This window comes from Pagrus pagrus (assembly GCF_965226575.1).
Source record: "Pagrus pagrus genome assembly, chromosome: 8".
NCBI classification, from domain to species: domain Eukaryota; kingdom Metazoa; phylum Chordata; class Actinopteri; order Spariformes; family Sparidae; genus Pagrus; species Pagrus pagrus.
This window is the reverse complement of record NC_140192.1, coordinates 12,458,264-12,602,442: the sequence shown is the minus strand read 5'-3', so window position 1 is coordinate 12,602,442 and position 144,179 is coordinate 12,458,264. Positions and strand designations below refer to the sequence as shown.

The following is a 144,179-nucleotide window of genomic DNA, read 5'->3' as shown; positions in this document are numbered from 1 at the left end:
AGCAAAATTTTTGAGTTTTACTCCAAAATCTGCATGACTGTAAAAGAATTATTGCAAACATGAAGGGTTAAGTGACATTTAAGAATGGGCAACAGGAAGACAGAAAGACAGACTGAGGAAACAAAACAGCTTTTTACTCCTCACCTTGACGCACGCTGAGATCTAGTCAGACTTCAGCCATGAGCAGAAACCCATCACAAGTTTAAGAACCCCTCTCTCCCATCACTGTCAGTCTGCTGCTGCGCTGTGCCGACCCTGAGGTCACGGTGGTCATCTCTGCACCCGTCTCAGCTTCTCTCCCGATGGCTTCTCAGTTCTGAGATGACCTTTGCACCGCAAGTCACTCCAATCTCCTGTCGCAGGCTGAAAACTCATCTTTGAAAGAAAATACTTCATGTCACTCGTGACCACATGTATAGCGATATACATTTCTCCTTTATGCTTCAAATTGAGGAGCATTTTTTCCAAAATTATCTTTTCATTTCTTTTTCCTAAATAATTGTCAAAAGTTGTATAAAAGTCAAAATGTTAATTTTTGACAACAGAAGGAGTCAAATCCAGATGTGTTATGGATGTTACTTTATGGGGGCCCTGAGCAGAGCTGGTCCTGACCTCCCTGGGGCCTGAAGCAAAATTCTGCTCAAGGGCCCCCCTGACCCACACAGTCACACCTGACACCCCAGTGGTACCAGTAAAACCCTTTGAAACTGTTTGCTGGGGCAGTCGAATAAGTAGACCTATACAGTGTATGGTGTTTTTCTGCTCTCTCTGTCTGAGTGACCAGAAGATAGTTTTGGAGTTGAAAACATTGACACCAGCTCTGTGTAAGTGATTGTAGAGGGCAGCCTGGTTTAGCCAGAAAACATGACAACCGTTTCTACAAACAGTGATGGAATGTAACTAAGAACATTTACTAAAGAACTGTACTTAAGTACAGTTTTGAAGTACTTGTACTGTACTTGTACTACTTTATTACCTTCCACTCCACTACATTGTGGAGGCAAGTATTGTCCTTTTAACTCCACTATGCCTACGGCAGGCTATTTGATAACTTTAGCTACTAAAGCAGATTGCATGCTGCATTGGAACCAAAGTAAAATATTTTAAATTAATGTATTTTAACAGCAATTGGAAGTAAAAAAAACACTGATTTCAATGCTCAGATACAGGCTGGATACCAGATCCAATAATCCACCAGGTCAATAATCAGGCTACCCATAGTGTAGTAAATACAGCATACTTGTAAAGTACATTTAATGCCAGAAATATATTTCAATAGGTACATTAAAGATTTCTACTCAAGTAATATTTGTATGGGTGATTTTCACTTTCGAATTGAAGTCTTTACTTCTACTCAAGTATGACTTCTGGGTACCTCTACAGAAGCACAAGTCTCCAGATCAGTGGCTCACAAACCTTTCGCCACCCAAATTTGGTAAAACTGTCTGCTTTCTTCTTTCGATTCTTTTTTCAAACCCTATACTGTACATTCTTCCAAGATCCTCCACGCCCAGTCAAACTTACTAATAATCTTACTCATATCCTTTAGCTTAGTGTCCCGCCAGCAGCAGGCCTGCAAAGTTTAGAGTGAAAGGTCCAGCTGAATAAGTATCACATTTTCAATTTCACGGTATTGTTGAACAAAGGGCATGGCCACATGAAGTTTCTACCGTCTAATTACTAAACTAAAATCATTTTAGATATAAAATGTTATCTTAGCAGTCACAGACCAACGACAGACTCATTTCTTTCCACGATAACACCCTAGTCGTGAGGTTCCATCACTAAATATTTAGTTTCCCTAAGATAACAATATTGGCGTGCAGTGGAAGAAATGTGGTTTATTGTAATGTATAAAGGCTCTAGTGGATTTCTGCAGAATCTATTTAAGAAGAGATCATTAAAGGATGTTCACATAGGCTTACAAGCTGTCTCCTTATGCTGTTAATTAGTGAAGACATTTGAGTTTTTCTTAAGTTCTAAGAAAAGAAATCGATGTTAATAACAGAGATGCATATGGGATGCAAACAGAAACTTAAGGAATTCAGGCAAACCCAATTGGCCCTACATATAGAGCTCAACCTTTGGGCTTGTATTTTTTTCACTCTTTCGCTTTCAATTTGATCGTCAGGAAAGGAGTGCTGCCGTCTCAAACAAGACACATTTATTCTCCCGGGTTTCAGTGGCACTAACACCAGGCGGTGTCTCAGCATGTGGACAGGAACATGACCCTTCAGCTCACTGAGAACTGGACAAGAAGTTGTAAATAAATTAGAATTAGAAATGCTTTTTTTATCACTTGAAAATCATTGCACTGGATCATTAAGATGACCGACAATGCACAGGACTGCTATGTGCTGCCGAGTGGACAGTTCCACAGTGCTGAAAACAAAAAGGTTGCTCATACCGCTTTTGTCCGCAGGGGCCGCCAGAATCAACAGAAACCAAAAGATCATTGTGGCTGCTCTAAGTAACCGATATATAAGGGATCCTTATCATAAATGTTTGTTTATGTTCTGTTTAAAAAATAGTGGTTGATGTATCATCGTTTTAAGGCAGTTGGTTCGCCTGCTTTTTTGAAGTAAGGTTAACTAATTAGAATTTACTGTGAGGCCGTAAACAAACAATGTGTGAATGTGAAGACGGATGTCCCAAATGTGCATTTACAGCAGATACATGTTGAATGTGTATAGAATAAACAGGAACCTACTGCACAAGTGGCTGCTAATCTGGCATGTATTCAGCAAAAAAACACTGAATAGACAGGTTTTTTTCAGCCCGTGTTGTTCCTACAGCTTTGCAAGAACACTTTTACTGTAAGCCATTTGGTTTCCATATGTTGTTCATATATAATGTACATGTACGGAAGGGTAACTTTGGATTGTAGTATCCACCATTTGACAAGTTTGCCTAAATCTTTACAGCAGTATATTATTAAATTGGATGTGACCTGATGGGAACTGAAAATGTAAATGTGATGCTCTGTGACTCTCTGCCATAGTTAGCAGTGCATTTATGGACCACTCCACCAGAGTGTATATACAGTACACTCATTAATAAGCAGTCGGGAAGGCAAGGAGAAGTGGGGAGACTGAAAGGAGAGACTCGTATAGTGATCCTTAGATACCGATCTTGGGTCAAAATGTTGTTTGTGTGCGAGCGCATGAGAGAAAGTGGTTTGTTTGCCGCAGCAGATACGGCTCTCATCGTCTCTCTCTCTGTAGCTCTCAGCACTTGAATATGAGGATGAAAGAGAGGAGAGCCATACAGATAGCTCTCCTCTCACTCGGGTCAAATAGCACTTGTAGAAATTCTGTCGACAAGTTGTTCAGACGATACCCTCCACTCTGAGGCTGGAGGAAGATGACCGCCACTGACTAACCTCCCTATTTATTCCCTCTTTCTCTCTCTCTAGTCAGAAAGCCATAGCCATCTCTTTGCTCAGTGGAGCAAACTGAATACATTTGAATCCAATTAAGGCTGGTGAAGAGAGCTGCTCAGAGTGTGCAGTCGTGTGTGTGTGGGGTGTGTGTGTTGATCACATATGATAGCTTATACCCAACCACTGTGTGAGGAACGGTGTCTGTATGGTTTTTTTTCGGCTTTTTTAGCCTCTACGCATGCGCATCTTTGTGCATGTGTGTGTTCATGTTTGTGCATGTGCGTTGCTGTTACAAGTCTTGTCACAGTGCATCGAGTCAGTCAGTGGAGGACGCCTCGCCGTCTCACTCCACCTGGTTTCTGTTGCCGTTGTAACACACAGCAAGACCACCATCAGGCGAGGTAAATCAGAGATGCGGTGTGTGTGTGTGTGTGTGTGTGTGTGTGTGTGTGTGTGTGTGTGTCTATGTCTGTGCGTAAGAGAATCAATAACTCTGTGTTGCATTACACACTGCCCTTGTTCAATTTGAAATTGGGGACAGACACAGACCTGCTCTCTTACACACACACACATACACTAGAGTATACACACACATATGCACACACACACATGCACACACACACTGCAATATGCTTTAGAAACTGAAACACACAGACAGAAATTGACCACTTCTGAAGATACCACAGATGAATACACACAGATGAAGGAGGAGCACTTTACTAAACACACACACACACTTTGCACAGTCTACATATAAGCATGAATTGTGCTATAGTGCCATCCATAAACGCATGCGCATACTGTGTTAAATATAGTCCATGTTTAGCGGCACTGTGAGTTCAGGCTGCACATACGTGAACACATCCAGATATATTCTCTATTTTCTACTTTCATATATTCTTCTCTGTCCGTCCCTCTTCCCCCTCTTCCTTTCATCTCGCTTCCACTTCACCTGCCTTCACCTTCCCCCTCTCATCGTTCTTTCAGCCAGTAATAGTCCTTTAACCTGCCTCTTTACTGGGCTTTATGGGGAGCTCTGGATGGGAAGGAATTTTACACGATTCGAACTTAGAAAAAACCCTCACGTAGTTCCTTTGAAGTAAAGTCATCTTTAAAACAATCCATTATTTGCGAAAGTGTAAAGTTTTTAAGGGCTTCGGTACCGTTCTTAATATGTAGACAAAGTACTCAAAGCTGACAGCAGGATTCACAAGAGCAAAAACACTTGAAGGTAATTACATTGAGTATCTCGGTACAATGCAATGTGCTACTGGAAATCCTTGGGTCCTGACATTCATGTGGATGATACGTAACATGCAACTGGAGAATCTGGAGGCCAGGTCAACACCTTGTGCTCTCTGTCAGTCCATTTAATGTTGTGGTTGACTGGTGTATACAGTAGGAAAACATTGTGGCTTTGGTTAAATTCACTCCGTTACTTTTGTAACTTTCCTTACCTTACTTATGTTACGTAAGGAACTTATGGTACGATATGTAATTGACATTACTGCACTACGTTAGTAAGTTAAAAGAACTCACAGTTGACGTCTGGTTTCGCACTAGACTGTCCATCCCCGACCTCCTCCCTAAACAGACTTTTCACTTTTTATACTAATTCTCCTCACTTCCTTCTTTGCAGCCTAACAACCAACGTAAATATGGGTCCTGATAAACTGCTTTCCTTTTTCATATTAATTAGGTTAGACGCAATCACATGAATGTGCAGTGCAATAGTTTCCTGAATGGCTACTGAGGAAATTGCAGTGCATTGAAATAATTGCTGCACCTCAGCAATCACTGCGGAGGGAGACAAGATAATTTCGTATTCAAACAAAGTGATAATTTGGTAAAAAAAAAAAAAAACTAAAGAAACACAATACTAGATTTACCTCTAACCTCCTGGCTATCACTACCTCTTCGTATATGCAGTGTTAGTGCCGGTCATAGTCATCATCTATAAGCAAGAGGTAATGGTTTGACAGAATTGCAGTTTCTATAAATCTGAACTGTCTTGTTCATGTGCACAGAATATTCAGAATACATGAAAGCCACATCTCAAACCTTAAACATCTCTCTTTTGTCCGAGCTTCTTCCTCGATTGGAATCAGTTTTAAAAGACTAATATTGACTTTAATGCATTCAGACGTCCCCTGAACCTCCTGCTGCTCAACCACATGTACCATATAGCCATTTGAGCGAAAGGTTAGATGTAAATGTTGCAGCCATGATGACAGCGTGGTCATCTTGTCTCTCCTGTATAGCTCCTGTCACCGCGAACACACACCAACAGCAGCCTGAGATCAATTACAGAGAAACCTCGAGCCCCTCCCCACTTCTCCTCTCCCTGTACAGATGCAATTTACTCGCCCACCGTAAATCAATGGAGACAAGTGGGGCTAATTTAGACCATTTGATGTCAATTTGGCCTTGACCCCTCCCCATCACACACACAAACCCACCCACACACACACTCTCGCACTCCACTTAATGACTAGCTGCTCTAGAGTTTATTACGCAGAACCGAGAGCCACCTCTCAGTCTCAAACACACACACACACACACACACACACACACACACACACACACACACACTTAGACTCATGAACATGCATGCGCATAAGCCCTCTTCTTCCTGTTTCATGCACGCGCTACACCACACACACACGCATACATACCATGATTCAAGCCATAACTCGTAGCCACACTGCCTGAGATTTCCATATTGGTTCTGTCAAAGACGATTTTGTTTACAGGGCCCTTTGGATGAAATAACAGCGATGGGCACTATCAATTACTGTGAGAGAGAGGGGAGGGCAGGGGACGGAGGGAGGAAAAGAGGAGGACAGGGGAGGGAGGAAAGTGGGAGAGGGTGTCGAAGATCAAGAAATGATGGGTGGAAGGCAAGGGAGGAGAAAGATTGAGAGGTGGGATGGAGAGGAGGTGGAGGGAGGTGATGGGTGGAGGGAGACGGAAGAACAGTGCCAGAATGAGAGATGGATTTATTTTCTGCTCATAAGTGGCCAAAACGGAGTCCAAGTTATCTCTGCCCTGACCAAGGACTGTGAACCAAGGTCTGGAAACTATTCAGTTGTGCACAAAAGTCACCAAAACAATCATTCAGCCTCACACACATACACATGAGCACACATCTGTGCACTCTAAGCTAGGGATGGGGCCAAATAAAACAGACAGCAAGGCATCAGTAACGTCAAAAGTTACAATCACTACATTGCCGCTCGCCACCAAAAAGCAAAAATAAACAAAAGACTGAATATGCAACCCAAATGCAGACAACACCAGGGAGCAAGGAAATCAGTTTAAGTTATTTTATTGTGGGAATCTCAAGGAGATGGAACAGACAGGAGCAGGTCCAGGGTAGGGCGTTCTGGGCGGTTCCTGATGGTTGGTTTGGGTCCAAAGAGGTTGTGGCAGGCAGATGGATTATGAGCAGGCTTGAGTGGCGAGGAGGGTTGGCAGGGCCGGAGTCAGAAGAGCAGGACTGCGAGCAGATGGAAAACACAGTTAATTCAGGCAAAATTCAACGGGCACAAGAGAACTCACAAGTTTACGAGGCTGGTATGTGGTAGCACTGACTGGAGAGCAACAACGCACTGGCAGGGTGGAGATCACTGGGCAGAGTATTTGAAGAGGACTTCATTATGAAGATGAACTGCAGCTGGTGGCTCCTCCCTGACTCCGGCACACCTGCAGACAGCCAACATAACAACACAGCAGCCGATGTAACACTCAATGCATGAGATGGGGTATAAATTGGGGGTTTGATGAGGTAAGATAAGTACGAAGGGGTGAGCCCATTTACAATTTTGTAAATCATCAGAAGCACCAGTCTGATCTGGTTTGGATAGGGAGCCAATGAAGGGAAGATAAAATGGGTGTAATATCATCAGAATTTCTAGTTTTAAAAATTCTAGCTACAGCGTTCTGAAATATTTGATACTTTCAGCATCAGTATGTGGCAGGCTTGACAACAAAACGTTAGATTATTCAAGGCTGGCTGAAAGAAAGGTGTGATTTAGGCTCTCTGCGTCAGCCAAAAACAGAAATGACCTGTTGTACGGTAGGAAAAAAAATCTGCGTTGGGGATTTCTTAAATGTTTATCAACAGAGAGAATAGAATCAAACTTTACACCAAAATTATTGGCTGTCAAACTTAACTTGAAGCTTTGGTCACACTTCATTTTTTACAGAAGTCCTGAGAGGCAAGAGACATCTGTTCAGTCTGATCTAAATTGTTTTTTCCCGTGTGTTTATGACTTAATGGGAAAAAAAAGTTTTGCAGGGAAAATGTCTGTTAAGTTTCTGTTTTTCACCTGTGAAAGAAAAGTTTTTCCAGGTAAAGAAAAGTTTGTCATGTTTTCTTCCAAATGAAAATACATTTCTAGCAACACACACTACTCGTGTTTAGAGTGCATGAAACTCACCCTGAGGAAAACATGAATGCTTTTGGTCCTATAACGTCAAGTAACGGTGTACCTCAGCCTCTCATGGCTGAAATGAGTATTACAACAACAAACATGTCTGTTTCACAGATAAAAAATTAATAACTACAACATTAACTACACCTGCAATCAGGCTTAGAAGATGGATCACCAGAATTTGTTTGTCTTATCCTCACTCTCAGGGCTTCCGTAGATTTTCCTCCGAATGAAGTATGAACCTCAGCAAGTTTTGCCAGGCAAAAGGAGGCCTATACCCAACTTCAGAATGAATTGTTGTGAAAATGACATAACATAACAGTAAAGATAATAGTGAGGGAGATGTCAGTAAATCTTGTGCTGCATTCCAGACAACTCAGAACTCGGAAATCCTGACCTCTCACTAGAAAATGTTCAATTGAACGCCACTCGAAGTTGGAATTTCTACTTGTAAACTTAGGACACATCTACTCTGACTTCACAAGTAAGCAGTTGTCTGACGGCACACATCGAAGGCCGCAGCTATTGCTGCTGATGGTTCAGTTGTGTGTACACTTACCAAAGAAGCATCACTTTGTTACGGTCAGCCAAGTTTTATGTGTACTGTTGGCCTCTTGCACCTGCAACAAAATTCCGACCTTCAACGTTTTGAACGCAGCATCAGTCTGTACACTCCCACATAGTACTGAGAAGAGGCCTAAATAGGCTAAGATAAATAACAGCACCTGTGGGAGTTTAATATCAGTGTGGAGCATTTTAAGTATCTAATGAGGGTCTGTACTGAGGCGACCCGTCACACTATTTGACTGGACACCAAAGCCTTGACCTTTTCCATGGAGGTCTCAAACCACCAGGCTGCCCCTCTGACTTGAATGCCAGCGAAGTTCAGATGCACCGAGCTTTACTCTCTGCATTTCGGTTGTTTCAGATTTTGACACCAGATTTTGACGGTGCCACGGAGAGGCAGAGCGGTGTGCCACTATGAGAAGCTTTTCACCACTTCAATGAACAATCCCTCCAGATTCAGGATATCGTTTTACAGATATTTCTGTGCTTAAAGTCTCAGAAAACGCTCAGGGGCCCTGCTGTCTGCAAATGTTGATATTCACCATGAACCCTGTGGGTGTTTGATTTCAATCTGTGTCTGCCTGTCTTTATTCTAGTCTGTCTGTCTGCCCAGCCGTGTGGATATGTTTGTGTGTGTGTGCATGTTAGACCCAAGAAAGTGCGATTGTTGGACAAAAGATTCAGTGCAGATTGTGGATGAGGTTCCTGATGGTTACTCAGATTCTTCCACCCTCCAAACACACACACACTTTTCCTCCCTATGTCTGTTTTCATTATATCATGTTATTATATACAGTAATGACATATGATATATTCCAAGTGTGTGTGTCTTCCTCAATCATGTTTATGTCGGAATGAATGAAAACCCCAAACACGAGTTTCCAGAATCAGTCTTTTTAATGTTGCCGTCCTCATCTGTAAATATGCAAGTCAAAAACATTCACCACTTAAGTTCTGTCATTGTTTGATTCAAAAAGGACTTACTCACTTAAAATATATATTCAATATATCTCCTTCATTTGCCTGTAATTCCAACAAAAAAGAAAAAAAGTATGTTTTGCTTATTATTACGTTGTTCACTTAACAAAAATAAACTGCAGTAAACACAAATCTTGAGTTATGCGTTGTAATAAAGTTGAGTGGTGCATCTCTATGGAGGACAAAAATAAAGAAATAGCTCAATACACAAATAAATATGAAATTGAATACACCTAAAATAGCGCTAAAAAAATTAGGCATTAATTTATTTATAAAATGACACAGAAATTGATATTTCTGTTATAATTTGCTATATTAATATTTATTCCCCAATTTATTTACTTTCCTCTTTTGTTTTAAAAATAAATAAATAGGAGAATTAAGACTACGTCTAAAGAAAAACACAAGCAAATTAAAACAGAAATATTAATTTATGCCACATTTTATAAATCAATCAGTGGCTACCTTTACTTTTAACATATAATGCATTTATTGAGCAAGGGTTTTTTTTATTTTCATATTTATTTTTGATTTTGGAAGCTTCAATCCTCCACACATCACTTGCTCTCAGCACAATAATATTAATAGCATCCTCTGGTGTGTGATCCACTATTATAAGGGTTCGATTTGACAAATTTCCATTTTTTTCATGTTGGTGTCATGTTTCGTTTTTAAAGACTTTAAGACAGCTGAAGTCATTTTTTGCTTCACCAGTTTGCGTTGGTCTTCACACTACGAATGACTCAGTTTTAAACACGTCATTTCACGTAGATAGTACAATAGATTGACAGTTGTCTCTTTCCATGAGACATCTACACAAACTCTTCCTACATGTGACTGGAAGAAGACGTTGTGGGTGTTTGCTGATGATTTTTCGACTGAGAAAACGTGGCAGAAATAAGCCAGTTGCACGTTGTCATGCGTCATTGTATGTCCAATGTCAGTTTTGAATCCTTTTTGACAAGCTTCAGGCGTTTGGAGGTAGTGAATCGTGATCGCCTGAGTGTTGCTGATCACTGTGTGTCTGAAGGAGCTCAAATTAATGCTCAGGTGGTTGTTTCAAAACTGAAAATTTATGTTGAAACCTTAACTTGAATTCTGGCTGTGCAACGATACTGAAGACAACAACAAAAAACTGCAGTTTAAGCTTGTTCTGTATGAATAAAGGTGGAGTTTCTACCTGCTAAAGTAAAATTACTGTTATAATGATAGTTTCCTCTGAGTGTTAATAGATTGTTCATAAACACACACGGTTACCAAAAAAAACAAAACGTATCAACGAATCGAATCACACATTTGAAAAGGGACTCAGGGACAAACCCAGAAATGAGTCTGAGAGAGACATATCACACATTTCAACATATCACAGACGTACACATTCAGCTAGACAGCTTTCACTTATCCAAACACGCACACACACACACGCAAGCACACACACACACACACACACACACACGCAAGCACACACACACACACACACACACACACACACACACACACACACACACACACACACACACACACACAGAGTGTCCTGTGCTGGATAGCGATTCAAACAAACATCCAATTTACTGGGAAGATTACCCAGGGGGCCTCGCTGTTTGCCACCTGAGAGGGGATGGGAGGTGACTCATCAGGAAGATGCTAATATCAATTTTTTACACACACACACACACACATGGCCAGTAAATATTAATTCTCAACAGAAACCCACTGCGACTGGCAACTTAATTACACTCATTTCACTGTGATTGTCCCCCACAGGAGCATAAACACACACACACACACACACACACACACACATACACACACACACACACGCTCAGCTGAGACAATTTGGCCCTAACCCTCCGAATTAAGGATATTGTCATATTGGATCATTTCCCCTGTGTGTGTGTGTGTGTGTGTGTGTGTGTGTGTGTGTGAGAGAGATGGGAACCAAACGCTGCAATTAGTAGCTGCAGCAACACAATGTTACCCTAACATTTATTTTTGTTTCTGTTTGCATTAATTCATGTCATATTTTACAAATGTAAGTTATGTTTTCCTCTACAATGATGTACATTGACTCACTGCTACACTGACAATAGATGTATTAAACTGCTGCAGCTCTCACAGAATGATAATGTACCGTATAACTGAGAAACCCTGAAAAAAATACTAAAAAGGTGAGCAAACTTAGAAAAGCTTAATTTAAAGTCAGTAGAGAATAATGGCGAGGACCATTGCAGGGAAATTACTACCAACTTGTATTAAGTTCCAACTTCAATTATTTAAATCGTTAATGACTAGTTTGGCTGAAAATCCCCTTAAAGTTCCTCTTAAGGGATAACCAGATTCTCTTTAAAAGGTATTTTCTGAGCTTCACTTATATGAAGTGTTGAAATTTACAATAATCTTCTACTTTTACCTCATTTGTATCCACAGTTTGGCATAACTCTGAATCACAACAACTATCTCAAAGGGCTTCACAGGCCCACATTCAAAAGGGAAAACAAACAAAACACACACAAAAAAAAAACATCTGAAAAAAGTTGCAAGTGGGCAAATAAAAAACAGAAATGACAACGAAGCATAACACTCAATGCTGAGGTGATTTGGTTGTTGGTAGACGGTATAGCACCAAGACTTAGTTTTAATTCCTTTTGGGGTAACAACATCATTACTCCTGTACTACCTGTGCTGTGAACGTATATAAAACAAGTGGTTAAGGTTAGGAAATGATCATAGTTGCATTAATGTCTTCATGACAGTAGCTACTCACCCATCCACCACTCCAGTGTCCACACACCAATTTCTGGACATTGGCAGTGGATGTAAATTCTGCACTTCCTGTATGAATGTAATTTCTAGATTACCAAAGCCGTTCTTCGTAAGGCTGCGAACAGACCAAAAAAAGTGGAGATTGCACCAATAATGCTGTTTTGCAGCCATGGTAAATATGTCTTCTAGGAGAAAAGAAGAAAGATTATATAAAACAATGTGTCAGAAAAGAAGCGATTCATACACTCCTGCCATGCGCAATCTGCAAGTATAAAGGACATTATACATAGTCCTAAGGGTGATTTAGAAATATGTAAGAGCTCTGCCGATTGTATTGTGTTAAACATGTAATGATTTTGTCATGATTGCAATGAAGTAATGAAGTCAAAACATAATAAAAATAAGAAAGACTTAAGATCAAAAGGAATAAATTAATCAGTTAACAATGACAGTGCAAAGATATCAGCAGACCATTAGTCATTGAGTGGAGGGACGCACTAAGATGACCTTATAAGGACATAAACGAAGTCCCTGTCTGGAGCACTGTGCACATACATTACTGAAGTATGATGTGCTCAGAGTCTAAGAGATGTGAAGGGGGGGCAGTCAAAATAGTATAGAACCACGGAGAGATTGTAACCATGACAATGAAGGTCCTGCAACCTTAATGAAGTCATTACCCAAACCACAATGTTTTCCTAAACCTAACCAAACCTAAAGAGACAAATGATGTCGTCCTGCTCTTAGGGGCATCAGATCTGAAACTTGCTAGTCACCAGAATGTAATATTGACAGTTAAACCATCTATATGTTCAGATTTGTAGGTGTCATAGGCTACGTATTCTTACTGACATTTCTAAAATATGTGTCATATCACCTTCAAATACATTTTTTATGAGCTGATATTAATAGTAATAGTAAAATTTCTGATTGAAAGTCAGGAAATCTCTAACCGACCAAGGCAGGTATTTCAAACCAAAGCGTGATCTTTTCCAAACCCCAACCAAGTGTTTTTTATGCCTAAACCTAACCAGAGCATAGGCACAGCCTTGTCAAAACATACAATTTAAAATTGAACCTAAAGAAACGTGAAGTTGTAACATAACAAAATGTTACGTTTCAACATATCACTTGAAGCTATGGACAAATGACACATGTTGTTGTTAAACCTGGAGGTTTGACTTGTTTTGATGTAAGTGAAGCACACCAGTGTCCAGGACAGCAATATCAGCACCGATAACAGTCTAGAGGAAAGTAAAGTTGTGATGATTGCCATTGGCAGGAAGCAAAGTTTGAGAGTGCCTCTTATTCAAAATGAATGCCATTTTTGGTCTCCTATTTATACACGATGCAATAGATTGCTACCGATTCTGTGAAATTGTTGAAAAGTGGTGCAAAACGGTGACGGTTTAAAAACAAGCCTGTGCTGTTTGATGCAGAGGGCTGGTATGTTTTTCAGTTTACTTCTGTGCTAGAAGTTTCACTGTGTTATTGTTCATTATACACTGGGTGTAAGGTTATTGAGATTTTTTGGAGGTTTCGGTTTGATGTTTTGTATAAAGTATTTCTGGACTATTTGGATCCAAAGATGGAAAATAAGAAAAGGGAATAAGACAGACGGATGAAGTTACAAAGTAATCAAACAGCATAAAGGCAGAGGGACAAGGAGACAGAGAGAGATGGAGGTATATAGAAAGAGAAAGCGGCAGACAGGCAGATGGAGAGAAGAGCGAGCAAATAAGAGAGAGTTAGCGATGGATGGGTGCTGTGATAGCAGTGAAAGTGAGCAGGACAGCAGTTGTTCTGAGCTGCTTGTTTGGACAGATGGCTGTCTGTGTGCTAATTACAGACTGAGTGCTTGACACTGTGAACACAATCAAAGAGGAAACTAGCTTTATTTGTTCAGCTTCACCCACACATAGCCGCACACACAGAAAAGAGACAGTCACACACACGCCAAACACCAATGAAAACAGTTTGCCAATGCCACAAAGAGGCATGGGCAAACAGACACAGAAACACACAATTATACACACAGCGGGGCACAAAGAGAGACCTGCAAAGAGGCAACGCTCCGTATATGCATCCAGAAATGCACAATGCAAATGAGTAGTGATGCTGGAGGACAACCAGATCACACAGACCTTCTCTTGTGTAATTTCTGCTTTGAATTGTTATCTGAAGCATCTGAACTGTTAAAATCATGTTCACCCTCTTCTATTTACCTCCTTTTACCTTCTGTTAATGCAGCGTCTGCTCTTCATTTCATCTGCATGCTGCGAAAAAACAGCTTGGCAACACTGGCTGACTCACAGGAAGCATCTGCTTTTTACTTAACTATATTTCAGCACAGGTTAAATACACTATAAGAAGCCTGAAGTTTCATCAGCTGTCCAAAGAGAATCAGACATTTAAATTACCAATCTCTGAAGGACGCTGCATCTCCTACACAGCAACTTCAAAATAAAAGTACACAACAAAGTGTCACATACACAGCATACTATACACACTGAACACACATTAACATGCTGATGGTTGACTCAATCAATGTCTGCCTTATACATCCCTATCCATTCTGTTGATCATTGTTTGCAGCCAACAGATTTTGCAGACGTCATTGGAAGACGTCAGTATATTTTAAAAAGCGCGATGGATATGTGAATGCATTAAACATGAACTGGGACCAGCATTCATTGGCTGGTCCCAGCTCTGTTTAATTTTCTAGAAAAGGATCTATCGAGGTTTTTAGAAACAAGATGATAGTGACACGGAGATGATGCCCCTGTCTCCGTACAGCTGTCCTTTCTGAAGCATGTGTAATCAGTGGACAGGTCCTGAAAGAGGACATCTGTTCAGTTTGGCCCATTTAGATGAGCTGCTGGGATCAATCACCGGCACATTATATCCGATTGACATGAATGTTTAATTTTGTTTGACTTGATTTTTTCTCTATAAAGCTGCTGCAAGTGTTGTAGCCGTTTCAGCTAACTTCCTGGCCGTTTAGCACTTAGCAGTCTTCTCCCTCCTCCGGTGAACCGGTGGAATTGATTTGGATTTATCTGTTCACTCTATATACCAGTGATTACTGTTGGGATATAGAGCTATTCAACACTTATTTCAAAAAGGAAATAACGCTTAAAGCAGCTTTAATATAGCACAGCAACAATCAATCGCAACAACAGACCGACCAGTGGACACTTCTACCTGGAAATACAGACTTGACGCACAGGCATTAATAATGGCTCCTTTCATTAAAATAATCTTCCGGCAGGTTTTTTTCAGGGAAAAAGGCACTAAAAATAACCACAGCCAGACAGCAGCAGTACGATTGGGAAATCTTATAAAGAAGCACTTTACACCCCATAAGACCCACAACCGATTGTATTATAAGTATATTCCCATTTGGCCTATTAAACGAAACTGATATCCTTGATCCACGCCAGCAGGACTTCAACAACCGTAACGTAAATTGGCAAGAGAGCAGAAAGATAAGATCACGCTCTCCCACTTGAATGTTCCACCGCAGACTGTGAGCACTAAGATGACGATGAAGAACCGTAGCCGTCTCAAGAGGCTGTGAAAATGATTGGCAGCTCTAACTGTCAAGAGAAGTATTGATTATTAATCATGGAACCATCTCTTCTCATTGAAAAACAGGGTCGTTCCAGGTTTATTTGATAAGCTGTCAATAAGCCACCCACCCCTGGTTCACTCACACAGGTGTTTTTAGTTATGGTTAATTTAACTTCTGCTCAGGTTAAAGCTGAGCTGAGGATTTGAAGAGGAGGGCAAATAGATTTTTTTTTGGTACAGACACTTGATATTGTTGTTTGAGGTTTAAAAGGACCCTAAAACATGCATATAGTATGTTCTTCCTTGCATCTTTCCTCTCACTCTTCCCTCTGCCTCTATCGCAATCTCACTTCCTCTCTCCTTTTCCCCCGGGCTCCCCCATTTCTTACTCCTCCCCCCTCTCCTTCCAAGGCCAAGCTTGTTGCATTTGCAAAGCACAACACACATTCCCACATCCCTCCACGGCTCAGTCACCTCCAAGCAGCCTCATTAGCAGGAAACATAACGAGCGGGACGTTAACAAGCTTAACGAGGGCCTAACGAGGTGTTGGTGTCTGTCGTTACCGCGGCGCCTGGTCACACCTCGTCAGGCAGCAACAGAAAACAAGGTGCCAGGCGCCAGATGTTCTGTTAGTTTTTTATTTTTGTTTGCTTATTCGTTTCTCACCTGGAATTTAGATAATTGAAATGAGAGTGATTTGAAAAGTTGGTTGAAATGCGAATTCGTTTTTGAGCGGTTGTTCTTTAATTTTTCTGTGCACTCGCACATTTCGAGCCTATTCGATTTAAGTGTGAGAATCAAAATGGCACTGTCAGACTGATTTTGACTGGTTTGGTTTTATTGGAAGAGAAAAATTGTTTATGCTTCCAAGTGAGCTATTACAATTCCAAAAGGAAAGTAATCACAGGATATTAAATTATCAACAGGAACTAGATAGTCATTGCCAGATGTTAAGCACATTATTATCTAAATATATAAACGCAAAACAAGGATTCAACAAAAGTCAAATAGTAAAGGTGCACTATGTAAGAAATGGCCACATGTACACACACAAACCATTATTACGATTAACACTTATTTATTATGCACCTATTAAACCTATTACAATGACCTTCATATAGAGCGACACCAAATGTGTATAATATTTTTACATAAGCTAAATATATTTGGGAAAGTATCAACTTATTTCAAGTCAAAAGTCACAAATCATTACAGTTTCTTTTAAAGTCAAGATGTGAGTTTTTTATGAGTTTGCTGAGTCCAGTCATCATCATATACAGGAACAGAAGTCAACAAGGACTGACTGACTTGTCTGCACTGCTTTGAAAATGAGAGCTTTTTCCACCTGTTCTATATTTAAGTGTTTGTGTTGTGTGTGTTTGTGTTTGTGTGTGTTTAATGTATAGTGGTGTCTGGGCCCCAGCTTTCTCTGCCATCTGCCATCCTGCCTTGGCGACAAAGCAGGGTCGCTACCAATACATTCCTCTGCTGTCTCGCTCTCTCTCTGAGACAAATCTGGATTTGGGGATAGAGGCAAAAAGTCATCGTCAACTTTTGCCCTTTTCGGTGTATTGTAATAAAAGGACACACATAAATGAATATTTATTATCAATTATGTAACCAGGAATTACATCATTGATTCCATATGTTCAGTACTGATAGATACAGGCACCTATTGAAAAATATTCCACCCCCTCACTCGTCTTATACCATCGTCATTGATTGTATAACAGTTTGTCTTGTTGGGGTTACTTTGGCTCATCTAGATATTCAGCGTCTTGGCTATATTTTCCGTGTGACACATGCGGTCCTCAGCAAAAATAGACCATGAAAATGATCTGTCGATAGTCATATTGACATTCCACCAGCAACCGTACACCTTTCATTTCAGTTTCCTCTATCAGGTACAGTAGCACTTTACAATGAGTGTAGATATAATACAACTTTTCAACTTTCTCCCCTCTGAGTGTTTCCCTGTGCTATTACTGTTGGCAACATAGCCTGGCAACTGTCCAAAGCAAAAAACAACCAAAAGAATCCCAATCTTACCTAGAAACCCTGATCTCAGTGCTCTGAAAAGGCAGAGTAAAACACCTGGTTGTTTTAATAAGATATTTTGTTACCTACTGATCTAGAAGAAAGAAAGTCTCAATGGCAAGAGGAAACACATATCAATAGGGGAACAAACCTTGACACTACACCAGTGCTCTCCATCAATTGAATGCCTGCCCGTTCACTGTGCGGAGTGGCTGAGACAGAGACACCATTCACCATATTACAAGACAATGTACCATCAATGGTCTGGAAACAGATATTTTAAGGTAAAAAAAATGTTGCCTTGAATTAAAATATTAAAAGAAACCGTGCATGTATTAAATAGTTTCTTTCTAGTGTAGCCGCATTAGAGATATGTTAGCATATCATGTTTGCTGCTGTGCTTCTGCGTCCATCATTTAAGCAACATATTTCAGAAGGGCTTCATTTCTGTTTCCTTGATTGCTTTTTCAAAGAAGTTGGGTATGATAAAACTTTTCTGCCAATACATACAGGAACTTCTTCGTCTTTATTATTTGCTTTTGTTTTTTAGTGTGTGTTTACTGAAGTAAGACAGACCGTTCTGTCATCTGCCTGACTTCGCGACACGCTCGCCGCTGACAAGGCCGCTAGCCTGGCTCAGACTGAGACGTTAATCCTTCAGTAAGAGCCGTTAAACCGCCACTGCTGCATCAGGCAAGCTGCCACCTGAAGCCAACTGGACCGTCTCATGTCACACACATGCACACACACACACACACACACACACACACACACACACACACACACACACACACACACACACACACACACACACGCACACGCACACACACACACACAATCAGAGATATGCATCATATAGAAAGACAAACGAACATACTGCCATTTCTTTATCATCTTGTCTCCTTTGCCTCTTAGTGTTTGGGTTTATCTGTCTCCTGTTGATGCATACACACAGAATCAGCCACATGAAATGTATTTATGTGTGTGTGTGTGTGTGTGTGTGTGTGTGTGAGAGAGAGAGAGAGAGAGCGAGAGAGAGAGAGAGAGAGAAAGAGAGAGAGAGAAATAGAGCAGAACAGAGTTCACGGTATGCTGTTTTACTTTTTCCTCGTTTTTTGTGCGATAAAAACACCCATGAGGGAACGCACTCTCCATCCTAATTGTGTGTGAGTGTGAGTGTGTGCATGTGCGTGCGTGTGCATGAGGGCACTTTAAAGAGACACAGAGAGAGAACGACAAACAAATAGAGGGGTATAGGGGTGAGATTAGGGGAATAAGGGCTTACCTGTTTGTATTTATTCATTTAGGCACACACACACACAAACACACGCACACAGATAAACTCACACGGACTTGACCCAGACAAGGATTGCACCAGCTTGCTATGAATAATCAGTAAGTGATGTCTGTGCACGTGTGTGTTTGAGAGAGAGGGAGAGATTCATATGGAGGGATGGTTACTGCCTCGTGTAATCCCACTCAACAGGAAACATACACTCCTGGGACAGGACATTTTGTCTGGTGTGTGTGTGTTGGTGTGTGTTAGTGTGTCTGTGCACTCCTTCCCAGTGAAGTACCTCGGGGACACAGAGGGCACTTGTGTTTCTGAGTTAGAAAGGAAATCAGTACTGTGAAACAAAAAAAGGTTAAGTTCAACATAACACACACACACACACACACACACATAACCTCTGCTCTTGGCTCCTGTCATTTTGCATTTAAGCATTGTGTGTCTTTTTATTGTAATTTTGAACACCATTGGGCGCTTTGCCACAAGCCAGTTCTACTATTGGGAACAACACATACGTGTTTTGAGTCTTGAATGTGAACTGGCCAGATCTCTAAGCACACAGCGAGTCAAAGACCGACAAAACACTGACTCAGTTTTGAACTGCTCATCAAATCTGTTGCACTATTCACAGGGGATAGAAGCAGCTTATCATGTTCTATGTTCATCATCTAGAGCTTTAATTACTTATTCTTATTATACTTCTTTATTTAGTATATTACTACACACTACTGTATGTGTACAAATTGTCCAACTTGGTCGTATTTGTACATGAAAAGTGAATATGTATATATGTATATAGTCTTTATTTTATTTTTATCTTCTCCTCAGTAGTATTTCATTCTATATTTCTATTATTCTTTTGTGTATTCGATCTTTGCTCTGCTTTTATCTTGTTTCAGTGTTCTTATCTTTCACTGTATCTGTAAGCTGCTATAACAAGTGAATTTCCCTGGTGATGGATCAATAAAGTCTTATCTTATATCAACTAGGGGTGTCGTGATAACATAATATTCATGATCACTGTGATATTAAAAAATGAAATATTGAATTCATGTTTAAAATACCTATATGATAATATTGTGTAAATAATCCAGTCAAGATCTTCAGCCTTCTGCGTCTTTTGTTTGACTTTATCCGGTTGCCTTTTCATAAGTAGCAGATATTGATTGCTCTTTTTGTACAGTTTTTTTTTTGCAGTTATAGTTACAGACTCTCTCCACCACTATATAGCCCAAAATCACAATCACATTGCCTCAGTGGGCTATACAATCTGTACACTGAACGACATCCTCTGTCCTTAGACCCTCAATTCAAGCGAGGAAAAACTTGCCATAAAAAAAAACCCTCTAACAGGGAAAAAAAGAGGGAAGAAACCTCTGGAGGAGGGATCCCTCCCCCACGATGGACAGATATGTGGTAGATGCTGCAAGCACAGAACAGAACAATAAAATCACAGTTTACAAATAGAGTTGACAGAATATCCGATACAAATTGTATAATATATTTAAAGTGTGTGGATCCAGGAGATGACTGAGCAGGCCGAGGCATCGCCAAGTGGTGCCCGAGTCACATGACCTCCACTCCACCGGTGACCTGCAAGAAGACAGGCCACACAAGATAATTAGCCATAAAAAGAAAACATCAACATCCAATTTTACAGAAGTACACATATAGGAAATAGTAAAACAGAAGGGAGCAATGATCCATCGGAGCCCAGGGTATGACAATCAAGATCTGTCAATATGTGAGGCAGCGGGAGCCAGGAGAGAGAGAGATGTTTCCAGTTTTGAGTTAAGATTTTAAGGCGTCAATAGAGCCAGATTGTCTGATGTTAGCAGGGAGGTTATTCCAGAGAGGAGGAGGCCTTGATAGGAGGAAGCCCTGCAGCCAGCTGACTTCTTTTTAACTCTGGGAACTGTCAGGAGCCCTGAATCCTGAGAGTGTAATGCTCGAGGTGGAATATATGGTTTAATGAGATCAGAGCGGTATGACAGGGCAAGGCCGTTTACAGTTTTGTATGTCATCAGCAGCACCTCAAAGTCTGATCTGACATGAATTGGGAGCCAATGCAGGGAGGCTACGATTGGTGTAATATGTTAACATTTTCCTGTACATGTTAAGAGTCCAGTAATCCAGTCCAGTTGAAACAAAGGCATGAATTAGGATCTCTGCGTCCGCCGTGGACAGGAAAGGCCTCATTTTAGCTATGTTGCACAGGGGGTAAAATGCAATCTTGGTGATTTCTTTGATGTGCTGATCGAAAGAGAGGGTAGAATCAAGATTCTGGACAGTTGAACTTTGAGAAATAACTCAGTTTTCTCTGAATTTAGGAGCAGGACGTTTCCTGACATCCATTTCTTCGCTGCATACAAGCAGGTCTCAAATTTTGAGATGTATCTTCAGCTTTTATGGGCACATACAGCTGAGTATCGTCTGCATAGCAATGGAAAGTATTCCATAACTCAGAGCAATTTGGCCAAGAGGTGAAATATATAAAGAGAAAAGCAAAGGGCCAAGCACAGAGCCCTAGGGAACTCCATACTTCAAATGAGTAAATACTGAAGTAGTATTATTATAAGAGCCAGGCCAGACATGCCACATTGACTTTCAAGTCGGTCTGACAGTATGCCATGAGCTATGGTATCAAAAGCAGCACTGAGATCCAGTAACAGAGGCAATGAGGTACAGTCCATAGTAAGTAGAATTTAAGACTTTCGTGAGTGCAGTTTCAGAGGAATGACAAATGATGAAAAGCTGAAAAGGTTAAGGAAGATTACTGTTAAGTTGGTAGCCTGAGACACAACTCTTTCCAAGGCTTTAGAGAAGAAGGGAAGGTTGGATAATCGTCTACAATTATTTGGAGACCCTGGGTCAAGATGTGGTTTCTTAAGAAGAAGCTTAACCACAGCAGACTTAAAACTAGTAGGGATAGCACCGGTCATGAATGATACATTTAAAGTATTTAACATTGTAGGTCCCAGTGATGGCCATAGAGCCTTAAACAGTTTGCCGGTAGGGGGTCCAGGAGGCAGGTAGTTGTTTTTGAGGTTGAGACCAGTTCAGACAATATCTCAAGAGGGATACTTTTTGATTGTTTTATTAAGAGCTGAGACTAACTGGGAATCAGCATGAGGATGTAAAAAAGGGTGCACTGTTCACAGACTGTGGTTTCTGAGTAAGATTAGCCACAGTGTCAAAGAGAAATCTAGGATTGTGTTTATTATTGCTCATAAGGCCAGAGAAATATGCTGTTTTAGCAGCATTAAGAGCACGCTTAATCAAGTACACTATCACACCTTGCAAGATAGAAAACTTCCAATTTTGATTTTCGCCATGCATGTTCCATTTTCCTGCAGGCAATTTTTCACAGATTGTCACCAAGATTGCCGGGCTGATGTGACGTGAAGTAAAAACACTTGTGTCACTAGTAAAATGACAAGCTAATGACTAATGTAAAAAGAAAGTGGTCCGACGCTGCAGAAGAGACAGAAGCGACACTCAGGGCTGACACATCTAACCCATGGGAGAGGATCAAGTCCAGAGTGTTACCGCTGGAGTGAGTAGGTTCATGATCAAGCTGAATGAAGCCAGAAATATCAAGAAATGACTGAAAAGCTTTACTTAGGGGGTCAGAAGGCTTATTATAAGTGGATATTGAAATCCAAAAGAAATAAGAGCCCAATAACCAATGGATCAATAATCAAATCATTTATCAGTAAGGCTTCAGTGGACAATGATCTAATATTAATGAAGCCAAATTTGAGGGTTTCAAGCTCATTGGAGCTGCAGTTTCCAGAGATCGGCCGTCCAGTGGAGCTTATGGCAGATAATTAACTAACCTGAACAAGGTGCCTTTTAGTAATAATATGTTTTGGTGGCAATGCAGGTAGGGATAACGAGATGAAGTAGTAACTAACTTTGGTATTTTTTTCGTGTAAGACAGTGTAAGGTGCTTGCTGAGACATTTCCCCACTGTCAGAGGTGGAGATCAAAATTTTATTATTGCGATTTACACATTCAGTGGATGATTCAGTGAAAGAGTGGGGAGGAAGGAGACAGTCTGAGCTATCAGTCAGGTATTCTGCACTATTTCCCTGACTAGCCATATTAGCTAGGCTAGTAGACTCCACACCAGCACTAACTGTATCACTAGCAGGCTCTCTGATTACCTGTGACCTGCTGAGTGCTACATCCCTCCTGTCAAACCTGCTTCAAACACCTGTCTATATTGCTAGATGAAATAGCAGCGCCGACTTCCAGTAGGATGAAGGCTGTCTGCTCTCAGCAGGTGGGGCGGGCCAGTTATCCACAAACCTGTATCCCTGCTCCCCACAGTGACGCGCCAGCCAGCAGTTCATAGCCATAAACCTACTGTATGTCTCATCATTATCCTGCATGGGTAAGGGACCAGAAGCAGTTAATTGATGCCGACACATTTTGATCGGCCTGAAAAGTCCTGGCTAGGCTATCTTTTGTGATTTCAGACTGCTTCAGATGCGTATTATTGGTGCCAGCATGAATTACGATGTTGCTGTAGCTAGTGGAGCTGTGTGTCTGGGTTCCCTGTTTCGCCCTGCATGGTGCCAGCACCCTCAGATTAGCCTCTATGTCAGAAGCTCTAGCCCCAGGTAAACAGCAAACAGTGGCTGGCAACGCTATCTTAACATTGCGGGTAATGGAGTTCCCTATCACTAGCGTGCGGTGTTTAGCTCTGTTAGCGGGGGCGGGGGAAGCACACGAGCTAATTGGGCTAGCAAGGAAACAAAAAAAGGGGAATGCTGAACCCTCTGTAAAAACCTTCAGACTACAGATAGGAATCCAACTAAATAGTTTGGTGTGTAATAGCTACTGAAGTGGAGATTTCTGGGATTCCATTTTGAGAAGACCGACTTTAAAAATATAGACGATTTTAAAATTAAAATAATCAAATATATGCTAATTGCATTACTAAGAAATCTTAACTAATATCAACCTAAATATGGATTCTGGACATTTAGTTCCCACTGATCTATAAAAAGACATTTTAAGGAAGCAAAATAGCTCAAAATCTCCAAATTAACCAATACATGAAAAATTGTGTTTTCCCCTGTAGTGTCTCCCCTTTCATCTCTCAAATCCGCCGTGTTTTTGACTGTCAGTCTAAGCAACAGAGAGATCCAGGCAGACGTACTGAGAGACTGTATGCATGCAAGCGTGCACTATGAGACGAGGTGTTCATCAGTCTTTGTTAGGATACTTCAGGTAGCATTTGTGTCTCTAATTAGATGTGCGTCATTTCAGAGCTTGTTTGGAGCAGAGAGCAAATCGGTTGATTAATGAGCTGATGTGACGTGATTAGATAAATTGACAGCAGGATCATGTGTGATCATTTTATCAGCCAACTACTTAATCAGTCGGCCTCTTATTCAGTCCAAAATCCTGTTCGCTCATTGATGAAACAGCCAGCCAACTAGCTAGTCAGTCCCAATTTAGTCTGTCCTCCACAGAGATAAGTGGTTCAGATGTATGTGGAGATGAAGCATAACTAACCTGGAATATCGCGTGTTCCTACAATACCATGTAGTCCGAAGCTATTGGCAAAACAAAACCCATGTAAATCCAAACTTAATAACTGAATCTGACGATCAAGGTTAAAGAAACACCTATGTTTTCTAATTGCTCCTTATTATTTTGAGAATCAATAATGAAAAAGTGCATAACAAGGCCATGACTGGATTGGCCCTAAAGACATATATAGTTTTGTATGTATGTTGTATGATGGATTTTGTGACCTTTGGTTAATAATATACAGTATATTAGTAATGCACATCAACATCCCTGGTACTAATAACACACATAATTCATGACACTGGAGGGGCAAACCAGACAGACAGGTCCCACTCCCTCCCTCAGGCATGGAAACATCAGTGTTAAACATTAAAATCCTGGAAAAACCTTAAACCCTCCCTTCATGCTTCCCCAAGCCGCCCCACCTTCCCCCCTTGCCCCTCTAGAGCCAGCCTAGTCTCCTTGGCTATTTCTGGGCCAATTAAAGCTGTTGCTCTGCCCGGTATTCGGATGGCCGAACTGAGTGGATGGCCTTCAGTATAATCCTTGAGAGAGGAGGCTGAGGATAAATTCACAGCAGGTCATCGAGGAAAAGAGTGTGTGTGTGTGGGGGGGGGGGGGGGGGGGGGGTGGAGTTGTGAGGCAGATTGTGTGAGAAAGCCAGGTAGAGACAGAAAAAATAGACACAGGGAAAGCACTCTGCAGACAGCATATACGTCTTCGACCAAGGCTGGACGCATCTTGACTTGTTATTTTGAAAGCAGAAACTGTTTTAGCAGTTTTGAATCGACATCTGCATTCAGTCAATATCACTGTAGACGTATATTGTAAGCGTGCTGATTTTTTTACATCCAGTCTGGTAATATTAGTGCTTCGTACAAAAGTGAGCTTTGCAAAATCTCAAGTGAGTCAGTTCAATTCCTACCAAATTATTTAAATGTTAAATCATGCTTCTGGAGCACCACTTAAAGACTTGAGTTTTTAAGAGATCTGAGGGAATACTCTTGAAATTTAGTATTTTACAGGTGATTGCTCTTGTGCTCTGGTGTCACTTATTATATTCCAATAATGCAAAAATGTGTTGATTCTGGCGGCCCCTTAGCATCATTGCCTCATGTCCTAAACATCTGGCTAGCTTGTGAATGTATTTAATGTATTTTTCTTACTTATTTTATATTCAAACAGCTGTTTGCAGGATGCATGGTGATGAGGTAGTGCGGCAATATAGGTTTGATAACTGTAATAATATGACAATGGTGAAACAGCCAAATTTGTTATAGTGCTATTCATAACCTAGTTAATCTGAATGTGGCCTTGGTTGCTCAGTAAATTTTGTTGAGAACGCTAACGTTATCAACATTCACCAGTATTGTTATGATTTCTGGAGGAATTAAAGAATAGCTACTTTGAATTAGCTTCTCGCTGATGGTCTTGTTTACTGATGTAGGTATATTTTGATCCTTATAAAAAAGAATTAGTTCAATGTAAAGGTCACACTTAAAGGTCATATTGTAGAAAAAATAGTCTTTTGAGTCTCACTCCCAACTCATCAAAAACTGACACTTTGGGATGGTGGCCAGCCCATCCTACAATCCCATTTGGGAATGAGACTCAAAAATTGATTTTTCTTACGAATAGGTCCTTTAATGCAAGGCTTTTCTATCATGATGCGTCAGTGTAGATACATGGTAGCTGATCCAAGGTAAAATAATGGAACATAACATAGAAGTAACCAACTTTCCCCATGTCCATCAAAACGGTGGCGGAAGGTGCTATGATGTGTGGCGTGCAGTCAATCACATTGTCGAACGTGGAGTCTACAGGACATGCAACCACATTTTACTTTTCTTGATTTTAACCTGAACCTCCATCCCTTTTCTGTTCTTTCCACACAGAGGGTTATGGCATCAAACGGGTGCCTGCAGATCTGACTGTGAGGGAATATTACCAAAATAGCTGTTTCGCTCAGCATGCACGATATTGTGCCAGCTTTTGTTTTTCATCTTATTTTCAGAGAGAAAGTTTGTAGGCCACTCTAAGAACCTGTTCAGAAGAATTACTTTCAATAAACTTCGAATTTCCTCAAACCTGTCCTCAGACTCGTCTTCGGAGCGGAGTTTGGTCTGCAAAACTGAGATCCTACAGCGGAGTATAAAATTTATCGGTGACAATGGTGCCATCTCACAAAAATCAATCTGAATTGATACCAGAGCTGTCATTAGCCGTCTACTTGCTGAGCCTTTAATAAGTTTCCGTCAGCTGCACACTTATTAGCGTCGGCCAAGATATTAGAGGTCCGTACAGATTTCCAGGTTCACAGGAGAGACTGACTGAGACGGGGAAAACACTCCCAGGTGATGATTCTTTAGCCCTCTTTAATATCTTAGATGAAAATGCAATCGATCCACAATCCCGCCCGGAGTGCTGAGGTGAGGATCTTCCCACAGTGAGGCTAGATGTGTTATATAAAGCAGATTAATATCGCTGCCTTATGTAGACTTCCAATAATGATTCCTCAACCTAGTTTAAAAAACCCTCAATGCAGCACTAAATGTGTTTGGTGGCTACAGTTGCATAAAGTTTGTATGTGTGTGTCTTTCTCAGGGATGCCTGTGTGTGTTTGTAGGGGACGGTGAGGGCAAAGTGTCTGTGGTGTGTGTGTGAGACATTAAGGAACACAGAATAAGTGTAATAAAGCAAGTACACTGTGCATGTGTGTCTATGTGCACAAAGCCCATGTGCAATTCTGTGAGAAACTATCTTTAGTTCAGTGTCAAATATGTTGTATAAATGTATGGTAAAATAAGTCATGTGAAGATGGAAAACAGAAAAGGACATATAGTAAGTTAAAAATACCTTCACCCCATATTCATTTTCATTAAAAACACAAAATGCATGCTAATATGAATTTCATGCCTCAGTGGGTAATATGTTTTTGCCATATCTGCATTTTGCATGCAGACGCAAGCTTGTGAAAAATCATGTTTCTCATTCCTGCTGTTCCCTCCCCTTCAATTTCATGCGAATATGCACATCCTGCTCAGCGCAGTATGTGACCAAATGTGGATGCACCTCCCACGCGATGCTAACCCCCATACAGAAAAGAGAATATACAATGATTTGAATGAATGCAGATACATAACTTGATGTTACGGCAGTTATTTTTGTTTTGTGGAAACGACCTGTTTTACTTGCGGAGGCTGTCTGAAATGAGAAAAATGAATAAGGGTGTGTTTACTAGCTGATAGAGGGACGTAAAAGATATGTGTGACGCCAATTTGCCTCAAGACAGCAAAGTCTTACAGCTAATGCCAAAGCTTAATGAATTAAGCAGTAGAAAGTGAACATGATCAAAGTGCGGAGTTTGAAGTTTGAGTGTCAAAGGTGCAGTATGTAAGAATCGGCAGCTTGTCAACAACAAATATGGTGCAGCATATCACCAGGGTGAACGCTTCTTACTGTAGTGCTGTTCGCCAGTTAGCTCAGTTAGCCATGCAGCTAGCGGTTCAGACTGGGAGCTAGCTGGTTAGCAGATATCTTTGGAGCAGAATACATAGGCATCACAATGTCAAAACTGTTATTTATTGATATTTTGATGATAATTTCAGTTACCTTTTTGAAGGTTTCAACTAAAATTCTTACATATAGCCCCTTTAAGTAATAGTAAGCCTTTAGATTATTTAAAAAGAGCTGCTGTAAATAGCCTATGATGACTTAAAGATTGACTGTAGCCGAGAATCAGAATCTGGAGAGTCAAAGACAGTACAGGACAGAGAAGATGAGGCCAGACCAGAATAGAATAAAACAGAACTTGCCTGTATGTCTACAGTGAAAGTATAAATCTGCCTGGCTTGTGGAATGTACACACTCAGTTCTATATGTGGGTATGTGTTTGTGTATGTACACAGTGTGAGCAAATGTAAAGTGTGTGTGTGTGTGTGTGTGTGTTTAGTCAGTGGGTCAATATCAGGAGTCGAGCCTTATCCCTGTGTAATCCAGCTACCCTGATAAAGGTGTTTTCTTGTGTGTGTGCATGTGAAAGTGCGTATACACACAAGGACACACACTTTATCCCTGTGTAATCCACTGACCCTGATAAACTGAAATGGAAAGCGATATCTCAAATATGTGTGTGTGCGTTATGAATTCTTCTCCCTGCGTTTCTTCTGTCTTCCCACTCACATCTCTTATGAATTTGATCGCACAATCAAGGACACAGATCAATGCAGATGGGGGCTAATGGACTAAACCGTGGGAAATATCAACCTGATTCTCTCCATGCACCTCACTCTTTATAATTAACACATTCATAGACTTCTGTTGACTCCTGAATAAGACTTTCAGGAAGTGAAAGTCATTTTTACTTTCTGTCTTCAGGGCCCTCTATTTTATAATTAAAAGTTATTGCTAATTTTGTCACCCTGTATGTCTGTGTTTTCAGCTTGTTAGCATCACAAACATGCAAGATACACTCACACATCTTTACAGGTCTGTAGTTGAGATCAAACTGAAGGCCGAGCACAGAGGTGGTGGTGGTCTTAGCAAAGGCCTGGAAGTAGAAAAAGTTAGAAAAAGTTGGAAGTTGGGAAAAGATCCTCATCCATGGTACCTCAGCTGTCATGTAATTGTTATTTTTGGATTATACAACCTTTCCAATTTTCAGTTCAGTTATTTAAAAAATGACTGTGAACTACTTTTTCTGGGTAACTTTTGTTAGCAAAACTATATTTCTCTCAAGGGAACTGTGGCTTTGCTGTGCTTGAGCGTCTTCCATCACCACGTAACTGGCACCTTAGAAAGCTTTACTTACAAAGTTTCTCCTTTAACACGGCCTTCTCTCCTTCCTCACCACGTCTTCTCCCATGCCATTCATCCATCCATCCATCCATCTGTCTATCTGTTTCCATCTGCCCCACTTGGATGCATCCAGCTGTATCTGTCTGTCAATCAAATGTAAAATCTCCGAAGCCACTGATCTGATTTTGACAGAACTCGAAGGGCACCAGACTCCTGTGCTTAAATTCCAGGTGTAAAATGTGCTCAGAACAGCTGGTGGGATGGATACAGACACAGTTGGTCACATCAACAACATGTATACATTGATTGTATGGTAGTCTGCATATAACAGCTTTGTCAAATTAACTTCAGCACATGGATCACTGGAAATAACTGCCTGTCAAAGTCGTGGAAGTCAGCTCAAACATATATACACAGTATGTCAAAACTACATTGAAAAGATTCCAGATGAAATAGATCTGTCCTACACAGCAGAGCATGGTGGACAGTATGTCCACCCATTTCCTGCATATGCTATTCACATAGCGGGAACTACCACAGAAGCTATTTTGAGTATTTTGCCATGTGTTTATACAGTATGTCTGTCTGTGGACACATTTTTGTCAAAAACAGGTGTGAAGTTGAGCTCAAAATAAAGGCTGAGTTTGAAGATTGGTTTCATTCGAGTAAAGGGTTGTGAACTAGGGAGGAAGGAAGTAGGAAAAAGGCTCCATCAAACTCAGCACAAACAAAATGTAACTCACCAAAACCATTTTGGTTTGTCTTTCCACAATCCTCACTCACAGAGTAGGATGTGAAAATATTCAAGCTCTTCGTGCCATTTTCACCCTCTGTTGATGCCCAGCTCTCTCTCGCTTCGCTCCCTCCTCACCTCTCTCTTGAACATTCACCTCTAATAATGAGCTGAGCCCAAATGGATTCCAGCAGAAGAATCTGCAGAATTTGGAGCGAGTGGTTTTCAGTTAGCTTGCTTGATAACACATGACAGCATTAATTTTGTTTGGTGGTAATACTGAATTGAATACAACATTCAAAAGACACCAAACACAAACTGACTGAGCAAAGCATTATTGTACTGTACCATCGCAACACGTTCAGCCTAATTTGAAGAGAGTGAAGGTGATATTGTTATTCTGGCCAGTGAAACTGCCAGAATGCATCCCACTTAACAACTAGACTACCTTCTCCAACAAATTTGAACCAATCAGTCTCTCGCTTTACACTCACACACAGATTCTGCTGTCACACAGGAGAGCCAGGACTTTTTTTTTCTTTTTTTAGGGAGTTAAACTGATGCACGCAGAAAGTCAATGATGTCTGCGGGAGCTGGAGAGTAGACTTGCTTCAAATACGTATGTACACACACACACACAGAGTACACTCATATAGAACACAAATCAAGCTGTGACAGTGAGAGAGCGAGAGCATCGGTTGTCTCGACAAAGCAGGGAGCCACCTACAGCTGAACAATCCCACAGAAAAAAGACAAGATTGACAGGCGGAATTGGAGAAAAATCAAAATGTTCATGGCGCTCAGCCCGTCTGGCTTATATTTGTGACTTCAAGTATGATTAATCTCCTTCTCTTTCATTTCCCTCCCTTTCCTTTACCTTTTCCCCATTTGGTTCGTCTTCTTGTATCTCAACTGCGCCATCTTGCCACACCCGTCTCCAACTGTTTATTAGTCTTGCTTTCTTTCTCTCTCGCACTACTTTTCGCCCTTTTCTCTTGTTTTTCGTCTCTTTTCCTTCTGTGAAGTTTGATGAAAGCAGACTGAGACGTGGAGAAGGAGAATTTACATCAGATGGTGCGGTTTTCTTTTTTCAGCTTGTTTTTGAGCTGCAAAAGGTGCACCGTCTTCTCTCTGAGAGCACAGGATTGTGTCAGTCACACTAAAGCAAAAAATTTTTTTTTTTTAAATAAAAGCAGAAGGCAATTTAAATCTAGTCATTGGGGATTTATTTGAGAACACGACACCTGCAGAAGAAATAAAGATCTTGAGCAGATGCAACAGTCAGGATTGGATTTTTCTTGACATTGTGCGCTTCAGTATTTACACTTGGTATTTACAGAACACTACGTTTAGGTTAATCAAGGGAACAATATTGCAACAAATTACCGAATGCTGTTTCAATTTGGAAAGTAGGTCAGACTGACTCCTTCCTAATGTTTTTCTTTTTCAGTTCTCAGAGAGGTTTTCATTCAGGCAAGCAAGTTGAAACATGACTTATTCTACATCAGAGCAGTCTGTATTGGTAATTTGCACAAAACACGACACTAAGTGTGGATGTGGGTGGTAGCAAAAGTGACAGAGGAGAACTGCAAAGACACCAGAATCATAACACCGTTCCACAGGCAACTAAAATAACTAAAAGATATGCAGGCTTCCTCCGCTCACAGCATCTTAAGAGAGCTGAAACTCTTGAAAACTGTAGCGAAACATCAGGAAGTCTGATTCCTCTGACAGTGTTCGCTTGAGAGCCCTTATGGGGATACATTGATGTTTTGTACTTATATCGAGTACCTTTTTCTGCAGGCAATTGTCAGGTGACAGTAAGAAAAAGTTGTTATTCAGACAGCCTAAAAATAGCTGCATAAATTTCTATAATAGCCAAAAGGACACTGCTGGACTCAAGATGTTGCTTAATTTTTCAGGTTCAGGCAGAAAGAAATTGTGCGGTGTAACTTGTCATGGCTCCGTAGAACAGTTAGAGGACTCAAATGCACGAGTCAAGATGCAGAGAAGTCGGGAAAATGCTACACTTGCTGTGATGATTATTATCAGAACTGAGGTTCTGTAGGCAGGCGGTCGGTCGGTCAGAACAGGTGACCTGAACAAAAGGGGAGGGCAGCGAGGCAAGACAAAAAGTCCAAAAAGGCATATAAAAGGTCATAACAAGGCAGGCAGGCAAGCAGGAGGCCTGCAGTGCTGAAGCAAAAGACAACCGGACAGGTAGCTGAAGGAGAACGAGGCAGGTTGAATACTGATTAAAAGCCGGCGTACAGGTGGATGTGGATGTTAGGCGGAAATGAGAGGCAGAAAAGCATCTGATAAAGGAAAGAGGTTCTTGGAAACTTTCAGAAATGAATGTGCATATGTTTGAATGTAACCTGTGACTAATCCTAAAATGGAATTTCTCCATTAAATAAAAGATACATCTCACGTTAATTAGAAGACTTATGCAACGATTTCTAAGAAGCAAAATGCAGCAGTGATGTGGGAAGTTGCACTTTGTCTTCTTATTCTATTTGTATCTAAGTTCTTATACTTAGACAGCAGATGTAGGAAATTAATTATCACATAAGAATCATTAACGTTTTGCCCTCACCAACACAATCAACATGTTCATGACAGAGTTATTGTTCTGCATCAGGGGGAAAAAATGGGTTACCCTTATGTTTATGAATTTTTCGCATTCTTGTATGCAGTTTTGTGTTTTTTATCACTTGGACTAAAATCACAAATACATGAATCTACAAAATAGCATCAGAAAGACACATATTGATGTACACAATCCTGTGTGTGTCTTGTGAATCACCACCAACTGTTTCTCATCCCCTCTGCTGTCATGTAAAGCGTTTAGTTATTGATTCGTTGTATGTCTCAGGGATGTTCCATTCGTCTGATCCATCATGACGGCCAGACGCAGCAGGCATCGCTCCATCAGTATTTGACATTTTATTGCCTGCCTTTTGATCTGCAGCTTCCTCCACTCTTGTCTTTTTAACCTTTTTCTGCACTCTTTATATTTCACATTGATATTTAGGACAAATCAATGGCAACTGTGATATCCCTTCATTGTAGCTTGATGTACAACTCTGTCTTTCACTTTACACCACACACCCTGTTATATACACTCATGTCTGGGAGCTCCCTGGTACAAAATAAATCTTGTCTGGCTTTTGAACAGTTTGGGGTCAGAGATTTTTTATTAAAGCCTCACATAGGCTGACCTTAGAGATAAAGAAATGCCAACACACGATCCCAAGTTTACTGTAAATGTGCAATTAATAAGCCTTAAAAACAAGGGAGTTTTTTTATTCACACTGCAAAAATGTCTATCTAGCTCTGCACAAAATTTTACTTTTTGTCAAAATATTTACTGCAGTGAAAGTTTGTCTGCTGTTTTAAAGAAACATAATGTAGAAATTGGCATTTTGTGCAGTTTGGCGCAACCCACAGTTTCTGAGTGCAACACCATTGTCGTAAATACAAATCCCAGCTCTGTTACAATTTGTCAGACGTAATGAAGGTGCTAACTACACACTAAACTCATTACGTCATAACAATGTATGAAACGCTGTGATCCTGCCCTCTCACTGAAGTTACATAGTGCAGAAACAAGTGATGGGGGGGCAAAAAATATTTTGATGAGAGGGAGATTTAGCAGTGTAATCCGAAAACAGATTTTATTTCACAATAGATTGGTCATCAGGCGTACAATAGCTTGGCTTAGTTTAGTTTTTTTTATTGCACACAAACAAATGCATGTAATTAGATAACAGAAAAAAGGAGGCCATTACAACAGACCTCCTCTCCACTAAATTAAAAAAGGAAAACATTGTAAACTTATAATAGCAATAATACACTAACGAAATGAACAGCAGAGATTACCAGACACACGGTAATCATGTAAAATTACAATACAAATATAAAAATGAGAAAAAGAAACCCAACACACACATTGGTGTTGGTTGGCTGTCCAACGCAGAAGACTGCAGCTGCATCGAGCAGCTCTCTGGTTTGCTTCTTTGGATTAACACTATTTTTCTTTAAACCTATAACTCTGCATAAAGTTCCCCAGCTAATAACTAATCTATACAGCACAACTTTAATGTTTTATAAAGTCACAAAGGCCATTCCAGAGGACACAAAAACATTGTTTGTACGGGAGCAATTTGCACATCTGCTCCACTCAATTTGGGCCACCCTGCACAGGCACCAGTCTCAGTAGAGATTCTTTTCCATTTAGCTGCTCCTCGTGTCAAACTCAATCGAATGGCCACATAAAACAAATAGATATCCATTTGGGTGAGGGGCATATAAAAGAATTACTATCAGAGATACACGACTGGAGGAAGGAGTTATCTCAAACAAATTGTTGACAGTGAATATGAGATAAAAACCGCTGTCACGGCGTGTTCTGCGAGGAACAAATTGATAAGGAAACACACGTCAGATTGGCTGCTGAAGACACTGTTTTGATCACTGAATATCTACTGAACAGCAATATTTATGTTCATCACTCTCGTCTTCTTCACTCCAATTTATTGACTTTATAGCCTAATTACTATTACTATTACTATTTGTCCTCTTAATGTGGTATACTACTAGAACAATGCTGTAGCTTACCACATTAAGAACAAACACCCTGCTGCCATGCCTGACGATGGCTCGCAGCCAAAGATCACTGTTAGCCGGTGGGAGAAAGTGTGGGTGCCGATTGGACGAGATATACGCTGCGAATCAGTGTGAAAGAGGGCGAGGGATTCAAAGAGTTTGTTCTGTAACGTAAATGGTACCTCAAGCCTGAGTACATTATGACGTCAGGGGCTAGACACATGGCAAAGCACCCGCAGATGATGAATGATGACGAGCTAGACGTCCTCTATGGCTTCTCTCCATCCTGGAGATTTAAATATGGAAGCATGTGGGGGTCGAAGTGCTTCATTTTCACTTCAAGATTAACATATCAGTGCTACATTTCCTGCCAGAATGACATCCTAGCAGAAGCAAAGCACATGGAAGCTCTTTACTGCATTGTGATCAGCTTTTCAGGAGAAAATTCCTGGGAACCAATTTAGATGTCTCTAATGGGGGTGAGAGGGAGAAGGTAGGCTTCAGTGAACGCACCGTCACCTGAAAGTAATTGGGGACATGGAAGTTTGACACAGTAGGAGGGAGCAACACATCAACACTTCGAAGATGTAGGAAAGTTTCCAACTTCCAACATAGGAAATCAAATGAGCACTGAATCCATCACAGTTGGAAGTGAGGCATGGTAATTTTCACATCTTCTACTCTCAAAAGCAGACGTGTGAATCAAGTAATTTGGTCCAAGTGTCAAGTCAGTCTTTCTTGAAGTCAAGTCCTGTCCTTAGTTAAGGCAAGTCAAGCTCCAAGTCAAGTCAAGAGTCTTTGGCTTCCAAGTCCAAGTTGAATCTCTAGTCATTTATATTCTGTCACGTCAAGTTGCAGGTCATTAAAACAATGAATGGAGTCGACTCGGGTCCAAGCCACAATGCCTCAAATCCATGTCTCTGGATTCAAGTGATGCTTTCTGGGATCTTCATCGTATGATCATCGAGGAAGCTCAGTGGTTTTTTTAGAGCAATTTAGTGAAATTACTTTGAACCAATCCCAGTTTCTCTATGAGCGAAGGCCAGGGTACACCCCTGGACGAGTCGCCAGCTCATCACAGGGCCCTTTCTGATGGCAGAGTGAGAACCTAAAACTCAATGTAGCCAAAAACCACAGGTTGATGTTGAAGCCAGTGCAAAGGTGTCTTCAGCTGCAGATCCTCTAAAGGCATCTTGAGGCCAGTATTAAACATCCAAACTGCTGAAGTGAAGTCATTAAGAAAACCCTAACTTCTAACATGTATTTTGCTCGAGGGAGAGAGAGAGAGAGAGAGAGAGACAATGATCACATTAACTGAATTTAGTGGTGTGTTTGAACATTATTGTTAGAAATTATTAAGATTCTCATGTCAATTCCTGACAAATTTGATTAATTTTAGGTCAGACCAAAGTTTGGTTAATGGACATCCATTTACATCCGATGCTCCGACGCCAGTTATCACACAACCAAAATGTCACTGTAACAAGACTGAGAGCTCCAGCTAATTCCCAGAGAGACAGAGTTGTTTTGTCAAACTGGACACATTCACTATTACATCATCTTGGACTCTGGGGAATTATGATGGGCATTTTCCCTGTTTCTAACAGATAAGGGCTAAGTGATTCATTTAAGTGGGCATGCCTCGTTTGACAGGATAACACATCCTGGCTGCCATCTGCTCGGCATTTTTGCTACATCCAGGTACTAATTTTTCTGTCTATATTGACAATAATGGTAAAAAGGTTATACCGAGGCTTCAAACCCTTCAGAGAAGTATGGAGGACGAAACAGGCGCTGCGTACTGGCACTGCAATGAAGTCGCTAATGGTTCTTTAGTCTGACTAGTCACACAATACACTGAACTGTGGGGAGTCGCATTTTAATCCACTCCACATTTAATTTTCCTCAGTGTGGAAGGAAAACTTTGAAGTAAGCACCACAGGTCAGTTCATAATAGAATAACTCAAAATAAACAAACTCATTAGTCTGTGTAGTTTCAATTTACATTTTACACCGATTGCGCCAATAATTAATTAACTGCCAACCCCTGTAAGTACAGAGTGTACAATAAAGCCATTAACAAAGTGTGTGGTTTGTGATGTGCTCTGTTAGGAGACCATGGGATTGATCACAGTAACAGACAGCCTCCCTGGGGGACTGCGTGGCGCTCATCATTCATGCTCATCAGATGGTTATTATTTTGGAATTTGGTAAACACTTCAGCTTTTCATTTGTCGACATTCCTCCATATCCAACCCTCTCTTCTACAAACTGACAGGATGCCAACAAAACATTTTCTCATGTTTGAAGGACTGAAGGTTGGAATAAATAAAATGCCAGAACACTTGATTGGTGAGACTTTCTACACTGAGGAGCTGGACTCTCACCAAGTCTCACTTTTTCTATTTTTACATTTTCCTCTCTGTTATGTTTTGAAGTTTGGCTGACTGGCAGGTCTGAGCGTTCACACTAATAAAGGTTACAGGGAGTTTTAAAACCGCCAAGTTTATTTCTGAAGTCGACGCCTGTCAAAATGACTGGCTTCTACACACTCGCTAAAATACACACACACACACACACACACACACACACACACTCTGTTATTCCAGCAGTCTGACAGTCGTTTATTCTTCCTAAAGCAGGGTTAGTTTGCATCCTGAGTGGGTCAAAACATCACAGGATGCTAACTGAAGCACCAATGCTAATCTAGTGAGGATATGTTTTGTGGTTGCTGATGGTGTTGAAACCCAAAGGTGAAGCTCTATGTTGCAGACAAACATGCAAGGTTTCGATATCAGTCAACCTTCTTGTTTTTCCTAGAACGATGCGCTGTGTCCACTCAGCAAGCTTGAAGGGTCTCCGAGTTTATCTTAGGAAAGCAATGTGGTTGTGTAAATCTGTAACAGGTATAAAAGGCTGTAGTTTGGGAATACAAAATAGTTTGTTTGAGCTTTTTCCTCAGACTGGCTTTACTTTTTTTGGGTAGCTGACAGTTGTCAACTAGGAAATGCACCCAAGCTTGCAACAAAATCTCCCTTGGTATTCGACTTAAGTGGTTTCTAATTCAAATACTCCCCTGAAAAACTCTGACTGAACACTGTCAAGTTGTAAAAATAGGAAGAGTTCACCATCCATATTCATGGCCATGTCGACCGTAAATATAAACAAGACCTAGACAACGACCACCATCATCATTGTGGTGTGTGAAAGAGAAAATTATCTGCTGTAGAAAGACAAAGACAAAAGACAATTGTTATATCTGATTCAATAAACTTTCTCGCAACACTGAAGTAAGTTAAAATTACATTATTAGATTCACTAAAGGCGGACATGGAAGAACCAAATACAATCCATTTACACGTGACAAACCCAGACTTATGTTGGCAAACTCTGGGCCTATTGGAAGAAATGTTTGGTGCAGAAGAAAATCTGCATAACCTGCATGCATAATGGAATAGTAGATCAGCCATGTTTCACCAGAGTTCACCTCAAACAAAGTCGCACATACAGTCCTAAAGTGCAAAGTGTACAGTTTCCAATTATGATCCCCGTCTGGATAAGAGAGGACCAATGCATCTGAGAGACTTTGACGCTCACCCTGTGGAGTTTTCTTCTAATAAAATTCAGTTCTGTTTCAGTGCGTTAAAGATGAAGCTTTTACACCCACATAGCTTTCAGTCTTCTTCTTCCCAACATTTTGTTGCTGCTTCCTTTCTCTCGTCATTACTGCCACATGTCAATCAGTGGAATTGTGTGACAACAACATTGCTCAATAGCGCTACTAGTGGGAAAAACTCCACAGGGTACCTTTAAAGTGGATTATTTTTTTTTATTTAAGCAGTGACATTAAAGATAAACTGCGGAGTTTTCAGTTGATTTATTTACATTCTTACATTTAACGTGTTTAAAATCTAGAAATAACCAAGACAGACTGAATCAAAATGGTCAACTTGAAGCTTAAACTTTCTCCAAAACTCGTCTCTCTCACATTCATATCTGGGATTTCTCAACAACTCACATTCTGTTTTCTTTTTTCCCATAGCATGAATGAAACTGATTAGTGTTTTTGTACACCCATGTTGCTCCGTCGTGCTACTGGTGACCAAAACCACTGCAGTTCACCTTTAATAGCAGTAATTAGCCTTTGGGCTTTGCCAAACAGGATGATGACATTTGAATAAATAATTCCCATGTACAAGGTACTAACAGGCGTGTACTGTAGCTATCTGAACAAGCATGGAACATAGGTATCAAACTAAAAAAAAATAGGCTTTTGTGGTGAATTGAATGTTTGCTCTCTTTCAGTAGTGTGATGGAAGAAATTACTTACTTTTCAGGTCGGGTCAAAAGTTCAGTAAGTTCAATTATTTCTGACATCTCATTTATTCAAACTACGACCCTCTATATCTCACACTTTGGTTAACAGGTTTAAGTCACTAACTTTAATTATAATGTTAACGGAATTTCACAGTCCAAAAAATATATATTCATATGTATATACATGTAATAAAGCAATACACACCACATGACAATGATATGGTGACATGAGCCAAAGCTGAGGTGTTCATCCCAGGTGTTTGTGTGCATTTATCTGCACACTTTCGATGGATGTTCAGTCTGGGACCCACTCAGAACCAACACCGGGGGGGGTTAAAGCAGGTGACACAGAGAGAGATACAGCTCTTCACTGGCTGATAGCGATCAGACTGTGAAGCCAAAGCAAAGGACTTGATGCTAAATTTCACCTCTCCTTTGTTGGTAGCTTCAGAGCATTGAGCTTATTCACAAGCGCTGCTGTGCACATCGTATTACATCCAAAGCTGAATCCAGTTCAACATTTACTTGCACAACATGGCAGAGCTGCTTGCTCACTGAAAGCTATGGAGCAGTACACATACAGTTTTCTCGTCTGCCTGATACCATAGACTTATTTACATATTATTTGTGCCCTTTTAGTATTATTTTGATGTACATATTTTTTTTTCTCCTTTTTATACCCTGTACAAAGCTCATGGTGCCTTTGTAAACCATCCCTACAATGCACTTTGCATGTCTCTCTGTACCTGTAAATTTGAATAAAGTTAATTTAAAAACTAAGTTGAACTCTTCTCAGGTGGTTGGTCATCTCTTCAGCTCTGTGAAGCCTCATCTTTAATAGTTTTGCAGTTCAGGAATGTTCTTGTAAAGGTCCAGTGAATCAGGGTTGGAGAAAGCTCCTCTTTGCGCCACCTCCCGGCCGGCAATCACCTGTTTCACAGCCACCTCCACCTTTTTACCGCTGATGGTGTACTGCAGAGGAGTAAAGAAAAGGGCTGTCAGTCAAGCCAGAATGACTTTTACAGCTGTAACTATTGTGATAGGATAATCTGACAGGTTTATTCACATCTGATTGATATTCTTTCTTACAGGAATGTCTCTGGTCTCCAGCAGCAGTGCAGGGACGTGTCGAGCAGACAGAGCTTTCCTAATGGCTCCTTTAATCTTCGCCACCAACTCCGCTGAGAAGGGCTTACCAGGTGCCATCTTTAAGAACAAAATTACCCGCTCTTCACCGTCGGCGTTGTACTGAGGGACGCAGAGGCTGTCTGACACATCCTCAAATGCCTCCACTGCAGAGAGGAGAGGAGAGGAGAGGAGAGGAGAGGAGAGGGCAGAGGAGAGGACAAGGATTCAAAACAAAAAAATGAGGGGAGCAGATGAGAGGCGAGGAGAGGAAGATGAGGAGGTGAGAGGTGCAGAGAGTGGGGCAGGAAAGATGAGAGGAGGAAAAGGGTTTGAGGAAATTGGCAACAAGAGAGAAAATGTTTCACCACTTACAACTTCAAGACTAAGCACAGAAATACTGCTTTCTTGCCGTCAATAGTACCACAAAAACTGTGCTTTTGTGAGATTCTTCTGGCTGAACAAAAAGGCAAGTGTTGCTCACATGAAAAAAAATGGATGAAGGGATGGCAAAATGTGTTTTTGGCCATTATAAATAGGACCGTGAGTCAATTTAAGCTCACAAAAATGGTTTTGCCTCTGTTTTCTTAAAATCACACTCTGCTCCACCTTTCATGTTCAAGACTTACCAATGTTGTAAATCTCTGAGCTGCCAAATCGGACTCCGTTGGGGTTCAATGTACCGTCACTGCAGAACAAACACAAGTTCAAGATTTAAAACTCCTGTGACTGTCATTGGGAAGCTGCCACACATGATACAAGACACTGCAATGGAGAGAACAAAAATATGTACCGGTGAATAGAAGCAAATTCAGTTTCTGTAAGTTAGTGATTTTTTCTGTCTTTATTCATATACAATATGGAAAATATGTTTATTTGTTTCCATATGTGTATATTTATGTACTTTTTGTTTATGAAGAAGAACTAAATCCTCTTTCAGTGTTTTCTGACATAAAGCAATATACTTCTATCGTGCCATAAAGCAGCTCAAGCGCCTTCTGAACAATATAATGTTGTGCTGTGCCAAATCTCATGCAAAAAAAGGCCATTTTAAATTACTTTCATTCTCCTCAAACAGAAGAAATTCAAAGGATTAGCATCTCAGATGTAATATCTGGACTCCGCAAAAACTGTTGAGATCTGCCAACTTGTGAAGTACTGTAAATAAATGAATCAATTAAAGCTACCGTGATAAAACAATTCCATGCAACAGTCAGTGAGTAGAACAGATAATGGCTGACCTTCTGCCCAGCATGACAATGCCTCCCGTCTTCGGGTTGATTTTACAATAGTCTCCGTGGGCCCACACTCCTAAGAAGATGGAACAGTATTAAGTTTAAAAGTTTTTTTTATTTCGCTGACATTTTTGGCAATAGAAAAATACACATAAACAAAGTAAAACAAGAAAAACCAATACACACAATGAAAAAAACAAAAGCAACAGAAAAATGTGTCAAAGATTGAAGTTAATGATGTAAAATATGTTAAAATGATAAAATCAATAATAGGTGTAATTTATTTAATTTGTTCAATTTATTACAGCTATTGGACGGCATTGCATTTGATCATACATGTGTTTATTTTTCCTGGGTTCTTTCTGTATATGAAACTGTATGTATTTACCAGGATATGAGGAAAAGTACGCTTTGTGGTATTTGCTCCCGTTCTCGTCATTCCAGAAGTGCGTTGGCTGGCAGGGGATTGGCTTCAAGCAGACGAGCTCCCCGCTCTCTCCCCATACAGGCTTACCTGTCCCCACACACACACGCACACACACACAGATTTCACAAGAACAAAAAATAAAGTTAGAGGCTTTTGGAAATACTTTTCAGTAACACAGATACATTTGGCCACACACCCTAAAAAACATTTTCAGATAAAAAAAAAAAATCACTTTGTACTGTATCCCACACTCAGAGAACCTGATATACTTTAGTGTGTGGTTTCACACAGGCCTCACATCCTCCCTCAGGACGGTGTTATCAGCTTACAGACCGACTAAAATAATCCCAAACTCTGTCTTTAAATCATCCCTCAATCCACTCTCCTTTGAGGTGGTGGAGACACACCAGTACTGGCTGCAGCAGGGATCGGTAGCTGGGGAACAAGGGACTTAAATCAATGAGATAAACCGAAAGCTTTGAGTCCCATTGTAAATGGAAAGAAATAGTGTCTCCCGTAAGTTTTGACCAGTATTTACCCAGGGACGATTCACTAATTACACCCGCAATGTTTCAGCAATGGCTATCTTCAAATCAAAGCATGCAGGTACTTCCACATATGGAAGCAACCAAGTATAACCACAGTCTGGTTCTGTTAGCTACTAGCTCCAGAAGTAGATGGGAAGTTTGCTCGAGGACATCTCAGCAGATTTTTGATTTTTTTCCCTCTTCGGATTCAACCTAGCATCTTCCTTATAAACTCAACATGATCCCATAGACACTGTTGTTATTTTAGATTGTTCAATAAATCACTTGACAAGAGTTTTCTAACCGATGCAGCCACTCTGAACATGCACACAAACACGCTGACACACACTCTTACCTTCATGGCCCCAGGCCTCCACAGCCATGCCCAGGTTTCTTGTTTGGATCTCGCCGCGATACACTGGAACTGTTGGGTTCTGACCCATGAAACATGACACTATGTCAGTGCCGCCTTGACAGAGAGACAAAAGAAGAACAGACACAGAGGGAGAGATTTAGTGTGTTGACAGTCTGAAATGAAACACCTCACACGAGGAAGGTCCCAGTTTTGTTTACATTAAAAGCTTCTTGCCAACACTGTATTCATCCTTAAAGCTTAACTAATACATATTATTTTATGTTTACAATGAATAAAATGATGGCGTATAATCTGAAAACCTAACAGTGACAAACATATAATCTCGCTCTGTTTGCTAACACATTAGCCATAATGATCCTATATGATTAATGCACTATATTTATCTAATTTGCTGCTCAATCACACATTCACGCAAGGATGTCATGCCTCATCATTGGGTGGACGACCCACCATACAGACATAGGCAAGCATTGACTTCAGCTGAAAAGCGGCAAATCTTCCCATTTAAAAGGCTTTAACCACCAAATGTTTGGCAAATAAGCTTTATTATTGACGTAAATGATTAATTCATCATCAGAATAGGGAATTACTCATTGTTTTCGCAGTAATAAGGTATTAACGTGTCAGAGCTTCATGCCTGTCAGCTTGCTGTGGAGTTCTTCTGCCCCCTAGTGGCAAAAAATAAATAATTGCAGCTTTAAGTTTAATAAAACTGAAGTTATATCAGTCTACTTTAAAAGAAGTCAGTCTCAACTGGGAAACATTTATATATATTGTTTACTAACATGTGGGATAAGGTACCAATAAAAAAGCATCACAGAGATGTTACTAAACTTTAAGATCGTATCAATTTGGTATTTCAACAACACAAACTGGCAGAGTTAGCACCCTGCTCCACCTCCATTGACCTATATAGGAGCTCTACACTGTTGCGCACACACACACACACACTGACACTGGTGCACCATCCATTTGTCTCTTTCTACCTTCCAATCATCTACTATTTCTGACACGTTCTATTCATCTCCCTTCCCATTGTTCTATCTCTACCTCCCTGTGTCGTTCCCTCTCTGTATCATAGACTCCATCCATCGATCTCCTTCGCTTCTTCTCAGCTGCTCTCTGCCCTTGTACCACTTCCTTCTCGCTTGCTTTTACGCTCGTTCCCTCGCTCTCTCTCTTCCTGTCCCTCTCTCTCTCTCTCTCTCTCTCTGCCAGGTTCTTTATTGAGCTTTAATTGGCTCCCTGGAGGAAGCGGAAACTTTGTCTTCTGATTAAACACACACACTTATAGTGGGAAGACACGCAATTATTTTATTATTACAGTCACTTTAATGGGCGGGTACACACACAGGAACGCGCGCGCACACACACACCCACACACAAATATTTTTAAAGTCAAAAGCCGCTGCTGCTTTCTCGGGATGCCTTCCATCATCAGCCATTTAGTGTGTGTGTTGTGTGTGTATACACAAGAGGGTAACTTGTCACACTGATCTGATGTTTCTAACAGAACTGACTATTCTGAACAGTGAAGAAAGAGATTTTTTTGAACCCCCCAGTTTGTGTGAATATATTTGCGTGCGTGTGTGTGTGTACACAAGTTGGCTTTCATTTCTGTAGGTATGAGTGCTTTGAACATCCTCTGGCACAGTGTGGGGTCAGAGCAAAGCCACCGACTGAGACAAAAAGGCAACCAGCTAACCTTCGCAGGCATTCATGTATTCAAAAATGAATTATAAAAGGAATACACATGAGGGAAGTCACAGGAAGACAAACACAAAGTAAACACTTCTGCAGGCACACATGCTGGAAGAGGAAGCAAAAATGGAGCAGAGGAGTGACATATGGGCAGTCAGGCGGAGGTATATTAGGATGGAGGAAATCCAGCAGTGAAAGTGTTAAAACACCCCAATGAGGAGCGACGGGGGTCTGAAATCCCTGCTGACAGGATAACACATGCACACACACGCGCACACACACACGCATCCTGAAATACACAAAAAGTGAAAAAAAAATGTCATAAACTGAAAATAAATTAAGTTAACTCATGCATGTTTGTAGATACACACACACACACACACACACACTTAGTCACACAGGGTGAAATCGGCAAAGGGGCCCCATCACATATGTCACCGTGACCACCAGTCAGTCACATATGCTGTGATAAATCCTAAGAACACACACACAAGCACAAGAGTGTTGACCTCGGGGGTCAAGGTTAGGTCGGTTGGCAGCCAACAGGGTTGGAGCCTGCTGTTGCCCTTGCCGACAAGGAGGAAACTGGCTGGGGCAGGACCTGCTGTTCTGAAGAATATACACACGGACACACACGACTACACAAACGCCGTTTTACACTGAGGACGCACATACAGATCTAGTCCCTTGCTTAAAAAATAAATAAAAATTGTAAAGGATAATTCTATTATGACTTGGGTCTCAATCATTTCTATTGGTTACGGTGTCATTCTCAGGGATGCAACATAAACAGCTAATTTTCACTGTGACAGACAGGAACTGTCGGGTTCCGACCCATGAGACCTGACACTATGTCTGACACTATTAACAAAGTCAAACCTTCGCAGTTTGGTTAGGTTGAGGCACAAAAACTACTTGGTTAGGGTTAGGAAAACATTACACTTTGAGTTAAATAACAACATTTTGTCTCGTAACTTACAGTAACATAACTTCAAAACAAAATCACTCTTTATTCGTAATTCATATTTGAAGCATTGAAAGTGAGAACAGACTGGCTCATCACACTGTTCTCGTTTCTTGCCTCATTTGACTTCCTGTTTATCTTGTCACCGTGTTCCTAAATCTCAGCCCACTTGGTGAATAAAATGCTGTTATAATGATCAAAACCATGAATAAATAAGACCCAGGGTTTCCCTCTCACAACCCCAAACAATGATTGCCAGTATTTAAAAAAAGACACAAAAGTACAAAGGCTGTGCAGAGACTAGTGGAGATATGGATGATTTTTATAAAAAAAAATAACTTGCACAGAAAATGTCATTTTTTGAGACAATCAGCCTGTACTGTCTGTCTCTTTTTCTCCGTCTCAGGCCAGATTTCTGCCTCGTCTGTGACATTTCAGTCACCGCTTGTGTGTCCAATCCTTCAGCCTGCATGTCACTGTATGTATGTATTTATGCATCTATGCATCTGTGGCTATAAGCGACACCCATCTGGGTTGTCATTCACAGTATGTGCCTGGTGCTTGGACGCTGTTAGTCTCTGCATGTGTGACGCTCCAAGCTGCTACTCAATGTGTGTGTGTGTGTGTGTGTGTGTGTGTGTGCCTGTCCGTAATACGTCAGTCACCCAGTCTTTGCTAAATGTTAAACGTTTCAGGACTCACAGAGAGAGACAGACAGCATTCTGTTGCCCTGTCAACATAACAATGGGCTGAAAGGGCTTGTGTTTGTGTGTGTGAGTGTGTGTAGTGAGATTGTGGGTGGTGAGGAAAATCTACAGTCCCATACAATTTATTTTTCTGAATTTCGTAAGTATGTGTCAGTCCTTTTGTGTTTGTGTTACAGATGCTTTGTTGCATTATTGCGGCAGTAGCTGCCAGTGTTAATGTGGCAGACACCAACAACATTTAGAAAAGCTGCTGCTATGTGCACCCTTACGAAAAAAGGGACAAAATGTGTCCCGACATCAGATAGTCACCTGAGATGGAGCCCAGCAGCACGTTGCTCTTGATGCAGCGATAGACGTAGTCGTAGCTCAGAGGTTTGAGAGGAGATCCAGTAGACAGGATGGTGTGGAGAGACTGGAGGTTGTGCGTTTCTCCTGGAAGACAGAGAGATTGAAGAAAACATTACAAAAAAAGGAAAAGGGACAAAAGATGAATAAAAAATTGCAGATGTGCTTCTGGGAAACCTTGGTCCCCGGCATTCATGTGGATTCAGCTTTGACACGCACAACCCACCCAAAGATCATTGCAGATCAAGTACAACCCCTCATTGTAACGCCATATCTTGATGGCAGTGCACCCCCAGCAGGACGATGCGCCCTGCCACACAGCAAAAACTGCTTAGGAATGGCCCAAGAAATGAGACATAAGCCTCAACGCTTCCCCGGATCTGGATCTGATGGGCACATATGGGGCGTGCCAGACTAAGTCCGATCAATGGAGGCCCCACCTCACAACTCACAAGACTCGAAGGATTCACAACCAATGCCCTAATGCCAGACACCACAGGACAACCCTAAAGGTCGCATGTCCATGCCTCAATGGGTCAGAGTCAAGTCAAATTCATAGTGAGGTCTCCATGGATCGGACTTGGGTGGACTTGTCCCACAGATGCTTGATCGGATTGAGATCTGGAGAATTTGTAGGCCAGGTCAATGCCTTGAGCTTTTTGTCACAATCCTCTGGCCATTCCTGTGCAGGTTTTTGGTGTGGAAGGGCACATTGTACTGCTGGGTTGGCCACTGCCATTGGGGAGTGCCTTTGCCATGAGGGGGAGGCCTCAGTCTGCAACGTGTTTGGGTGGGTGGATTGTGTCAAGTGGCCTCTTCACATAGTTCTCTGTCCTTGTTGGATGAAGTGGGCAGGGATACCAGGAAATGTATTTCTCTTTAACTGCATGAGCAGGAGGAGGAGGGACATGAGTTACTGACCAGACACTCTATTATAGCTGGAATAGGGAGCTATTTAATACTTCTTTTAATAAAAAAAGATTTCACTTACAGCAGCTATAAATGGAACATTTTGCAATTTTTGTTTAATAAAAAGGGTTTTGCAGTATTAACAAAGTCACATTCAGCAATGATTTTCAACTAAATTAAGAATCCACACACACAAACATACATTTCAACACAACCGTGCGCCTGTGCGCCACTCCATGCACCCCTACATGTTGTGTTAATGCAGTTTGCCACCCTGATGTGACAGCATACAAGCTTGCATGTACTAACTACCAAACACACACACGCACACACACACACACACACACCTTTCCCCCCAAAGGTCCATGTGTGCACACGCTGTCACACATACCCAATCCACAAGCTAATAACATCCTGCAAACTAATAAGCTTCCAGCAACCGACCCTCACCCCATAAACTCACAAACAAACAGAAACACACACACACACACACACACACACACACACACACACACACACACACACACACACACACACACACACACACACACACACACACACACACACACACACACACACAATGGGAACTCGTGCTACCCCCCACCAGGCCTCCAGGTGTCCGGTCCAAATGTCAGCCGAGGGAAAAGGGCCCCTCCGCTGGGGCAACCAGTGAAGAAGCTCCCCCTACCATCCCCAGCTCACTGGAGGCACGATTGCACACACACACATGCATGCATGCACGCACGCACATGCAAACACACACAGATACACACAACTCCCTCTGCCACACTCTCTTTCTCTAATAAGCATCCAAACAAACAAACAAACAAATAGCCACACACACACACACAATTGCTTAATGGATCAAGTGGCTAGCTGACTGAAGAGGGTGGGGCAGAGACAGACAGACAGACAGATGGAGCAGCTTTTGGACATTTTGTTTTTCATTCCTTGGTGTTGAGCTTATTTGTCATTTGCGGAAAGACACACATAAACACACACAGAGCAGGCGCCATGCATAAAGATTTGTGGTGATTATGTTCTGGGAACAGAGACACATAGCAACTGTTTATGCAATAAACATTGGTTATAAGTGCTAATTTAGCATTAGAAGAGGAGAGGAGCACAACAAAGATGAGAAACAAAAGCAAAAGCTTTGATTATTTGGAAAAAAATTCTATAAAAATCTAAACATCATCAAAAGAAGCACTGCTTGATGGATTGCATTTACACCAAATTAAGGACCGGACAATTTGTAAAACTGCCTTGTGTTTTCTTCTGTTACAGCACAGTGCATGCCTTTATAAAAGAGCCCAGCAAAAAGGCAATAGTTTTAACATCACTTCTTTTTTTGTTCCACAAAAAGCAGTGAGAACGGCATGTATGAAGGTTAGCGGGAAGGCTAATAAGCACTGACACAACTCTGATTATGTGTAGAGACCTGGCTCTGTCTCTAGAGAGCTGTGACACTAAAAGCAATTAGTTGCTCCTATCCATGACTCACATGAATTATCATAACAGCATTTTTATCCATTCGATTCAGTGTCAAACACCAGAGCACAGGGCAAACTGTTGATTCATGCAGTAAATGGCATGAAGGACATTTAGAGTCAAACAGAATCACTATTATAATCATTATCGTGTCCATCTGCTCTTATTGTTCCAGGTTCCATTCTCTCACTGTAGATGTGTGTGTCTGTGTGTGTGTATGTGTGTGTGTGTGTGTGTGTGTGTGTGTGTGTGTGTGTGTGTGTGTGTGTGTGTGTGTGCGGGTGAATGCATCTCTCTCTGAGTTTTATGCTTGTTATTTGTGTGCGTCCATGTGTGTCTCTAGATATCTGTGTGCATGCTCATGTAGGTGTGTACACGTTTGTGATTGGGACCACAACTCACCGGGTTTCAGGTTCCTCTCCTGCAGCACGGACAGCCACTTGGCCCCGGTACCAAAGATAGTAATGCTGGAGAAGAGAAAAAGATGGATGAGAGACATGACGATAAAGACGAACATTATTCTTTTAAGCACAGAAATATAAAGGATCAGTGAAGCATTCTTTCCCAACAATAAAAAAAACACAAACACAACTCCACTTCCCATAAGTGGAAGACGTTGTCCATTATTTTGGGGGAAAAACTGAATTTGCGTCATTGCTGCTAACAATGACAGCCGTTGCAAAAGCCCTCCTACGTAGATGCACTGTATTCTGAATTGTGACAGCAGAAACTTTAAACAACAGAACCAAATTAGCAAACATTATGAATCATCCTCTGGGGCGGTGTGAATACTGTTGCCAACTATCATGGCAGTCTGGATGGTCAATTTCATTTTAGAGATATCTCGCTCAAGACCAAAGTGTTGGACAGATAATTGGATGGACAGACCGGCTGACGAATTGCAACATAATGATTATTTGCCATTGTTAACACTGTGAATTTTAGTCTGTGTCCCTCAAAATAAAACAAATAAATGCATACTTGTCTGTCCCCCTTACAGTAAGTATGTTTTAGAGGCTGTTCGCATTTGGTATCAAAATCCACCCTAAGTGATGCGATCACACCCGGCCTAGAGTGACCACTTGTGATTGGATCTCACTTCCCAGCTCATATGTGTAAATAAAGACGTACATCAATGGAACATGCGGATACAAAGTTTAGAAATATATTCATGTATAACGTCTGCCGAATTTACAAGAAGGCACATAAAGTTGAGAATTTTTTGTAGACAAGGTTTCACAAAGTTTACAAAGTTTGCACATATCACAAAAATAAGCCATTTTTTAAAGGCAGCCTGGGGACTTTCTCCATGGGCGACAAAGAAGTAGATGTTATTTGCTGTATTAGTAAAATTTGACATGTTCACCATTAATGAAATGCTGTCTTCTTTCTAAAAGTAAGAATAAACGATGAAATCAATAAAAACGGTGTGTTTAAACAGCTGTGAAATGTTGAGAGGTGAGACGACAGGCTGGTACAGCGGTGCTGTGACAAACTGACACTTTTTACAAGGAAAGAAACAACTTAATGTATTGCATTTTAATGCCAAATTTAAAAGAGTGTGTGTCGCAGAATTTGTTCAGGAAGGAATAAAGCCGGCTAGGAACAATATAAATTGTCTAGACTAGACTAAAACAAACATAATTCGAGAAATTGACCACTTACGCATAGTAGATTTGCAATTAACAAGTGGGAAACTGACTCTAATATATTTATGATATAGATATACAATATAAACAGTAATAAGAGGAAATAATAATAAATTGGCAGAAAAATAAAGAAAACAAAACAGGTGCTGAAGCGAAAGGACAATTTAGTGTAGTCATGTAGTCAATGAAGATTTATGAAAAGTGATTGCAAACAAAATCAGTGGCAATCTGCTGTTTACAACCCTAAAAAAAATGTCAAAGTTGTACGAAATCCCATCAAATGTTCAAATCCAATGTCTATTCATCAAAACTGACCGATTCGAAATTATAATATAAAATAATAAGACATTTTTTCCATTATGACCAATGATTCCAAAAACATTCAGGATTGTTGGGAGGTGGGGGGAGATCCAACACTAACCAATCTGTATTGGAGGATTAATAGTGAGAAGTAGTCTAATTGTATAGTATCCTTATACACCTGTATTAATATGGTTTGATGTTACTATTCAGCTGGTAGCAAAGCAGCTGATGAATGAGGCACTGACGGTGAAGCATGAATGAATGAGCTGATGCAAGTGCGACTTTAGTGCTCAGCCTGAACTGACGAGCCCCGAATCTATGCATGACGAGGCATAATTTCAACGTCTGTGTGCTGAATGTAAAAATATAAAAAAGGGCAACAGCTAGTGAACAGCCTTTGCCCTTAATCCCATCTGCTCCAGTGGAGCTGCTCAGTAGCTTGGCTGTCCTCAGAAGCTCCCAGGGGAGACGTGTGTGTGACTGGGTAAATGTAAAGCAAGGTGAAGCTGAAACAGAGCTTGTGTGCTCAGTCAACCTTTCATGGATAGATAAGAACACTGCACAGAAAAAAAACTGATTGGAAATTGACTTTCAGCTGAACAAATGAAAACACAATGATGGCCAGTCTAGCATAAGAGGACAAAATGTCTCCTTGTCCACAAGGAAATAGTTCAGAGGAGAAGGTATTGACAGGATGTTTGCACACAACCACCCTGAAATGAAATGTCTTTGAAAGGTGGCTTTCTTCTTTGTGAATGGAAGTCACCGTGACAAGCTGACAACAGTTGGACAACATGTGGAAGGCAAGAAGTGACAAAACGTCACTTCTGTGTTCCCCTGCAGTTTTACTTTTAAAACAAAGGGCCTTTTAAAGTCTGCCTCTCTGAATGGGTGTGTTTGTGGCTCAGTCTGTCTTTTCAACTTATTTTTGTTGACATCAAATCAATCAAATTGCCTCCTATCACTATGGTAACCATGTCTGTCACTCCAAAAAGATAAAAAAAGAATCTGTGTCTGACACTAAATAACTGTCTCAGCGGTTAAAATCGATTAGCAGTAATAGAGGTTGTTGAAAGGGAGAGCGAAGGAGTGGGTTGGGACGGGAGGTAAATTGGGGTGAAGGTGCCAAGAAATATCTCAAATGGAAAGAGTTGAATGATATTGCAGGAGACACTGTGGATTAACCAGACCTGAATGTCTGTTTTTTGGCAAATCCAGCATGTAAGATTTGTGACATCTCATTGCTTCTACCACACTGAAAAAATACAATTGTGCCTTGAAGCCTGCTCATTGATTTGCAACATGCCCTCAACGGCCTTATACATCAAGGAATATTAAAGGGATAAAGACCACATGACAATTGACATATTTCTATCATCTCATTGTTACATTATATCATCCACCCTTTTATCTACGAAGATTCAAACAGTTTGGAGAGAATACTAGACAACAACATACTGCTGTGCTGCTATTCTTTCCTTTCATTTTGTCCTAATTTAATTGATTTCTTTATAAAATATATTTTTTCTGTAATTTATTGCAAATTACATTTCATTCACTCACAGCCACCAGATATGGCAGATGACAGGTATAGATTCAAACACAAAAGCCCCATTTGTCATCTGCGCACACACACACACACACACACACACACACACACACACACACACACACACACAAACACAGTCACTCCCGATTCTATCAATCATCTCCGACCCCCCATTCGCATCTGGATTTGTTCGTTGCTGGCTACCGTGGAAAGGTTCGCCCCATTCTGATTGGAGGCAGGTGGCCAGGTGTTGCTGCTAATTGGGTGTTTAGGATGGAGGGTGGAGGAGAAGCTGTGAGTCTCTGTCTGTGTGCCTGTGTGTTATATGCACCTATGTGTCAGTTTCCAGGGAGACATGTCAGTGAAAGATACTTAGCCAATAAGACACACTCCAAGCCAATCAGACACAAAAGCACCTCGGAGCATTTCTCACGTTAATGTGTCTCTATGCGTGTCATGATGTAGCAACTGAAGTGTCACTTGTCAGTACATGTTTTCTAAACCACTCTCGCACTTGTCCTTCACCCAGGGAAGAACTGACATATAAAAATGGACCACTGTGTTCTTCTCAGGAGCTACAGGAACGATTTCAAACCGCTGTTCAACCAAAAAAAGCAACAAATACCAAATTTATTACGTACCTTGGTGTTATATGATGTAATACAAGGGGAATTGTTCAGCATGACAGACAGCCTCCATATCATGACAACAGTGATTTTAGTTGCTTCCCTTCACAAACATCCTCAGCTCCCCAGAATGCAAAAGTTTTTTTTTCATGCATTACTGAAAACGCAAACACGCTAAAAGCTATTTTTCCAACAGCACTTCACTCTCATTCTGTTATCTAGCATTGTCGAGCAGTCTCTACTTTCTGCTATAGAGCATTCTCCCTTTGTGCTACAGCCTAACCCTGTGGCAGACAATCAAGTAGAGGCCGACGTGGCAAAGTAAATCTACAGTAAATCCATGTGCTGCATTTAACACTTCAAAAACAAGTGTGGGTGTTGTTTAGTTTGTGGATAAATAATCTTTGTAAAGAATTTAATTAAGACTTGAGTCTCCACTTTATAACATTTAGACACAGCTTGAAGACAAGGGGATATTTTAAATTATAAAGCCCACATGTCTAAAACTGTGACTCAGCTGGCAAGATGCAATCTGCTAAACTGTATCCTCTAAAAGAAGATAACTGAGAATGTTGCTTGCAAAAGAGAACATTTCCACAGTTGATACAAAAGTATAGGGGATATAGACTTTTTCTGACAAATTCGCTCAACACATAATGGACAATACATGTAAGAGACAAGAAGATCCTCAGAGAAAACAGAGAAGCCTCCAGAGTCCTGTGGAAAACATGGAACCTGTCACAAGTATAAATGTTGTAACCTTTTCCATGCTTTACCCAGGAATGCTGCAGCTTTTGTTTTCACTACGGCCTCTGTGTGGAGTCTCACTAAATCTCTCTTTCCTACATGACACAGAGAGGAAGAATTGCCAGAGCACTTAGAGGTGAGGTGGCATGCAATAAAAGGTGCAGAAGACATTGACATACATGCTGCCAATGCATGAAACTTCTTCTTGTTTGTGGAAATAAATGACTTTCTGAGGAATGTTTCAGTTCATCACTGACATTGCTTTGGACTAACAGATATCTGCATGCAGAATCTGTAGGCAGAGTATTATTTCCCAATTATGTTTGAGCAGGGTTGCATGCAGGTAAACAGTCCGTGTAGAGAGTAAAAAAAGGTGTAATGACTTGGCTGAAATGTAATCTTGAAACCCATTGGCTATCGTCTGATGAGAATTTAACTTTTTTTTAGGCATTTTTAAACTTGAGACTACTTCTGCAATGGTTCACATTAGTTAGATAGTCTCTAAAGGCAGATTCTCAAGATGCCGTGAAGTACAAAAACCTTCTGGACAGCAAAAAATAAACTAAATATAAATCTTTTGAGACACTCCCATATGCTTCAGTCTCCCCTCATCTTTTTTTCCTTTCTCAAAGTAGCAAAACTTTAATAATCCATTTTGGCAAACAGAAAACTTGTTGTGTAAAATCACCACTCCTTTCCCGTAATTGAAAATGCATCTCTCAAAAAATATCCATACGGACATTTAAACTGTAATTGACAATTGTTAAGTGTGATGAGGCTCAGGAATTTGACAGCAAAGTGGTTATTACAATTCCAAAAATATCCAAATTCAAGGCAGTGGAGGGAGGAAGCCTCAATGTACGTTTAAGACTCTCCAAGCATCTGACAGATTTAGCCCCAATTAAAACATCCAACCTCAATTCAGAAGATGCCGGTGTAAAATATTTCATGTCAGCTTCTCCCAGAGGGTTTTTCCACATAGCGCTGGGATCTGGAAAATGTGTCTGAGGTGGCATCATCAGCACTTAATTGGTTCAGAAATCCTCACACGGTTTAAAAGCTCCCATCTGTCTTTCTGACGTAGTGACAGCCCTCTATTGCATTACTTTATGTGGGTAATGAAAATAATATTCTAGCCTTGTCAACTCTACTTTCCATTCATCATTTTAATTCTTTTTGGGGAAAACCAGCAGTGTGGTTGAAAGATGAGAGCAGCTATCCCAATCAAAAAGCTACTTCAAACCAAACAATACTGTAGTTGTTGACTAAGCATTACATTTAAGAAACGGGAAAAATCTCTACTCTATCAAAGAACCAATCATCGCTTAAAGATCCTGATATATTTAATAGTTCAATTGACTAGGAGCTCATTAGCTTTGGGATCTACTGACACATCTTGCTCTAAGTTTTTGCAGTGGAAGTACTTTTTTTTGACACACTGGCTCAAAAGTTTCCACTACTCCCCATCTGTGTCAAATCTTTCTGCCCATTGCTCCCCTCCTTGCTAAAGGCAATATGCCATCTCTGTTGAACTGAAGACATATCTGTGGTATCAGTGCCTTAAAGGGTCTTCCTTTTTCTGAACACAGTGCATTTTTTTCAACATTTCACCACAGGCTGACTGACTGCGCACACTCACACCCAGGAACTACCTCATATGACACAATCTGCAACTGCTGTCTCTACAGCTGGGTCGTTCAAGGACACATCAGGTTCAGAAAGAATTCAGCATGGACTTCCTCCAACCCTTTACTAAGTAGTATTTGTGAAATGTCAAATTTCTTCGCAGACGACACACATTCCTCTTGTTACAGTGATGTATTTAAAATATTTAGTGTGTAATTGAATAAAAACTTAAGAGCATAACTAAATCTATGTTTGTCGGTAATGAAAAATGGATGATTAAGTCACACTGTCATAGTTTTTGATTCCAAATTTAATGCAATATTGACTACTTAAATGTTTCTTTGTACATCTCCTAGAAAGAGAAACGTATCTTGAAGCAATTGAATTGAAACGAACAAAATGAATGACTGAGTAAATGAATTAAAATGCTCTAGAGAATATAATAATTTGATCTAAGATAAAAAAACAAGAGAATTACTTGACGTCTCAGAGCTGAGCTCACACACTCACATACCTTTTTCGTCCCCAGAAGTAAACAATGGAACATGTGGAAAATATATACGCTCACTGTCTTCTCAATTAAATTTGAACCAATCAGCTGCCTGCCTGCACACATACACTCAAACATCATTGTCCTTGAACATTTCCTCTTTCTTCTTACCGTCTTCACAAGACAATAGAAGATCAATACTGGGTTTAGCATCTGCTGTTTATAATGGTGATAGCGGTGGTGGTGATGGGAGAGAGAGGATGATATCCTCTGTGCTACTTTGAATGTGAACCTACAGTTGGTAAAAATATATATTGAATCATATAAAGGATATATACAGTACAGTAGGTGGGTGTGTGGTTATACACTATGTACAGTACTGCTGCTATTATAAGACTTATCCTCTCGCACCTCATGTTCCTCTTACCTTTTCTCTTCCACCTCATTATTTTATTTTATTGTATATAGTATTTTTTATAGTTTATTGACCTGGTATTTGTGAACTTATAGCTGATAACACACCGGTGGTGCCAAAACTTTTTTCCTTGGAGGGCCAAAACTTTATCGTAATGAAATGTACTATTGTGCAAGATGTTAAATTTTACCAGGATCTCAAGTTTCCTTAACTTTCTGACCTCCTGCATTAAGTGTCACTCTGTCAGTCATGCTTAGATAATGAAAAATGATAAATAATTAAGGATGCAACATATTTAAAGAGCATTTTACCTTACAAAACTTCTGAATTTAAACATCTGGTGGGCTGAAATAAACCTTATTGCAGGCCAACTTTGGCCCACTGGCCCCACATTGGGCAGACCCTGATCTACACATTCCGATACAGTAGGTCATGATACGCACCTAAGTTGGTTTGTAATGCCCCACTGAAAAAGAAGGAGAAGAAGAAGAAGAAGAAGAAGAAGAGTGCAGCACACTGTTGTCTTGCTCGTGAGTGTAAACTGCTGCACCTAAGTAGAGCCAGCCATGCAGTGTGGACTACAGAGCCAAACTTGTCATCACAAGTTTGGGTGGACATCTTAGCCTTTCTTACACTCAGCTATCATGTGCATCCTCACTCGAGGTTTCAGCTGTCCTGGCTGGTTTGAAGTTTGACCTGAGTTCTTGGTTCATCCAGATTTCAAGCATCGCCATCAATCTCAATGACAACAGGCTTAAGGGATGGCTAACCCTGCTGACTTAAAGTATGCCTGTGAGGCCTAATACGACTCAACAGTGCACTTTCGAAATAACAAAGAGGCAACTCGTCTTTTGTGATCAATAAGGAAGTTTGGAGAGCATTTGAGACTGATTTCTTTTAGAGTTATGAGAAATGGTATATTGAATTGTCTCAATACATTCACTACATCCAGCAAAACTCTTGCATTGCTTGCTTCTGGCTGGAGACTTGAAATGGAGTTTTGCCAAGTTCGAAAAAGTCTGTTCCTATTTTCCATTGGGATTTTCTTAAACTATGCACAAAATAATAGCCCTGCTTATCTGTAGTGTATAAAATGAAGCAAAGTTATCTCCATTACCCTCTCTATACTTGATTTCCCCCTTCTGTCTCTTTTCGCTTCCTCTCCAACAAAGCCATCCTTTTGAAATCCTCTTCCCTTCTCCCTTCCCATTTAAATAAGGGGTAATAAATGAGTAAGTAAATAATAAATGTTTATTGTATGATCAGTTGCAGAGGGTCTCCACTCCTGATTCGCATTATAAACAGCAGACATCTTTATTCATAGGGTCTCCTCTTGTATGCGAGTTGTCAATTAAGTAAACACATTATCAATTCTGTTGTTTAAAACTAAATCTCAAAGGAAAACCTTTCCCTTAGCTGACACTCTCTTTCAACTCTGAAGTCTGTATAGCCAGATCTTTCTCCTTTCATTGTCTGGTTTGTTTCTGTGTGCTCTATGTCTGTCTCTTTGTCGCTCACCAAAAGAAATAATAGAAATGGTGACAAATACTTTCATAACAGGAGTATGTTTTCAAAGGGCAATCTAAATTCGGGGCTTAAAAATAAAAATCAATTTAAAGCAGAAAGCATCAAACAGCAAAACAATTCAGTCACTGTCACTCCCTTTTGTCTGCCTCTCCTGTCCCGTTGTGTGTGTGTGCATGAGTGTGTGGCTAACTCACCCCAGCTGGTCTGTCAGGTTCCACAGTACATTGGGCGTGGGCATTAGTGGTGAACCATCATATAAAACCACTGAGGCTCCGACTGCCAGAGCAGACACCAGCCAGTTCCACATCATCCAGCCGGTCTAAGGACAATGTGCACGTACAGTCACACAGACAGATCCAAACACAGCGGTCAGTTTATCTGGTATAAACACTCCTTTCTCATCAACATGGATAAATGGGTAGCAAAATTGAGAACTCCTGCGGACTTTGAGTTCTGTATCTGAGGTTCACATGATTGTTTTTCTCGCTTTTCTGCTTGCTGAGCTTCAGACAATTGACTGCAGAGCAGAATACACTGTGCATGTAGCGTATGACACATGCAGCTTCAATTAGTCAGTTAATCAATTCCCTTGATTGAAAAGCAACAATGCTGATCAACTATTCATAAAGCAAAAAACGTGAAATATTTGCATGGGAGATGTGAGCAGAGAGAATAAGTGGGTGTGTATGTTTGGCCGTGTTTGTTGCCAATAAAAACCTGCAGTGTAATATAATAACAATAACTGCCAAATAACATTTACATTTGAATATTGAAAAAAACAATAAAGGCATTAAGAAACAAATGTTAAATACCAGCAATTGTGCAAACTTGTATTTTTCAGAAAAGAGGCATTTAATTGCAATAACCTTAAAAATAACCACATTATATGATAGCAATGCTTGACAGAATCAATGTCTAAATCAAGAAAATGTGCGCTCGTCTATTTGTTCCCAACCCCAAACGAAAATTTTCATCTAATCATGTGTAAAACACACAAACACACGAAGAAATGGAGCTTTAATGAACATAAAATGGTCTTCCTTAGTGTTTATAATCAAAAGGAGCTTGGGTCTTCTAGGAATAACTAAAAATTATGCACAGCTCTGACCTTCAGCGCTCAGTGCTGCTCATTAGACAAGATCGGTTTGTGTGTATGTGTGTATGTGTGTATGCGTGTGTATGTGTGTATCCGTGTGTGTGTGTCCTTGTGACCAGCCTCATGATTAAAAATACCCCACAAAACCTAGCACTCTACCCCTGCTGGTATCTAAGATGAGACAACTTCAAAATTTGGGAACCAGGAGCATCCTTATTGTGAGAAGGTTTCTGGACCTACCGTGGTGTAGTAAATGATGACATCACTGCTGGTCATATTGCCATGGAGAACGTGTTCTTTCAAGTGTTGGATGAGCGTGCCCTGCAGAGACCGAACGAGAGAAGGAGAGATAAAGAAGTGTTTTTGTTAGTATTTTAATCATGACATTGAAAATAAAAGACTTTCACCTTTGCTGATGAATAACCAGGCTGTAATTTAAATACTCCTACCTTTAAGTCCGAACAAAATCACCTAAACAACTGGAAAAAAATATTTCTAAACCCTCTTCTCAATAGTGCAGAAATAAGCTTCTGATCAAGACTACGACACACAGCACATGCAAGCACTTCTTTTGACGAAAAAGGCAATTTGTGTAAAGTGTGAATTCTCCCACAGTCACCAACCCATCACAGTTGGATAGGTTATTATCGCTGGTGGTGCGTATAAACTGAGTATGTGTGACCGTGTGTGTGTGTGCTTTAGTTTTGAGCCTATGTGTACCTCTCTGTTCGCACAAACAGGTGTGTGCGTGTGTGCATGTAATGTTTGGCAGGACTCAGCTGCCATACCCGTCCTTTGGTGCGTGCCATCTTGCTACTGACAGCATGTTAACAGAGCCGTAACAAAGCAGAAAGCACAACAGTGCCGGGGCTAATTGGTAGAGCCAGAGAGGACTGCCAGCGTCACGATGTGGACTGTTTTCACCATCGCATTACTGTCCAATTATCGGCAGCATGGGGAGAAGGAGGGGGCAAAAAAGAAAGAGAGGGGAAAGGAGAAAGAAAGAAAAATGAGCTATAGACGAGAAGAAGTAAAGCAGGGAAAAAACTTAATGAGAATATTAGAACTAAGTGGGGAAAAAAAGAGAAAATGCATCCAAGTTAGGGATAGAAGAGCTGATGTGAGAGGAGGCAAATAACAAAAAGAGAAAAGAAACAATAGGTGTGTGTGAAAGCGAGAGAGAGAGAGGGAGAGTGACTGATTTGTGAAAAAGGTGTGAATGCATTTGTCTGAGTGTGCTAACCCATTTTGAATGTTGAGTGTTTCAGCCTTCAAAGTGCAGTGGTCCTTTTTAAATCACACATTCATCTGAGGCTCTCACTCACTCAGATGTGGTATGTAGCAGGAAGTTTAAAAAAAATGTCATTCATACACTCTCTTGAGAGCCAATAACCTTTCTAAGATGTGCTGATGGAGGTTTGCTGCCATCTTGTGGTGCAAAGTGTAACATAAACCTAAATGACAGAAGTATACGTAAGAGTCCATATTGTTCACAGAATGAGAATAAAGGCATGGCTGTCAATACATCAACACATTTTGCATGTCTTGAAGGATCACATCATAATCCAGTGGTTTTACTCCTTGTGTGTAGTGTGTGAACCATGACTGGATCTGTGACAGCTGTAATGTTAAAGAAATGGGTGCTTTCATTGGCCTTTAAAAATAGGATCACATATTCATGGTTAAAAGCTCCAGGGAAGCTACTAAATGGACTTTGTAATTAAAGTTTTTCATCTCCACTTTCCAAGAACAAGGATTATATTTTAATGTTAGCTCTCCGGCCAAAAGTGACTAAGAAATCCTTGAAATGCTTGGGGAAAAATAAACATTCGAACATCTATAATTCCATAAAAACTGAGCAAACTCTTATCTGCTGATCAAGATCGTGTGATATGATCAAAAGCTCCAGAACAGCTAAAAATGGACCTTGTGGTGAGTTTGTAGTTGCTTTCTCAGCTGTAGAATTTAGGTTTTACCAAACAATTTCTAACCATTTTCTTCTCTTACTTCTTTTTCTGTCCTTCATCTTGAAAACATGAACCCGGCCTTGGCAACAACATCACCTTCACTTCAAATTGTCCACATGTGTATAAAAATGAATGGTGTGTACTGAATATCAAACTGTACATGTGGCCCCACCCAGGAGAGCTCTGCAAACAGATGGGACCAGTGTGTGTGTGTGTGTGTGTGTGTGTGTGTGTGTGTGTGTGTGTGTGTGTGTGTGTGTGTGACACAGCTGTGGTCTATCTCCAAAAAACAAAAACAGGAACAAAAGGGTCACTTTGTTCTGAATTCTAAGTGTGTTTCTTATTCCTGATTTACATAATGTAATCATTTATAAAATGATCAGTGGTGTGTGCGACAAATTGCGTTTGTGCCAGATCAACAAACGAGGAAAATCCGAGGGATCAATAAATATGGTTTCGGTTTAATGGAGGTCTGTGTGTTTCTTACCCCAGCAGAGTGGACCATGCATTTAGGAGCTCCCGTGGTGCCAGAAGAGTACATGATGAACAGAGGATGACTGAACGGAAGCTGCTCAAACTCCAGCTGAGGAAACTGGTCGCCCTCGCCACGGCCAGACGCCAAGAAATCGTCTATAAATACGCTGAAAAAGAAAAGCAGACAAAAATGAGTCAAAGATTGATACCATATGTGGTAAAGAGAGTTTATCTGATCAGCTTCTCAGTTTTAACACCTCAGCGTGGTTGTATCCGCAGACACGTACCTGTTGGGGATCTTGGAGAGGTCGGTCTCGTGTTTGGAGCGAGCGTAGGGAATCACCACGACTTTCTTCAAGTCAGGCAGACCTACAGAGAGAGAGAGAGAGACAGTGAGTTTTGTTTCTTCACACTTAAGAGAGTTACCAGAGGAATCGCGTTGTCATTTCAAAGAATAGGAAACAACACATTTTCTTTTTCTTGTTCACAGAAGATTTTTTTGTAAGGGACTCAAAGATGCTTAGTAACTCTGTGGACATCCTGTGGTAGCAGATGAAGAGATCCCACTTCATACTTTAAATCTATCCAGCATCTGTTATGTGTTAAATCTTATGACAGTTTCATTTGAAACACTGTTGAAACCCAGGGGAGCAAATATATCCTACTCTGCTGGTCTAAATGCTAATTTCTCTTTCTACTTGTTAGCAGAAATGTTTTTAATTGCTGTAAGGAGGTCAAAACCTTTTTAACAACATGAAAAAATTCAGCAGGCATTACCACTCATTAGTTGAGGAAGCAAAATGTACTTGTCTCTTTAATTAAACAATGGTAATCCTGGAGTGGGTGCAGACATTCAAACCAAACTTTTTTTAAATGTACACTCAGACACATTGTATGGATGCCAACCTTTGACAACACTGATGAGCTTTTCCATGTGGTCGTGCGTTTTGCCGTTGTAAACCACAGCGGCGACAGAGAAGATCAGCTTGGGCTGGATTTGAGAGAACCTGTCAAGAACACCCTGAGACCAAAAAAAAAAAAAAAGAGAGAGAGAGGGTTAAAAGTATGAAAATGAAAAGCAAGAATGAATAACTAGAACCGCAGATAACCCCCAAGTCTGCAAAAACTCTGCAGGAAATTAAAGAAAAATATTTGAATTTATGTTACCCACAAGGCTCAGGAAAATAAATCTGAAATGGTCGTGTCAGACAGAAAGGAATTCTGAGATTAAATAAGAGCTTAGGGGAGAGGAATAAGGAGTTTTAACTAAAAATGAGAGCACTGGAGTAAGAAGACAGGAAAATAAAATTCATAATTTACTGCAGTAAGAGCTTTCCCTCCAATATTTATGCTCTGCTTAGTCTCCGATTCAACATAATTTCTACTTGAGTACAGATAACACCACTGCAAAATAGCAGAATATTAGTGGAAGCTGAGAATGAAGGAGGTGATGGCAGAGTAACAGTGTGATTCACACAGCAGGATGGAGATGAGCTTAGAAGTAAATGTGTGATGAATTTCATGACGAGTCTGCACAACATACATCAGACATCAGTACATTACAACCAAATTAAAGCATAAACTGTGAAAATAGATTCATTTAACTTCCTGCTCAGGGTGGAAACATGGTCAGATTGTGAAGTGTAATTCTCTGACTTGCCAGAGGGGACAGTAGCACACCAGAAACAAGAAGCAGAGCAGGAAATAGGACAGTCTCATGATATTTTGCCTGATGGACCTGATTCCTTATTTAAATCTCAACTCTGCTAACGGAAAGTCGGGTGAAGTGTTGTAGTCCACAAAAAATTTCTGGAGCTCGATGGCAAAACAGCATTTCTCCTTAACAACTGGAGTAGATGGGGATTTGTTTTAAAACAAGAAAAGTGAAACATAAAATGGCTCCATACAGCTCGTGCGGCGTAATCCAAGTCTGGAAACTCCGGAAGCTGCGAGATCCAACATTGATCTGAAAGGATGCTGTACACACCCTCAACACATGGTTGAGCTTGTGCAACCAGTTCAGACGCTTCACCTGACTTTCCATCGGCATCGGGGCGGGTAGATAAGGACTGAAGTGTCATTTTTGGTTTAACTTATCCTTTAAGGCTCTCCATACCTCCCTGCATGTGAAACTATTACAAAATCTAGTTTGAATGACTAAATACAATGAGACGGTAAAGTGTTGATGCCCCATCAGCTGATGTGGAATAAAAACTATAAATCAAATACACGTAAATAAAGAACTACAAGCCCAAAAGCAGTACAGCGCAGTCCTTACGTTGACTCCGAAGTCGACAGACGTGGAGCTCCAAATCGCTCCGATGCTGGCTGCTGCTAACATGGCCTCCAATGCATGGATACCATTGGGTAGGTATCCTGAAGGGGGAGAGAGGGGGGGGAACATTAATAATAAGCAGCAATCCATAAGATTGATTGTTATTAGAAATTACTATAGATCTATGCTGATCTATAAAAGTATAAAATATACATAATAACAAACTGACAACATGGCTACACATGTTGTTGTCCATAAGTGTATCATCAGCTTATTCACACTAGTATGATATCAACAGACAAATACTACTACTGTTATTATCAACACATTTCTAGCAGCACAGAATTTATGTACTTTCAGAAATAAGTTATGTTGCAATGTTGTTGCCCAAACCACACATCATATGTGACAAGAACATCAACTTTTGAGACAATATAGCATAGAAACATATATGTTATAATAAAAAAACAAATAGAATGAATTATACTTGAAGCAAAGACTCAGGAATGATTCTAAAGTTTGTTGGACTTTCAGTCATCTCGGTTATGTGATATCTAGCAGTAGGAAAATGAGAGCAATTGGATCGGTTCCGTCGTCTCAGTCTTATAACTGCAGACTATCACGCAGTAGGTCACCTCACTGAGAGAAGAGTGGAGGAAGACAAAGAGAGAGGGAGAGAGATATTGAGCAAAAAAAACGATCCGGATAAAAGGAGGCGAGAGGAAGAATGAGGATGTAAAAAGCGAGAGAGGGCGGGAGAGATGTGATGAATATCAACCAGGGCGGTGAGAATATTTCATTCCTAACAAGCAGAGCTGAGATCATAACTGCTGTCTTGCTGTGATATATTCCTTGATCAATATAGGAAATGGTGCCCAAGGACACTACAAGTCTTTTCACTAGACAGACTCACACAATCAGTGAGAGTGAGAGATAGAGCGAGAGAGAGAGAGAGAGAGAGCGACACCATGAACCATGGGAACTGAACAATGCCACATAGTAATGCACGGTATTGAAATTCTCACCATGATCTGCCATTCATTCATGTTTATCCTCAGTCAGTACGAATAGAGACACTTCATCTCGCTGCAATGCTATCATATCTCTCGTATTCACCGGATTTACTTATTATGCACTTTATCTGAGCTGCCAGGTGTCAATGCAGCCATTCAGTCGTGGGAAAGAGTAAGTAAGCGTGACTGGCTCCATGGTTAACTGGGTTTGAGCTAATTAGCTAACGGTAACTAGCTAGAGCCAAGGATAGCTAGCAAAGAGCAGCGGTTGTTGGTTACTCCGGTGATATCTTTTAGGTGAATTCTGGCCATATTTTACAAATGACCCCTTTAAGAGGAAAGTAACTGGTGTCAAATAAATGCGGTGGATTAAAGAATACAATATTTGCCTCTGGAAGTAAATGGACGTTGTTACATTCCACCAATATAAATACACAATAAACTGGCCAACCTTTAAACACAGGGCCGATAACATCCATCTAATCTAACATGATAAAACAGTGATACAGCTGGTAGTCTGACTGGTCAACTGCAACCACACTGTCACTTCCAATGAATCATGAGTAATCGTGGTTTTATTGGTTGTTTATGCTGACTCCTGCTGTAACCAGGAAGCTGATCCTGCTTGGATAACATCTCGGGCTGAGAGATTACCTGCCTGCTACCGGCTTTACCGGCAGACACTCTCATAAATTATTATCTTCTTACGCTGGAGCAGGACAGATAGCGTCATGGATCATAATCCTATGACAACACCTTGCCTGACTGCCTTTGTGGCAACTATAACAGTATGAATCACTATCTTTCTACGCTGCAGCAACACTGGTCTGCGTGCATGTTGATAACCACTAAAAAAAAAAAATGGCTACTGTATTTTCACCCTACAAATTCATAAAGTAGAAGGTGAATTGGAGAACAAGTTGCAAGATAACTTTGTTGTATTCTTCTCGTTAAAATTCATGTTTTAGCAGTGTGAGATGAGCAGTGATTAAATAATGGTTACAGAGACAGGATGTCACGACTGGCGACACTGCTTTGGAATCAGCTGAATCCTTCCTGGACAAACTTCTGTTGACGCGGCGTGGAAGAAGACTCTTAATCCCTGTGAAGCTACTCTGTGGTAAACTTTGAATATACCAGGGAGTTTAAATAATTCAAGTCTTTGCACAAAGGCTTGTGGAAATGTCTTGTTAACATAGTGATGTCAGTGTCACTAAACAAAACACATTGGGTTTGCCTTTGAGTGACTTTTCTCCCTCATAATATAATTGCTAAGCTAACTGTTATTATGTTACTGTTATTGAATTGTGTATTGTTTTTACCCATGTTAACTTACTAGCAGTTTCCTTATTCACTGCCCTTGTGGGTGCATCATTATGTTTGTTGACACGCCCACTGTCGATCAGCAAATGAAACTACCCACGTGCATGTGTGTCTTTGTGAGTGTTCATACGACAAACAAACTGGCGACACAGCTGGACTTTTACATTCCCTATGTCTGATCTGTAAAGCTTGGAATTTAAATGTGTTAAAACTTTGTAACAATGAGCTCCGCTTTTTTAGTCGTTTTGAAATTCAACTGATAATTGAATATTATACCAAAGTAATAATGCACCATTCAAGTGAGAAGTATGTTTTCAGTTTGATTCTCGTAAATTCCCTCTCCTTAAACAGCCTGGGTTCAAACTTTTTAATGAAATAAGAGTATTTTTGTGCTTGGCAACTCACTTATAAATGGACTAATTAGTCACTAACAAAATAATCAAAGGGCCGGAATTAGGTTGTTAAAGGGCCGCATTTGGTCCACGGGACGGCAGTTGAATATGTCTGTCTTGAAGTATCAAGAGTATAAACCACCTGAAAACTGTGGTCAGAATCACTTTTTGTCTTTTACATGTCAGTGAAAGACTTCATTACCTGCTACAGACACTTTACAGAGGTCAATGAAGTTTGAAAAACTAAATTGTTACTTACTGTCATTCTCAACTTCCTTATTAAACACTTAATATTTTGTAAAAGTAACTTTTATGCTTCATTCTTTCATGCGTTTCTCTTCCCGCCACATTGTTTTCCTGCTAAGCATGACTACATTTGGAATCACAGGCATACCAAACAAGCCACGTGTCACACCGAAGTGTGTGTGTGCGTGTGTGTGTGTGTCATGCTAGTTTACGTTTTTCTTTAGTTTCAGCTCCTGTTGTTTCATTTTAGTTTTATATTATCGGCTCCACAGTCATATTAGTCAACACTATGAGACTGTGTCTGTTTCCTGTGACACATAATTAAAAGAATATGCATTCCCCAGTGGATGAATGGTGGGCGTGAAGGCTGGATACAAGCTACGTAAGAGGGTGGAGTCCAGTGTTGAGAATGACGCGACCAAGGAGACGAGCAATGGTACTAAATAGTGCGTGTGTGTGTGTGTGTGTGTGTGTGTGCGTGTGCGCTGGGTTGGCTCATGTCCAGCTATAAAGCTCGGTTGGTTTCATCAGCTAAGTGCTCATATATCTCCTGGATTACAGACACTGACAAGACATTTTAGTTACAACCTGCGGACAAGGACATCTCTGTCTCTAACACACACAAGTGAGCGCACACATTCAATCACACACATACAGATTTGTGTTAAGATACGTGAGGAGAGTGAGTGATTTTATTTTATTTGTTTACACGTGAGAAAAAGAGAAAAAGAAAAAAAGAAAGGAAAATGGGGAGAAGTGAGAGAGGAGGCATGAAGTAGCTGGGGTTTCGTTCTTTTTCCCTATGTGTGTTTTTTCTTTTACAGCTCTCTCCCCCTTCTCTGCCCCCTCCCACCATCCCTCCTGCCTTTCTAATGAGATTCCCACAGAGCTTAAGTCATTTAGCTAATGGATTTCCCTCCCGCAATATCCATCTTTCCTTCGAGCGCACACACACAGAAACTTTCGTACACACCCTGGTCATTCATGAACAGTAGCTAGATACAAGCTCATGAACAGTGGCCATAAACTTAAACAGTTGCCTTCAAATAAGAGCAGGAAACCTTTTGCATACGTGAGGTCCAGGTATTTAGGTTCCTTGATTTTTAGACATTTATTTTTTACTGATCATGTCAGAATATAGTCTGAGGTTTGCCTTTTTTTTTTATCAAATAGACATAACAAGGAACTGACCCGTACAACCACATATTCTCTTTTACTAGCTAGTCTACTGAGGGGTGAGTTAAAAATATAGCCTTTGTTGACTGAGGTCAGAGTGATTCTTAAATACTTTTGTTTGTACAGATTTCCGTCCTTTAATACCTACATTTTTTGCTAAAGGTGTGTTAAGGACAAGCAGTACAATCCAGATGACCTATTCCTCATCAATTTTCTCTCTTCAAAAACACTCAATACCTCTTTCTATTGTGTCTGTTCTCTGTCATATCTATCCAGACAAAAACATCGACAATAAAAAGGCTTGTATTGGATGTGTTCAATCCAACTTAAGGGGAAAAAAGAGGATGTTTCAAAGAACTGAAGGTCCAGACATCTGAGATGCTACTATTTGACAACAACCCCTGCGTAACTGAAGCCGCTGATACTGACAAAGCACAAGCAGCTCAATACACATTACAGTGTTGTGGCTGGAAATGTGGCACCGAACAGAGAACGAAACAGAGAGTGAAAGATAAAACCCGGTGAAATTTGACATTCAAATACACTTTCGTTGTGTACAGCAATGTACAGCCTCCATCTGTAATCAAAGGCTTGCTGAACTATATCTAATACTTCCTGGTGACAAATAATAATACTGAAGAGAGAATTATCTGCAGTACAATATATAAGATAAATGCAGTAAAAAATTCCTAAACACATTTGACTTAATGCCAACAAATGGTTTCTGGTCAGCGAATGGTGCAGCTCAGAAGTTTGGGGTGCTTTTGTTCGACAACCACAAACTAACTTAACTCCAGATAGCTGAGTAGCTCTAACAGCTGCTCAGTGGCAGGTTATACTTTTTAGTTTTAGATCTGGATGAATGTATTGGCACATTGGGCCTTGCTGGAAAGCGTGCACGCTCAGCCATTCCTCCCTGTACAAATATGAATTTTTGAAAAGCTAAATGGTGCCTTTCATAAAGCGCTGCGACTGCCAAGACAGCCAGCCCTTCTTACCAATGAGCTCAAACTCGAACACACAGAGCTAACGTGAAAGAGCCAGTGTCCATCTCATGCTGCAACAGGTTGAAGACAGTAGAAAGAAGGAGGAAGAGGATGAAGAAGAGTGGAAGACAAAGAAATACGAAGAAATAAGTCGAAAGGAGAGCAACTCATTTGGCATCACTTGGAAGAGAAAAGTTATAGAAAATGCTGATGCCATTTTTTTCCATTCTCTCTTGTTTTCCCCTTGTAAGACAAAGAGAAATAAATCCGAGACTTACCTACAACCCTGTCCCCAGTCTGGATGCCCATCTTCCTCATGGCTGCAGCAAACAACGCCACATCGGACCTCAGTTGCCCATATGTCACCTTCACAATCTCGTCATTTGCCTCCGCTGGTAGACAGAAACACAAAGACGAGTGAGACACGTACATATCAACAGAAAATGTATCTGAGACCTGGGCATATTTTGATAGGTTTGGACATTTTAGGTTTTGTGCATCATAAAGTGACTGGAACTTTTATTTATGGGTTGATTTAGATGCCAATAAAACTCCTGAAATTCCAATCCATGGAAAAGAAAAACAAATAGGCAGAGATGAAGACATAAATGAAGAATGATAGTGAGGCAGGACAGAGCCACAGACAGGAATAACCTTCTTGTCTCTAAGTAATAGTTTCCTGACATTCACAGAGGCTCCACAGAATTGTGACCAATGGTTCTTCTCATAATTACATTACAGCTCCTAAGGAAGGTTGTTTGTATGTGTACAGCCCACTCTGCCTTACATACACACAGATAAGGCAATGAAGATGGGCAGACCCATTAGTATGTGACAGACCTGAGAGATAGAGCAGGGAGCAGCGGTTAAATCTGATAAAGAAGTGACGTGTGGGCCTCACCGCTGCATCGCTTCTGTAATCTGATGCACCCTCAACTATGTTCCTACGTGTCTTCCTAACTTTCTTTCTGCTTAGTTGATTTGTGAATAGAAATTGTGAAGATGAAACAAAACAGAGAGTAAACACAATCTGTGCGCCTCAGGGGACAAAAAAACCCAATCTCTAAGGCGTACGGGAAAACTGGAAGGGGAAAGCTCAGCTTTCTAAAAGTTGCCCTGGGAAGAAGTTCCATAACACCAGATGCAGAATGCAAAAATGCAAACAAAAAAAACCCATGAAACTGACCTGTTCCTGCCTGTTTGAGTGTTTAAAGATGTGCTTTATGAGTGAGAACAAAACAGAAAACTGGAAAATTCAATTTCCGACAGAAAATGTGTAAATGCTCAAAGGAATCTCAAAGCATTGCTGAAAAATGCATAAATACAGAACCCATTGCCTTAAAATCTGCATTTGAAAAGTTGCATTAAAGTGCTACAAAAAATCTGGCCTCTAAAAAAATGTAAAACTGACAGAACTGGAAGCTGAACTGCATTACCTAAAGTAGCTGTGAGTTAAAATGCATTGCTAGGAAAGCTGAAAGCTAAATTGTAATACTTTAAAAACTGGATGTTGACATAAATTGCCAGAAAAGGGCTAAAGAAGAAATTATTTGTTTTGACACCAGACAGATGAACTGCATTGCTAAACACTTTGGAACAAAAAAGGCATTGCAAAGCCTTGCTGAAAATGCAGGATGATGAATGATGACAATAATGAAGTAACTGCTGATTGCATAAAGTAACGGCAACAGAATAATAACACCATCAGTGTTTAGATTGGTTACCCATAAACCTCGCTTTCACTATGCAATTTTGTCAGCCATGGAGCATGAAATCTCCTGAGAAAATGGTGATCCAGTCAGGCACGCCGCATGGCACCATTTTTTTTTATTTGCTTTCACGTCTCCATTACAGACTAAACAAATTGATAAAGTCAAACTTGTGCTGTGTTGTTGGTGGTTGCTACTCTGTGGAAAACAGAAACAATCCGGTTGTCTTTGCAACAGCAGCGCCCATGATAATGCACCTCAGAAACAAATGCCAGACATAGACACTGAGCTGCATTATCTAAAGATGCTAAGTGCTGAAATACATTGGTAGAGAAGCTGGAAGTTAAACTGTAATAATGCCAATGGTTTTCCCCTCAAAAGATAGAAAAAACAGTTCGTGTGTGCGTTTCTGAAACAGCTCAAGTCTGAATTTATCGACAACTAAAAAGGCAAAAAAAGACTTAGCATCAATCCACTGAAACTCCAAAGATTAAGGATTTGATTCCCACTAGAGATCACCAAAGACAACATTCAAGGTACAGCACTGTGTCACACTTATTGCTGTATGTCACACAGCTTTCAACCAGCGTCATGTACTTCATATACTTACTTGCAGCGTAGAGAGCGACTTTGTCCTGGTCTGCATGTTTGAGCAGGTTCTCTGCGTAGTTGAGCCGAGCCCCTTTAAACCACTCTGGAACATCTGAGATCCGTTTGGAGACATCAACAACCTGGTGTACACCCATAAAACACACATCAGGAACACACACCGGAGAGACATTGTGACTGACATAACCATGCTGGCACAGAACCAAGCTGCGTCCTGAATATGTTTCTTACTTTTTAATTAAAATGCTTGGTATCGATCAAATAGGCAACACACTATACTGTATAGTGAAATAAATGGATTACACAAACAGAATATCTCTGAATTGTTATGCAGGACTGAGACAGAAGTATTCAAAAGTGAAAGCCACTGTTTTATACACTAATCAAGCATATGCATCTACCACTATAACACTGATTGTCTGATTGTGTCACTGTTCTTAAGACAGAAACAACTCACTGTGCAGCACTGTTACAAAATGTCTGATTAACTGTTTAATGGTTGATGAAGGTTCTCAGTGATCCAGTTCATGGTAATTCGAAGTGCTATATTGTAGACAACTGGAACTGGAAAGTCCAGCTGCCTACAGTATAGCACTTAGAACCAGTTAATTGTTTCCCTGTCTTCCCTCCGATGTCTGCTGGGGCTGCGAAGCTCAGAGAGCATTAAGTGCATAATAAAATGTATGACTAAAAAAAGAACATGTGGCCAATGTGACGTGGAGAGTGTTATCCATGTGTACAAAAAGGGTGTGTTAACAACATGGCTCTGCACCTTAAGCTCAGACTCCACCTATGTGACTAACAGATCCTGGAACTAATCAACATTAAGAGGCTTGACAGTAAATCAAATGAACACATGTATGAAGATAATTCATTCAATTCTATTTTTGCTTTTTAATGTAACCTTGATAAAATAGGTACAAATCAAACGAGGTGAATTGGGAATTGAGAAAAAATGAATCTGCCATGTGAAAGTTTTAGCTGCCCATTTTTCTCTTCTTGTAGCAACTGTAGGAGATTTTCCTGTATTCAAAAATTGAAAGGTTAGCAGTTCATGTATCTGCTTATGTAGGATGAATCCTATCAGACTGCTGCCTTTCCAATGAAAATGATGATAAAGGAAGACTTTCAACCAACTCATAATAAAAGAAGGAAGTTATTTGGTCATACAGTACTTTAGAAAACACTGTTCATGATCACTACTTTTTTTTATCTTACAGTAGATATCTACATGCATGTGGATGAGAAAGCTGACTGTCAGGCCACAGGAGCAGGACAACAGGGCGTAACATTAAAACAACAATCCAGCAACATGTTGCGCTCTTTCTTGTAGCTGTAGACTGCCAGCCCTACGAACACATCCTTCCAGATAACTCAAGGATGGGTTTGTTGCAACACAAATGACAAACTGTCAATCACATGTGAAAAAAATAGTGAAATATGATAACTGTCAAACTCAACACAGTACATTGTATTGTGTTTGGAAATTTGGTGATAAATTAATTGGTGATAATGAAGGTGACCCAATAGTAACATGTTATGCTCAAAGGCACAGTGTTACACAAAGGGGTTGTGTATGTCTGAGGTATGCCGGCAGGTACACTGCCGAACCTAAAAAACGCATTTGTTGGCACCATTCTCTTCTATCATTTGTATTTTTTTTTAATCTTCAGATGACAATGTACCCGCAGAGGTTGGACTCACCTCTTCGTACGGTTTGGAGCTGACTACTCCGCAGAAGCGCCACACCTCGCCCCAGAACTCTGAGTAGCTGTCCACCGACCACTGGTACAGGTCATTGTAGTTGGCTAGAGGACAGAGAATCAGTGATTACTACAGATTTTTAACAGAAAGATAAATGACAATCAGCTCGTACACAGAAGTTTCTACAGTTGACATGAAAACATCAGACATTAGTACAAGGCAAATTGATTACTTGCAAAATCATGGGTTGATATCAGCCTCCATGGCCCTGTCACAAAATTCCTACACAACTCCAGCTTTCTCCACAGAATTTATAAGGAATGTCAAAAGTCAAAAGTGAAGCTCAGTTGAATTCAGTCAGTGGGTACATTATTACCTGAACTGTATACACCAACACTGTAAGGTAAATCCCTTATTCAGATTTGGTTTCTTCTCTCAAATTAATTGTGTGTATATAGCTCAAAATCACAATCACATTGCCTCAATGGGCTCCTGAGGAAGAGCCACAGAGGAAGGGTCCATCTCCCAGGAAGGACAGACAGACATGCAGTAGACGTCAGGAGTACAGAACAAAACAACAAAATCACAATTTACAAATTTCATTGACAGAATATCTGATCCATTTAGAAGTTAGCTTCTGACCCTTTAAAGCTAAGTAAGGATTACTTACAATCACACTAATCAGCTTGCATGTGTCTATGAGCTGCAAGCAAACCAGACTGGTGTTCCCTTATGGGGGCTGCTTGTTAAAAAAAAAAAATGCAGGATTTCAAAAGACATAAGTGTATGTGATTTAAGGAAGCGCTTCTAATCCGATCAATATGCTGGTAAGAACAAATGAAACTGGGTCAGAGAGAAGAGAAGGACCCAGAGATTTTTATTTTTTTACTTTACACACATCTGCCAGCATCTCTCTCCAATTACGCAACTCTCTCCCTTTCTCTGTCTCTCTAATCATTCATCACCCTGCAGACCAAGTTTTCCAGCATTCCTCCTGAACCCTGTTGAACCGTGCTGACACGGTATTAAAAGACACAATTGAAATAGGCCGCTCTCTTTAATCGCCTGGCAGCCCTCTTTTTGCTGGAGTAAACCACACCGAGCTGCAGCGTTATAAACAACTAATTACTTTCAGAGGGGGGGTGTGGTGAGCATGTTAGAGGCCATCTTTATTTATATTCCTACCTGCAGAGATGTGTTCATGCCACCATTAAACTGTCTAATGGCTAATGGTCATTTAATGCACAACATAGCCGTCTGTGTATAAGCTAGACAGATAGCAAGAATGGGGGGCACTGCTTTAGCGTTTTAGCTCAGATATGCAGCTTCGTATGACCATTAAAATAATATTCTCTCCCTGTCTGTGTCTCCATGTTTGTCTCCCTCCCTCCCTCCTCTCCACTCACCAAGATTAAGCCCGTAGTCCCCGTTGACCTGTATCCTAAACTTATCCATCTGTGTGTTCCTCTTTGAGTCCGGGTACCAAAGCACCTTGCTCTCCATATCCATAATCTTCTCGCTCTTCCCTTCCGTGTCTTTAGACATCTTCGTCCCCTTTGTCGGCTGCCAAAACACCGGTTAGCACGAGTCCCGAGCGCCTTGCTTTGAAGCTGTCTGTCCCTAAAGGTGAGTGCTGGTGTCAAATTAGACCACAGGCTAGCTGCTTAGTTTGAATGGCTGCGGGAATTAAGAGTGCCCGACAGCTAGCAAGGCTCACTGTCAAAGGCGAGCGTGCGGTGCAGCCCAGGAGAAGTGTCAGACCACGCCCCGGCGTCATGACGTAGACAGCGAGTGAAGTTCAAGAGCGCGCGGTGTTCAAGACTGTTGTCACACAGCATGAACTACACCTAATAGTGAACAAAAAGTCTTCTTTGATTGGACCCCTAGAGGATTCAGAGAAGCTTTTCCTCAATCTGCATGCACACATTTAATGATGTATAATTCTTAGATTATTGTTGAAACCCCTAATTCCACCAAGTTCAATATTTTCTGGCAGGTGTACTTTTCAGTTTCTCTATCTATCTATCTATCTATCTATCTATCTATCTAGATGGGACATTAAGTGAATACTTTAAATCATCAAGTCTGATTGAATGAGACCATTGAATGATTTTTCCTAGTCGCTTGCAGTTTTTTTCAGTTTCATTTAAAATGCCCAGTATATGAAAATAAATAAATAAATCACAATAAAAGTGTTAGCCTAAGCCAAAGCCTCCCTAATGTAAAGTGTCCTTGGGTCTCTTGAAAGGCACTATGTAAAACCAAGATAATTCGACCGATATGGCTTTTTCAGGATCAATACCGCTACCGGTTATCATAAATCAAGACAACTGAAAACCAATATTTGGGACCGATATTCATTCGCTGTAAATTTGAAACTCCAGTGAATTTTCAGGTACTTTACTTGATTATTTCCATGTTCTGCTACTTTATACTTCCTCTTCGCTACATTTGTTTGATGCATGTAGTTACTGGTTACTTTGCAGATTCAGATTTTTCTGTGTTTATAGGCGGGACATTGGGTGAGCATATGCTGCATCAGAGCCAAAGTAGCACATTTTAAAAATAGTTTATTCTATTGGAAATCTGAAGGGAAAAATCACTGATACCCGATAATCGGAAAAATGCTTCACAGCAGTCCAAATAATCATCCAGGGCCAATAATCAGTCTACCCCTAATTATTATTTTTAGCCTAGAATGAAAGCAACATAGTCTGATCCTTCATATATCCCACCAAAAAAATGTCACCATTTGTTGGAATTAATTATTCATATTTCTACAGTTTCATTTAAAATATGAGATAGTCAAAACTCAGAAAGAAAGTATTTAGATGAAAAATGTGTTTAATTCTATTTACTCTGGTAGCCAACTTAAGTGTAATTCGGAGGTCGTGGTATCTATCTAATGGTAAGTTACAATTACTCATCACAACTTTTCAGAGGCAATTATAGTTTTTCATCTAATATATTTGTATTTTATATGAACAGTCTTGCTAGTTTTAAGGTTTCATTCATGTTCATTGCCCGCTTTATTGGTCCCTTTTCCAAGTGTCACACTCATGCCCAGCCTTTCATCGATCAATTATATTACAAAAGTTTTTTAATTATTCAGTGGCTAGATGGGCTCCTGAACTAAGTCAGCTTGGAATATGTGCTACTTTGGGTGTTGGTGTTACTACACTAGCAAATAGGTGACCAAACTAGTTCACTTATTGAGATTTTAAAAATGATCTGCTCTAATCTACAATTATTTGACGGTCGGCCATAGTTTCTTGTTCATCTGCGATCAAGTTTTTCCTTCAAAAACTGTGACCAGTTCATAAAATATGATGCAATGTCATGGAATAAACTAATGGAGTTAAAATTAGCACCACTTTCACTGCTGCTTCTTTGTGCATCAGCAATAATAAGTCATGAACCAAATATAATAAGAAAACTGACAGGGGTCATTCTGCTGCATGAGTACTTAAGTATATTTTTCTTATGTATTGTTGCTTCAGTAAGTTTTTAATTGCATGACTTAATTGTAATAGAACATTTCTACATTGCAGCACTGATACGGTTTTGAATACCTCTTTCATTACTTTATATTTGTTTTTATTTACAATATATCACACTGTTTCATTCAAAATATGAAATACCCAACATAGGAAAGCGAATTACAAACATTGGGCCAAAATAATCACTAGAGTGAATATTATAGTAGTAAGTTATTCCAAGAGATCTTCATGCCTGTTTTTGACATTTTGTGGATACTTTTGCATCCCGTAGAAGTCTTGAACATGCCCCGCACGTGAACGCGCCATATATTTGTACAGCCGAGGCTCTCGTGCACGCGGGAAACTTGCCTGTCAAAATGAAGAGCTCTGATTGGTCCTGGCCACACTGGTTCCACATCAGCCGACTGATCGGTCTATGCGGTGGGCGTACCGTCACTGTTGGACTGGCGTGTGGTTCGAGCAATGCCGAGCTGGCTTTGGGCGCTTCAAAGGAGGCGAGTGAACCAATCGGAGAACGAGAGTGTAGGAGCGCTTTAGGGGTGTGACCAATCAGCGAGGGGGAAGAAAGATCCTCCTCACTGTCTGGTGGTGTCATGTCAAGATTCATTGAATGATGGAAGTTTTCGTGTACAGTTTAGCCACATGTCTTATACCCCCATTAATGACAATTTCACATTAATGAGCCGTGACTGTGTTTTATTTATGTTTGGATGGTTTTTTCATCACAATCTGAAGTTCTTATAATTTGTGTAAATTGTTCCCTTTTGTCAGTTGTTGTCCAGATTTATTAACCATGTCTAAATGGTAATAATCTACATTAAACATTAACCTAAAACCCACATGTGGGCTTTTAAATACATACAGAAAAACTAAGAGGAGGGCGCCAAAATCCTTTCATTCCTTTTTGTCAAATAAGTTGGCCTGAGGGAACATCCCTGCTCCATGACTGAATTCAATGTCTTTTCACTATACAAGTGACAGAGAAGTTTCTATAAATAGAGACAGACTGGGCTTCCTTAAAATGTTGTGACCTGTCTGAGAGCTGCTAGGTCTGGTTGCAAAAATGGAGGACTCATTTCTCAAACGTGACCTCTTACACGCTTGAATCCAAATAAATATGTGGGTCTGATATGTGGAATCACTGAGTAACCACAGTGTGTCTTCTGACTTACCCAGTTATCGTATAATCATCCTTTTAACCCACCTGTGTAGTGTAGATATTGGGAAACAGGTGGATGAAACAATATATCTTTAACACACACAGCTGACAGTTTGCACGGATGACTAATCTGTTCTAACCAGGATGCAAATGTTGCAGTTTCATTAAACAAATATCTGTTCCCAATACTTTCATCATCGTAAACTCACATGACATTGCATCTAAAAAAAAAACAATAGTACTTGCCAAAGTTGGCGGACACTATGGAGGCAGATTCATAAGTCAGTGTTTAAATCAGGCTATTTTCTTTCCTCTGATATAATTCTGCTGCAGTATACTAAATCATGCTACAAATCCCTGAGCATTTCATAGAGACTTTGCCCTGTAGGGTTCATTGAAGGCAGTTTTGGATAAGATTATCAGATAAATGAAATGTATTGCAAAATGTAACACAGGAATGACATAATGCTTGTGTCATTGACACATTTTACATCAGAGGATCCGCAGTCATTGGGAAAGAATTCATTGATGAAATATAATGACTGTAGCAACTGCTTCTTACAAAATGTGAATTTTGGCTGGACCGCAGGGCGGAGGCAGATCCAGGATAAACATAGAGAAGACACTTTGTTGAGTGATGCCAGGGAGGCCATTTCAGGCCACCTTCAATGTCAGTCAGAATCAGCCCCATCAGCCACTAAAAAGTTTGTCTCCATGAATATATATACAAGATATGGCCATAAAAAAACAACATTTAGAGAGTTAAATGGAAATGCCAGGTGTTTGCAATCTTACCCACTTGGGTTATGTAAAAATGAAAGACAAGGACAGCACTACCGTTAGAATATTCAATATTGCCACACACATCCTCATCAACAAGCTGCCCTTCTTCAGCATGTACAGGGACAGGATCCTTCTCCCAAGGGATGCTTAATGGATACACCTCCTGGATACCTTGATTATAAATGGGAGGAATGAGGAGGTTTCATTTGCTTGTTTCCTAACATTTGTGTTGTGTTGTGATTTTTCATATGACACATGACATTCTGTGATTGAAAAGGATGTGGCTCCCCCTATTGGGCTGTAACAGTTGTGCTGGTTGCAGCTTGACCTTACCTGTGTTTATTGATTGTGAAATGACCATTGCCCAAAATGTGCTTGTGGACATATTGAGAGTGCTATATTAAAAGTATTAACATATATAACTGTGTGACTTGAGTATGTTATGCCCTTTTATTTACACATTATTTTACAATCAAGGATAAAATGTAGCTCATTTTTAGGAGAAGAGGTGATACCTAAACAAATATTAAATTTTGGTGGCTTTTTTCTATTAAAAACAAGCCTTCCAATGACTTATATGAAAAAAAACATTGTTTTAAAGTCAATTTTATATTACAATTTTGCTTAAGAGGGATTTACTAAATTACTTTAAAGAAAGCAATACAGCTGCTGGCCTTATGATTTTAATCAAATGAGTACTAATCTGAACTTTTCAAAATATTCCTTAGTGCTTCAGCCATGCCACATTTAACTCAGCTGTGCATTTAGCACAGACACACAAACACACACACACACACATTAGTGGTGCATTCATCTTCTTTGTTTTGGCTTATGCTTTTATCAAGGTCTGACCCACACCCCTTTGATAAAAGCATGGTCAAAACATCTGATAGCAGTGATTTTCAACAACATTTTATATCCACACAGTGACATTCACATCCACAGAGTTGAACATATGACACATAGATTGAAGAATAATGTTGTCTATTCAAAAACATAATGGGGGAAAAGTTCGTTTTAAGTTTATTTTAGACGAGGCAACAACATTGATTTTTCTGTTGTATATAAAACAAATCATTCGACAGGTTTTTGGAAAACCTCATTTGTTTTCAAGCCTGTGCTTTATATGACTGGGCAAACATAACATGGGAATTTATTCATTTAACTGCTGCACCACTTGAAAGTCACTGTGTGTGGAGCAAGGCCCAGATCAAACTCATACAGTACCACTATAGTCTGTGTCCAGTAGATGGCGTACTAATACATGAATACGAGAATCGAGAAAATTTCTTACAGTGTGAATCTTTGTGAAGCTCTTCAAACTTACAGACTTTTGGGCTCTTGGTTTCAAAACCACATCCTTTGTTAAAATCAAATTGTCTGTAATTTTTTAACAAATAATTTTGGGGGAAAATTTATAAATATGAAGGAAACCTTTAACTTTAGTTGACCTGAGAGGGCCTGACTGTCCTTCATGCTTGGAACACTTAGCAAACTTTGGATATTTGGAGGTAATGAAAAAATGATTCCCCTTATAACGCAGGAGCCATGACCTAGTGACACACACACATCGTCTGCCTCCTCTCTGAGGCTGTGATTCTGTAAGATGTGGGACATCCTACTGTACAGAGTTGAGACATTAAGTTTCTTTAAGTTTATGGTTTGATTGTGTCCATGTACCAATTTCTTCTCTGATGTCAGACTTGCGTTTTAATAAACATGCTATAAATTCAAATAAAGACACCTTAAGCTGAAAGAGTTTTTATTTTTCTATTCATCAAAGTGAAGATTCACCAGAAGTACAAGTTGTACCACGTCTTAATTCATTTACGATACAACACGACACAATACGATACGATACGATACGATACTAAATACTTTATTAATCCCCCAGGGGATTGTCACCATACATATAAGAGAAAAACAAATAGGACAATAATAAACAAATATATACACATCTCAGGGCACTTCAAAATTAGGGGAGAGAACAGTACCATAAATAATACTTAGTGTAAACATCAATATGATTGCACCCTGACATATTCAACATGTTCATGGCTAACGTTATTATTAATTTACTCATCTTACACACATCTCACAATAAAGAAAATATGCCACAGAAATGTCATAATCCATCTCAAATGTGAATATTGTGAATAGAAAATCAAAATTTTCATACTTATCTTTTTGTTCATTTTAGCCACATATTAATTTCCAGTTGGTTTGAACACGTTGCGACATGTCGAGGTGTACATTTCTAAAGACAAGCATCCCTTTTGTTTCGTAAGATTTATTTTTTTTACGTCACATGACTGAATCGTGTCCTGACGTCACCACCCTTCACGGAAGTCGGCGCTAGAGATGGTGGCGGCCTCGTCAGCCCAGCAACAGGAAGAGAATGTTTGCTCCCAGAGAAAGGATAATAACACCTGTTAGTAAGCTTTTATAACAGACTACACCTGCGGAAAGTTGTTTTCTGTTGAGCCTGCGGGGAATTAGAGAGAGCATACCTTCACCTGGCGCCGGCCTCTGTGAGTCTGAAGCAGGGCGCTGGAGAAAATGTCCCTGTTCCAGTCGGCACTGGATTTCCTAGCCGGGCCCGGCTCGTCCGGGGCGGCCAGCCGGGACCAGAATGACTTCGTCGGACAGGTCGTTGAGCTCGGTGACATGAAACTGAGGATCAAGAGGGTCATCGCGGAAGGTGAGATGATGTACCGCCGCGACAAATGTTGACACCGTCTTGCGCGGCTAGGTATGCTAGCTAGCTGAGCTGGCTAACAGGCTAGCTGAGTGACATAGCTCACTTGTACTGATAGTGAATGACAATAGCGGTTGCACCTGCAGAGCTATGAGTCACCAAGTAAACACCAGTTGAGAATTTGGTTTCGTGTGTGTCTAACAAGCATCAAGGACGTTTCTAGATTGTGGTTTGTCTACGTGAAGCAGAGACAACTTTGCCTTTCAGCTCGCCAACAAGTCACAGCGAGATACACGAATGTCTTCAAAGCTGTATTTTTCTTGTCCAGCTCCCAACCCATAGTTAGCTCGCTACATGCCTTCAGACCTTATCATCTTCCTTGGCAGCAAGACGTGTTTGACGCAAGAGTAAGATCGTTAGAGAAAGATGAGGAAGGCATGTTGTGATGGAATGTAAATATCAGTGATGGCAAATGTTAACCAACCTTTTATCTACCAAGGAAGTTAAGGAGTCCTTTATAATATTAATTATACAAACAGCCAAATCAAATCATCTGCAGAGCTTTGTTGGATCCTCTCTTGTGACAGATGGTTGAGTGCCAGTACTTCTTATGTTTCAAGATAAGGCTGTAAAAGAAGAACAGATTGACAAGGAAAGATCAGTTGCGTTGATGAACCTGGTTTTTAAATGGCTCAATTCGTCTTTGGAAGGTCAGCATCAGGAAAGTTATGTTTTTGTTCACATGGCACCTTAAAAGTTTGACAAGTTTTACAATTTCTTGCCATCCCCTTTAGATCAGGATTTCCGTTATCACGATTTTTTTATGTTTAGTCTTCTTTAGCAAGCTGGAGATATAGTATGGTATATACTGTACAAGACCTAAGATCATATTTACCATCAAAAGTACAATCTGGCAGGGTCCCTCCTGCAAAATTCAAAGGCAGCAGTGTGTCAGCAACTTAAGTTTATAATAATGAGTTTGTATCTAAAATTAGCAGCCTGTATTTGTTTGCGTGCAACAAAACAACTGCGTCTGGTTACGAGGTAAGTGTGAACCCAAAGCTCAGGTTTCTTCTCCGTGGCTTTCAACAGGGATTCTTGTCTTTTTTCGCAGAGCGGCAAGATATTTCTTTCTATGCTGCCATACATGGATAGTTACTTGTGAAGTGGCTTTCAGAGCAGACAGACGGCAGACTAACCCTAACCTTGAATTTGGACCTTTATTTTGAGTTCAGTCTCAAATCAATTTAACAACAAGTGGTTAAATCGGCGGTTTAATTAATTGTTCAGTGTCAGCAGGCTTATTAGCATAGTCAGACCAGTAAAGTCGAATGTGTTCATGGTGTGTGGCCCTATGGGTTCATCAAGCAAACTTGCTCCACTTTTTATGTAATTTATTATCATGACATTCCTACAACACAAACCATCAAAATAACACACAAATAAATAAATACTAAAAGGTTAAATAACTAATTGGAGCTTAATCGTATTTATTTGTGATTTTTAACAACCAAGACAAAGTTGGCTAATGTTGCACACATTTTTAGATTACTCCTCTCCTCACATCCAAAAAACGAGCTAGACATTGAAGAAGTTGGCTCTGTTCTCTTTGTCAGCTAGTGTTGTGTGCATTGGGTACACCTTTCTTGGACCTTTCTGGCTAACACCGTCAGATTGTTTCAAGTGCAAGGAGACATTTTTGATAGAAGCAGTCTTTCTTTTGTAGTTCAGCTCCCACTACCTCTCTAGTCCTTCTCAAGCCTGTCGTTTAGATATAGATGTGCATATGTTATAGAAAAAACATTACAGCAGATTGGGAAATCAACACTAGTGAAGCTACATAAACATATAATTTTCATGATTGATTAATGGATTGGTTTATTTATTTAATTAATTGTGTAAAATGCAAGAAAATGGTGTAAAATATTCATCACATCACATTATTCAACTGATTCTGTTAAACAGAAACATGCACACAATTGAGCACCAGTTAATGGTTTACATTTTTACTTAATAAATGACTTATAGTTAACTGATTATAAAAAATGTTATTAGCCATGATGGCTTGTTAAAGAGAAGTTAAACACAAGACTCAAACCAAAGCAGATGGTTAAGGTCAAGATCATTTTACACTATGCCTTTGCTCTTTTCAAACATCCTGCTGTTTGAAAAAGTGTCTTTGTTGTGTTTCCTCACCAAGATCTTTCACGAGACTCAGAGAATACAATGGATGGCTGTAACCAGATGGTTCTATTTTGTTAGGGCCATGACTAGTTTGTCTGTCTGATATATATCAGCCACTTGGGCAACAATCATGCAAGCTTTCTCTTTCACTTCAAAGAATCTATTTGGATATAAGGAAACCTGGCCTTTCCTTTCTTTTGGCTTCGATGCTCTCGTCTGAGCAGGTGAAACAGTAGACAAGGCCTCTTTATTCAGAGCGAGGGTGAATGAGTCGTGCTTTATTCCTTATTTATTCGTGTAATTATTTAGCACATGCACAAAAATTTTACCCAAGCAAGATAATGTTAGTTTGGGTATAATGGAGTAGAATCTTTAGGCTGATTTTTCAGTATTTTTCCTGGAATGGATTGGTAATTGGAGCAAAGGAAATGGAGCCTTTCGAGTCACAGTCCTTCCCTTTGCCAACACAAAACAGAGGAAGACATGTGATCCCCCACAGGGAAGGGTGTGCAGTCTTAAAGCAAAGTCAGTGCGGTGATAAAAGTTGCTTTATAGGATGGACTTGTTTGATAGCTGACTACACTTGTGCTAAGTGTTTGTAGTGAGGTTAAGTGTGCATTAAGCGCAAGGAATGGGCTCAAATTGCAATATAAGATGTGTTGTTATTTCATAATAAAATCTTGAGGTTGTGTGACTATCAGATTGCCGTTTTGAATCCCTAATAAGGTTAAAAAATCAGAACTGGCAAAGTAAAAGCCTATGAACACGCCTGGGCAGTCTTCCTTTTTGTAAATAAAGCTTCAAAGATCAGAATCTTGAGTGCCCCCATTCAGGTTTTCACAGAGCAAAGTTAGGCTGGTAGTTGATTTACTCATCGCTATGGTAACCTCCCCAGGGCCTAGTTTGGACTGTGACTTGCTGACTGCATTTTTGTTGTGAGCACAGACACACACAGTTGATGAAAAAGTTAGGAAACCAGACCAGTTTGCGTCTACTTCCCACATTGGTGATTAAATCTCATAAATGAATTGGTTTGTGCAGTGTTGAAACTGTTAGTGAACTAGACTGCGACCGATGGCCCATTTTAAGCTCTGGTCTCAGCAGCACTGCTTTGTAAAGTTGTAATTAAAGTGGTGTGGTGCTGCCTATACAGTATGTACTGTACGTCCAGATGGGAACAGTCTGTTCCAGCTTTTTCAGTGAAAGACTGGAGAACGTCTTAGCAGGCGACTGATTCTTCCTCCTCTCTAATAGCTGTCTTATTATTACTACAGGATTGCCCACATTATCATTGATATGGTATGATATCATTGGTGATTAGCGGTGGCCCAAAGATTAGAGAAGGGAGCTTGTGATAGAAAGTTTGGTCGTGTTGTGTTGTGTTTTGTTGTTCAAGGCACTTAAGCTCCAACTTCTCTGATGTGGCTGCTGAGTGGCCAGCAGATAACACTGTGGTTATAATTCAAAGCTTTGTGGTTTAAGTGTTTATGTATGTGTCTGAAACGGGGCGTAGCTGTTTTAGTGCTCCCTATAGTCACAATAAAGTCAGTATGGAATTGAATGGCTGTACGTATGGAGTGCTGGTGGTATTTCCAGCTTCCACCTGTGTAACACCGACTGCTGCTGCAAGCTAGCATTAATTCAAGACTATTGCTACTCTGTATTACAACACATCACACTCAATTGACATCTGAGACTGATATTTTTAAGAGCTTAAGAGTGCAATAAACTATTCAACAAGATAACATCCTGGTTGCTCTCTTTTTTTTCTCAGGTGGATTTGCCTTTGTGTATGAAGCCCAGGACATGAGCAGTGGTAAAGACTATGCCCTCAAGGTAAGATGAAGGTGTACCCACTGAGAAAATTCAACCTGTTCCTGCTTGTCACACGTCGAACCACTCTTACTGTAGTCACTCATGTGTTAGTAGACGTGGCAATGTCTCTAAATCAGGAACATTAGCTTTGTCTGTATTAACTTGTTAGTGGTAAATGCAGATCAGAAGGTAGTATGCAGTATTCACTGTGCTACTACATACGACTGGACATCCAAGTGAATACTAACACCTTCATTTTATTTATTTTATTTATTTATTTATTAACGAGGGACAATGTTAGCTAATAGGCTAATTTTCAACCGTCTCTGGGCAGGTTATAACAAATTAGCGCCTAATGTCATCACTACACTGCTTCATCAGAACTGCAATACCTTACATTACAAAGTATATGTATATAAAACCAGTAAGAGTGTATAAATACATGTTTGTATAAAAGGGAGACCTTCTGCTCTTTTCCTTTTTGACACTATGCTAATATGCTAACCTCGGATCGTATTGCTGAGGAAACATTCATTGAGCAGGTTGTTTCTTAGAGACCGACAAGGCTCAAAGAATTATGGCACAGTTCTGATTATGTAGGGACCATCTGCTCCATACTTAATTATTCTGTCCATGTTGTAAGCGTACTACTGAATCGGGTTACAAGGTTGTGTGTTGTTTTGTGTTAAAGTTCAGCACTTAACTGTCTGATATATCTGATATAACTGAAATCATAAATTCACAAGGAATAAAAGGGAAAAGCGCGCTGCTACACAATAGCTGACTGTCCATGAAATGGAAATGGTTGGAGAAAAACATTAATGTGCTAAATATTTGGATTTTGCTTGCCTGGAAATATTGGTTTTAAGGTTCACTCTGGGTGAAGCAGGAGCAGTTAATATGATGACCTCTTCAAAGTAAATACTGTATAGAGCGTCTAATAATAGAATGTGTTCGATCATTTTAATTAAATGTTTGATGACAAGACGGCAACAAACCAATGGTCTGTGTGCGTGCTTTTGTTACAGAGGCTGCTGTCCCACGAGGAAGAGAAGAGCAAGGAAATCATACAGGAAGTCTGCTTCATGGTATCCTTTACCATTTCCAGACCCTCATGAAAAGCCACTTTTTTTTCCTGTCTTAATAATAATCAGTGTAGAGCATTTCTGTTTTAGCACATAGGCAAGTTGATAGTATACTGTCATTCCTGGATCGTTTGTAGTGTATTGGCAGCACCACACAAGTTAATATATATTTACAGTGCTTAAACCTATAATAGCATTGTGGTTTCACAAACACAGGCTTCGTTTTAATGTTATTCTGTCCTTGAAAGCTTGTCTAATGAACCTTTTCTAAAGCACTCTGGTGTAATGAGCAGGACAGAATCACTTTGAGGGGATTTTATTCACAAGTGTGTTATTCAGTGGCTGCAGGAAGGAATATGATCCAAGCACTGAAGCATCTATTCCTTTTCAATAGCTGTGTTTTTCCTCAATGTATTTGTATGTGCATTTGAAAAGTATGATGGAAATTTGAGAAAAACATCCCTAGTTTCGTAAACAAAAGATTTTTATGCTTGTTTGTGGTGGCTTTTACCTTTAACATTTAACTCTCATGACTGAGCAGCTGTTTCCAATCAGAGAAAGGATAAAACGCTGCTGTGTGCGCTGTTGGTGTTTCCTGGATATTTCCATAAAATTCCCATTCCAAGATTAATTCCCACATTCCTTAGTAGATGGCCAATGTGACTGTTTTTGTTTCTTCTTCCTGTCCTCATTCTACTTTGAGGTTTGTTGACAGTTGGCAAACAACTGGTTTTGTTTCCAGTTCACAAACTCTACTTCTTCTACTCCTTTACAGCCATGCGTAATGTAGCCTATACCGCCATTTTCTTGTTTATTCAATCCAAACCAGCAGATGGAAACACAGCTACTGTTTTATATCAATGCGTTGCAGTTTTTTATCAACAAGATAACTTTTTCATTTTGGCCAGCATCCATGTTGGGGTCATCTAGTGCACAGTTGGGCAGACGTTTCGTGCTGCGTAGAACATTGCGTCATACTTTTGAATGAATCACTGTGTTCCCGGTTTCATTGCAACATTGTGTTTTAGAATGAATGCTGATGAGGCAGAAACATAGAGTCTAAAAGTCACCACAAATTCTTTCTATCACCCAACCATGCTCTCCTCCTGCTTTTACTGTTTGAACAGAGAGCTAGAGTAGTGTAGTAGTTCAGAAGAAGAAATTACTCGGCTTGCTTGGCTATGCATCCAAGTGAATGGCAGAATTTGTGATTAGAGGATGATTAGAGATTTCAGCTTGATATTCTGAATTAACTGGCTTGACAAAGGAGTGTTTTTGCTGTATGTTCCTTGACCTGCTTGCTGTATAGAAAAAGCTGTCAGGTCATCCCAATGTGGTTCAGTTCTGCTCTGCAGCCTCCATCAGTAAGGAGGAGTCCGACACCGGACAGGCCGAGTTCCTGATCCTCACAGAGTTGTGTAAAGGTAAATACACACATTCCTACACACAGAGAGACCACGACTCTGTCTTCCAACTTTTGCACTGTTGACGGAATCAGCACTTGCAGTAAATCTGAGTTGTCAGAACCATTTCCCAAGAACTTTAAATGGAGAGGACACATGATGAGGCGGTTTCCAGTCTGCGACTCTACTTCCTGCTCAGCTTCCTGTCTGTTCAGTGCCACTGTTCATTTACAAGACTGTTGTCATTCAGTAGGTTTCTTTCGTAAGCCACTCTTGAGTTACCCCTGAACATGATGTATTGGCACCATTCAAACACTTTGATTTCATTTTTACATCCACTGTTCTATGGCATGATGCAAAACCTTTATCCGTCTCATGCATTGTTTTGTAAAATTTCATCTGACAACTTACAATCATCAGGAAATAAAGGCATGTGGGCACTGGCAAGTGCTACTTTCCCTTTTTAACGATGAGTTTTCATTCATTCATCTGTTTGTATCTCTTGTGCCTCAGGTCAGCTGGTGGACTTTATAAAGCGGGTGGAGCAGAGGGCTCCTCTGTCATGTGACACTGTGCTGAAAATCCTCTACCAGACGTGCCGTGCTGTGCAGCACATGCACAAACAGAAGCCTCCAATCATACACAGAGACCTCAAGGTTTGATGTTGCTTAGTAGCTGGACCAGTGAATGATGTATCAAAGAGCTAATTAATGATAGTACCCATATTATGCATTAATTAGATGAAATTCCTCAATATGACTATATTTTGTATGAATAAGCAACTTAAAGCTCAAATGATAGTACTTTAAATGATGGGCTATTATGATAACTAATTGGTACTTAAACCTGTATTGATTGAGACGCTAACCTGTTGCTTTCTTGACGTGTTGCAGATTGAAAACCTCTTGATTAGTAACCAGGGCACCATCAAGCTGTGTGACTTTGGCAGCTCCACCACAGTGTCACATTACCCCGACTACAGCTGGTCGGCACAGAAGAGGTCCATGGTGGAGGATGAGGTACAAACACACGAAGACAAACGCACACACATACGGGCTTGAGCATCAGTTAATCTCAACAGGGTCCTCCTTATACAACATTAGTATTTGAGTTTATGTAATAGTATTTATGGCTTTGATTTAACAACTAATGTGTGTTTTGAGAATGTTGAAGTCAAACAAGAAAGTGAAGTAATTACATAAACATTTCACACTGCTAAACATTTTATTTGAGGATCTTATCGTTTTAAATTTGTCAAAGTTTTCCTTGATGCAACTTATATTCCCTTTTTTTTCACCATGAAAGTCAATTTTTCAATTGAGAGGAACAAAACGCATTTGAATTCACAGTGGATCAGTGGCAGTACTGCCATCAAATTGATAAACAGGAACCAGAAACGTTTGATTAAATTAACAGATAGACATCCAGGAAGCACTGCTTAATCAGGTGTAATTCTATTTATACAATAATCACACAGGCGCAGACTCGCACACATGAGTCTTGCCACAGATGACCTCAGTATGCAGGTCTCCAGAAATTGTGGTTGCTGAATGTAATGACTTGCGTGAGAGTTGTAGTTCAGATGTGAATCATTTGTTTCTAAAAGCTTGGTGAGCTTTTGTGTCTTTTTCATGAAAAATACTCAGAAGAAAGCAGTTTTTTCTCAAAGCATTTCCCTTATTTTATAAATTTGGAAAAAAAATATGACTTTGTTGAACGTCAGCCCAGATTTACCAGCAGAGTATAGCTGAATACTTAGCTCTGGTTTTATCTTCTGTGTTAAGATTGCTTTTTTCTGTCTGTGTTTAGATCACAAGGAACACCACGCCAGCATACAGAACGCCGGAGATGATCGATCTCTACTCCAACTTCCCCATCAATGAGAAACAGGACATCTGGGTTAGAGCTTTTTTCATTTCTTCCAATGTTGCAGCTTATCAGTCATGGTTTAGACTTGACTGTTGCGTCAGCCAAACTAACTGTCATGATACCTGTCGGGGAGAGATTCTGCGTGAAGATCAGTAGTCTTAGAAATCTATGAGGATTGAGCTGTGTTGTCAAAATGGCAAATAACATTGCTTATAGTCAGCAGATAATAGGTATTTCCTTTGTCAGAGGCAAAATAACACACATTACATAGAAACACAGCGTTTTGTATGGGTAATTATCTACAGTCATTAACAAACATTAGCGAGTCCTTTTTCCGTTAGTTGCTTGGACCAAACGGTGTTTTGTGTCAACATCTTTTGTTGGGACTATTTCATGAATCGCCTTGTGTTTATTAAGATACGTGGCTTGACCGTTTATTGTTGTTTTTATTCATTTCCTCTCTCTCCATGCAGGCCATCGGGTGCATCCTCTACCTGTTGTGTTTTAAGCAGCACCCATTTGAGGAGGGGGCCAAGCTGCAGATCGTCAACGGCAAATACTCCATCCCTCAGAACGATGTCAAGTACACTGTGTATCACGACCTCATACGTGAGTGCTTTCATTCGGTGTCATCGATCCCACTGGTTTTAGCTGCTCTTGTGCCCGAAAGTCACAGCTGGTCAAATTCACTGTCATCTTCACCAGAGAGAAATAAGTTTAAGATTGCACATCTAAATATAACATTTATAAAGATACAGTAGCCTGAAAGGCCAATGCAAGATGAATAATTGGCATTGCTGCCAGTGCTTTTTAGTACTGTTAAAGCTAAACTAATTAGGTTAAATAGCTCCACCTGGTGGATAATTTAAATCTATCCTTTTCCTGCAAACAGTGGTGCTAAAATTTAATAATTCACCTCAAAAGACTATATGAATTTAAATAGTGTTAATGTGATTAATGACAAATTGTTACTAATTAATCAACACATCCTTGGTTCCCATAATTTCCTTTATAAATCTCTAAGTTTTTTTCATCCTCCTCATCTTTAAGTGTCTCATCAGGTTTTTAACTTCTCCTCTCTGCTTTCTAGGTTCCATGTTGAAGGTGAACCCAGAGGAGCGTCTGTCCATTACAGAGTTGGTCAACCAGCTCCAGGAGATAGCAGCAGCACGCAACGTCAACCCCAAGTCTCCTATTACAGAGGTACGCATGATTGTGTTCAGTGCTGTTGTAAAAAAACACCACCGCACCAGATTTAAGAAGTGATACTACACTAAAACTGTGCTATCTTTAGCACATAGACTGCTCTATTCCCATTTTTACTACTATTTATCAGTCTTTGTCTTGAAGTTAAAAGCCATTAGTTTATTGTTTTATTTTAAATGAAAAGATTGTAGATTTTCAGGTATTAATTCCACTGAAATGGGGCAAAGTCATGTCCATAGCTTTGTATTGAAGGGCGTGTGGTTTATGAGTTTGTCTTATCTCTGACTGTTAAAAGAGGCTTCTCCTTCAGGTATCAGTTTTGTGAGGGAGACAACTTTCATCAAGTGCATTTGGGAGTAAACAAGTTGATTAGCTGAGACACAGGAGCACATCCTCAGTGTCTGCCAGGCTATTGACAGGCTGACCACACGGCTTCTTCCGCTGTGTGTGTGTGTGTGTGTTTGTGCGCGCAATCGTGTCCTCAAATTGCTGATGTGGTTACACTTGTTCAGCCACACACATAAGCAACACACACACAAACACACACACAGGGGCAGGCTCAAAGGAGTCTGTATTCTCTACCCCAAGCTCCTCTCTTCCCCAGCTGGCATGGTCCTAATGGGTCCAAAGAGAGACATAGAGGTGGAAAATGGGTCAAGCTGAATTAAAAATAAGCATGAAGCGAAGCCAACACCTCAGTAGTACAGCAGTATTTTGGGTGGCACTTATTTCTTTCATCGACCACCCACAGTGGCTAATTTGGCACAATCAGATTTAAGACTTTAGTTGCAGTTTTGGAACAGAAAAGCATTTTACCCTGCATGGTGGCTGGCCACTACCAACTAAGCAGCCGCGGCTTCTTCTGATTCTTACCACAAATCCACAAATCCTGGTACTTATCACCAAATCCTCAGCCACAGTTGTGATTTATAAGATGTAAAGCTGATTTCAATGTCAAAAGACTTCAGGTTTACAACTTTCTGATGTGTCACCTGGCTGATGTATAGTTGAGCCAGTGTATGTATCCTGAATTATATTTCTATCCATTTAATGTCAGAAAACTTTATTTTTTCTGTCTTTTTGGAAATCATACACTGGTTACCACTGCAGAGACTATCTATTGTTTTAGTGCTGCAGACACTTGACTCTTCCATCTTATTCCAGGATTATGTGATGGCTTAAAACAGTTAAGTAAATTGAAGAGTTCTTCTATATCTCAACCGATTTCTTAGCAAAGTGAATCCTGATAAGGCTGGTTAATGTGTGCAGAGCGAAGGCAGATCTGGCGATCGCTGATCTGATTAAGGTTAAGAAGGGGTTTCTCTGCTGGACATAAGGAGAGTATAATCCTACTTCTCCTCCTCCTCCTCGTTCTGCGGCACAGACATATGGAGAGGCAGACTGTGAGATGGAGCAGAGAGGAGGGAGAGGAGAGAACTTGTAAAGGAAAGGAGCAGAGATGGAAGTGAAACACTGAGAGGGAAATACGGCAGACATCACCAGAGGGGAAGCAAGAGGCAGAGGCTGTCCGGCTGCCTTAACGCAGACCCAGACGCTCCAGTTATCATCTGAAAGTTATTCTATCGAGCACGTCCGATGCAGAATTTTTTTTAAATCTCCTTTTTGGAGTTCTTTTGAACTTGTAATTTTACATTTAGGGACAGAGCAAAAACCTGTTGCTTAACACTGAAGATTTGATTGATGCTCTTCTCTGTTCCTCTGTTTGTGGTCCTTATTCTTTTTTATTCTCTGTAATTTGGCATTTTTTTTAATTCAATTTTCCTTTCTTTTAGATTACATTTTTTGCATTTCATGGGAATATCTTTGTTTTTCTGATGATTTTCCCCTCTCTCTGTCTCTTAACCTCTTTTTGGTTGCTGCCCCTTGTTTGACATCTTAGGCACAACCTTAGGCCTTGGCTGCAAGTTTTTTAAGTTTTTTCGTCGGCTTGTTTTTTATTTTGTTGACCTACCTGTTACAATGTTGAGTACGTACTATTGTTGGCGTCCAGTGTTTGATGGCTATGAATGTCTGCAGCTGCTGGAGCAGAACGGAGGTTTTGGCAACAATGGAGCCCAGCCGCCCATGCAGATCCAAAACGTCCACAACAATGCAGGTTCGTCTGGATAACAATATTGTGTTGGTGCTCTGTGTGTTTGGGACACTGTCCCAAACACACAGAACAAGGTTGTTAGAAAGGTTGCAATTGTCTTTGTTTCAAGTGTTCACACTTCAGTTGGAGAGGGTGAAACTGAATCTTCTCTAAAAACAGAGCAGTAATGTTGTGTCATTATATCGGTGGCTCTTTCCAAAAGTAAGATTTAACAAGTCACTGGTTTGATGAATGACGACCAGTAACCCCACAGGGACCCTTAGGGTATCCATAAATATGTTATACTGTACTCTAACAACATAACTCACGTTATTTCTTAGAAACAGCCATAGAACTGTCTTATAAATTGTAACTGAGCAGGACTTTTTATTTCTATAACCTCTAGAGTAATTCCTAATCAGTCGGGAACATATGTATACACACACACACACTGCAGACCCCACCCATATCCCACCCACACTGCATTCACTGTGTCAGTTGTTTTTAGAAATGACCTTGTCAACCTTTGCATGGTGATTTATAGACTACTTTATATTTATTTTACACTTAGTCTCATTTTAAATCATTTTGAAATTCGTTTTGGAGCAGCGTTGTTGGTTCACCATGCTTTCACTTACTGCTTCGAAGCTTACACACAACATTCGAGTCACTCTCTAACCCACCAACCTTCACTGATCTTGATCATAAAGCTGATGTAGCTTGTGTAACATATTCAACAATAAGAGATTTGAATGTGTATGTCACCGGCTGTGATACGAAGTCCATGAGTTGATTTTAGTTAGATCTGCAAAGATAAGATGATTAATTGTCTTGCTGATTGAAAGAAAATTAATTTCCAACAGTTATGAAAAAAGTCATTTTCCAGGCAAAAATGTCAAACAGTTTCTGGTTCCAGCTTGTTAAATGTTTTGTTAAATTGGCACTTTTTCTCTAAATTAGCATAATAGGCTTATCTTTTTTCCCATCCATAGACACAAACAACCACACACACGCACACACGCACGCAGGCTGTGTACTGTCGATTTAAGAGGATTTCTGCACGGCCACTCCACCATCTGTCGGAAGGCAGAATATCTTTGCTCTTTCCTCGAGGAGTGGCTGCAGTCCTCCTGTCCATTCATACTATCACAACTGGGAAATAAATGATGAGTCAGTCTGAGTCATCTGTGTTGTTTATTTATTTATGCATTTACTTTTAAATGTTTTTCTTTTTCACTTATTATTTTCTGACTAATCATTTATTCCAGCTTTGTAAACAGATATTTTCTAATGCATATACGTCCATTCGTTAGGTAATAATTTAAAAATACAAATGCTACAAATAGTCTGGTGCAAAGATATTTGGTTGTCACTGTGAGATAAACTTCGACTAAACCCAGCGTCAGCGTTTAAGCCATGAGAATGTATGCAAATGTTTTTATGTGTATTCATATCATACCTGTAGGAGTGTACGATCCTGATCAGGCAGGCAGTGGCCTCTTTGATATCTTAAGGGGAGGAACAGAGCGCTTCCTGACCAACATAAAGGACACTTCCTCTAAGGTCATCCAGTCAGTAGCCAGGTAAGGTGCTCCACGGTAATCGTTGTTATTTATTCACATCACATTTTCAGTCATAAACTTTTCACTTTATCTTAATTGTCCTGGCACACCAGTTAGCATTGATTGTGCTTTATTCATTTTACATGGCAGTTTTGGCATGTGTGGCTGAAGATCTCACGATTCCTATAATGTTTGTTGACCTACGGTGTGGACTGGTACTTCAGTTAAACTTTTCACATTTTGCACTGGCTACTTTAACCTCACCTATGCCTACCTATTTAAACTAGACAACTCCACCACCATGTTCGCTTTAGTATGCTTTCATGGTCCATGGTTTGCTTATCGTCAGTCATTGTATTTCATCACAGGTGCAGCTACCTGAAGTGAATGTAGATGATTTTACATCTTCAAATTGTCAATATAACCATTCATACTCGTACCTACCCTGCCCCCCGTTTTACCTTTTTAAAAGGAACATTTTGCTGCTCGACTGTCTGAAATGTGTTTTTACACTCTGATGGCAGACTTTGCAGTTGTAAAGACAAACCTTATATCAAATTGTGTTTCTCTGCAGCTCTTTCACTGACCTAAGAACAAGTCGGTGAATGGTAACAATCAGTGACACGGCAGAAATCATTCACAATGATTGCTGATGTAATAGACAGATGGCTTCTGTGACTGACGTGCCTAAAAGGGTTGAAAAACAGCAAAGTGTTCCTTCAATAGCCACTCTAGCCATATCCGTTCAAGTTTAATGTTTCATTTGGTCACTGTATCATCGGTTTCTTCCATTTTGTTTGGTCCTTTTGTTTATTTTTTTGTTGTTTCTTTTCTCTGTCCCAATCCCTCATGGTCCCACTATGTGTCCATCACCTAGCAACCCAAGGTAAATATGGGTCGGTGAAGTGCGTCAGCTCATGCGTTGCTCTGTCTGTGTGCTCCTGTAGTTTGTGTTTGATTTAGAAAAAGAAAACCCCTACTAAGCCGTTTGCTGTGCTGTGTCTGTCATCACAGCTTGCTGATCCTAACATCACACATTCAATAATTCAGTTGAATGAAAGCAAAGTGTGACCTGATTGGATGAATGAGTATAATTTTAAGAGTGAATGAAATGGTCAAATGATTGGAAAACATCATCAGCGAATAACAAAACAAGTGACACATATACTTAATGCATGTAAATAATTTGGACAGTCATTAACAAGTCTAAAATTTCTATCAAACATTAACATTAGAGCTTGTGGTGTGGCATTGACATCCTCTTTACAACACCTGCTATGCAACATCTCTCAAAGTTTTGTCAAAATTGAAGTGGTCTGTCAACTTAATCTAGCTGCCTTTGTTGTACCAGTCATTGGTATCATTTGTGAATAATTTCTAGCTGTCTAATCTTCATCTTTAACCTATTTCAGTGGTTCCCAACCTTTTATCTCAGGCGTAGATGACCCCAGCAGCCCTGTCAGAAAACCTTTCTTCATACCACCATTTATGCTAACCACTCCATTACTTTTAGCAAACTATATCAACTGTTATCCACTTCTTTTAGCTATACAGTTATACAAGTACCCCTGATTGAGACTCACTGGCCTATATGAATGAATGACTGATTGAATGAATGAATGAGCGATTAAATTAATGGTAGTTGAAACATTTTAATTTGGCTCCACAGCTTACTAAAATCACCATTTCAGCTATATCTGTGTCCTAACCAGAAACACCTGTGTGTCCTGACACCATATAGATAAAACTGTCAGTTTGTGTCACCAGTGTACAGTGTAGTTGTATTTTATTTTGTTTTATTTATTTATTTAGTTATTTATTTTTTGCTTGACCTATAGTTTGTTTGTGTGTACAAGATCTTGATATTCAGTGGGAATCATGTTGCGTTGTTCTTGCTGTTGTCGTTGTTCAAATACGGTTTATTTTGCTGTAACGTCCGATGTAGCCTACTTCCTACATCAGTTAACTGCCAACAATATATAACCCCAAAGGAGCTATATACAGTCAGGATCTTACTGAGTGTATTCTCATGCAACAACAAGGATCTGGCAGATGCATGTGCTACATTAAAGACTCACAGGAAACATCAACTGTGAGTTTATTAAGTCTGATTTGTGGGGCAGGCTTCATCAGAGCTGTTTAAAATTCTGTATTGTATGGTAGCCCCAGCGGAAATACACAATCAGGCATCAATTAGGAACCTCTTCATCCTGCAACCTTGTGGTGTCAAAACCAGTTATCTCTCAGTGTATTGTAATGCAAAGCTTTCTTGTTTCTTAGTTTGTGTTACACAGCTGTTTGTTAGTGGCTGTATTTGTGCAGTCTTCAAGGCCTGAGTCAAACTGTTTTGTTTCTTTTTAAACATTTCTAGTGAGTTTGTTTTTTCCTCCCTACTATGTTGTACACCAACTCCTTTTGTAAGTGTACTTGTAATGTCTGTTACAGCTATGCTAAAGGGGACCTGGATATTTCATACATCACCTCCAGAATAGCAGGTAGGCGTCGTCCCCTCCATAAAACTTGTTGTTGTTACTGCATAATCCCATAACCTATAATGTATTAACGTCATTTTTCATGTTTGTATTTGTGTGTGTTTGTGTAGTCATGTCCTTCCCAGCAGAGGGGGTGGAGTCAGCGATAAAGAACAACATCGAGGACGTCCGTCTGTTCCTGGATTCACGTCATGCTGGCCACTACGCTGTGTACAACCTCTCCAAACGATCGTATAGGCCTTCACGATTTCACAACAGGGTATGGAGTGTGTGTGCGTGTACCATTTTGGTGGGTGGATGTGTGTCAGAGCTGATATTACCAAACTCCCCAGTCTCAATGTGGGTCATGGGTCATGGATTGGATAGCTTATTTTGGTCACAGTGTCAGTAGTGTTTTTTCTCTATTTGCACAGTAATACACAGTTTTATTATTCCCATAGTATTTGCTTTTGTTAAAGTTGCAAGGTTCTTGTTGTCTTCAGGTGTGTCCCTTTTTCGTGCGTGCAGGTATCGGAATGTAACTGGCAAGTGCGCCGTGCCCCCAACCTGCGCAGTCTCTACAGTGTGTGCAAGAACATGCATCTATGGCTGAAACAAGACCAGAGGAACATCTGTATAGTACACTGTCTGGTGAGTCACCTCTTATGATAGAGATGACTAAGATGACTGACTTGGTTCATGCTCATTTGGTTTCAGGGGTTGAAAGGAAGTCAAGATCCTGACATAAGTAGATAATAAGGAGCAAAGATTAGGTGCCCGCAACATCTTTAAATGTCACCCTCATCTTTTCTCTTGGTAGGACGGACGGGCAGCATCAGCAGTGGCAGTTTGCTCCTTCCTGTGTTTCTGTCGCCTCTTCACTACAGCTGAGGCTGCTGTCTACATGTTCTCAATGAAACGCTGCCCACCTGGCATTGCGCCCTCACACAAGAGGTAACACACTCAGGGTGTTGGTTATTTGATTTGACCCATGATTTGCGAAATAGGTCCTCAGCCAACCCCAAATGATTTCTTGTATTCCATGTCAAGCTTTTATCTCCTCCTACACAAATTATTCGCTGTTATGTGATCTCTAATCCTCGCTTTTGATTGCTGCAGGTATATAGAGTATATGTGTGACATGATGGCAGAGGAGCCCATCATCCCCCACAGCAAGCCCATAATAATTCGCTCCATCATCATGACACCCGTGCCGCTGTTCAACAAGCAGCGTAATGGGTGCAGGCCATTCTGCGAGGTCTATGTTGGAGACGAGAGAGTCCTCACCACATCACAGGAGTATGACAAGATGAAGTAAGTTGAGACACAGACACACAAGAATTCCTTCTCGCTTTTCCTAGACAAAAAGTTCAGTTATTAATTTTCTTTTTCACTCTTTCCAGGGATTTTAAGATGGAGGACGGGAGAGCGGAGATCCCTCTCAATGTGACAGTCCAAGGAGATGTACTGGTGGTGATCTATCATGCGAGATCTACACTGGGAGGACGTCTGCAGGCCAAGGTATAGGCACACACACAAGATCATCAGTTTTAGAATAGATACAAGGAAAATGATGATGAATATGGACAACAAGCTTATTTAAAATTCTTTACTTTTGTGTTTCAGATGGCATCTATGAAGATGTTTCAGATCCAGTTCCACACAGGCTTTGTCCCCAGAAATGCGACCACTGTCAAATTTGCCAAGTATGTGCATTTTATTCTTACTGAATAAACAAGATCACTGACACTCAAAGCTTTACCCTGTAATCATCTACAACAGACCCTTAATTTTTTAATTAACTCTTTCTCCTTTCTCTCTCAGGTATGACCTGGATGCCTGTGACATCCAGGAGAAGTACCCAGACTTGTTCCAGGTCAACCTGGACATTGAGGTTGAACCCAGGGACAGACCCAGCACTAAGACCCCTCCTTGGGAGGGCTTCCAAACCAAGGGCCTCAACCCCAAAATCCTTTTCTCCTCTCGTGATGAACAACAGGAGATCCTAAGCAAATTTGGTAGGTTGCATTCCTTCTCAATTCACTCATAAATCCGACAGCTGTCTTATTTTCGTCACTTAAGTCCATTGGAAGCATGTTGTTCTCCAGTTTTTCTCATTCAAATGTGCACATGAAGTAAACATCAAAATTTCATAACTACAGGTAAGCCCGAGCTGCCTCGTCAGCCAGGTTCCTCAGCATTTTATGACTCTGAGTCGCCCCAGCCAGCTCAGACTCCAGAAAGCTCCAATACGGCAGAACCAGAATCTCCTGGTAGCACCGATAGTAACGCCAACAACTTCTTCCAAACACTGGATTGGGAAGGTACTGTACTTGTGTTCTGATCTTAATAATTCAGCTTTAAAATTTCTCTGTAAAATAATTTATATTTTGCTTAGTGTTTTGGTTATGTTTTGGTTATTCTCCCAGAAAAACCATAAAACATTTGCCTACCTCTTGATTTACCACCCCCCTTACTGATTCTTAAGATTTCCACTTGTATTTGTAGATGTGCGTGGCTCTCAGGACGCCTCAGACAGTCAAAGAAGGGGATCGATGAATGACCAGGAGGACCTGAGTGATCAATCAGAAGGAGAGTCCTACTCTTATTCTGCCCCCAGTGGGGAGCCACTGTCCCGTGACCCCAGCGAACCACTGTTTGATGCTGACTTCCAGGTGGGGAAAGTCCTGGAGGGCTGATTATGTCATATTATGTTTTATTAAATGCTACATTTCCTTCCTCCTTCATTCCACTAACTTCTGTCTCTTCTCGGTGTCCCCTGTCTCCCCACAGAGTTCCCCTCCTTCAGCCCAGGAAACTCCTACCGGTGACACAGCTGACCTCTTGGGGTTGAACTCTGACCCTGAACTCCCTCCCACATCCTCAACCTCCTCCTCTGCACCTCATCAAGGGGGCCAGGGAGGAATGAAGGCTGCATCCAGTAACAGTGACCTCCTTAATGACCTGTTTGCTCCCCCTGGTGGCCAGACAGGAGCAGTGCAGGAAGACTTGTTCTTCAGTGGGCCAACCAGTGGGGTTACACCAGACTCAAAACGTAAGGGTCGAGGTTTATTATGTGCTGGCTGTATTATTATAAAAAAAAAAGGTTTCCAGTCATCCTTACTACATTTTTTCACTGTGTCTGTGTCTGTGTTTCAGCCATGGGCGACCTGTTTGATCCGTTTGGGATGGGGTCTGGCTCTGGTGTTGGCTCCAGTGTGGGTTCGTCTCGGCAGGCCTCTGGACCGGACCTGTTTGGAAACTTGTTGGGTTCTGATAGTTCAGCCACCAGTGGGTTCAGTTCAGCTCACAGTAACGCCACTCCTGCTTCCAATACGAGCCTCTTCGACCTAAGTAAGTATATTGACTACTGTTACATCACTGAAGATTATGTCCCAAACGTTCCTCTGCTGCCTCATCAAGGGTAACATAAAGAAACTTAATTGTTGGTACTTTGGATAATTGTGTCTCAACAGATAAGCTAGTGAATGATACCCCTAAGATGACATCATCAGCCAGCCAACCAGACCTGCTGGGTGGGTGGGACAGCTGGGCAGCTGGCAACACCGCTAGCATGAGCGCCACCACCAGCAAACCCAACTATACCAACGCAGGTAGGTGGAGAAACATTGTTTAGGGGTTTGTGGCCGACTGAACCTTTTGCGGAACCCTTTGAATTGTCCGTTTTTAGGCAATCTTAAAAACTATGAACCCAGAAGATTTTAATTCACATATATTGACTGTTTCTGTAGCTTCTGGCGTGTCATCTATGTCGAAGGCCAAGTCTCAGACCTTTGATCCTTTTGCTGACCTTGGAAACCTGGGATCCAATTTACCAGGTAAGGGGCGGGGGCAGACATCCAATGGCTTGTAATGGTACTTTCAAGAAAAGAAAAAAATAACTTATGAAATAATAAGCTCATAAATGTACCTCAAGTAACTATAATTTCCCTGTGTTTTTTGCAGGTTCCTCTGGGCCTTCTTTTAGCACAAAGCCGCCTCCCTCCTCTGCTAAGCCTCAAGCCCAGCCCTGGCAGTCTGGAAGACCCACCTCTGCCCAGAACAAACCATGGATACCTGGGTCAGGATCTGGGTCCACACCCAAAGCATCCTCAGCGTCTCAGCCTGCAGGCGCACAGCCCAACAAACCCAACTACAACCTCAACTTTTCTAGTGTCATTGGTGGGAGAGAGGACAGAGGAGTCCGTGGTCCTGGATTTGGTAATAGGAGTTTTAATTTTCGCTTATATAAATAAATAAATGCAATTTGTAATAAGCACCAGAATTCACAAGCTTCTGAAAATAGTTCTTAAGAATATCAGAGTCAAAGGATTTCTCCAATCAAAATGTACTTTCATCTGTTTATTCCCAAACAATTTGCACCATAAATTTCTCTGTGCTGTGTTGCAACGCAGGCCCGAAGCCGAAGGTGAAGGAGGATGATTTTGAGGACCTGCTGGAGACACAAGGTTTTGGCTCTAGGCCTGATAGGAAGGGACCAAGGACCATCGCTGATATGAGGAGACAGGAGATCACTAAAGAGATCGATCCACTAAAATTACAGGTAACTATTTAAATTGAGCTCGGTTTTCTTGTGACTGGAGGGTCACTGTTCCATTATTTAGATTAACAGAATGCATCTTCAATGCTTTAGAAATAAATGAAGTAAATCAGCTTTGTCCACTGAGATACGCAACAGATTATTTTGCAAGAACAAAATGGGATTCTGAGCCACTTTAATCGGTCCTTTCAGTTACTTGCCAGAAGGGCTTCTTGGATGGACCAAACATGGCACCTTTTGGCAGGTGATACCCAGACCTTTGCATATTGTAGGGAAGACTATTGGTACCCTGGTCTGGATCCCTGCTAGACCACACGCATAGTAGCCTCAAAGTGCTGCTCAGCCTTTCTCCATGCTAAAAGTAATAAAGGTTTGTTTTATCGTTGTGCTGCAGATCTTGGACTGGATTGAAGGGAAGGAGCGAAACATCCGAGCTCTGCTGTCAACTCTGAATACGGTGTTGTGGGAGGGTGAAACCCGCTGGAAGCCTGTGAGCATGGCTGACCTGGTGACACCCGACCAGGTGAAGAAGTACTACAGGAAGGCTGCGCTGATTGTCCATCCAGATAAGGTACAGTATATCATACTGATGTTGCATTTAGCCAAGGCAGAAATGGAAACTTACGAGACAATGACAAGAAAAAATCTAATTCTGTTTATCATAAACATTATTTAAAGCAGGGCTGGGCAACAAATTGATATTAGGTATCGGTCTCTATTTTTTATGAATTCACAATTTGTCTCTCTCTCCCTCTGCAGGCGGCAGGCAAGCCTTATGAACAATACGCTAAGATGATCTTCATGGAACTGAATGATGCCTGGTCAGAGTTCGAGAACCAGGGATCCAAAGCACTCTTCTAAAACCCTGGTCTGGATCCCAGCTAGACCAGACCAGACCAGACTGGACTGGATTTGGCCTAACCAAACACGGCTTAGACTGGGCCAGATTGGACAGGACTGAGCCCACATTGGGCCTTAGGGGGCGCAGAGCCTCTGAGAGGTGTCCTCTCTACCATTCCCTTCACTCCCCTCGTCCGTCTTTACTTTCTTCTGTTTCTACAGTCGAGGAAAAAGACAGTTTGCCTCAAGTCTGGCTGTACTGAAAAGTTTCCTCGCTGGTTCCTGAAGAGCCAGTTAGATAAATAGATTGTGCTAGTTCTTAAACTCACTGCCTACCTGTACGACTGCCTGAGTGGTGCTGCAAACAACAGGAGGGAGGAATGGGTGACAATCACATGAAGAAGAGAACATGGAAAAGAAATCAGATAATACAAAGACTTTAAAGAAGACCAAGCTGATTATCATGACAGTGGTGTTCAGATAAAAAGATAAAATTACCCCACACTCATAAAATTGTGGTACATTTTGGCTGTGGCTGATAAGTTCAATCAATTTGCAAAAAAAGCCAGTCATTGACCTGACTGGTGACACAACAAAATGAACATGGCTTTAATTTTTTCAGCATGCCAGCCAACATGGACGTTAACAGAACATTTGAATGTTTTTAAAAACTTAGTTGCCTCAACAACAAAAAAATCGCCACCATTGCTGATGAATCTCGGAACATATCAGCCACAGTGACCAATGGACAGAAAAGGAAAAACCTCTTATCCTGCCTCTAATAGAAGCAGGATTAAAACTTCCCTAGGGTTTTAAAACAAGATAGATCAGTCGATAATACCCATTAATACTTTGTAGTGCCACTGCTGCACATTTGGGGATCAGCACTCGGTTTGCTCTTGAGCCATTTCCTCTCCAGAAAGACAAGACTATTGCCTGCTGAACACTACTAGTGCTGCTTCTACCATCACAGTTACTGCTTCATACACACACTCCTCAGATTGGTGTTAAGACCTGCATCCTAAACTTCCAACAAAAAGGAGCCCCGTATAAACCCGAGCGGGCGGTCTGTTGTTGTTGTTTTTTTTGAAGTGCTCTTTTAATTCCACCCACTCAGGCTGTACTGTGTAGCTTACTGCATGCTCTCCCACACCAGGACCTCTAAAGAGCTGGAGGGAAGGTGTGTCGGATTTCAAAACCAGGGTAGTCCAAAATGGGCAGGGGGGGCTCTTTATTGAAGTGCTCTTTTTCTTGTAGCAGAAACAGAGAAGAGTCTACCTGCATGATGACGCTGAGAGGCATACTACATGCCTTCCCAGCGCTCACACATCTCCATCGTCAATGTCATTATTAAGCCCTCTCTTTGTCTCTGTAAGCCCCACCCTCTTCCAGCACCCCAGTTCAGAGGACATTTTTCTTTTTTTACTGTCGGTGCATAGGAGGAGATCAAAAAGTGAAGGACTGAAAAGAGAATATGGTGATTTAATCTGGTTGCTCTTGGTTTTATGCTTTCATGTATTTTTTGGGTTCATTCTGAGCATTTTTCATCACTTCAGTGTAAATATAGAAATATTATCACCCATCAAGTGGCTTTGTTAAGATTACAGCCTGGGCAGATTGGTTTGTTATTGAGCTTCATGCCTGACTGCGTGTGAATGTGTGTGTGTGTGTGTGTGTGTGTGTGTGTGTGTGTGTGTGTGTGAGTGAGTGAATGAGTGTGTGTGTGTGTGTGTGTGAGTGAATGAGTGTGTGTGTGTTCTCCTTTCTGGGAATAGATAGTGAAATCCTTTCAGACTTCATGCTTTCTTATCTGCAGCCACAATCTTTTCTTTCTTAATTTAATTTCTTTCTGCAACCCTTTTTTTGATGTTTGTCTTTTCAAAAAAAATCTTTCCAACTTTTTTGCTCTTTTTTTTTTATTTCACGTTTTACCTCATGGACCAATCAAATCACCTGTTTTCTTATTTATTATTATGTTTTTTCTGGGGAAGGGTTATCGGTTATAATGACATGTATTCATGCATATTAATGGCACAAAACAAAAAAAAATTCAGATAATATATAAGTGGAATGTGCTGAGTGCAAATGGGACCGTCGTTGGTTGAACACAGTGAGCCTCTCTGTTGCTGTTTTCATTCCAAAGCATTGTTATTAATACGAATGTGCTTTTACAAATATATATCCTCTATGTTGTTAAGCGGTATGTGTTTATCATTTGTCTGTTCGGTCTGTCTTTTTGTTGTTAATTTTTTGTTTTCCTCTGAAGGCAGAGCAGAGTTTGGTGCTTCTGTTCTGCATTTTGACATTTTGTTAAAATTCCCAGACGAGGGGCCAGTACACCTAAGTAAGGAAAAAAATAAATAAACTGATGCTTGAAATTCAGTTGAAACTCTCGTTGACAGTATGATCATAGTATAAAGAGGAAGGGTTAAAAAACCACACATCGACAGTGTTTACTGTACCAAATTACATCATACTAATATGAATGTAGATTTCAGTGCAAAAACAAATAATTAAAAAACATTTTGATCTGCTTTGTTGTCTTTATTCGAAAGATTCACGACCAGTTACTTCTCAATGGTAGAACCTTTGCAGTTGGTGTATTTGGTACTGAATATCAGTTTATGAATCTCATCCCAGTAATGGTGTGCTGTTTTGTTTGTGACCAGAAAGTGTAAATGATTTGGTTGATTAAGGATTTATCAAACATAGAATATTTGTAAGACACAACCAAGCCAGGTGGATGATACCAACAATTGTATTATTTTAAGTTAATGTGAGTAAGTTACCCATGTACCTTTTTAGACATTTCATAATAAAAGTAAATCTGACCTGACAGACCATTTTCTGGATTAAAAGAACATTTCATAGAAATTGGCATTTTCTGCGATTTAGTTTATTCTATGATAAATGTAGTGGGTGTTTATTAACAAGCCCATTCTATACACGTCCCTTTTATCGAGTGAAAAGAGTTCATTAGTTAGATCTGGGTTAAGATTTCGGTGTCTTATTGTAAACAGTGTAATTGTTTTGTCAGACTAAATCTCTAAAATTTTAAAAATCTATTGTATTCTTTTCCTACTTCAGCTGCAGTTAGTAATGATCAGAATTAATTTGACTAATTTCCTTTGAGTCAGAAACAATGTTGCAGTTGTGCGACAAACCACACAGTAAAGTCCTTTAATAATAAAGACGTTTCATCTTTGAAGGCTCTCACAATGTTAAGTCATTGCCAGTACAGACCTGACCTGGAAGATGAACTGTAAAAATACAGTATCTCTCCTCCCGTCTGTGTATTTTATGAGTGAAATAGTCCAAAGAAAGAAAACAAGTCCTTGTTTATCACGATGAGTTACAGCTTTATTTCAAAGGTGGATCAATCAGCCCAACAGCGATCCACACAACCAGATCACATTACATTTCCCCTTCCAGAGCACCGACTTTGAACACAAAACTGTAGCACATCATACAGTCTATACAAAATTAAAAAAGGAGAAAGTGAGAAAAAAAAGAAAGAAACGGAAAATGACCTCTCAGTTGTCCCCTTGTACTCTGTCCAGGCTCCAGTGGCCATGAAATCTAAAACTGTGTTTTAGCGTCACACTAACCTTAGAGTTGGCACTTTATTGAGGCAGAGAGAAGAACAGAGAAGGGGACAGAAATTAAGGCAAAGGGGGGAAGTTTGTACACGTGTCTCCTTAAGAGTAAAAAGGGCAAAATCTGTGATTTTGAAATGTGAGACAAATAAAACAACAGAACAAGTTGTCCCTCCCACCCATATGAACATAGGCTCAAGTGTAAACTATAGCACCATTCACTGATGCTACAGTATTCACACGCATTGAGTGTATGCAGCGTGGAAGCAGACATTCTGGAGAGATAAGAAACATACAGAGAATTATCAGGCACTGCCGTCGGTCTCGTTTTATCTCCATCTCTTTAGCACCTCCGCTTCCACTGCTGACACAAATTCACTGAACATGCTTTCGGGGAGAAATACAGAAAAAGGAGTCACGATGTTTCCATTTCTGCACACTTATGACAACAGTCTGTCGCGCTGCCTTGAATGCAGCCGTTTTTGGCATGTTGACATCTGGTTTGGAGTTTTTGACAGGAACGAGGGCAGGAAAGGCACTTCAAAGTGTGGATGTCCCTTCAATTTCCTGGCGGTTCTGTCGTAAGCCCTAAAAAATAAAAAACGCCAACTGGTTGACTCCCTTTAAAGCTTCGAGTCCGCCAATTGACCAAAGGGGAATCTGAAAGAGAATATGAAGAAGACAGGGGCCTGGTTAGTGGCTGCTGGGAGTTGTGTAAAATAAACCTAAGAACTGAGATCCAATCTATGTGATAAATGACTGATTCAATATTGTGAGAAACTTACAAAGACAAAAAAAGGTCTTTCAAGCTGCGAGATGTGTATCTAGCCCTCAATGGAGACCTCTGGAACAATGTGTCCATTCAGCGTCGCCTCTACCGACATCTCCACAGACTCCACGGCGAGCTGCATCTGACATGACATGTCACAGATTTCTGGCTTAGGCTCTTCTGACAGCATATCCAGACATTTCTGCTCAGCAGTGGCATCCTGGAAAGGAGAGGCAGAGAGAGAGGAGGTTAGGTCTAGATGGCTAAAAACATAGAAAAGAAAAGAGTCAAGCATTAATAAAATGTTTATGTTTACGTTAAAATGCTAAAAGCCCGTAACTCACAATGATCATTTCCTCTGCAGGGGCAAGAACAGGAGCGGGCTCAGGCTCGGCGGGCGTCACATCCAAACATTCTGACTGGATTGTGAGAGTGTCACTCACTTCCACAGTGTCCTAAATATAGCAAGCAGAGAGAGGCGCCGGTAAAAAAAAAGCTGAGCATGAGAATTTGTACAAATAGATTGAGGTAGCTTTTCTGAGGCAGGATGCAAATAATATGCCAATTTCACGTCGTTCTCACCGGCTCGACAGCAGCAGACTCAGCAATAGCGACCTCCACTGCTGAGGCAGATTCTGTGACAACGAAGTCGTCGACCAGGCTGTCAGCGATTTCCTGTGTGGCAGGAGTCTGGAGAGAAAAGACAAAAAGAGGACATCTTCAGATTTTTGACGTACCAACACAGAACGCGTAGATAGTAGTGAATTAGGGGGACTAATTAAAGAGCATCCCAGGAGAAAATGAGTTCGATTTATTAATAGTATGACCTAAACACTTGTGATTTCAGGTCGATCTCTGTCTAGAATATAAAATTGTCACATAACATTTGGTCTAAAATTGTTCAAGACTTTAGGATTTACCTCTTCCGCTGTGGTTACGGGGGCTTCAGCCTCTTCTACTACAGCCTCAGGGATGGTGACTGGCAGCTGGTGAGACAACAGATAGTGCCACGTCAACACATGCAGATGTACATTTTCTACTTTTGTAGTTGTACTGTTTATACCAAAGATAAACCTATTCATCATTAGCAAATACTTAAGATGTGCTCAAGCAGCCATATGGTGTACATACCTCTGGGATTTCCACAGATTGGACAGGAGCATCCTGGAGTACACAAAACAAAAAGCGGGACACAGTGAGATTTTAGTTTTTGCTGCAGGTGTGTAAATAAAAAAACATTGCCAGTAAACTATGTAGCCTTTGAGGAAGCTCAACTTTTTGCTTGATAGCCCAATCAATGAAAAAAAAATCACTCTTTTGAGCTGTGAGCTTTTAAAAAGAGAGGGAAAAATAATCTCTCCTTTGTTTGATATTCAGACAAGCGTTTGCAGAAATACTCCTGAATGATTAATAATGGAAACTTCAACAATAACAACTGTTCCACACCACATGCTGCACACAACATGCAAGAGACGATCACAAAATAAAAATGTAAAAACTACATAAGTCACTAATGCACTTCTGTGTCATTTTGTGTCCTCGGAAGAAGATTTAAAAAAGAGTGCTGAAGAGAGAAGAGGAAAGTTTTGTATCAATGTTGCACCTCTGTCATCGTAATTGGCTCAGCAGGGACTTCAGGTGCTTCTTCTTCAGGCAACACTTCGACTTCAGCGTCATCCTCTTCTGGAGCTGCAGGACTGACTTCAGTCACCTGTTCTGCCTCAGGTACCTCTGTGACAACCTGTTCCACCGATTCCACCACTGTTTCAATAACTGTCTCCTCTGCAGCGGCTTCTGCTTCAGGCGCCTCTGCCTCTACCTCTGGCTCTTCTGTAATGGCGACTTCTGCCTCAGCCTCGATGACTGTGTCTTCCTCTGCCAAGGCCTCAGCTTCCACTTCAGTCTCTGGCTCACAGACATTTTGTGTCTGCACATGCAAAATCAACACGGCACACATTAACAAACCATGCAGCATGCAACAAAGGAATGAGACACGAAACATCCGTGTGAATCACTGAATGAATCGACCAGGTTTTTCTGAATGGCTGAGCGTATGAGTCAGACTAATGTCAAATGTAGATGAAATTGTACTGATGATACGACTACAATGTCAAACCATGCTGTCACTGGGAAGAGTCTTACCTGTTCTGTCTCTGTGGTTGTGACTGCTGTCTCCTCTGTCTGAATCTGGAGAATGAGACATAAAGACACACGTAAGCAAATGGATAAGCTGATCGATTGATTGTTGTTGTCTCATTAAAGCCCTGTTAACTGCAATATTAAGTTGTTTTCTTTCTTCATTTGGACAGTAATAAACACCAATGAGATCCTTTATGTGATTTGATCCAATAAAGTTGGTAAAAATGTTTTGCCCCTATGAACCCCCTGAACCTGACATTTGTGTTTCATTGGACTTTTTTCTATTAGGTGAGGAGTACCGTGTTGCATAAGGGAAAAAGACCTGAGGCAAAGTGTGGCTGTTTACAAGGTGTGAAGCTTACGTCACACAAACTTTTCAACTGAAAGGTTTGTCTTTTGTTCAGTTACTGCCGCTATAAACTTACAAAACACGGGTGGAAACTCTGAGTTACTGTGGTTTCATGTAATGCATCTTTTGCACAGCTGTTCTGGTGAGACGCACAGACTGAAATGTGTTACCTTGCACGCAGAGTTTTTCGCACTCAATGAATGCACTGTTTTGTGCTTTACATAAGGGCTGCGTGGTTAGCCTGAATGGCAGCTAATCAATTAGATGAAAACTTGGGAAACTTGCGTCACTGCAACACAGGTTTCTGTTACTGCAGAGTGAGTCGTTTTTTAATTTATTTCCTCTGACAGCTCGAGCCAGTTACAGCACTGCACTGTAAGCTTCTGCTGACAAGACATGTAAACATGTCTCTGTGATAAGCGGCTCAAAAATCAAAACGAGTTTAACTTGAAATGTGTCACAGCAAGTTATTCTCATACCCGTTCACACCTGTGTAATCTGCCTCTGGCTTTTACCACAAAGATACGCTGCCTGAGCAAGTGGAGGTTAGGGGCCCAGAAAAGAGGTTCAGTGTGTGCTCGCAAGTTTGTGTGTGTGTAAAAGTGAAATGCGAGTTTGTTACCTCAATCTCAGCAGGAGCCTCCACTGGAGCCTCAGCTGGGGGTATGACCTATGGAGCAAAAAAGAGAGGGTTTATTCACGAGTCAAAACAATCACGAAGATAAACATGTATGAAATCTAATAAAATAGAGCGGTGAGGGCAGAAAGTACATGTCATTAGGCACCCAGGAGTACATTAGCAAGCATTTACAGGCCATTAAAAATGTTTGCCTCTTGCCTGCTGATGCTATTATCCCGTTTTATTCTTTTAAGAGGTTGCGCTTTGGGAGCGGCACAAACGCAAAGGTCCAAAAAAATGTGCCCACGGCAAACTGATCTTCTTCTCAACAGATCATCAGCCAAACTGTAGCTGTGACAGCCTCGAGGCATTTAACAGAGAAAAGCCAGTGAGAGTCTGAGCCAGCTTTACTGCATCCAAAACAGTTCAAAAAATCAGATTGTGCTTTCACTTCCTACAAACACACATACACACAACCAGTGCGTACACTCTTCTCAGAGTACGCTTTGTGTGTGAGTGTAGCTGTAGCTCAGGAGGAGGGGAGGAACATTATACATCCTACAGGAATTTAACAACCAATTGCATAACTGGAGGCTGGTACACCCATTTCTCGCCCCCTTTTCTTCAAGACAGAGCTCATTTAGAAAATGTAATTATTCGCCTCATTAAACTACCTATGTCACCAGGTCCTGACTCTTAAAACCCACACAAGCTACAACATGTTTTTATCACATCTTTGTATTACTATTCAATTCCCATAATGATAAAAAAATGCCCAACACACGACAGAAGTCACCATATCTTCCTCACCACTGATTTACTGGAGCAGCTGGCAGTAGCCTTAATGGCCACTGGCGGCGGCACCCACTGTGCGTCCAAGTGAATTGAGCCATACTGGCAATCACATGGAGCAGCACATAAATATTGCAAAACCTCAAAGTCGGACAGTAAATTATTTATACTTGTCTTGTACCAGCCTGTCCTCAATGTAGGACAGGTCTGGTGCATGCAGTCTGCTACTGCTAGTCGTTCATTCATCAAAATCCACAGAAAAACCATCTTTGTACAGGTAGTGCAGTGTCAAAACTCTCTGAATGCTGATTACAGTCAAAGCTTCTTGACTTACTCCACCTTCTTCTCTGTGCTGCTTTAATGGGTGGTGAGGAATCCGGTTCCTCCTGGATTTTAACAGCCCCTGAACAAAAGCCAAGCGGGCAGAAATGCACGTATAGCGGAGATGGGTAAATATATACTCCGGTTATATAGCCCTGGGGGGATAGTATAGTATAGGGGGGCTGACAGAAGGAGGGAAGGAAAGAAGGGGGGAGTTGGACTATAGGGCTTCCTTTGCTTAACAGGAAAACCCACACAGACACGTGGACACATAAATGTACATAAAGTATACACACCCCTCCACTCTGTCCCAGCATCAGAACACTGTGTACCAAACTGATCTGCACACTGATCTTTCATCACCAGTCTGACTAAAAGATACATTCCAGACAAACCAGAGCAGATCTAGGATCAGTCACTTTTTAACCCATAGAGGACATAATGTACCTGCAATCTAATTATTCCTTTCTTCCAAACAAGACAACTAAAAATAAAGAAAAACTTTTTTTTCAACAAAGGCTTTTGTTAATTCATTTCATGAAAAGTATGAAAGGAGAGTCGTCACAGATGCAAAGGAAACCGAAAAGGGAACAAAAATGTATGGCTCAGCTAACAAAGCCCTACAGTGCCCCCGAAAGCAAACCCATAAAAGTTGCCTGTAAAAGTGGGAGGGAGGGAAGCGACTGCATGTGTACATACATGTGTGTGGAGTGTTTGGGGGGGGCTGGGTCCCCTCACGTGCTTCGCCATGAGGTGATAATTTTTCCAACCTAGTCCAAAAACGTTAAAGAGGGTCACTTTACACGTCTTTGTCACCCTCTATTTTCTCTCTCGTGTCAAATGTGACAAAAGCAAATATGCTTACTAATCATTTGTAAGCATGCTATAATGAACATTTTCATTGTCAACAAACTGACAGTGAACGCACCTCAAGTCATCCCTCAGCTAGAAACCTGTCACATACTTTAAAAAGGTTGTGGCAGCTGTCTGTAAGCTCCTTCTCAGAGCACCAAATACCAAAGGCTAAACTACACAACTACACACAGACAGACACAGACAGATGCCCCCCACCCAAACTCCCAGCAACTCATAACCCACCTTCTCCTCCTGTGATAAAAAGGGGGACGCATGGGTGAACGAGTGCACGTGCTGAGAGGACGAGCTAAGAGAGCCTATAGGTCGCCATAAGACAAGAGGAGAAGAGAGAAGGAGGGAGAAGTGCAAGAGGGAGGGCGGAGGAGAGGAACAACTGGTGGGAGGGAAGGAAGGGGTGATGAGGGAGAGTGAATTTACAAGGGAAAAGAGGGGTGAGGGACTGAACGGGGGAGGAGTGGAGGCCTGCAGGAGGACAGAGGGAGCAAGCTGGTACAAAATGTTCAGCCTCGGCAGGAGCCACACCCACTGTTGCCTCAGGCCACAGAAAAATGAAACACACTCAGCAGGTCCGGGTGGATCGGGTGGTGGGTTCGCACTCACCTGAGTCTCCGTGGTGACACCCAGAAGCGGAGGGGCCACCTCTCTTTCGTCCCAAAGCCAGCTGAATATGAGCCCCATTTCTACCCGCTCTATCACCTATCGACCAACTGACCGCACGATATGCCAACACTTTCTTGCAGGACTGTGGCCTTAGGTGTGTAAGTTGACTGTGAGCAAAGTCAAATCTGAGAAAAGTTCATTAAACAAAGCAAGTAAAATGTTACTTGCACCATTTATTTAACCTCCTACTGTAAGTGTGTGCAGTGATATCCAGGAATTACTAAATTTCAGAGTGTCTGTGCGCGTCTGAGCTGAATGTGGCCCATCTGTGAGTGAGAAGGAGCGAGAAGAAGCAAGGCAAGAGGGGAGGAAAAAGGGAGTCCGTCGGTTGGTGGGAGGGAAGCATGAAGGTGGGGACACGTGGTGTTGGGGGGATCTGGACGTGATGACCTGAGGATTACTCGCCAATAACCATCGACAGGGAACCTTCATGCACACATGTGAGCACATACATGTGCACCATATGTGGTCGTGACTCAGTCGCAAAGCAAAGACCATAAATTTAGTGCCTGTGTGTGTGCGGGTGCATGAGCGGTGAGTCAAGGCACACAGATGTACATGTATGTGCTGTGTGCGGCTTTGTGTGTTCGTTTGCACATAGCCTGCAGGCTACCAGCTGAAACAGAACATTCTGTTCCCAAATGTGCACATGTTAGCGACATGACAACAAAGATCATTTGTCCTTTTTTTAACTAGTCAAGGAAAATGTATAGATTTGGAGGGTGAAAACAATTTAGTGACTTTTCTTGATTTTCTTTTGGTAAACAGCTTCTTTCAGGCAAAATGCAGTAAAAGTTACAGCTTTGCTAAAATAAAAAGCCAAAGGCCGAGCATTTCTAGAACTACAACTGAGGCCAAACAGCAAGCTTTTTCATCCCATTCACCAACTTCATTGACTTTAAAACTCAAAATCCAACACCATTGATCGAATATATTACAAGAAAATTGTGTATCATCCAAAATAGCATTTGGAAATCTTTTCCTTTAGCACAATAATAAAATGAAAAAGTACATCATGGTGATAACTACATATGTTAAGAGGGCAAACTCCCTATTTTTCTCACCAATAAAAACATTTTAATTCCAAAGAAAACCTACTCAGTAACACAGACATTAAGGGATGCTGTATAGTGACATCTCCCACTGATGGAGACTACAATCTCTCCCACTCTGCACCTCGTTGCTAAATGGAACACGTTGTTCCCTCTGTCGACCCACCCCCCACCAAACCTGCCTCCCTTCTCCCATAAGGACCCAGACACACAGCACATACCATTTGACCAAACAGACTCTAATCTGGTCGTTCAAAAACCCAAAACCAACATAGTACTATATACAGAAACCGCCTGTAAACATATGCAAAATTGGAGCCTACTAAAGACTATTTCTTAGTCAGGACATTTACACATAACAAGCACCTAACTGGGCCAAAAACATAAAAATACCCTTCCCTGGCAACTGCATGCAGTTTTAATGAAGGCACATGGTGAACCCTGTGCGTCTCACTGCAACAAGAAGGAACCAACTTGGTGAGCTGTCTTGGGTGATTCACCAAAGAATCAAAAACATGTTTTGAGATCTAGTTGCTTCAGTTTTGCACACCATGCCTTATTGCACAATATTATCCAGTTCAAAATCTACACTCAAAGTAAATGGCCTTTGAGGAGCCATCACACCAGACCTACAGAGGAACCTTAGACTGATATGTTTGGTTAAGAAGGTTGGTCTAGAAGAAACCCATTAGTGATGATACTCTTAATTAATCTTACCTCAGTTACTGGTTCTGTTTCGGGAATGATAGGTTCAGCCTCCTCTACAATCTCAGCTTCGACTACAGCGGGCTCCGCTGGTGGAGTCTCAATGACTGGCGCTTCTTCAGTGACCGGTGCTGCGACTTCAACCTCGACTTCTGCTGGAATCTGTTCCAACACCACAGCCTCGGGCTCTGGTGTCTCTACCTCGACTGGGACGGGCTCTGCGACAGGTTCTTGAACAACTGGTTTGAGTTCTACTTCAAGGGTCTCGACAACAGGGGTCTCGACAACAGGGGTCTCCACAACGGGGGTCTCCACAACGGGGGTTTCGACAACGGGGGTCTCCACAACGGGGGTCTCCACAACGGGGGTCTCCACAATGGGGGCTTCCACAACGGGGGCCTCCACAACAGGGGTCTCGACAATGGGGACAGCGATGGGAACGGCCTCTGGGATCTTTACTGGAACTGGTGCTGGCACTTTAGCAGCTTTCTTTGGGGCTGCTGCAGGGGGCGCACTCACTGCGATCCCGGGGCTTGCTTTGACCGGTGGGTTGGCTGCATGCTGCTCTTCAAGCGCCCTCCTCTGGGCCTGCTGTTAAGAGGAAAATGCACAAAAAAGACTGGGTTAGTGATATGACTATTTAAGTTTCTTTGCATGCATTGATCTCGCAGCTGTGGCTCATTCTGTCGCGGAAAATGATATTGGCTCAGTTTTGCGTATGTAGAGTAAACTGTTAGATAATAATGGTGGGCCTGGTGAGATATTGATATTATATTATCATTGTGATAAGAGACTATTACAATATAATACAAAAAAAAACAGACACAAAAAGGGGTTTAGGGGTATAAATGCTACTGATGCCCTCATGGTGTTGACTGATGTTGTTGTCAGTCTGAGCTTTGCCCCGCACATTTCTGTCTGCAGGAATACCGGACATGCCATCCCTGCCCGATCCAACATGTTTTTCAGCTCAGGACAAAACCCCCCTGGGCTTTGATGGGAGGTTTTAGGAGTGCAGACCACTCGAGGGAGGGGCTGGGTAACTGGGAGTGGGCCCAGCAAAGCTAGTTAGATAATGGGGGCTAATTAGTTGAATCAGAGCAGTCCTGACAGGTCTGGTGAAGCGGGAATGGAAACCGTGCGAGTCAGCAGCACTGCTGGATGCCCAGGGGGCCAGACAGTGGGCCTAATCACATCATAATCAGGTTATAATCAGGTTACAATCACTCGCCGAAAATGCTTTTGTTAGGCCGACAGCCAGTAAGGCATTCGAGACCGATGCTGTAAGCCAATGTGGCATGTGTGTGTAAGTTCATGTGTCTGTGCCTGTCCATCTAGCCACCGTCAAAACAACCCCTCCCTTTGCCTCGAGATAGCTCGCTGTCTAGAAATACAAACCCCACCACCACAGAGTCAAATAAAAAGTTCAATTAACCTAAGTTGTTAATTGGAGAGAAACACCAAAGCGGGGGCTCTTAAATATAAAGGCATGTGTGGCCGAAGATAAGCTCGACTCCTTTAAGTGTCCTGCAGCTCCTTCCCTTCCTGTGCTCTGATACCTCTGAGGGGACTGGTGATAACACAGAGCTGTAAGTCATTTCAGGGGCCGTTTTTATCAAAGTGTCGCTGGCAGAGAGAGAATCAGAGAGATTGTGCAGACTCCAATCTGGCAAAACTAAGGCAAGACATTCCTCTGGTGCACACACTACCAAATACAGTTGTGTGGCGTTGAGTCGCGGACCGGCCAGGCGGACAGGCTTAAGGAGGAGGAGGAGGAGTAGGGAGGGGGGGGTGCCTGAGGAAGAATGCCACAAACTCCATACTGAGAAATCATCCCAGAGCCAGAGGACTGAGCCTTTAATGGTGAAGCAAGAGATGGTTTTTAAGTTGAAATAAGATTATAGAGCAATTACTTATTATAATAAGCACTGATTGAGGAGAGTGTTTGGTGGTGGAGTAACCTCTGCCCTCTGAGACGTTGGAACTCCAGTGTTACTTTCTCAGTCGTTATAGACCCCTCCCCATCTCTGTCACACCCACTTCTTCTCTTTGGGCACTCAATGTTCAGAAGTTAATTTTTTCTCCAAGTTACCTAAGAGAGGAGAGGGGCGGGACCGGAGTCAAATATGCCAATCATCAGGTCAACGCTACTGCTTCAACGTATTGAATTACTGTTAAGTAAGTACAGTGAACGTGGCATTTTTCATGTTAATGATAATAAAGCACAGAGGTGTATGGCTGAACCAGGACTTAACCATTTCATGCAGAGCGCACGTGGAAGCGTGGAGCAAAGCCAAGGAATTTATTTAAGTCTTGTGCAGAAAAAGCGTCTTTACTGTCGTGTTAGTGAAATTTATTCTATCGTTTTGGTCGCGTATCTTTGGTACAACTTTCGTCCTTGCGAGGTTTTACGCACGGAGCGCTCCTCGGAGGTGAGTGCGTCACAGTAAAGGAGACGACAAAGCGAATGTGTAATATAAAAACAAATATTTCAATGAGGAGAATTAACACAACCGGACGTACAAATTAGAATAAAAACATCGTGCGGTTTGTATCTTGTTGTTATGATTCGACGTGATTTGATTAAAGCGCTCCTGTAAAAGTTGACTTCGGTCATACGCGCGCACTCTTCATCAACACTACGCATTTGTATTTCCAAGCATCAGCATCAGCATCAGCAATCACTATGGGTCAGGATACAAACAAGGCTTTGAAATTTTGAAAACGAATAAATAAAAGATCATCATAACTTACAAAAACAACATTTGTTTATCAACATTTCCTCATTCTAAATAAAGTTCGACAGACTTCGGGTATGATCGTGCTGAGAATAAAAAACCTAGCGCGAAGAAATAGATCGCCTGCCACCACTTACCACCCTCCTCATGCGACGCTTGTTCTTCTTCCTCTTGCTGGGCATTTTGATGTGTGCTGGTGATAAAAACAAGACAGAACCGAAGAAATGCAAAGAGCAGAGTGGCAGCGTGGACCCTCTGGATCTTTATAGAGCCCCCGGTCCCTCTGTTACCTTTGAACCGAACCTATGGGAGCACTGGGATGAAGGATGGGGGGCGTGGAGAGACAGAAACACCCCCCGCCTAACACTCGTGCACGTGCACGACGGCTCAGCGAGATGATTGTATCAGTACCTATTGGTTGGATGGTGGGATATATTATGCAACCACTCCATCAAAGCAGAGAGGGAGAGAGTGAGTGGCCCACGCTCTTTCAGAGTGCCACACCCCCTTTTCCTGGATCAGTTAGAAATACTTTCTGGCTCGAGCACATGGCAACAACGCTGCACCTTCTCCATATACTTTCTTACTATATGTCCGCAACATACAGAACATAAAGCATGCCACCATTCATGTAGAGCCTTATTCTTGAGAGGAAAACGCACACCAACAGTAAACAGCAAAACAGTGTGTGCCTCTGTCAACTCTTTTGAATTCATTAAAATCATGGAGCCAGAGAACAGTATTCATTGTGTGCATCTCATCCGGAGAATGAAGAGAAAGAAAACATGCACACATGTTTACGCCCAACGCCCCCCCTGCACCGCATCTGCTGTGAGCGCCCATTGTCTCCAACTCCTTTCGTAAAGCCATACTCGTGCATAATTACAGCAAAGAACATGGGTTGTGTCATTCATTGTCCTAATCTTGTAAAATAAGCAAGGAGCTCGAATAAAAGTGTTTCTGCTCCACACAGGCTGTGCAGTTCCAGTGTGCAGCTGAACTGTTCTTCACATACTGTGCTGACATTACACAACGTGGCTGTCAAGCCTGTGGGCTTGAAACTTGATTTATCCCTCAACAGTGTGAGTGGAGTGCAGATGGATTACATTCATACATTACTTCTACATGTCACCAGCATGTAGGCCTACACATTGAACCGTTGATCTTTCCATTATAGTCACTCTAGCTGGAGTAAACTTGGACATCTGTCACTATGACCTTCGGGTTACTGTAGTGGCTTTAACCAGTAAGTCACCAAGCAGCAAATCTCTGAGTTCCTTACAGTTCCTTTGTTTCAGTTCCTTACAGAAGCAGTTGCTGGCAATTAAATTCTTGCTCTCAGGCTCCCTCTAATGATGCTCGTACAAAATGTACTAAAGAAAATAACACGAGTGAAATGAGGAATGAGAAAAGACAAACATGGTGCAAGAGTTAAAATTTAGGAATAAAATGTAATATAGATTTTATGTTGATGAAGGTTCTCAGTCACCCGGGTCATGGTAATACCAAGTGCTGTATCGTAGGCAACTGGACTTGTTTCAGTTTCTTGAAGACGTTTCACCTCTCAGCCAAGAGGCTTCTTCAGTTCTGGTACAGATTTTTAAAAATAGATGAGTTTTTCCTCTAAACAGTCGTTCTTTTAGGACACGGCTCACACATGGCTCTACATTTTGGTCAGTCTGTACTGAGCTTAACACCAACGTAACATTCACTCATGCTTACAGTTATCACACTAATGAGAATTCAGTCATTAGATTTTGCAGTATGTTAAATTGAAGTGTTGGCTAAGTGGGAAATTGTGACCTGTTTCTGACTGGAGCATAACAATGCAGCACACACACACTAAAATATATATATTTTTTCTTTCTCTGTTTTTTATGTTTTGTGTAGTCGGTTTTGTAGCACAAGGAACATGCAGTCCTGTAAATGCTACCATACTACATTCTTTCTTGACACCTACACCGTGTTGGGCAAGTGGAAATAATGGACTTCTAGTATCATTTGGATTATGACTATTTTTTGGAGCTAAATGTTCGAATTCAAAATCGTATTTTTATTCAATTATTCTAATCTAAGCCGAGGGAGACCTGTGATAAGCCTTTTTAAACTTTGGGCCTTCCTTACATTTTCTGTTTTGTCAGTGTTTAACAAAAACCAGAGCTGTGATCACTTTTAAATGGACATGTTGTGTGATCTTTTCTGTTCATTTAACTATTGCATATCTGTGTCACACTGATATTAATCTATAAATAAATTAATATAAAAGTTATTTTTTGTGTGTGCGGGTGATTTAGGGTTTATTTTGATGTCTGTGTCTGGTTTCGAACAGGCTTAACATAAAGAGTAACCAAATTGCTCTGTTTTTGTAATTTGCAGTCTGTGTTGCAGCCATCACATTTGGTACCAAATGGTTCAACCGCTGCCAAAAGGCCGCTGCTTTGTGATGTTAAACACTAATCTTGTTAACTCCTGTTGTATTCAAATTGGTACAGGCGTAAGAGAGTTGTATGATCACCTCACCTCGCTATCTTTCTTTGATAAGACTTGCTTTGTACTTCTTCCTCTATTAAGTTGTTGATTATACTGCGTGTTCAGTGATCAACAATTAATCACACAGTGTTGCATTTGACTGAGTAGATAAATTCACAGCAGAGCAATGACAGTCAGACAGGAAGAGTTGCTGACGACAGTCAAACTTGGGCTCAAAAGAGTTTTTTAAGAATTATTTACAATTAAATAACAATAAATTCAAGGAGGACGACTGTTATCTATCATCCTCATCACATCAGTCTAGTTATTATCTGTGAATGCAAAACATGAAGTGATCAGTCTGTCACAGAAGTATTCAAACTATCTGCTACATTATTGTATCGCGTTGCATCCAGCTTCACACCTCCACCACCCAACCCATCTATCGCTCACCAGTGTGGAATTTCCTGAATGGCTATATTCCTTCTGACTTGACTGATTGGGTCAACGCAAAAGCTGTTCTGATCCTAAAAGGAGATCATCTCATTAATCATTCATTGTGAGTTAGGATCCAGCATCGTTACTGTTACTATTATCTTAAGAAATGATGGAAAACAATCTTGATTTTAGTTTGACCACTATGCATTTAAGACTTTGCAGCATGCACAAAAAAAGGAGGTTTTGTCAAGCTAAAGCTCAAAATAAAGTTTGTCTAAATAATCAAATATAAACTGCAGCAGTTTCCTGTGCTGTTATCAGTTAAAACTTCAAGACTTGGGTTATCTATTCATCAGTCTGTCTATACCATGAGCACATGTGTGTATGTTTAAAGTGGCTGCTGCTGAGCACAGTCAGTAAAGCAGGTTTTTCTGGTCATATACAACTGAACGGTTAATAGTAGTGCCAAGTCAAACACAAGTAGGCCTCGCTTAAGACGAAATAGTGCATTGATTTCTGGGCTAAACTGCAGTTTTTAACTTTTTTACACTTAAGACAGGGTTTGCCTCATCACCACTGTGATCTTAACCCTGAGTACAATGGAAGGTGTCGACACTGTCGAATTACGGGGCTGATTTTGTTTATAACATGCTTCAAACATGCATGACTTAAATACTATCAATGTTCCGATCTTGTCTTCAGGGCGGTGATGGAGACATAGCAATGGATAACCCCCCTCTTTCTTTAGCCTGCAAAAAAAAGTGAAGAAAAAAAAAAAGACAGGACACACCCAGCTGCAATTGATCTGCTGTTTACAATGCAATTATTCAAATGATAGCTGATGCAAGACTGATCGCATGTCTTGCAAACAGTCAGATCCTGGAGAATGTGTTTGAGTAGCAAATGGCATTTGCCAGAGGTGCAGCATGTTAAAGAGGTCGCCTGTTGGTGTGAAACGTTCCTCAGCGTGGCCTGTTCACTTGTGAGTGTGAAAAATGCTCTCAGACACGAATCATTCAAATGATGAAATAGTAGCTGATGGAGCTGGTGAAAAGCTGTAGATCTGTTTCAAAGACAACAGCGGATGTTGAGCCTGTTTTACTCATAGTTCATGGTAGATTATTGTGATATATATAAGTGATTTCCACATGAAAGCATCTCTCAGCAGATTAACATAACCTTTTACATGCTGGTTCTTGCAATGTCACAGCGTTTGTGTACAACAGAGCCGCACCAGTATTTCCTGAATTGTTACTCAGCCTCGAGGTGGGAAACTAAAGGAACAGGTACCTGAATATCGCCCCCATGCAATAAATGTTCCTGAATTTCAGGATTATACTACATGTGTGACAGGAGAAAAATAAAGGGGGGATAAAACTCCTTTGAATACTCTTACTACAGTTTTTCCAAGATGTGTGTGTCTGCTGGGGGATTCTGTGTTGTACCGAGGCATCATGAAGGCTAATATTGTGCTGAAACACACATCAGCTGGTCAGCAAGGAATCACCATCTTTAAATAGACGTATGATGTTAACTTGTGCTGAACTGGGTTATCACACACACAAAGACACACAGACACACAGACACAGACACAGACACAGACACACACACACACACACACACACACACACACACACACACACACACTCACTGGAATGTTGTTCATCAACAAACACCCCAGGTCAGCTCTATAGTTACCACCCCTGTCCCAGCAATGCAAACACACACAAAGACAAAGACTGCGTAAATACCTCATTTTAGATTTGGAGTTTTCAGACTTTTTGTCCTGAGAAACTGCGGCCACAGTTGTTTAATGCACACTGGGGGAAAAGAGGCTCCTATGTGTTTTCTACTCAGTAACGATGTAGATGGTCACTTTATTTGGTGGGGGCTTTCTCACTAATACTTTGTATCTTTTCATGGTAAATTGTGACTTTTTTAAAAAACAAAAAACTTCTGAGATGTTATTTTTGGATGAGACGAGTGAGGACTACATACTGTCTCCAAGCACCACTGTGAGGCTAAATAAATAACATTTGCAATCCACTAAGCATGCTTCTCAAAACAAGAGCTGGAAAGTACTTTAGGAGGATGAACTTCACTTCTCCGAGCTTTTACTTTGCGCAGAATTTCAATATTCCAAAGATTTGTGGGCAGACTGTTATTCAATATTCACATTTTTTCATCTCTGTAAAGTGGGACAGTGAAAACCCTCGGCGATAAACGCATTTCTGATGAAAGATGATATCCCTTGAACTCAAACCCTTGACCCCACCCTCTCTAGAGATACCAACTCCCACCAATTCCTGTGACCCCTGACCTTTCTGAATACCACCAACAGCAGCCAGCCCACCCACTTGCACAAACAGACAGACTCTGAAAGGTGCCACTCTGTTTTTTTCACATATTTTTTTTTTACTTTCAGAATTTTAGTAATTTTGCTTTCCCTAAGTCGCAGTTTATTTTAGTCAGATATCAGCGATTGCTAGGACGGGTAACAACTTGGGGGGGTTAAGTGTTATAATGACTTGATTGTCATGATACAACCTTAACGGAACCCCAACAGTCTGAAAAAAAAAGTCCCAATTGGGCCAAAAGTCCATGACTCCAAAGGTATATTGTTCTGAAAAGAAACACCCTTCCTGGAGATTTTTCTGTCAGGACAGAAAGATAGCTTATGAAGGGCAAACCCCTGGCAGATTCAGCCACATGGGCAGGGCTGGCAGTCGCTGAACTTACAGCTGTGGGGAGGGGGTTCGTATTTTGGTAGAAATTGGCACTTTTTTTGCGGGATAACAGGCTGTATAACTGCTGGGGTTTTGGATTAATGGGCCGCTGAAAAACTTGGTATGGCACCCAGTTCATTACCTGCTTGAACCAGCTGATCGGCTCACAGTTACAACCAGCTTGGTCAGCTCATAACATCCACTGCCATACCAATCAGGCTCAGTGAAGACATTTCCAAATCAATCCAACTGCTTCTTGTGTCGGTTTTGGTTTACTTAGCTGGAGTAAGCCCCTGTATGTTTCTCACTAACTAGATTAAATGACACCAACAAGAAAAGAGAATTAGAAATAGTAATGCCCCATTCAATAAACAACAATAACATTCAATAACGATCAGATCCAGTGAATTTTTGTTGTAGGGTTAGTAAAAGTGAGGTTTGAATCACTGCGCAGTGGATGAACATGGTTGCTCACACAAGAAGAAGATTAAAAACAAACCACAGCAGTTACATTGAGAAAAGTAAGAATGAAAGATCAAGAAAACCTGCAGCCTGTGGACGGTGTCACTAAAATCCTGATAGGGCCAAGGACCTCCCACAGCTCAACATATTGTATGTTAGCATTTATGTGTTGATGAAGAGTCACAGTAGTAATGAAGGCTGTACAAAAATAGCAGTTCAGAGACTCACTGTGAGTGAGTGTGTCATCAGACAGTATAAAGCTTCGTCAGACAGTGTAGTGCCAGGGACTCTCCAGTGTGCATTCATATCACAAAGCAGTGGGGGAGGGGAGGGGGACTACAGAGAATGGGAGGAAGGTAAGGAGAGACATGGGTCATCTTAGTAAAAAAAATTAAAAAAGCAGCTGTGCTCAGTGATCATTCAACAGAGAACAGACATACATACACAAACATAGACAGACAAACACAGTCTCCTGTCTCTCCTCTCTTCTTGCTCTGAAACTCTTCTTCTTTGACCGACATGCTCACATGCACGGACGATAAAGCCTCCCATCCATTCCTTTGTATATTATCTGTGCTGCCCTCTGTGTGCAGCCCCTCGGGGGGTTTCTCCATCTAAATCTATTCCAGGATCCCTCGTGTCTCTTGCAGACCAGCGGTATTCAAACTCGGATTCACCAGAAAACTTAAACAATCTGCTTTCTTTTCTCAATAAAAATCAGATACTAAATTAACTCCACTTGAGCTTAACTGTTCTCCCTTTGTTTGTTTCCAGGACGATCTGTTTGTTCGTCTGTCTGTCGGCAGGGTCTCTAAGAAAGACACTAATGAACAGATTTCTTTGTAGTTAAGTGGGCAGATTGACCTCTTAAACCAGTGCTTACCCACATGTAGGTCATTTGTGACCATGCATTATTCAAACCAACAGAACAATGTTTTGAATTGTAGTCCAGATCAGTCTGGCCAAAACAAATCCAGCTCAACGATAGAGAAAAGTGTAAATTATGGTCAGATCATCTACATTTCCCTTTGCTGTAGTAGTTCATGCATGCAATGTGTATTAGGGTTTGAGTGTTTATCTCAATATTGATATGAAAATGCAGCAGATTTCAGTAAAGAGCCACTGGATTAAGCAAATGCAAAATAACTTTTTAAGGACTCATTTTGGCTGTAACTGTGAACATCCTGTGTGAGTATGTACTGTATCATCTCCAATCATTTTATCAGACCAAACAGTTTTACCTGAGTGTGAGTGTGCGTGTGTGGAAAAGCAAAAAAAACAATTCCTCAGGGTCAGCATGTGTTATAGGGTAGGGCTCAAAATAAATTCTTCCAATCCTCACAATAAAGACACTCTTTGAAATGTAAATAACATATGTAGCTATATGCACATGTGTTTATGTTCCAGAAGAACTGGACATACAGTATATGCACGAAAAAGTAGATATACATATGGTTGAATGCACAATACTGTATAGACACATGGGGGACATGGAGGGAGCCATGCATGAGGAAAGCGGAGAGATGGGGGGATGGGTGTGAGGAGAGAAAAAGCCATAAAGTGTGTAACCATGGGCCTGAAAGAGAGAGAGACAGACACAGAGAGTAAAACATGGTGAGAGGGAATGGAGGAAACGGGGAGAGGGGGGTGGGTACAAATGTGAGACAGAGCACATGGTACACCATGTACATACAGTAGAAAAGGAGAAGTTGTTTATAATTTCAGATGTTATTGATCTGAATACTTTGTGGTATGAAAGGTGCCACGCAGAAACACTCAAGGCGTCCCCCTAAATATTTTTCAGTGATAATTGAGATTTTAAAACACAAATGTGCAGTTTTAAAAGACAAGAGCCGACTTAGAAATATCAAAACATTCAAAGCATATAAGGAGCAAATGTCCATTAATGAGATAGTAATCTGGATTTTTTGGGTTTTGATACATAAATGATGTACTAAGCCTTTTTGATTGCGATATAGCAATACATTTCCTGATACATTTGGTGTGATTGAATGGAAGTCTAATGGGAAAGAAAAAGCTAAAGACATGTGGAGAAATAGATGATCCAGTGCAGGAGTGTGACGTCCCTCGTCCACCCAATCAAGCTTGTATTACTCACTTGCGCCATCAACGTTCTGAATCATACTTTACTTGATAACCTCGGGCACATTTCCAAAGTCAATACTTATTTGGTACAGAGTCAAATCACCATACAAGGGCTGCTTTGCCTGTGTGCATGGGCCAAAATCACCAAGCTGTTAAATGGCTCACAGTAGCAACATATAAACAATTAGATAGTGGAGGTCATAATCATCACTGTAATAAAGATGTATTGATGGTGTATTTTTAGAACTAATAATAAAAACAATAAACTTTATTTATATAGCACCTCTAAAAGCAGAGTTTACAAAGTGCTTTGACAAATAACCAAAAGCAGGAAACTCAGGATGACAGTATTGCAGAATAAACACTCAACAGTCAAGCCACACACAAGGAAGCCTCGTCTAAGGTGAGTTAAAACAAGAAGGCAGAACAAAACATGTAAGAGCACAAAAAAGTCAGTATAATTAACTGAGTAGTAGAAGTAGAAGTAAAAGAAATAAAAGCTATAAAACAGGCAAAATCACTGAAAGGGAGGGGGGCGGGGTGATGCAAAAATAAAAAAACTTAAAAGAATAAAATCAATAAAGGATGACAAGAAGACGACATCACATCAAATGAATTAAGAAGCGATAAAAAAAAGATTATGGGCAGTAAAAAGAATAAAGAGAAATAGATTGAAAATAACAAATGAAAGCAGTAAAGGACGGTAAGAAAAAAGACATCACAGGGGAGGAATTAAAACAGATTGATAGACTAAGAGCAGTAAAAGGAATAAAAGATGGAAAGATGAAAAATCACAAAAGAAGGGTGACTTCACAGGAAAGCAAGTTCATAAAAGTGGGTTTTAAGAGGTGATTTAAAATAAGTTACTGTTAAATGAGTGCTCTTTCCTTTTTTTCTAAAATGTTGCTGTCAAGCTGCCATTGAACAAGAACTGCCTTGTAACATAAATAAAGACATAGTGTACACACGCTTGGCATGTGCATCTGTCTACACACTCACACTGCCCTCTAGTGTTTAATTTGCACTATAAAACAACATTTCACTATCGACAGACTATTCTAGCAGCCCTCGCTCCCCACTAACAAAACCCTGTGAGCTAGAGGGAGGTAGAGAGAAAAAGCTTTATAAAAGAAAAAGAAGAGAGGTGACAGGGTGTAGCTGCAACCCACAGCACATGTTTTCCATTTATGGGTTTTTCTAGTTTCTGCTGTGGAAGCTGCCAATAATGTCATATTGTCTCCCCTGGACTAACATGTTTGTGATGTGTTCCCAATGACAGGAAGTTGTGAAAGCACACTCTTAAATTAGCACAGGAAGAAAGATATGAAGGGACACACACACACCCTGTGCTGTGTAAGTGATAGGATAGCTCAGTAAAGATATGTATAAGAGGAGAAGATTTCCCCTTATGGAAGGCTGGCAGACGACACCACATCCAGTTGCCTTAAAACAGAGAGAAAGGACACGTTGAAGCCCCCTTGACATATCTAGGGTTACAGATCATGTGTAAATGTCTGGGACACATGTTTGGGACACATGTTACTCTGGCCATGTGTGGCTGTATGTCAGCCTGTCTCCACAATGTCGGCAATTGTTGCCATTCTGTAACATACTCTGACTTTCTTCTTAACCAATGCAGCACATGAGGAAAAAGAAAGAAGTATTGATGGATGAGAGTGTGAGATGTGAACCAGTTTTAATGAGAAATTTGAAACATGAAACGTGATTAAGAGTTAATACAAGCCCCTGTGTGTGTGTGTTTGCAAGAAAAAAGATATCCCTACAATTTCAGTTACATGAATGTCTTTGAATGCAACAACAGGTAGTATCTGATTTATGATTCTCCACAAACTACACTTAATAAACGCAACACTCCTGTTTTCATGTTGATGCAGATTCTCATTCATTCAGGTCAGGGTAATTCTAGGTGCTATATTGTAGGCAACCGGACATGTTTCAGTTAGCTTGTCCACCCAGAGGAGAAAACACCCAGGCATAAGCAGATTTATAGAATTTATGCTGTCCAGTGCAGCCAGGACTGCACAGATTTCTACATTTGGGAAACAAAACAGTCCCTCCATAAGCGAACGGCACAATACAGGAGGGCCAACTCCTCAGGTCAAGACTCTGCTGTCCACTTATATCTGAAGGAGAAAGCACAAGGACAACAATGTACACATCTTGGCCAGAGAAACCAGATGGTTTGAAAGAGGTGTCAAACTGGAACAACCATCGTTGAACAGAGGAGGTGGCCTACAACACTACATATCACTCACTCACAATGCTGTCCTGAGTTCACTCGCCCGAGGGACACCCATTCACACCTGGACCCACCTAGCCCTAATGACCCACATGAATGCCGGTTGGGTCAGCGACTCACATGTGGCTCTAACGAGTCACACGTGACCTTAATGACCTTAAGGGTTCACGCCTACACGTCAGCCGGCAACTTCATTCCAGTAAGAACTGAAGAGGCCTCTTGGATGAGAGGTTAAACGTCTCAAGAAACATAAACAAGTCCAACTGCCTACAATGTAGCACTTACAACTTTGGTTTTTGTTCCCAAGACCAACTTTTTCTGTGCACACAAAAGGCTCATTTCTCTCAAAATGACCAGTTATAGGCACTCCTCTATCGTGCTGTTTAATTAGCCACTTGATGAGACACTCCTGTCAGGTGAATGGATTTGCTCCCCACCACTCATTTAAACTCATTTTCTTCTAAAGAACTTAGAGAAATAAGTCCAACTCATGCAAAATAGGAGCAAAAACAAAAGCTTTGCCTTAATATTTTTGTTGAGTATAGTTTGAAAGCCTTTTCCATGTAACTTTCTAAATGAGGAAAAACAAATCGTGAGTGCATAATGAAGAAAAATGTGCACATAGAAGAAGTAGGATCTTGTGAATTCATGGTTGACTAAATTTTACTTGACAGTGAGGACTCTTACCTGAAGAATTTTCTGGCTAACGTGTATACAGTTGGTCATAGTTTTGGTGCAAGAGTGGACTCTGCTGGACAAGTCTTGTTGAAATTGTGCAATAATACAAAGCCACATATGATAATATCATCATTATGAACATCTTATATTTACATGGAAATATAGTACAAAATTAAATATATACAGATACATTTAGTATATGTGTGATATTACAGACATATCTTGGAGTGACACACATTTTTGTCATTCTATCCAGATATCTGTTAGTAGACCAGCTACTATATGTATCATATACATCTCGTCCTGAGATTTAAACCATTCTGATGTGCAATTTGCTCATTTACACTTTACATTGACAGTGTTGTCGTTGTTTAATTAAAGTTTTAAATAAAAGTTTCACACAGAAAAGGCAGCTTTCTTGGTTTCAGAGCAGGCTGTTTAAACAGTATTTTGTCATCTGTACTTTTCACATCATTTGGTACAGACTTTAGATACAGCACACCTCTGACCTTAAAATACAGCTTTCAAGCTTTCACGTAAATACAATGAGACCCTGGAATTAAGCATTACATGCGTCTAGTGTCACCAAAAGAGTGACAACAGAGAAAAGAAGAAAATAAATTACGTATAATCCAATTTCAATCCTGAAAACAAGTCACTGTCAAGGCTTTCAGAAAGTTGGTCTTGATTTAAATGCAAAATGAATACATCATTCAGCCACTTAAAATAACTGCTACATCCAGTGTGTCATTATATGTTACACATAAACTAAATATTAACGAGAAAGCGCTCAGAGAGCACACACATTCCTGAGGCTGAAGGATCTTCAAAACTTATCATTTCTACAAAAGATCATCTGGATCTGGATCAGAATTTGCATTAAAATGTGCACAGTGATAGACTGATCCTGAGTAGATGATAGTGTCCATGATTTCTGGCAAATATCTAAAATCTGTCTGTGAATATTTCAGTTTTAATACTAGGGTAAAAGAAATTCCATTAAATTCAATTACGATGTTGTTCCACCTATGAACTAAATATATCCAAGATTTTATAAAATAATTTGTGTGAAGAAATTGGTGTGAAAACATTTAAAGGAAAATCTGTGCTGGCTCTAATACATATTGGTAAAAGGAGTCCTCCAAAAACAACACACATTTGTCATATTTTAGGAGACATGAACCAAAACAATGTGCTTCATAAATAGCCACATGGTGGCACCACTGGATTCACATTTGCACCTGAATTAACAATAAATTTCACGAATACCTTTAAAGTGTTTTTTGAGATACCCTGCAAAATGAAAAGCTGTAATTGCAAACAAACACGACCAAAAGCATAAACTCCTTGTGGGCGATAATACCAGCAAGAGAAATTATGCACACAGATCCCATTTTAACAATAATCATGCATGGAAATATAATCTATTTTGGGTCTTAAGTGTTTGGCTCAGAGAATATCCTGTATACCCTCTGCAGTTTTAAAGACCCTGTGTGTAGACATCACATTCATTTTACCACAATAAAAAAAACACACACAATAAAACTAATTATAAGCTCCAGTACCAGCTCACTGTAGTCCATTAGGCAGTCCTATAATCGAGACTGTCCATGACGTCAACATAAGCACAGTGCTGTGGTCCTGGCTTATTGTTGTGACCGTGTTTGTGGTTGAACCCTGTCTGTTTGAGGTAGGGGTGGTGGGGATGGAGGTGCTGGTGGTGGCGGTGTGCTGGGATACCCAGGAGCATTAGATTCTGTGTATGCAGGGGGAAGATCCTCAGGCTTAAAGCCCAGCTGAAATACACAGGAAGAAGAACAAAGTTAGAATCTAAATGCTATAAAATACACACTGAGGTAGATTTTATGTGTTATTTTTGCTGTGAATTTGCCAGAAGGCAAAATAGGACAAGATCTGCTGCGTCCTGGTCTGACTGGTTTTCATTTTGTATTATACGGCAGCCTATTGGCGCCACGCCACAAAAGAAAAACAAATCAGTATCATGTAACAACGTGTGTAGTTTATTGTTATAACAAAATGATTTTAATTTTACCATTAAATATTTTCACATTATCACATCATACAAACTTGCAACAAACTTTTCTTGTTATAACAATATACTATTAATCATGTATGACATGAACATGTAACATAAAACATTATGATGTGATAATATGATGATAAATATTTCATGTATTAAAATGTATTGTTAGAACATAACGTTACCTTAAAACGTGATGATATAATGAAAAAATGTGTGGTTACAACATGAAAATATCTTTTCTAGTGAGAAAATACCTGTAATGTTAGTGTTGTTATCACTGAATCATCTTATAACGTGAAACATTTCATGTTTTTACGAGATAACTTATGTTTATAACATTGAAATGTATAACGTGATAATGTCACGTGAAAATATGATCTTATAACAGAAAAATAACATGTTAGTAGGTGAAAATATCTTGTTATAATATGGAATGTTTCATGTTATAACATTAAAACTTATTGTGTTAACGGGATAATACCTTCTTAATGGGAAAATATCTTCGAATATGAAACATTTTATGTTATAACAATGAATTAATCTGTTATATTGTGAAGTGTGAAATGTTACAAAAAGAGTAGTAGTGTATTGTTATAACACAAGTTTTTACATTATAATGTTATACTGAGTTTTGTTTTATAATCACCTCATTATAGGCAGGTGGGGGCGCACAGTAAGCAGCAGTGCTGTATCGTGGTGGTGATTGGACCTCCTCGCTGTATCGAGGCGGCCTTAAATGGTTTTCGCTCTCTGACACATTTCTGGGGAAGGGGATGAAAAATATCGGATTATGGCGCACTTCTTGCTCATTGCGCCTCCACACCTCCCTCTCTATCTGCTCCTCCCTGAAACGACTGCAAGCCCTGCAGAAAGTCGTGCAAAACAAGATGGAGAGTCCGAAGCCCAGGATGCCCAGGAAGATCCTTGGAAAGGAAGAGGAGAAGGGTGAAAATAGTGAGAGAGAGTGTGGGAAACACATACATATGGTCTTAATCATTATTGCTAAAGGAATAGTCATGACTATTAAGTTTGAATACTTTTTAAATGTTGTGTTTAGGGTCGTGGAGATCCTGGGCCCTGTTAGAGCTCAAAGACATACTGGTTTTATTGTTTTATTGATACTACTTTATTGATGTAGATGTGCTCATAAAGATAAATGATGACCTGTTTCAGGGAGAATATGACACTTTGCTACTGTTTATGATTTCAGAGACCACGGCTGTAAAATATGCTGAAATAAGGGATTTTTTATGCTCTGTATCTGTGACAGTAACTTTTGCACAACACAACCCCTACCAAATCCCATATAAGTTTAATTACATTTCTGTTACTGTAATTTTACGACAGTTTGGTCATAAGAGGGATAACACGGGTTTAACAAACAGCCCAAGGCGTTGACCGGGCCTCCGACTTCCGCAGATCCCAATCTGATGGAGCATCTGTTGGACGTGCTAGATCCATGGAGGCCAGCCCCATTAACAATTGAAATAGTGCAAACACCATTTCACTGCATCTTTAGATGAACCTAAACACTATTCATTCACTTGATCCATTACAGATTTATTCAAACCTGGCTGATATTGAAGCTAAGGTAGAAGGCAACTAAGGTAAAAAAAAAAAAAAGTTAAATAATGTTTTAAATGAATCACCAAAGAAACATAAAAAAAAATGTCTTACTCTAGAATGAACTCAGATGGCATCCTTGGCGCTGCGTGAATAAACCTTTAATGGACCAAAATGGACGTATCAGATGCAGAAACCACAGAATGAACCTGAAGGGGAAACAGGAAGAACACTGCATATTAATTTTTGTCATTGATTGCATGCTTTACTTATCTAAGAAATGTATTTCTATGATTATCAACTAGAGTTTCCACATCTTTATTCTTCCTTGATCTCTTACATGAATTATACTTTGAACTTGAGACCCATAAATGTTTTGCCCATTTTAATTGCCTGTCTCAACTCTTACTGGGAAACAGTTTGTCCTGTGGTTACCTCACATGGTTTACAATCATTCAGTCTACCTGAACTAGTTGGTGTTATTATGCAAAGGTCTGGTGATAAGATTTGTTCCACTATGCTTTGAAACCAATCAGGTGAGCAACAGCCTTAGTTTATGGTGTAAAAGAAGGTCAGAGACATTGGTATCAGTGGTCTGAAATGAATTTAACATAAAACTTTTCAGCTGGGTTGAGAAGATTCTTCTTTCTCTTTACCAATATCGACCTTTTAAAAAACAGAAACATCAAGCTGAGAGGAGGGCTGTTCTTGGCTCATAAAAAGTTGATGTTTAAGAGTTGCATTGTTTTCACAGGACATCATTTCTATCAAAGGAGGGTCGGGCAGGTTCACATTAACACCCTGAAAGGTGTTCCAGACACAGTTCTTATGTGTCCCATCATGAGTCATGCACAGAGACTAGACTGAACTGGGTTTGCCTCAGATACCACTCAGACCTCGTGATCACAGGTGTTCATCAAAAGTACCATCAGCCACAAATAAAAACTGACCTTTAACCTTTTGCCTACTGTACTTTTACTCAGTGGTGGATATAACAAAGTACATCTACTCAAGTATCGTACTTGTATTTCACTTGCATTTTATATTTTTTGCTTGTTTATACATAAATACTTAATAAAACAGCTTGAATTGGCTTTGTGTGTTGTGTTTTTGCATAATCCTGTCCGATCCTTTTTTTAACTGAACTCTTTCAGTATTTCATTTTATCGGTCTTAGTGTTGTGTGTTTTGGATTATATTGTTTTAATTGTCTTCTAAATGATTAGTATTACATTTGACATGGAATATTGCACACTACACTCCACTATACAAAGTTTGGTAGTAAAAATTGGCTTACCCTCGCCAGCTACAACACTAATAGCAATGTTAGCAATGCCATAATAATTGAATAGTATGATACAGAAGGACTACAATAAAAGGGTCAATTCTGTTCACAAATAAGTACTTTTTTGGATACTTTACTTATTTTTACATTGTGATTGCACTACTTTTATTAAGTAAGAACATCAAAATACTTTGTCCTCAACATGATATTGAATCTGTACTCAGAAGGGAAACAAAAACTCTATACATAATTTTATGTGGTCAAACATCACACCTTTATACATGCTGCATAGATTTTGAATACAAAAACAGGCCAAGAAAAGAGCGCAAAAATCACGAGAGGAAGGTGAGGTCAAAATTCACACACACATGATCAGCGAGCACATTGGAACAGGGCCCCGGTCTGTAAATACTGACTAAACAAATAAACAGATCCCAGTACGATTCATTTGAGATACTTTGATTCAATTCAATTTGATTTGATTAGAAATTGAGCTGTAAGTTTAATAAAAAAGGAAGGAGAAGCAGAAAGACAAACTTCAGGCTCTTACCTCCAGTCCAGAGACGACTCTCCTCAGGTGTACAACGGTGAGGGAAAAATCACTGGAGCAGAGTGCAGTGGGTGTGCTTATGAGGAGGCGGTGTGTGTGTGTACGTGTGTGTGTGTGTGTGTGAAATGTGTGTAAGTGAGTGCAAAGCCCAGCATGTACAATATATAAGCCCCCGAAACCCCCTTTGGAAACCGAAGTATTTTTTTGTATGTCAGCAGTGTGTTTAACTTATACACACAGATGTTATGTGTTTCATATATATTCTCAAATATATGAATGTATGCGTATGTTTTATCAGCTGGACAGTGTGTTTTATTAGTTTGTGCTAAAGGTCCATCAGAAGAATTTATGGCAGCATTAGAAGATTTAAAGTAACAGCTACCTTTCCCCACAAGGCCTTGTAGAGACAAGAGCGGAGGAGTAAAATGAACTAGTTTAAACTTAAAAGAAATAAAATAAAAGGGAGGGTGAAGACCACAAGTCTGTTTCCCAAGTCAAGAGCACCTTTATTGAGGTTCTTCAATGTTTACATGAGCAGAGAGTCAATACTGGTGCTCCTGAGTCAAAGCGACAGGTGAAGTTGTTGTTTATCACAGGGGCTCTGCCAAAATGGATCAGTAACACTTTTGACACTTGCAAAAGACAGGCTTGAAAAAAAAATGAAAAGAAACCCGGTTTGGTTTCTGTTCTTTGTTTTCCTTGTAGGTTTTTTGTTTGTTTTTTGGTATTTTCCTGTTAGGATGCACGACAGTTGAACGATAATAGCACACAGGACATAACAAAGTGGTCAGAATCTAAAGGTTCGTATTGTACCTAGATGAAGTTTCAGAAGAAGAATGGTATTTAAGTTATACATGAATATATTTTATGTGCATGTTTACTAATATTTAACATATTACTATTACCCTTTAGACTTACATTTACTATAATGGAACTCAACCCCCATGTCTTATTAACTCCACACACCACCCCTGTTTGTCTTCTAATCCAAGCTGAGATAACCCCTGTTGACATCACAATGACATAATCAGAGGTTATTTTCACAGACTTGAGAAATGTCCTCCAGAGCACCAGAGGACATAAGGAAACTGTCATCATTGCAAAGTCTTCATGTATAAAAAATGGCCACCGGCGCAAGTTTGATGTTACGTATGAGTTTCTGTGTGACTCAACAGAAACACAGGTCAACAAAATGATTGCAAAATTGCCCCACAAACCAGGAAATGTAATCTTTACTGCTGGCTGGGTGTGGACCCGCTGATCAGAGTGAAATGGTACAAAGGTTTCATCCACTCTCAGAGGTTGTGAAGCAAGGATTAGCAATGTCACCACAATACAAATAACAGAACGCGGTAAAAAAAAACATAGAAATATGAAAAGTCAAATCAACTTTATTAGTCCGATGTTTAATAAAACAACCAAATACTCTCCTTACAAAACAATAGCATTGCTCTGAATCCTGTCATACAAAAAGGGTTTTTACAGTGACATAAAACATGTGTTGAACAAACCAAAGACTTTCCTGTAACAACACATTCCTGATAGTGCACTTTCTTTCTCATCTATATGAGAAGTTAAATAAAGTTAAGAATGCTACCAAGAAGAAGTGATGTCAGAATTTATATTCATGTTCCCAACATTGGAAACTCAGGCAAATAGTGCAAAACAGTGATCTTGAGTTTTCAGCATATTTAAGTCAATTATAATTCAAGTGCATTAGGGTAACTTTCGTACAAACAATTGTTTCAGAAATCTTTCGGGTGCAGCTGCTGTAGATAACCCACATTTTGCAGCATTTTCACTGAATGCCTGAGGCTATCAGGCTTCTTTTTCTAGAGGGATCGCTTTTTTTTGTTTGTTTTGTTTTTCATGTGAAAAGGTGTGGTCTGGTACCTAAATATTTTGAGAAAAATATGATATCTAATATGGTACAACACTACAATATCTATGTTGTTGCTCTCTGCAGTGATAATGCAGCATGAATAAAACCTCACATTTTACATAGGAAAAACACACACATACCAACTTCACTTCACACAAACACACACATCAAAAAACAAACACACACAAACAGCTCTGAGCACAAATGGTCAGGTGAGGAAAAACATCCTCAAACCTCTGCCATGTGGGGGTTCTTTAAGGAAATCTATGATTACTTAGATCTCTTTTTAAACCTGAGAAACACCCCCACTGAACAGCACTCAGCTGTAGTTTACGGATGTAGCACAGTCATTGTTATGCAAGTCAACATAGCACTTGCGCATTCAACAAGTCAGGTGTTGATACGCAAGTGCTAAGTCAGGTCGGTCAGGTGTGGGTAATTAATAATATGCATTGGGATTACACAGGATCCAAAGGTTTTTGTTTGCTTGTTTGTTAGTTTTGCTTTTGAAATCTTCACATTTTTGGAGGGGATGTCAGGAGTCATAGGTATTAAGTTGAATTGCTAAACAATCTGAATTCTGTCATTATAAAGTCATCAAATTTGTGATTCAAGAGATGCTCTAAGTGTTGTGCATACCCACACCTCTTGCAGTTACCGTCTTTAGCGACATAATTGTCCATTCCAGATGTTTTAGTTTCCGCTGGAGTTATAAATCTTCACGCACGGCTCTGCGGCTGCGTTTGTCCAGCCAGGCCTGCAGCAGAGGAAGGTTGGTGTCCATCCAGCGGATGTTATCCTCGATGGTCTCGTAGGTCTGCCGGATACACCTCAACTCTGAGCCCGTCTCCTCGGTCAGGGAGCCAAAGAAGCTTTTCACCTGAGTACAGAGTAGGTGGATTCAAAAATATCATATCATATCATATGGATCAGTTTTACGGGATTTCTTTAAAATAAGGAACATTATTACAATTCAAATTTCTGGAGGCAACAGGAAAACACTTACAATAGACAGACAAAAGTACTTGAAGCCCAAAAGTGTGGTCATTAATGGACACGCAGCCTTGCTTACCTCATCTAACATCTCCCTGGTAGAATACTGGCTGGTCACGCCGGTCACCATGTATGATATGGTGTGAGAGCCCAAGTCAAATCTGAAGCAAACAGTATTCAAAGTGAGCTTGGCAGTTTTTTCAAAACAGTTATGTTACTGACACTTTCTGAAGCTTAAAGGAGTCCATTTTGAGCTAACAAAACACTCTTTTCAAACACTTATTTCAAATGGACTTAAGAAGTAGCCTACTTTACTATGTGAAGCATTTTTGGCTTTCACATAGTTGCAAAATGTTTAAAAATTAGAGTATGTATATGCTGTATTTGCATGACAGTGCTGACTGACTTCTTGATCATGGTGTGCCAGTTGGCTCGAAAGAAGTCCCAGGCCAGTTTGAAGCCATGTGGGTTCCTGCTGACAGAGACGATGACATCTGGGAGGTCCTGAGTCTTCATTATCTCACCACTGAGGCTCTGCTCCATCATCCTGTAGACAGGAATAGAGTAAAAAGGGGAAAGCAAGAGGAAAGAGGATTATGAAAGGGCAGAAAGAAATCCAAAGGGAGAAATCAGTGGGAGAGAGCAGAGAGGAGAGAGATAGAGAGCATAAAAAGAAAGGGTGTAATATAATGTACCCACCATTGAAGCTTGTCCTTCAGCGGGGTGACGCCCATCGCACTTTTCATGCGGCTTTTTGCAGACATTTGAAACGACTGTCGGTACTTCTCAAACAGGAAGTCCCACCCCTCTGGTGTGCGAGCTCCAATCACAAACACAGCCATGGTGATGTCAACAGGGAGGCTGAAAACAGAGAAGGCGTTCAGTTCAGTAACAACTCTGTGAAAGCTTGTAATCTCTAACAACAAGTGCTTTTCAACATTGAAGGTTCAGTTATGACTACAGACGGTTATTTGTAAAGAAGACTTGTGAACAATTATCTGTAGGAGACTGTTGGGGTGCTCTTTTAGGAATATGACCCCTGACCTCATGGTGCCATCAGAGTCCTTCCACTTGTTAAAGAGCTGGGTGGCTTTGGCTACACAGGGAGCGTAGTTCCTGACGCAGCCAAAGAGCAGCAGGTAGCTCCTCAGCACTCGCTCTGACACTGATCCAGAGTCAGTCCACTCCTGCCGGTCAATCAGTCCCCGGAACAGATCCACAATGTAGCCCTGAGAAACACATGCAGTCTCAATCAGGGCTGGAGGTGTTGTCAATTAGACAGCAGTTCCAATTTTGATTATAGATTTTATGAAGATTTTAAAATGATAACATTAGTGATCAACTGTTAAAATAACCTTTATTATGATCATAAAAAAGTAGAGTTTCAACTTGTTGTTTTCAGGTTCGATGCCAGAAAGGAATTTTATTTTGTTTGAATAACCAGAAGTGACAAGGAGCACTTTGCTTAAACAACATGTGCACGGTCCGTTGTTTTTCAAGATTTTTCAGTACTTATGCAGGGAAGCATGACTCAGGAGTTTTGTTTGTCTAATGCACGCTCACTTGGGTGACACCGTACACATTCTTCAACACTATCCATAAGATAGTTTGACTGTTTTGTGACATGACATGCATGTTGCCTTCACTAACCTTCATCTGGTTCTCTAGAGCAGCCATGTCTCTTTTCTCCATCAGTTTGTAGAGAGGTACAAGCTCTCCAAAGCCCTGCGTCACAGCCATGATCGCCGTCTCTTTGGACAGATACAAAGACAGCTCCAGAGCCGTGTCCAGCCTCACCTTCCCTACACTGCAACAAACACACGTCACAGGGTTCAAATCAACGCTATCATTTCCTCTATTTTGCATTTGGCTGATTTAAAAACCACAGGGCAACGGATCTTTGAACAGACCTGACCAGCTGGAAGACATTCTGGATGATGCTGGCGCGGTCGTTGCTGGTCAGGGCTGTGTGGTTGTGTTGCAGCAGTTTGATAATGGAGTTCCACCCCTCGCCTGCGTAGTGGACCATGTAGTAGCCACTCATGTCCACATTGAACTTCACCCAGTCCACCTCCTCCGGCAGGTACAGGACGTCTGCATGTTGGAGGAGTAAAGACAAGCTCTGACGTGAAGTAGGATCAAAATTTTCATGTATAAAATGTGGATAAAAACATATAAATGTAGCAATCTAAAAGTAAGCTTCATCCCCACTCACCAGTCTTTGTCTTAAGCAGGAAGCGCTGGATGGTGCTGGAAGCACTGGTCATGTAGGTCAGGGGGATCTGCCAGAGGAATCTATCAACACACAATGATGATTAAAAGAATGATTATAAAGGATGAAACAATCAGTTATCTCATCATTCAGGATTAAACTATTAAGCGAGTGAAGATGAAATGCAGGAAATGCAGGAAAAGAGACTTCTGCAGTGACTGGCACTGTACACTTGTGTTTGCTGCCATTAAATTCTCTATCTGACATTTTACCCTTCAGTGAGGGAGGGGTCATCAGTCTTCAGGTAGCGCTCCTGACTGAGCTTGACCTCACGACCTCTGACCTCCACAGTGACCAGCGGGAACCCTTCCTGCAGCGTCCACGTGTCCATGATGGCCCTGACATCCAGCTCATCACCAGAGTACCATTTCTGCATAGACAATAATTGATTGAACATGACAAACAGTGACAGAAAACAAGAATTTTGGGGGCTTTGTTTAACTTGGTTGCTATGGAGGATGAAAACGTACAGAGGCTCCAGACTGGAGGTCGCGCTTGGAGCAGAACTCCTTGTGTTTCAATCGGCCTTCGTCCAGATCATCTGAGTTGCAGATCTGGTGGAAAGTGGCACAACATTTCAGCAGTGAATTATAACAGTGCCAACAAAGGCAGACACATTCATCTCAAACATGCCGGGTCCTGAATGGTGTATCTACAACGGTACTACAGGCTCACATGAGCAGTAAAATGAACTAATTTGTCCCCTGAAAAATGTCTGTAGGGCAACACCAGTGTTTTAAATAAGATTATTGTGTCACTGTCATTGTTAACGGCCATATTTACTACTGAGACAAACCTGGACAATTTGACCAGATGGTAGACTGGCCAAAAGCACTTGGTTTTAACAAGGCATTACTTGTTTTAAGCTCTAATGTAAATTTGAAACATTGCGGTGTATCCCTCAACCACTTAGCAATACTCACAGAGTCACACACAAAAATACAAGTCACTCACATCAGTCAGGCTGTCCCACAGGTGGCTGTTGACAGTGTTTTGGTAGCTGTAGCGTTTGAGGTATCGGATGATGCCAATCTCAAAGGCCTCAGGAGTCAGGAAGTCTCGTAGCATATTCAGAATACATGCTCCCTGAAAAATACACAAGCGGGTTGAAAAACAAACAAACAACCCAAATACTTCTATGAGTACTTGCACCTGTATTATTATGTTTCTTTTGCCTGCACATTTGGGAATAACTCATTGATACAAATTATGATTTAAACATACTACTGTCTTAAACAGTCTTAATTCAAAACTGATCCATTTAACATCAGTGAAAAGATTATTATAGTTATTCTTAATTTCTGTCACTAGGATAAGTCATAAAATTAATTAATGGCCAAGTGCTGAGGATCAACTGAGGAGCCTGAGGAAAGACACTGCTCTGTAGGCTAGTAGTAAGGTACAACAAACAAAGTCTACCCTTTTTCATCATCATAATCGTTTGTCCAAAGAGGCAGCCAGTGCCAGAATAAACAAAAAATTAATGTTTATTACATTACACAAGTCTACTTTATACCAAGTACCCAGATGATTGTTTACGCAGAGAGTCCTAATATCAGTGTGCAAACACCACATGGCTACTCCGCTGGCAGAATGAGCCTGACCTTGTCGTATGACACGTCGTCGAACATCTCCTGGATCTGCATGGGGTTTTCCACGTGGGTGGAGACTGGGTGAGAGGAGCTGAGGGAGTCCACTTCCATGGCCTCGAAACATTTCCCCAAGAAGAAGTCATCCTGGGAGAGAGAAAGTGCTTTTATGGGAACACATTTCTGAATTTGACTTGGAGAGGCAGATGGAGAGTATGAATAAAAAAAAGAAAGAAAAAGATACACTGCAGTTTATGGCAGACTCTAACTGCCTACTGACATGTTCAAAGTAAGATAGAAATCAGTTCTCTGTGCTCAGCTCTCACCACGTGCAGCTCCGGGTAGGTGATGTCCAGAGAAATAAACTCCATGAACTTGGCGAAACCCTCATTGAGCCACAGGTCGTTCCACCACTCCATCGTCACCAGGTTGCCAAACCACTGGATGGAGGAATTTAAAATACCAATGCATCTGTAATTATTCCTGTTATACGGCATTAAAGACTCTGGATGTGACAGATCTATAACTGCTGCACATGCTGACATTCAGCCTCAACCATACAAGTGAGATAACTATTCTTGTACAGAATGATAAATCAGTTTTTCAAAAAAATGCAAGGCCTCTACCTGGTGAGCGAGCTCATGGGCGATGACCTTGGTGATGCTCAGTTTGTCTGAAGCGGAGGACTTGTCAGGGTCAAAGAGGAGGCCTGTTTCTCTGTAGGTGGTCAGCCCCCAGTTCTCCATCGCACCTGACTGGAAGTCAGGGATAGCAGCCAGGTCTGCAGGGAAGAACAGCAAGCACATAAATACAACTAAATATAATTCTTTCATGTCACCTACTGGTCCAACTAGGTGTCCCTTCAATTCTTATGTAGCAAAACAAATCAGTTTTAAGTATGTGAATTATTTCTTTACATGTTAATATTTTCATGTCTTTAAAACAGATTTGAAAGATGACAAGATCACGTTATCTTGTGAATCCAGCTGACTGGCAAGAGCAGGCACAGAGCCTTAGCAAAGTTAAATGTGATCTCACACCATACATAAAGACATTAGACAAGCTGTGATCCCAGATGTTTAAGCAAGAGACAAACTTTCCCTCACCGACCACACAATTTCCACAGACGAACAGACACAAACCTGTGATCCTGTCGCGGGGTGGTTATTTATGCTGCTTCTTTTCTGAGTTTAGTAGAAGTATGTATATTACAACATAAACCGACTCATAAACTAACTACTGCAGCTACTGCTACTCCAATAACATGTATTTCCACTGACCCTGTTTGGGAAGTGGGTAGGGAATATCAAAATAGTCATCGTAGAAGTCCAACAGCTTCACAGCAGCCTCTAGTGCGTAGGCCGTCTGGTCGATCTTCTCTGCTACAGCGTAGATTGAAATCTGTTGGGAAATAAGTAAAAAACACAATGAAGACAAAAGCTGTGTCCTCAAAATACAATATACAAGACTATAAGACAGGTAAACACAAATTAAGAAGGAGAGCTCAATGACGGCATGGTCAGTTGTCCTCCTCACCTTGACACCATGCTGGGTGGTCCTGCTCACAGACAGGAAGTCAGACACGATGTAGGCCACCAGGTAAGTGCTCATCCTAACAGTGGTGTCGAAGTGATCCTCAAGCAAACCACCTGGCAACTCAACAGTTTTTAACTGAGAAACACAAGTGACAGAGAGGAGAAAAGAAAAAAGAGGTCAATTAAACACAGAGTACAGTGAATTAGGACCTCTTAAAAATCTTATTGCTTCTTAAGTTGAAGGCAGAACTCAATTTGTTATAAATCCTTACGTACCTTAAACAAAGTAAACTGATATCGCTGCATGAATGTGTACCTTAGGCATGTTGGATATGGAAATGTGGCGTGGCTCTCGTATAATCTGTATGGTGAAGTTGGCTTTGAAGGCCGGCTCGTCAAAACAGGGGAAGGCTGCACGAGCAAAGGTGGCTTCAAACTGCGTGGAGGCCAGAACCCTAAAAAAGTAAATAAAATAAAGTGAAATGTTTTCTTATGTTAAACATAACATGGTCTAAGAAGACACCAAGGATAATTAAAGCGGCTGTATGTAGCAATCTTAAAAATCTATTTATCATTGCAAATGTGTTGTACAAATACTATAAACAACATTACTGATGGCCTCTCTCTCATGCATGTGGTGCAAAGGCTAGTGTTGTCTCTACAGACAGTTAAAACTACATTTCCCATCAACACTGGTGTTTCCACATGCATATTTGTCTGGACAATCAGCATTATCACATGAGCTGTATCCTGTAATACATCCAACTAAAGTAGTTTGAAAAAGGAAGCCAGTCTTAGCAGTTGTCGGCTTGAATTATTGCGTTTCTCTCACATCGAGCTCCTTTAAAAGAAACAGAAAATTAGGTAATTCACGCTCTTACCGGACTTCTCCGTTCTTGGTGCGGTAGCTGCTCTTGTAGAAACCGTGGAAGCTGTCGGACAAGTTGGCAGCAAACTCCAGGTGAACTTCATACCTCCTACCCTTGGTCAGCACCGAGTCCGACAGCAGGGCGAGCTGGTGGAACTGAGGGTACTCCAGAACCTTGAGGGGCCTCACACCTTCGGGTGCGAGGAGCAGCACGTTGGACACCTGCATCTGCTTGGCATGGAGAACGATGGTGCTGGTGTCTTCCAGCACGTCCAGCTGGATGCGAGCAACGCCAGTGAAGTCGAGGGTGGTCAGGTTGGGGTGGATGGTCAGGTCGTAGTGGAGGGGGAAGACGGTTTTGGGGAGTCTCATGCGGTCCCAGGGAAATGGCTGGCCGTTGGTGGCTATGGGGACATCCTTGGTTTGGCCTTGGTTAGGCAGCTGCGCCCCTGATGAGGGAGAAAAGGGGGCGAAGAGCAGGAGCAGGAGAGGAGCCACGAACATGGTGACAACAAAGGCAGGAAATCCTGTCACCTGTAACACAAACACCATACAAGTAGATTGCTATGATCAGATATACTATAACTTTATTGTGCATCTTCCTATTTCCTGAAGGACCCGAGGACACACGTAAGTCTTTAGAATAAATAAATGCATTCAGTGTAGGTGACACTATCCTAATATCTGTCTCATTTGTCTTCTAAAAACTCTGGTAGATGAATAGTTAATCAAACTACCTCCACGCAAACACACAGTGAATAAGACAATGACAAAGCTTAAACACGACAGGTGATTTCCATTCATTTACAGTCACGAATCCACATCGACAAATAGTCTTATTTCTGTGTTATTTCTTCAGTTACCCTCCACTCTCAACATCAGTCAGTTCGTGCGCTATGTGCCAGAAATATTCAACTTACCGTGTCGTCTTCTGCGCGCAGTTTTTAGTTCTAATACTTCCGAGAGCGAAAGTGAAAGAGATGGAGGAGGAGGAGGTGCATGCTGGGAGAAAGAAAGAGGAAACGGCGCTGAGACCGCGTTATATGTCAGGTATTATTATTACCGCCAATACGTCCTGAAGCTGCGGTGACACGACTGTGAGTTAGAGATAAGACGCTTTTTGTTTTCAGGACATATTTTCAAGTCTGCGACTTGTACAGGAAATACGAGTTATAAAGAGTTAGAGAGGAATTTGTGCTGCAAAGTCACAACTGCACGACTCCAGGGTTTATATCCAGAGCACCAGGGTGTTAAAGTAGGAAATAGAAGGAAACATCCACTGTGAACAGGAAGTTCCGTCTTGGCTCGCACTGTAATGGTATATCTCACCACCAGAGGGCGCCATTGTTTTGATTAACGACCATTTCTGGGTCATGTAGTCTTCTGTCTGATAGTCTTCTCTCAAAATGTGTTGTCAAAAGTACCCAGAAGTCACATTTGAGTGAAAGTAAAGATATTATCATGCAACTGTTAAATATGTCTCTTTATTTTTCAGTTTTAGTTCATTTTGGCTGTACTAATGCGTATTGCATACATGCCCTTTCTTCTGAATTTCAACCTCAGCTCATATAATATGTCTATAATACACTGTGTATATTATGTGCCATTAAAACGTTTTTTCTTTCATCCCACTGTCATTACAGCATACAATAATGCATCCCATGTTTTCAGGCTTTCATTCTTCGGCCCTGGATGTGTTTTTTTAATTTTTACTATTTTTCACTAGATATGGCAATTTACCAGTATTTTTGCCCACAGGTCAAATACATGCTATTTCCCTTGTGTGCTGTAGAGGGCTTTGCCCCATAATTAAACAAAACCCTTATGCAACTGATAAAGACCACATTTAGTTCCAAAAAATGTTCCATGTCAAAAAC

General features: G+C 40.7%; 4 protein-coding genes across 5 annotated transcripts; 1 reads left to right on the top strand and 3 right to left on the bottom strand.

The window, feature by feature from the left end:
• Positions 1-38,517: 38,517 nt before the first annotated feature.
• aacs (acetoacetyl-CoA synthetase) lies at positions 38,518-74,468 on the bottom strand. Its single transcript, XM_084359269.1, has 18 exons — positions 74,146-74,468; positions 72,740-72,843; positions 71,037-71,157; positions 68,996-69,109; positions 63,585-63,682; positions 62,213-62,327; positions 61,594-61,675; positions 61,320-61,473; positions 59,106-59,186; positions 57,964-58,088; positions 49,240-49,304; positions 46,402-46,524; positions 42,700-42,813; positions 41,779-41,904; positions 41,397-41,466; positions 40,785-40,843; positions 40,120-40,322; positions 38,518-40,002 (listed from the first exon to the last, which is right to left on the bottom strand). The coding sequence occupies exons 1-18, from the start codon at positions 74,282-74,284 to the stop codon at positions 39,865-39,867; spliced, it is 2,031 nt and encodes a 676-aa protein (XP_084215395.1). The 5' UTR covers positions 74,285-74,468; the 3' UTR covers positions 38,518-39,864.
• Positions 74,469-80,530: 6,062 nt separating this feature from the next.
• On the top strand, positions 80,531-104,500 carry gak (cyclin G associated kinase). Its single transcript, XM_084360612.1, has 29 exons — positions 80,531-80,882; positions 84,838-84,899; positions 85,907-85,966; positions 87,273-87,387; positions 87,880-88,022; positions 88,260-88,385; positions 89,176-89,265; positions 89,709-89,844; positions 90,326-90,438; positions 92,479-92,557; positions 93,999-94,116; positions 96,541-96,590; positions 96,698-96,846; positions 97,095-97,217; positions 97,387-97,520; positions 97,686-97,880; positions 97,970-98,087; positions 98,193-98,272; positions 98,391-98,584; positions 98,729-98,890; positions 99,075-99,241; positions 99,360-99,621; positions 99,726-99,920; positions 100,043-100,180; positions 100,319-100,405; positions 100,533-100,787; positions 100,982-101,130; positions 101,522-101,698; positions 101,887-104,500. The coding sequence occupies exons 1-29, from the start codon at positions 80,741-80,743 to the stop codon at positions 101,986-101,988; spliced, it is 3,921 nt and encodes a 1,306-aa protein (XP_084216738.1). The 5' UTR covers positions 80,531-80,740; the 3' UTR covers positions 101,989-104,500.
• Positions 104,501-105,301: 801 nt separating this feature from the next.
• On the bottom strand, positions 105,302-116,934 carry LOC311261738 (uncharacterized protein). Of its 2 annotated transcripts, XM_084360634.1 has the most exons (11): positions 116,721-116,933; positions 113,858-114,436; positions 109,443-109,490; positions 108,475-108,519; positions 107,936-108,259; positions 107,464-107,496; positions 107,253-107,318; positions 106,915-107,022; positions 106,677-106,787; positions 106,349-106,552; positions 105,302-106,223 (listed from the first exon to the last, which is right to left on the bottom strand). In XM_084360634.1, exons 1-10 carry the CDS (start codon positions 116,763-116,765, stop codon positions 106,388-106,390), a joined length of 1,524 nt encoding a protein of 507 aa, XP_084216760.1. In that variant the 5' UTR covers positions 116,766-116,933; the 3' UTR covers positions 105,302-106,223; positions 106,349-106,387. The 2 variants fall into 2 exon arrangements, with proteins under 2 accessions (XP_084216760.1, XP_084216761.1); XM_084360635.1 differs by lacking the exon at positions 107,936-108,259 and having other exon boundaries at positions 116,721-116,934.
• A 16,956-nt stretch (positions 116,935-133,890) lies between these two features.
• erap1b (endoplasmic reticulum aminopeptidase 1b) lies at positions 133,891-143,570 on the bottom strand. The gene is made up of 19 exons (XM_084359267.1): positions 143,223-143,570; positions 142,316-142,836; positions 141,751-141,889; positions 141,436-141,570; positions 141,180-141,300; positions 140,526-140,680; positions 140,226-140,339; positions 139,915-140,046; positions 139,265-139,396; positions 138,781-138,864; positions 138,523-138,680; positions 138,254-138,333; positions 137,949-138,132; positions 137,689-137,845; positions 137,083-137,267; positions 136,738-136,899; positions 136,445-136,585; positions 136,118-136,199; positions 133,891-135,925 (listed from the first exon to the last, which is right to left on the bottom strand). The coding sequence occupies exons 2-19, from the start codon at positions 142,804-142,806 to the stop codon at positions 135,755-135,757; spliced, it is 2,823 nt and encodes a 940-aa protein (XP_084215393.1). The 5' UTR covers positions 142,807-142,836; positions 143,223-143,570; the 3' UTR covers positions 133,891-135,754.
• Between the last annotated feature and the right edge of the window lie 609 nt (positions 143,571-144,179).

What these genes read in the sequence shown, in the direction of transcription:
- aacs (XM_084359269.1), bottom strand. Translation starts at nt 74,284, where the DNA reads ATGTCTAAAGACACGGAAGGGAAGAGCGAGAAGATTATGGATATGGAG. An exon ending in GACTGGGGACAGGGTTGTAG is followed by an intron (nt 63,683 to 68,995) that starts GTAAGTCTCGGA and finishes CTCCCCCTTCAG; the next exon opens with GATACCTACCCAATGGTATC. An exon ending in GCTCATCAGTGTTGTCAAAG is followed by an intron (nt 61,676 to 62,212) that starts GTTGGCATCCAT and finishes CTCTCTCTGTAG; the next exon opens with GTCTGCCTGACTTGAAGAAA.
- gak (XM_084360612.1), top strand. Translation starts at nt 80,741, where the DNA reads ATGTCCCTGTTCCAGTCGGCACTGGATTTCCTAGCCGGGCCCGGCTCG. An exon ending in CAAGAGGGTCATCGCGGAAG is followed by an intron (nt 80,883 to 84,837) that starts GTGAGATGATGT and finishes TTTTTTTCTCAG; the next exon opens with GTGGATTTGCCTTTGTGTAT. An exon ending in GTCATCCAGTCAGTAGCCAG is followed by an intron (nt 94,117 to 96,540) that starts GTAAGGTGCTCC and finishes TGTCTGTTACAG; the next exon opens with CTATGCTAAAGGGGACCTGG.
- LOC311261738 (XM_084360634.1), bottom strand. Translation starts at nt 116,765, where the DNA reads ATGCCCAGCAAGAGGAAGAAGAACAAGCGTCGCATGAGGAGGGTG. An exon ending in AGCCAATTACGATGACAGAG is followed by an intron (nt 107,497 to 107,935) that starts GTGCAACATTGA and finishes TGTGTACTCCAG; the next exon opens with GATGCTCCTGTCCAATCTGT. An exon ending in AATCTGTGGAAATCCCAGAG is followed by an intron (nt 107,319 to 107,463) that starts GTATGTACACCA and finishes TTGTCTCACCAG; the next exon opens with CTGCCAGTCACCATCCCTGA.
- erap1b (XM_084359267.1), bottom strand. Translation starts at nt 142,806, where the DNA reads ATGTTCGTGGCTCCTCTCCTGCTCCTGCTCTTCGCCCCCTTTTCTCCC. An exon ending in CTACCCACTTCCCAAACAGG is followed by an intron (nt 140,681 to 141,179) that starts GTCAGTGGAAAT and finishes TCTTCCCTGCAG; the next exon opens with ACCTGGCTGCTATCCCTGAC. An exon ending in CCTGCTTAAGACAAAGACTG is followed by an intron (nt 138,133 to 138,253) that starts GTGAGTGGGGAT and finishes TCCAACATGCAG; the next exon opens with ACGTCCTGTACCTGCCGGAG.